Source organism: Euprymna scolopes, chromosome 15 (genome assembly GCF_053919585.1).
Source record: "Euprymna scolopes isolate OS-2025 chromosome 15, ASM5391958v1, whole genome shotgun sequence".
Lineage (NCBI taxonomy): Eukaryota > Metazoa > Mollusca > Cephalopoda > Sepiida > Sepiolidae > Euprymna > Euprymna scolopes.
This window is the reverse complement of record NC_136496.1, coordinates 54657524-54787802: the sequence shown is the minus strand read 5'-3', so window position 1 is coordinate 54787802 and position 130279 is coordinate 54657524. Positions and strand designations below refer to the sequence as shown.

Below are 130279 nucleotides of genomic sequence, written 5' to 3'. Positions count from 1 at the left end.
GAATAAAATAATACAATAAATTAATTTTTTTAGTAATATCGATTTTAAAGGCAGATTAAGGGATGGTTAAAATTTTAAATATATTTAAAACTTTTCGTAATGCAAGCCCATCTTACAAAATTTCATTATTATATTTTATTGTATAACATGGGTAGTAGACTCGCCAGTTAAAATAAATTCAGATAAGAATAGGAGTTTGTAAATGTGGTTAAAAATACATTATAAATACATTTAAAAATATGAACTAATTTTATAGAATAAGCTAAGATAACAAAGGGATAACAAATTTACAATTAAATTTTATTATGCTATCAGTTAAAAAGGGACTACAATATTTCGGGATAAGGAAACCTCTTTAGGTCATGGCATTTCGAAGCCAAACGCTTCTCATCAGAAGAGGGGAGTAAAGACATATTATACAGAGAAGGAATTTTTTAATAGATAATATTGCCTTTATGCAAAGATGATCAAAGGAAAAACATGAAGCTGTACTGAGATTAAAGCTGATTCCAGGACTGGAAGCAATCACTGTAAAAGAGTAATAAAGAGTCCGTTAAATCCAAAGTAGCTGAGCAGCGGCTTGATTCCCACCAGTTTGGCAAATAGCAAACAGGATCCTGAACAGAATCATCTGCTCTATCCCAACCATCATCAATGGATCTGAGATAATCTCGTCAGCATCAGACAAAGCCACACTCTGTGCCAAGGACTTTGCAACTAATTCTACCCTATACGATCAAAGCCGTACCCCCTCCGTATTTCCTCTTTTATCAGAAAACACGCTATGTGACATACAAATATCTGTACATGATGTTGCGAAGCTAATCAAAAACCTTGATTCCAGTAAAGCAACTGGCCCTGATGACATTCCAATTATAGTGCTGAAAAAGCTTCAATTAGAACTAGTTCCCATACTTACAAAGCTGTTTAAGCCTTGTCTTAAAGAGAATTGCTTCCCAACACCCTGGAAAACGTCATCAGTATGCCCTGTATTAAAGAATTCAGGTGATCGCTCATCTCCCTCAGTACAGCCCAATAAGTCTCCTGTGTGTCATGAGTAAGTTGCTGGAATCCGTGTTAAATGGAGAAGTAGTTAACCAAAAAGTAGTTAGCAAAAATAACGTTCTCTGTGTCATGCAATATGATTTCCATTCTGCTAGATCTACAGCAGATGTGCTTACAGTTATATCTCATAGGATTACTGAATCTCTCAATGGAGGATTCGCTTCTAGGGTAATTGCTCTTGAGATATCAAAGACCTTTCATAGGGTATGGCACAAAAGCCTACTTCACAAGATCTCCAGCTACAGTATAGCTGGAAATATTTTCTCAATTATTAAACCGTTTCTCTCTGATGAGTTCATAAGAGTAGTGGTTGATGAGCAGAAATCAGAAGCTCACAGTATTAATGCTGGAATCTTTTGGGCTCAACTTTCTTCCTGATCTACATCAATGATCTTCCAAATCACATCCTAAGATCATTCGTAGACATTTGTGCTGATGACACTATCATCTATGGAAATGCATCAAAGACCGCAAATGACCAAGTTCTCTCTGATTCTCTCTCCTCTGATCTGGAGCACATGGTGCAATGGGGAAAGCGGGTGGCTGGTTAATTTTAATGCATCTAAAACCAAGCTTCTATCTTTATATCATTGACGCTCTTATACCCCATCTGGCATCAATTGAAATGAATGGCTCTTGTCTTGGGGAGGCTCCATGTTTTGACAAGCTTCTGGGTTTAAGCTTTACTCCTAATTCGAGATGGAACACGTACACCAAATCCGTTGTCAAGGTTGCTGGAAAAATGGTGGGGTCCTTCTAGCGCCCTAGTAGATATCTAACTGCTGATACAATTCTCTGCCTATGTAAGAGTCAGGTAGATCCAAAGATGGACTACTGTTGCCACAAACTCTTATCCTACCTTGACAAAGTACAAAATAGACTTCATAACCTAGTGGAGGTGTCCATTTCTCTTCTCTTTTACAATCCAATTGTTATACAATGTAATCCACAGTGATCCCACTCAAAGACAGAACTTTCATTGATTCTGTGTGACATCCCACCAAAATGGAAACAGCTATCCAGACAGGATTTGCAGTGATCTGATAGACCAAAATATCTTGATGAAGTAGCAGCATTACAGTACAGTACAAAATATATCTCCAAAATTAAAAGCAAAACCATACAAAAACTGCTAAATTGTTCAAACCACTAATCCACAAACCATATTTGATCTTTTCTTAACCCTAGTAGATAATAACCTTAAATCTACACCCCATACTCATAAATACCTCCTTTCAAAACGTAACCACATTTTCCAATCTTAATCCTATTTTGAGGAGTGTAATTTCAAAGCAGATACTAATTCTTTGATACTAACTCTATTAATCCTAATTATCCATGCGAAAACATAGAAATACCTGCCTTTGAAACCAGGTGTGGGAAAAAACCCTCTTGGTGCAGGTGGACCAGTAGATCTGGTTAGGTCATCCACCTAGGATAAGGAAAACTTCGATTTGTAAACCTGTGCCACTGACCTCATATGTCTTGGCACAAAACAGGGGAAGGGAGGCCTCTTCAGTCCTGGACGACAACATCCCTAGAGGTGGTGACTTGATCAAATCACTGGTTTGCAAACCTAAGCTGTTTAAGGAGTTGATAGACTCTGCCTATCGCCCGGCTTCATACTCGTTCCAGGAGCAGAGGTTCAGTTGCATGGGCTATTAGAGATGCCAAGTGCTTAGCCTTGTGCCTTGACTAGGGCAATGAACATCGTCCCCCACATTTGCCTTATTCCCTTCCCCTATACTTGGGCATCTTGGGGGTGCTGGTTTATGATATATACTAACATGATTGGATTGGGCCACTCCTGTAGGACAGGTTTTAGCATACCACTTTGAGAGTTGCAGTTGCATGATGTTGGCTATGCACATCCATTTTGCCTAGCACATCACCCTAGATCTGAAACTACAAAATAAAATGAAATGACAGCTCAATCGAAAAGAAACGTTCAAACCAGACACTCACTCAAATAATTCACCTCCCTTGAGGCTTGCATTTACAAATTTCCAAGAACTAACTTAGATACTGTAGAATCATTTCTCCTAGCATACTCTCTAGATATCTTAGCACTAAGTGAAATTAACTTGCACTCCTTCATCCCCTTTTACATCTTTAAAATGTCTGGTTATCTTCCACTTTGACATAAGAACTCTGATAGACACATGCATGACTTGAAGTCTATATTCATAACACCCTCCTCATGTCTAGGGAATCTAAACTAGAATCAGGTAACCAGGCGTTCATGTGCTTTAAACTAACTTTACAACATAACATTAGCTACCTGTATTTTCTTTATTGCTCTCCATCAACCCAGAACCGTACTATAATCAATCATGTCTCTGACAGCATAGATGTAGCACTCTCCCTTGACACTAGTGCCCAAATAAATGTATTTGGTGACTTTACCGCCCATCACAGAAATCGGCTTGGCTTCTCTAATTACACTGACACAGCTGGTAGCGTCATCCATAACTTTGCTATATCCCATTCCTTGACACAGTAACATCCCCAACCCGTCTCGTAGATCGTCAGGACCAGCAAGCCTCACTTCTGGATCTATTTCTGATAACAGTTCCTGAGGATTGTGTAACAAATGCTCATTACACACTCGGGAATGCTGACCATGCTGTGAAAATGATAGACATTACTCTTAACACTCAACCCCCATAAGTCCTGTACAAACAGACAAAAGTATATAGAAGTTAGAAGTAACTGTAAGAAAGAAGTAGCGATAGCTAAGAGTGAATATACTGAAATGCATTGAAGCACAGAAATTAGGAAAATCTACAATAGTGTAGTAAATAATGGGCAATCAATAATTCCCCCACTATCCAACAATCATGCGGTTGTTTGCACAGCAATTGAGAAAGTTAACATGTTTGTCCGTCAGTTTGCCTCAAACTCTACCTTGGACCCAGCAAACCCTTCCCTCCCTGATTTTCCTCTGCTGACAGAAACCACACTAGATGATCTGAAAATTACCCCCTTCTCAAGTACATGATATACAAAAACCTAGACACATCAAAAGCATGTGGACCTGATCTCATCCCGGCTGTGCTATTAAATAAATGCTCCGCTGAGGTTGCTCCAGTTCTCTCTAAACTCTTTAACAAATGTCTTAACGAATCTTGCTTTCCTGACAGCTGAAAAACTGCTTCTGTGGTACCAGTTTACAAAATCTCTGACAAAAGAACTGACTCATTAAATTATTGCCCAATTAGCTTCCTCCCGATTTTCGCCAAAATATTTGAGTCTTTAATTAATCACGCTCTAGTCCACCACCTTACAGCTGCTAACTTCTGTTTGACCATCAATATGGATTTAGGCAAGCCCGTTCTACTGCAGATATTCTTACTGAATCTCTGAACGTATATACTAAGCACTGGATAAGGCAGACGAGGGGTGGGAAGTAGACCTAGATATATCTAAGGCTTTTGACAAGGTACGGCACGATGGACTGCACATGAAAATAAAATCCTATGGTATTACTGGACGAATGTTTAACATAATTAAATCCTTCTTAAATGAAAGAAGAATCCAGGTTGTCCTCGATGGACGTACATCCAAACAATATGATATAAATGTGGGTGTACCTCAGGGATCGATCCTTGGTCCTTTATTATTTCTGATATTCATGACTTACCTGATAAAATTGTTTTTGTCGACTGCAGTACAGTCTATACCAGGCACATGAGGAAAACTAATGAGCACATATCTAAGGTAATGGTGGAAATCCTAGGGGAAAATCTTCAGTCTGTAGTGAAATGGGGTCAAAAATGTATGATAACGTTCCAATTTGCCAAGACAAAGTTTGTTTCCTTTAATAATTACATGAAACCTTACCAACCACCAATAGGTATGGCTAAAGATACATTACCTGAAAGTATTTCCTTCAAACTCCTTGGCTTAACGTTTACAGAGAACATAAGTTGGAATAGATACATCGAGATCATTGCCAAGCCTGCTGTGAAGAAGGCTCTCTCTCCCATATTAGAAAGTTACTTACGTTTGAAAGTGTCCTGTACTTCTACATTCGCCCATGTATCGAGTACTGCTGTCACATTTGGGCTGGTGCATCTGCTACTAGTCTCTCGCTCTAGGACAGGGTTCAAAAAAGAGTCGCCAACTTGACAGATCCTGAACTTTCATCTAAGCTTCAGCCCGTCCCATCGATAAATGCTGCATCTCTCTGCGTGTTTTCCAAGTATTTTAAGGGTGGATGTTCAGATGAACTACAAGCTCTTGTACTCTCTCAATGAAAATACCCCCGACAAACCCGACAAGCAGCGAAGTCCCACCCCTACACAGTAGAGATCCATAGATGTAAGAAAGCTTTCTACTTTAATAGCTTCTTCTCCAGAACTGCAGGACTTTGGAAATCCCTTTCGAGTTCCTGCTTTCCCAATTGTACTGACATGCAGAAGTTGAAATGTAATGTGAAAAAAATGGTAAAACCAAAAAGGAAAACCATGTAAAAAAAATAAATTTATTGGACTTAAGGAGTCGGATAAAAAATTCCATCTCCAACTCCGAGTACTCTTAGAAATCCGACTCCGCAACCTTGGTTATTATCTGACATGATGCCTTAGAAGTATGTAACAGTTATCTTAGTTTTCATTTACACCTTTGCCTTTGCAGGTAGTTCAGCTATGAGCACTAAGGAACAAATGAAGAACACAAAATAAAAAGAATATCACTGTACTACAACGACTAATCTTGCATCACATGATTTTGTTTTTTTTTTCTTCATGGGAAATATCAAGAGTCCATTTTTAAAGCATCTAGCTCATCAAAAGAGTCATAATGTGTTGTGAGGAAACCACCCTTCAAATGGACTAATTCATCGTCCATATAAACTTTAACTCATGGTGATCCTAGAAAGGAATCTACTTCCAGAGCAACTCTCGCATATTTGGTGAATGACCAACACTTTCTGTTTGTAACCTTTCTGTTGTTTTCATGTTTTAATACATGTTTTAAACTGTTATCTGTTTTTCTGTTCTTCTTGTGGCTATTTGTGAGCCATAACACTGGCGACATTGGATTCAAGAAACATACTCATGTCTAAAACAATGTTCCCAAAAACACTGATGACATTGGATTCGAGCAACATACTCATGTCTAAAATGAAAATAGTGCTCTGAAAACACTAATGATGTTGGACTCAAATGTTTATCACGCCTAAGAAAGTGTCCAGCATAACACTTGCAACGGAAGGATTCGCAGAAATTAAAAAAAACAAAAACAAAAAAAAAAACATATGTTGGGAACGAAAAGGAGTTGAGAAAAAGAAAAAGAAAGTTTGTCGCTACTTAAAGGTAAATTTTTACTTCGTAAAAAAAAAAATAAAATGAAAAAGTTTGTGGCTGTTTTTCTCTACTAAAAAGGTAAATCATTGCTTTATTTTTTTTTTCCAAAAGAAAATATACACTTGATTTTTTTTTGTTGGATGATGAACTGTTTCCCTAGATTTATCTTTTTGGGTTTGTTTAATTGTCCTGAGAGAAAAAAATTAAAACGTTTTTTTTAAATCCAACCAGACAACGAATGTTTTAAAATTGTTAAATCCAACCAGATAAAATGGACGAATTAAAATTAGCGTTGGCACATCTAACTAAACTGCATTGAAGTGGCCGACACTAACAACGTACAGAGGACCAACAAAATAAATTTCAAAAACAGGCGGCCGAAGCTCAAAAAAAATTGGCTGAACGCCAACAATGTACAGAGGACCAACAGACGGAATTACAAAAACAGCTGAATTACAAAAGCAGTTGTCCAAACGTCAATTATGAACAGAACTACTTGCAGAAATTGTCAAGAATAATGTGCATGCAGAAAGCAATTCAGCTTTTTCTCAAAATACAATATGGTTCGCAATAGATAATTTTAAGTACAAAGAAGATGAAAAATCATTTGCAGCTAATTTCAGGAGATATGAAGACTTTTTCAATATCGACTACGGTAACTGATCTGACCAGAAGAAGACCAGACTGCTGCTACGAAAACTTGAAATGGCTGAACATAACAAATTCATGGACTACATCTTGCCATGGAAAACCACGGATTCATCGTTTAATGAGAAAGAGTAGTAGTTTTTGCTACTACGATATACAACGTGATTGTTTGGTAAGAAGTTGATGGCAATGGTGATGGTGGGAGTAATCCCAGTCAAGGGGCGATAACTCAGGTTACTTGATGTATATAACATCTTCGGTTTTTACTAAAAATAAAAAATAAATTTTATATGTATTTAATTAGTGTCTGTGTCTGGCTGGAAGCCTAATTGTTCTTCCTCTCGTTGTGAAGTTTGTTGTTGTTTTCTTTTCCGTGCCCATTTGTGATATGGCTTTTCTTGGACTATTTTCTTGCCTGAATATGTTTTCATAGTCGTATGTAACTTTGCGTGTTGGATTTTCATTTGTTTTTAAGAGGTGACGCCTGTTACGTCTTAAATATTTTTGTTGTTCTGTTTTTGCTAAATATGAACAAGGCTCTTTTAGTTTTTAAACAATTTTACCTTTCAGGTTCCATTTTCCTTGGGAGCGAATACGAACAGTGTCGTCTTTGCTTAGTGTTGGTAGTTCTTTAAACTTTTTGTCTACTTCATGCTTTTTCATTGCTTTATTAGGCATGATGTTAGGAAGGTTTGTTCTAAGCGTTCTTTTCATTAGTTGTTGGGCGGACGACGACGATTTATCTTTTAATGGGGATATCCGTAGTGCTAACATTGCTAGATATGGGTCTTGGTTGCTTTAAAAAGACTTTATTTGTATCCTTTTTATAGTTTATATATTTCTTTCTACTAATCCATTGGATTGTAAATAGTTTGGATTTGTCGTGATGTTTGAAATCCCAATCTTTAGCAAATCGTCTAAATTCTGATGATGCGTTTTCAGGTCCATTATCGCTGATCACTATTTGTGGAAAACCAAATTTTGCGAAAGTGTTTTTTATTTTCTTGATTACTGTGTGTGATTTACAGTCATCAAGTTTGTGGATATCAAAGTATCTCGTTGTGTAGTCTATTATTACTACATATGCTTTATTGTATAAATAAAAAATGTCTGTTGCAACTTTCGTCCATGGTGATACTGGTATTTCATTTTATGCATCAGAGATTCTGACGGTTGTTGCTTTCTATGATTTAAACAATGTGTGTGCATGTGCCTATCATTTCTTTTATCTGATTTATGTTGGGCCAATATATGACTTCCTTTGCTCGTGCAATACATTTCTCTATTTCTACGTGTCCCGTATGGATCTTTTGTAGAGCTTCTTTTCTTAAAGAGGTTAGGACCACTATTCGTGTACCTTTTTGTACTAGTCCTTTGACGACCAATATTTCATCCTGAACTGGCATATACGGCGCTATTGTGGGTGGTATGTCTTTATTTTCTGGCCAAGTTGATGTTGCATATTTTATAAGCATTTGTAATGTTGTGTCTTTCCCAGTTTCTTCTCGGTAGACGTCAAGTTTTTGGTCACTCATAGGAATTGTTTTAGGATCGTATGGATATATTTGTCCATCTCCATATCAGGTATTTCTTGTGTACTGTCCGATATATATGCACGCGATAATGCATTAGCAATTACGGATTCTCGACCTGGGATATATAACATTTCAAATTCATATTTTTGGAGTACCATGAGAAATCTTTGTATTCTCGGAGGGCTTTTGGTGATTGATTCTTTTTTAAATCTGCCTTAATGGTTGATGATCGTTTTATTATCAAATGACCAGAGCGCATCGTTGTGTAGGAGTTTTCTTAGCGGTGTCGTTACCTCCAAATATTCTGGTATGAATTTACATAGGTAATTTGTTATTCCCAAAAATCGTATGTCTTTTTTATTTTCTGGAAGAGGCATGCTTATGATAGTCTTTATTTTGGAAGGGTCCGATTTTATTCCTCCATGAGTGATAAGATGACCTAAGTATGTTAATTGTTTTGTTGCAAACTCGCATTTTGCTTTATTTAGTTTCAATCCGGTTTTGCGCAGCTGGCTAAATATCTTGTCTAGTATTTTCATGTTCATCAAGGGTTTCTGACCATATTATTATGTCATCCTGGGAGTTCTTTGTTTCTTTTTATGCCTTCTATTATCTATTGGCTTCTTGTGCTTGAAAAATTTCAGAGGCATTATGTATTCCATATGATAGACGTGTGAAGGAATAATGACCAAATGGAGAATTGAAAGTTAATAGTTTGGAACTTTCTTTGTCAACAGGTATCTGCCAATATCCATTTGACGCATCTAGTTTAGTGAAATATTTTGGGATTTTCATTTCCACGAATATTTCCTCGGCAATAGGGAGCTGGTGGTGTCACATTTTCATGGCTTTGTTTAGATTTCTGGGATCAAAACACAATCTAAGTTTTTCATTTTGTTTCTTTACTATTACTAGAGAGTTTATCCAATCTGTTGGTTCTTCAGTGGGTTTTATTATTCCCATTTTTGTCATTTTCTCAAGTTCCTTTTTTAATTTTGGTTTCATGTCAAATGGGATATTTCTTAGGGGATTTATAACAGGTTTATAGTCTTATCAATCCCAGATTTTCCGCTGTGTTTGCACTAATTACTGCATATGCATTAGTATCTGCTATGATAAATTGGGTATTTATTTTTATGTCTTTGTTTTGTAGCCATATCATGCAGCTTCCAATTATAGGAATTTTTGTACGATTGTACGCAGTTAGTGTTATTGTTGTTTTTTTAATTTAGGTTTAGGTTTTATTGTGTTGTAAACCTTTACTGGTATTACATTCACTTCAGCTCCTATATCAATTTTAAAATTAATGTTTCATTATCTTGTAGTTTTATTTTCAACTTGTCAGTTTGGAGCACGTGTATATTTTTTTTCAATATGGCATCCAAGTTAAACTGGTCTGACTCCACGTGGTCTAAGTTGTATGATTGTCCGGCATTATATAATGTTTTCTGTTTTGTTTGACACATTCGTGCATAATGACCTATTCATAAAATCTCTGCAGTTTTTTTTTTTGTTTGGCAAGTCAAGAATTGGTATATGAGAAAAGTGGGTTTTTTTTCTTAGTTAGCAGTGCAAGTCAAATTTTTCTATCACATTTTCCAAGTTGTATTTCTGTTCTTCGTTCTCGAAATTGAAGGTGTAGTATATTTTTCTTCCTTCATTTCCTATACAGGTTAATAGTATCGGTGTTTTAACCTTCTCCAGCATTTTATCTGACTGTTGCTTGTAGAAATAACTGGAATTGGTTTTTCCATGTTTCCTATTCTTGTTGGAGATTGTCTGATGAAAAGTTAAGTTCTTTGGGGTGCAGCAGAAATTCCATAGTTTTTTTGTTTATATATATAGATTTTTTTTTTTTGACGTTTGTGAGTGTTAAGGTTCGTAATTATTTTCTGACACCATGTTGTATTATGTGGACTGAATTAGTAAAGGGTTAGTGAGAACATTGAGAGAATAGAGACACACGTGTTAACGTAAAAAAAATCTTTATTAACACTGAGAAAGAGCAGTAATTTTTGCTACTACGATATACCACAGGATTGTGTGGTGGGAGGTTGCAGGCAATGGTGATGGTGGGAGTAATCCCAGTCAAGGAGAGATAACTTGTGTTACTTGATGTATATAACAATAATGACGACATTGCTACGTACGCAGCAGTAGTGAATAAACATTGTGATGATTTTAAGTTGTCTTAATTCACAGCAATTTTAAATGCCTTATTTTTGCACAAGGTTTAACCTCGGGGAAAAGATGCAGAAATCAGGTGCAAAGTTCTTACAAAGTTTGAAAACGAACCAAACTTAACACTGCAAAAATAGACTGAGGATTGTCGAAAAGTGGAAATAAAAAAAGATACGAGAAATATCCAAGCAGGTACCGCAAATATAAAAAAAATAACTAAGAAAAAAACGTCAAGGTGGTACACAGAAAATTAACCCCAAAAGTTGAAAAAAACCAAAAGCACTGAGCTCTTGCTTCAGATGTGGTGGTAAACACTGGGTCAAGGATTGCTCATTCTTAACAAAAAGATGCTTCATATGTAATAAAAGCGGTCATAAAATTTCTCACTGCAGGAAAAATCAAAACAAAAGCCGTGTACATCAAACAATAACTAGAGACGTCGTAGATGAAAACCTATGCAAATATGTAATGGTCAACATTCTCGGCGAGGATATTAAATTTCAGTTAGACAGTGGGTCGGATCTTTCAATAATAAATTTCAAAACCTGGAAGAAATTACGAAAACCAACTATATTAAGAACCAACAGAACGGCAACAGCCGTCAATGGTACAAAAATAAATTTTGAGGGTGAATTAATCACTAATGTCACCTTGCTGGAAAAAAAATGAAAAAACTCAAAATATATGTATTAAAAAATAGTGAGAACCTGTTCGGTTCCAACAGCATGGATGAGTTTCATCTGTGGGATCTTCCTATATCCAGATTTTGCAAAAAAATAGAAACCCATCTAGCAGAAACTGAGAAACTTATCACTAGTTTTAAAAAAGAATTCCCAACTGGTGTTTAAAAAAAAAGTAATGTCCCATTCGCATCCCTGAACAAGATAAAGCAGGAACTGGATAGAGTGGAAAACATCAGTATACTCGCTAAAATTGAATATAGTGAGTGGGCTGCTCCAGCAATTTACGTAAAAAAAAGGTCTGGTGAAATCTGCGTTTGCGCTGACTTCTCGACCGGACTCAACAGGTTGTTAGAAGACTTTCACTATCCATTACCCAGCCCAGAGGAAGTGTTCACAAAATTAAATGGCGGCAAGTTTTTTTCTAAGATCAACATGAATGACGCTTACTTACAAATTCCTGTAAATGACAAAAGCGCTAACCTCCTCTGTATTAATACTCATTGGGGTTTGTATGGATACGAAAGACTCGCGTTTGGGGTAAAGGTAGCACTCGCGATATTCCAGCAAGTCATGGATGCCATGCTGAGCGACCTGTACACCACCATCGCATATCTAGATGAGATCATTATAGCGAGCAAAAGCAGGGAGGAACACGCAAACCATATCAGACAAGTATTCAGTCGAATACAAAATTATGGGTTTAAGGTCAAAGAAGACAAATGTGAATTCTTTTTAGAAAAAAAAATCAAGTACCTAGGACATATCATTGATAAAGATGGCAGACGCCCAGATCTGGACAAGGCGACTGCCGTTATAGAAATGGCAGCACCAGAAAACAACAATTACAAAGCTTTTTAGGCTTAGCAAATTATTACCAAGGGTTTATCCACAACATGCAAAAATCGTGTGCACCACTTAATCACTAAAGAAGGATAAAACTTGGGAGTAGACAGTGGATTTCCAGACATTATTCCAAGAAATAAAAAAAATCCTTACTTCAAAACTGTTCTTAGCTCATTTTAACCTGAAGTTGGATATAATAGTGACTAGCGACGCTAGCAATATGGTGTTGACACATGCATGGTACATAGGATGCCAGATGGCTCAAAACAGCCAATTGCTTTCGTATCCCGAACTCTGCTTCCAGCAGAGAAAAATTATTCTCAGATCGAGAAAGGACTAGGCATTATTTTTGTAGTTTCGAAATTCCACCTGTTCCTGTCAATCCTCATTTTTTCAATGACTGATTTTTTCTGACAAAGGGAAAAGAAAAAGCTATTTACTAGATTGGCAGTATTTTGTGTGAACAGTTGCCAGAGGTGTTAGAAATTATGTTTCTTTGTCTATCCTTGTAGCCATGTCACTAGTAAGGGTGCTAGAGATAAACGTTTCAACTGGGATAACGTTATCCGCCTGATAGGAATCCGAACTTTGGATTAACCACTAAGGCAGCTGTCCTATCAGCAGGTGCAAAGTACTGGGGCTGGTGTATTGCCATTTGATGAATGGATTCTGGACCATGCAGTAGTTTCTGGTGGGGCCTCTCAATATTATATTAGTGGGTAATTGTTATGACTTTACTTCATCATGTACTACAAAAAAAAAAAAAACTTTTGTTTCTTTTTCTCTTACTTTCCCTCTCTGCCCTGCTCTAACCAAGTCTGTCGATCTAGTCCACAAATCCCAATCATGAAAGGTTTCCAGGAAAAATACTCGATCAGACCCAGATCTCCAACTTCCAAGGTAGACTCCGAACTACCAGGTCTCTTTCTCCAACATCAGGGGTCTACATTCCAACCTTCCAGAGGTTCAAACTATTACAGGAGACTAAATGCGACCTATTATTCCTAAGCGAGACTGGCATTGGACAGACTACTTCCCTAGATGTCTTCGTAATTAAATGATACTCTAACTTAACCTCTAAACCCCGACCCCCAAAGGCATGGAGTATGTGCCTTCATTAAAGATGGCTTTCCATGTGGCAGGGACATCTTCAGAAAAGATCGTAATTTACCCTATATGTGCTTCCAAGTTGCACTTGCTCACACTACCACGTTCATATTTTCACTATCGCCCCCACAACAGTGAAGTTACTATCTTTAAAAGCATATCTGAGAAAATTGACCTCGTCCTGTCTGCATACTTCTCAGCAAACATTCACGTCTGGAGACTTCAATGTTAACAATGTGGAATGGTTAACCCACTCAAACATGACCGATGACGAGGGAAGGTTTTGTCACGATTTCTCCATTGCTTATGACCTAACTCAGATTGTTCATGAACCCAACTATGTCCCCAACACTAATGGCCAGTATGCAAGTCTCCTAGACCTCTTTCTCACAACTTGCCCTGAGCTATGTTCATCCTCCATTCTGTCTCTACTGGAATCTTCCGACTACTCTGTAGTATCAGTTAAGATAAAAACGAGATATAATAGGTTCGCAGACATACATCTCCATTGTACAGTATATCGATACTCTATGGCTGACTGGGATAGCTTCCACACATTTATATCAGATCTACCTCTGCATTCCATGTTTAAAAAGGATGTGTCCTCTATAGCATCAGATCTGACAGAATGGTTAATTGTAGGTTTAGACAGTTTCATATCCTCAAAAACGTTCCAGCAAAAACCTAACAGCCAGCCGTGGTTCTCTCTGGAATGTGCTGCTGCCATTGCACACTAAAGTCACTTTTTCCATTGGTTCCAACGTAATAGATGTACTGAGACTAAAGCTGCCTTCAGGTCTGCCAGCAGTCAGTCAAGTCCAAAGTAGCTGAGTCTAGGGTCCCATCAGTTTTGGCAAATAGCAAACAGAATCCTGAACAGAAGTGCATGCTCTATCCCAACCATCATCAATGGACCTGAGGTAATCTTATCAGCATCAGACAAAGCCAAACTCTTTGCAGCTAATTCTACCCTTTATGACCAAGGCTGCCAACCCCCAGTATTTCCTCATGTATCTGAAAACACGCTATGTGATATACATATATCTGTATGTGATGTTGCCAAGCTAATCAAAAACCTTGATTCCAGTAAAGCAATTGGCCCTGACGGCATTCCAATTATAGTGCTCAAAAAGCTACAACCAGAACTAGCGCCCATACTTACAAAGTTATTTAAGCATTGACTTAAGGAGAACACCTTGGAAAATCTCATCAGTATGCCCTGTATTTAAGAATCCAGGTGATCACTCATTTCTCTCTCAGTACAGATCAATAAGTCTCCTGTGCATCATGAGTAAGCTGCTGGAATCTGTTAAATAGAGTAGTCAACCATCTCAACAAAAACAACCTTCTTAGTGACGTGCAATATGGTTTCTGTTCTGCTAGTACAGCAGACGTACTTACAGTTATATCTCATAGGATTAGCAAATTTCTTGACGGAGGCTTCCTCTCTAGGGAAATCGCTCTTGACATATCGAAGGCCTTTGATAAGGTATGGCATAAAGGTTTACTTCACAAAATCTCCAGCTATGGTATAGCTGGAAATGTTTTCTCAATTATTAAATCATTTCTCTCTGATAGGTTCATAAGAGTAGTTGTTGATGGGCAGAAATCAGAAGCTCTCAGTATTAACGCTGGAGTCCCTCAGGGGTCCATCCTGGGCCCAACTCTCTTACTGATCTACATTAATGATCTTCCAAATCACATCCTTACATCATACATAGACATTTATGCTGATGATACTACAATCTATGGTAGCACATCTAAGACCGTAAATGACCAAGTCCTCTCTGATTTTCTCTCCTCTGATCTTGAGCATGTAGTACAATGGGGAAAGAGGTGGCTGGTTACTTTTTATGCATCTAAAACCAAGCTTCTATCTCTACACCATCTATGCTCTGACGCCAATCTGGCATCAGTTCAAATGAATGGCTCTTGTCTTGGAGAGGCTCCATGTTTTGACAAGCTTCTGGGCTTGACCTTTATTCCTGACCTGAAATGGAACACACATATCAAATCCATTGCCAAGGTCGCTGGAAAAATGGTGGGGTCCTTCTACCCTCCAGTAGATATCTCACTGCTGCAATTCTCTACCTATATAAAAACCAGGTATGGCCAACGATGGAGTACCCGGCCACATCCTGCCTTGACAGAGTTCAAAATAGACTTCGTAGCTTAGAGGGGGATGCCCTTTTCTCTTCCCAGCAACCTCCTTCCCACAGAAGAGACATTGAGAGCCTGTCTCTGCTTTATCGTTATTTTCATGGCAAGTGCTCAGCTGAACTTCAATCTATGGTCTCCCCCGCCAAACTTTCACGAAAAACACTCGTCTAACCAAAAACTACTCTCAATATTTTCCCCACACTCTTTATCTGTGCCTAAACCTAAATATACATTCCATGAACAAAGCTTCTTTCTTAGAACGGCATGCCTGTGGAACTCTTCTGATTGGCTGCTTTCCAGCTGAATACAATCTGATTGTCTTCAAGTCCAACGTAAACAAGTTCTTGATGAACCACCCCCTAAGTAATCCAATTTACAAAATTCCCACTATTTATGTATAAGCCTTTGATATCCATTTTTGGATCAAAAAAGAGACTTCCCACATTCACAGTGAACTGACTATTAAGATGGAGAACTATTCTAAATTATAATTTTACAAAACAATTTCTCTCCTCAAAACAACTGGCACATGCAGATGGTCTGTTGAGACTAATTCCTGCCCAAATGGAACCTCTGGAAGACTCACTACATATTAATAGTGAATTGAAAACCATGATTAACATTATTATCCGCGAACTGCCGGTCATACTTCAGGAAATTAAGGCAGAATCCGTGAATGACAAGTTCATCCAAACCACTAATCAGAAGTTAACACTGGGTGATACCATGTCAGACATTTTTTTCTGCTTGCGATGAAATGCTGCTATACGGTGAAAGGGTTGTCATCCCCAAAACTTTTCAAAAAAGGATTCTCAAGGATTTTCATATGAGGCATCCAGGAATAAACCAGATGAAAAACCTGATGAGAAGTTTCGTTTACTGACCAGCAAAGGCTGTGCTTTGGCTGCCAAGGCACCACCTATAACATTTATGTGTTATAGGTGGTGCCTTGGCAGCCAAAGCTGAACCACCGTGTCGAGGATCCATATTGACTATGTGGGACCAGTAGAAGATTTTTACTACCCGATAGTAGTAGACAGCTACTCAAAATGGCCAGAGATCCTGAGATGCAAAAAAAAAAAAAAAAAAAAAAAAAAAAAAAAAACCACGGCAACGACGAGAAATTTTTTATTAGAGTTGTTTGCTCGTTTTGGGGTTGTGGATTGTTTGGTCAGCAACAACGGTAGCCAGTTCACCTCGGCAGAGTTCAGAGAATTCTGTGAGACTTACCAAGTTAAGTATATTACAAACCCCCAGTACCAACCCAGGAGTAATGACCAGACCGAACGCTTCATCAACACGCTAAAAATGGTGTTAAAAAAGGCGTGCTGCACACTGACAGAGAAGGCCCTCCAACAATTTCTGCAGGTCTATAGAATAACGAAAAATCCGAACAAACCAGATGCTGGATCCCCAGCTGAAATCATGTTTGGGTGGAGAATAAAATAAAAGTATTTGATAAACTGCTGCCCAAACACATTATACAATACAGAACCTCTACAATGCCAACAAAATGGTTTAACCGTGGGGATGAAGTATATTTTAAACATTGTAAGAATAATGTTTCTTTTTGGGAACATGGCACGATCTTACAAAGAGTCGGTCATGTTACATACATCATTCAGGGCCCAAAATTCAAATATAAGAGGCACCTGAACCAAATAAGGAAACGCATCTCCGAGGATCAAGAAGAACCACCGCAGGAAGGCAGAGAAGCAATTGATACAGTATACGACTGTTTTGACGTGACACGTCCAAAAGGCATGTCAGAACCAAGGCGCTCCAGCAGAAAAAGGAAGCACACAGACCCCTGCTGGTCTGCCCCAAAAAGAAAAGATACTGATTTCACACCTGGAGAAATCAGCTTGAGAGGGGGGGGGGCAACCACCCTCCAAATGGACTAATCCATCGTCCATATAAACTATAACTCATGGCGATCCCGGAAAAAGGATCTAATTCCAGAGCGACCCTCGCATGCTCGGTGAATGACCAACACTTTCCATTTATAACCTTTCCCTGTTTTCATGTAATGTTTTAAACTGTTATATGTTCTGTTGTTCTTGTGACTATTTGCAAGCCATAACATAATGACAGAACTGGGTGGGGGGAACATCCAAAAATAATCCTTCCATCAGCAAATAAAAACAGGATAAGACAAGTGCATTAGGCTCAAAGGGGAGAACTCTAAAGGGGAAACCACGTTTGCTTGTATGTGACTTGCAATAAATTGTGAAATCAATCTCATTACTTTTCAGCCACCATAGAAATGCCGAGATGTCGTGTACACACTGATCTTGTGCTAAAGTACAAAGAAGCTTGTTTGGGCATTATCAAAGCCATTGGTAGAAAAAGTCATCACAATTATCTAACTGATTAGCTTTCAGAAAATGTCTTCACCATTAATTTTATGATTATGATCAACCTTGCCACCACTTGAAATGACTCAGAATATCGAATACAGTGTATTAGCAATGTAATTTAAGAACATTATACAAATGTTGTTTAAGAACTTGCAACCACACTAAAAAAAAAAAATAAATAAATAAAATAAAGAAAACGTTCTCCTAGTGTGATGTTACAGGATATATAATTAGGTGAGAAGTGAAAGGTTTTTGTTGTTAATGTAATTTTGTGTAGAAACAAATGAGGAATCAAGTCGTCAACTTCTCTTCGTTTTTGCCTCTCCATTCGCATAAAAAATAAAACCTGCATTTGTTACATATCTTTTGTCTTTTCTTCTATAAATGTTTGTAGTGAAAAGACGGAAAATCTGAAAACTAATCTTGTGTTGCCAAACTACAAGAAATTGCAAGAGCAAGGGGGTGAAATGCTAATCTAACCAGAAGAGAAGTCTTTTAGATCATGTTTTGACTGTCGACAACAGAAGTCTAAAATCTCAATGACACAAAAGTTAGTTTGTCCAGAATTAAAAAATATTGGTGAAACTATAAGAACGGTTTCTTTCATTCTTCAAGTTCTTCAGTGTCAATCAGCCAAAGCAGGTAGAATTTCATTTAGGATGGGAATGAGAGGGGGAGTTGCTAGCAAAGGGTGTTAATTTATAATAGTTTTTTTTTCATACTGAAAGTATCGACTGAGTTGCCTTAATTTTTGCTTTTGAATTTGTTAAATTCTGTTAAAATTAACTTTTTGTATAAAAACAATGAAGTTGTTTTTCTATATAAGAAAAGATTAATTCATGGGAAAACGATGGCCATTAACATTGGGATAAACACTTTCAAGTGCGTATGTGAGGAGGGGGAAGAGGAGACATGAAAATAATTTTTTTAATAAAAAGTTTCCTACCTCCCCTACCATTCTCATCATGAACATTTTGAATTAAAAATTAACATTTCATAATTTATTTTATATATTCCAAATACAGGAAAGGAAGGCGGACAAAATAAGACGAGGACAGGAGGAAAAAAAAAATAAAGAGAAATAAAATGTCAAGATAGTAATCAAATTTCTTATTTAAAAAATTAAAAAGTAAATTTAAGAGGAAATCCTGCTTTTTCGAGTTTCAGAAAGCTGATTTTTTTTTTTTTTTTTGCTAAAAAGCAGGTTGCACATCCCTATGATGTTCATTATATATTGTTATATATATATTAGATTTGTTGACATGCAGAAAATAACTGTCTATGGCAGCACCTCAAAGAGCATTGATGATCAAGATTTGTTATTCTAATCTGAAGCATACGTAGAAAAAAGTGGCTTCTTACTTTTCACATTACTAAATCCAAACCTCTTTTCACCACCATTGCTTGGATCCTTGTTTTGACACAATCAAAATATTTACCTTTCTTCTAATAATCTCCTAAGACTGAGTATCATTCTAAAATGGAAGTTTTACATCTAATATGTTAAGACTGGCTGGAAAAATGGTTTGATCATTCTACAGCTCCAAAAAGTAAATGCAATCCTCTACCAATATATGAGAATTAGATACGTCCTGGATGGAGTATAATTACCAGATCTGAGCAGTTTTTCTTGCCTTGACAGAATACAAAATCAACTTCATAATCTCCTTTACAAATTTTTTTTTTTTTTTTTTTTTCACAGAAAAGAAGTTGCCTGTCTTATTTTCATGGATGATGCTCCAATATCTGGTTTTGTAAAACATTTACAGCAACAAGTCTTCATACTATAACTTAAAAGTACTTTCCTTTTGTTTGTGCACCTAGCATCAGGTGAAAATTTCAAAAACAGTTTCTTTCAAAGAACTTTTCATCTGTGGAATATGTTAGCATGGAACTGCTTTCATGCAGATTACAACATCCAATATCTTCAAACACAATGTTAATAGATAGATGTCAAACTGTCTTCATAAATTAATCAAACTTTGTTCAGTTCAATCATTTTTAATAATCTCATACTATTATTCAGTATACAACTGACAAGTCACCCATCTCATTAATTTATGGTGGATTTTGGTCTTGATAAATGGGGATTTATTAGTATTTAATAAATTTTTTAAATAAAAAAGTTTGCAAGACATACGTTTATACCAATCATCATCATCATAAAACAATTAGCTTCATAACTTCTCTGGACAAAATACACAGATTTACCCACCCCTTCTCCCTTGTGTGTCTGCAAAGTTCAAATTATTTTTCTTTTCTCTCATCTTTCCTTTTTCAGATTTGCTAGCCTGTATTGAATGATCCATTTGAATTTGAAAGTTCCCAAACAATGATATAAATATATATATTTTTCCAAGGCAAGAGTACAGATTTAGGTTTCTTTTCCTGCCCCCCCCCCAAGTATAGCAATTATCAAATAATTAATAATTAAACCAACAATGAAGTATAATTTGAATAGTGATCCAGATTCTTACTTTCATTGAAAGAATTTGATTAACATTCAAATTATACTGCATTGTTGATTTAAAAAGTTGGATGATCAGCCAATTTGAGAATGTTACCAGTTCTTTAAATGCCAACAAATTCAAGTTGTAAGATTTCTACAAAATCAACATTTGAAAAAGGGACACAAATTTGATCATTTTTCTACTTCAGCAAAAGATTCAGTAGTTTAAAGTTTTGAAATAGAAATTGTCAGTACAGATATGAAAACCTTTAAACAAATAAATGTTGAGGTTTTGTGGTCAAGATTTTTAAATTGATGCTTTCAAATGTAAAATTCAATCAACTTGAGAAATAAAAATGATATTGATTTTAAAAATGAATGTAAAACAAAATAGAGAACTCAAGAGTAAAAAAAGTCAAAATATCATTAACAATTTAACAATAATAATCAAGTGACAATGGGGATATAGGTTTAGAGTATAAAATAGAAATCTAAACAAGTCATGTTATGACAAGCATCTATATATAGAAACTTTATTGAAATGAATCCATCAGGCAAAAGAATGTGTAAAAGACTAGGATTGCATATTGAGAGTCTATGTGTCTGGCATTGTTACTACTGGTTTAGCATTATTAAACTTATGCAAATATTCAGGAAAGTTAGATAAGATATTAAAAAAGGAAATGTTAGCAGTTTTTAGAGAAATTAAAAAAAAAAAAAACAAAAAAAAAAATCAGAAAAAAAAAACAAAACAAAAACAACTGATGCATGTTGTTTATTTTTGTATGAAACTTGCTGACCATCAAGAAAACAACACAAACTAAGAAATTAATGGTGGTTTCAATTATTCATATTTTGTATAAAAGAAATTTTAGCTGACGCAATTATTATGCCCCCCCCCCGCTTCCTCAATTCTTATCTCTAAAGGAATAATAATATCTAAGTTTTATCTAGAATATTTATTGAATCTTGAAAAAAGACACATTTGATGATAGCCAACGTCCAGGAAGCCAAACAAGAATTTAGTACATGAGTAAAATACATAAATATCAAGTTTGACCATTCCAAAATGTGTAACAAAAAATAAAGAGGCATTTTGTTTGGGGGTACAAGAGTTTATAAAAAAAAAAGTTTAATTTTGAATTAAAAAAAAAAAAAAAAAAATTAAAAAATAATACCTTACTAAGATTTGTTTTTCAATAAAAATTATTTTTGGCACTTGTAATTATTTTGCAGGATAAATATTTAAATATTTCTATAATTTTATACGCATAAAAAATTAGTCTAGAAGCATCTGCATAAAAAATATAATTTGAAGGAGTTAGCATAGTAACTAAATATCAAAATAAAAGGCATGTAAAACAATTTAATGCATCAAATTACCTTCATTTTTATGTCTTTAATATTTCCAATATGTATATGTAGTAACAATTAGATTATAGTATGCAAAGACAAAAGAAAAAAAAAATGCAGAGTACATGTCCATTGGCTAAAAAACAAAGTGACTTCAGTAGTCAGAGAATAATCTCAATACATTCTGATATGTCTCCTCACCAATCATGGTACGTGCAGGTTGTTATTAGTAAAGAGGGGGAGAGTCATTAACGGTGGTTGGATACTGTTGGATATTTTGTCTGATATTCAGCATGGAGAAATCACAGGAAAGACAAGAGTCTTGTTTTAAAATCGTTGTCGTCATTCCCCTCCTCCTCTTTAACAGAGTAGTCATTATGCAATGCACTCACGATCTCCTTTAAAAGCCATTGTTAAGAAAGAGTCTCTCCTTTTGTAATCTGCCAAAAGAAAAGGGAAATAAAATAAACAATATGCATTATTATAGGAAATTAACATTCTTCTGCAAGTCATAATTAAAAAAAAAAAAAGAAAAAAAAAGGCAAAATTAATCCATTAAAATAAATTTGACATTTTATTAAATTAGACATTTTGAAATTAAATTGTACTCAAGTCAGTTTTTATGTATTTATATTGATTAAATAGGAAAATGTTGCAGCAAGGCAAAGTAATCAGTAATGTGCTCGCTTCACTTGTTTCAGTTTTTCATATTTACTCAGTAAACATTGCTTTGATAAGAAACAAGTTCATCACACCATGAAAGTAACAAACTAAGCAACTAAATGACACATTACATAGGAAAATATGTTTTAAAAAAGAACTGAGCATTCATAATTTCGCTTTTCTAGATATTTATCTGTAGCTGAGAAACTAAAAACAAAATGATAACCAAACACAGTGAAGGTATTGGCGAGAACTGTAGAATCACAGCATAAAATCAAAACTTGTTCTCTATAGCCAGAAAGTAAAAAACATCTTGGCTTGGTGGTGCATTTGGAGCACAGAATTTTCTATAAGAGAAAACTGCATTTTTCTCTGAAGTTTATTTCATATTTGAATCCTTTACATATCATCCATTCTATTTCTGTTTGTGAGGAAATTTCTGCAATCCTAGACTCCAACACATTAATATAAATATTAAATATGTACATGGTCTTGCAGCAAAACCTGGCACTTGACAAAAAGAAAAAGAGAGCAGACAGTTTAGCTTTCAATGCAACTGCCACTCGCAGAGACGACCATATCAAGGTAGGCGTGAAAGGAGTCGCACATTTTGGTGACCATGTTTTTGTCTACAGCTGTAAATGACAACTTCCAGTCTGGTCAGGATTGTGGCCACAAGTCTGGCAACTAGTGGTGAGAAACATTGGATCTTCTTTACTTTGTATACAAGAGTAGAATTCTGCTGGAAGACGCAAGAGCATCTGGCAATAATCTTATCTTTACAGGTCTTTACCATGCTCCTTAGCACCTCCTGGCATTTCATTTACTTTTTGTCAGATGTTGGATTTTGCTGGAAGACCCATTTTGAAAATGTATCTAAATGTTTGACAAAATGTATTGATTTTCATGATTAACAAATGTTAAAATAATTACAAAGTTAGAAAATATTCAAATCAGAATAACTATAAACTTTTAGTCTGGGTAAGCTAATAGTCAAAATTACCAATATAAAGGATTCTAATCAATAAGCAAAAATGACTGAAGAAATAAAATGAAGTAATAAATGAGAAGAAAAGAATATGAACATATCACTGTGAAATACTTACAACAATCTTTTAATCAGAGTAAAAAATAAATCTATTGAAGGAATCTCAAAAATAGCTGAAGATATTTATAAAATATTTGAAGACAAATTCTTTAATGTTTATTTTCAAATAAAATTAACTCTAGTTGATCACCACATTTAAAAAATTTGCTAAAAAATGACATTTTGCAGAAATGTTTGATTGAGAAAATTCTGATGAACCAAGGGAGACAATGTCACCTGGTTGAATAAATTAATATGTTAGCAATAAATCGGAAACGGCTTCAGTATATTAATACCATATCTGATGTTAATCTTGAAGTCGTTTATATTCGTTTCTTACAAAATAAATATTTGTAAGTTTTTCAACTTGTAAATATTTAAGGTACAATCATTCATTACAATATGGTAGGAGTAAATTCAAGAAATTATTGCTTTGAGGGAAGGACCAGGTTGAATATAGATTTGGTACAAATAGCTTTTTTTACTATTAAAAAAAAAACAAAAAACAAAAAAAAAACAGAAAACAAACTTTTAATCTTTTACGTGCAGAGTTAAATTTCATTCTTGTAATTATTCAAATTATCCCTTAAGGAAAAATTGTTTATGCAATATGGTTTTATATATCTCTTGTTAGCAGAAGTCTTCATATCTACAACTTAGGTTAGTTTCAGCTCTGTAAACAAATGTTTGATAAAATATATTAAAAATTCATAAAAATTCAGTTTTGTAAAAAATTCAAAAACTGCTAGATCAGTGCAGGTTAATTGTTTTGGAATATTTTAATTCTAAAATATTCTAGGACTAGGAACAAAATGTAATAATGTGTTCTGATATTATACTTCATCCATTTCATCCTCGGTCAGTGGAGGAGAAATCCTTTATATGGTGAAAATTTTCACCACATTAAAAACAGGCCTTGTATCTAACTTTGTCTCGCAAGAAAACAAGGTCTACTTGAATAAAAAAAAAAAAAAAAAAGCAATAAAAATAGCCAGTTTAAGAGATTAATGTGAAATTCAGCAAGTACTCACCAAACTATTTGATCATTTATGAATACAATTTGGAAAGACGCTAGAATTTGAGTGATGCCAGATATGCTAAACTTGTTCCTTGTTAAACTTTGAGCAAAAGTGTAAAACTTTGTTAAACTGTTAGCAAAAGAGACAATTAGTTGGGTTTATTTACAAAAGACCAAAATAAGTTTCAGTTTAGCTTATTCCCTATAAGATGCAAGCATCATAAAAATATTTGGAAGACAATGATATAATCAAAGATAAAATTTGTAAATTTATACAAAAAAAACAAAACAAAAAATAGATGTTAAAATTCCACATTAGAATATATGTAAAAAGATTTAAAATATTCAATAGAAATTGTGGAATGACACAATTGTTCAAATTAATTAATATTTTTGAAATCTGAAGCACAAATGAAAAGATAATTTTCAACATTTCAAGTAATACTTTAGCTATAAGAATCTGGATGAGGTTTCAATCTAAAGTAGAAATGAGTCAAGAAATCATTTAAAATGGAAGTACAGAGTTATTTCCCTTTGTCGCCTGTTCAATTGAAGTAAAATGAAAGGATAATCAAGTTTGAGATTTTTTTTTTAATTTTTAAAAGTTATTCTATTTAATTTAAAAAATTTTATTTTAAAAATAAAATCGCTTTTGGGTGTTGGTCACGAAAAACAATTTATTGCTGAAAAATGATTGAGAAAAACTACTTTAAATATTTTAAAAGCAAATGCTTCGATAAAGACACCATCCATAAAAGAAGTTCAGCACACATGGCACAGAATTAAAATAGTTAAATACAGAAAAAGTGCAGGCAATAAAATAATGGGAGAAAAAAAAGTCACATCTACATTTGCAGGGAAGAAATAAAAAATAGCCATTAAGAAGACAAGCTGAGTTCTCCAAAGTGATGAAGTCTAAAGATGAGAATGCGAGCATACTTGATAAGAGGTTGCTAATTAAAAATGACAAGTGAATTTTTTTTTTTTTTAATATAAAAAACTAAGAAAGAAAAGAAGCAAGCTGTCAGTTTCTTCAGCTTGAAAAATAAAAATGATTAAAAATTTATTGATTAAAAAAAAAAAAAAACTTTAATGAAATATAAAACGTTTAAGAAATAAAATAGTTGTTGAATGCAGGATTTCATCAATAAAAAGGGTGGAGAACAAGTAGAAATGATAATAATAATAATAATAATAATAAGTTTCAAGCAAACTTTTAACTCGTTCCAGATTTATAAAAAAAAAGAGAAAAAATTTTTTGCACAGATCTCCCACCACCAAAAGTGTTTTTTTATATTATTAAAAAGTGAAAATATAATGTATTTGTTTTTCTTAATTCTGTAATAAATTTGTGTGTGTGTATGTGTATTTGGATTAATTGGATCTGTCTAAACTTATTTAGATGACTTTATTAAAAGACATTAAGCATGAGCCATTTCATACTAAAGCGAGTAGTTTCTTTAAGTTAGCAAAATAAAAACAGTAGAAAATTTTGCAACCCCCTTTAATAGTTCAATTGTTGGCATGAATAATTTGGTGGTTGTTTAAAATATCAGTCCATTTTGATAAACAATTTCAGTCTTGTTTATTGCTTCCGGAATCACATTTTATCGTTTTGATAGATTTGTGGAACTAATTTTTCGGGGATTTTTGTAATTTTAGAAATGAAAAAAAAAAAAAAAAAAAAAATCAGAAAAATAAATCAGAAAAGTTAAAGTTCAAAAATACTTTTTAAAGGAAATTTGGAAATTAAATTTTAACAGCTGCTAAAAATAGAATCACAAATGTCAACTTTCTTTATATTGCTGTAATCAATTATGGAGGCAAACAAAATGGCTAAAATCTATAATGCTATCATGTTTATGTTAAAAAAAAACAAACAAAAAACAAAAACAAATTAAAAATAATGAATATAAAGAAAAAAAATGTTACTTAATTTTAAGCATTTGAAGCTACTGTATCAAAAATAGGGTCTTTTTCTCATGGTTTTCAGAGAAAAAAAATCCTTTTTCAAAAGTTTATGAATTTTTAGAGATGATCAAATATTGTGGAGAAGCTTTGTCAACAGGCACTTTTATACAGAGGACGGAAATGACAGAAAGAAAACGTGAAACACATTCTAACACGATTGTTTTGTTGAGCAATAAAAGAGGACAAGATGACGATAGAGGGTTGACTAAATCGGAAATGTTCAGGAAGAGATACTTGACGTTTACCTGGAAGAGAAATGGAGAAGAGACAGAGTTTGCTGCTCTACAACAACGATGCAACACTGTTGTCAGGGGACTTTGTAGGCTCAGGGCCAACAACCTATATAAGACAATAACCAATTAAGAAAAAAAAAAAAAAAAAAAAAAAAAAAAAAAAAAAAAAAAAAAAAAATGAAAAAAGAAAAATGGGAAAAATAAAAACCAAACACTGCAAAGCTAGCAAAAATCAAAACATTCAGCTTCATTCTGAGAAAATACTTTTTTTTTTTCTCTCCAATATGAAAAAATTTGTTTTTTTAAATTATGAAATAAAACAAGGCAAGATTAAAAAATGATGCATACTGCAATATGTATCACAGCATTTATTTGTATTATTCAGACTACTGTTCTCTTTTTGGATTTGGTTTCATTATTTTATGGCATATAAACCTTTTTAGAGTTATTTTATGCCAAATCCACTAATTTGGGAAAAATGTTTTCTGCTTCAAGTTCTAATATTTATTAATGTTGTTTAGTTGTTTTGTAGAGGAAAATTGTTTTTTGTTTTTAACTTTGCAGAATATGACGTAGTTTTGCAAAGGAAATAAAAACATATTTGGTGCATTTTGAGTCAAGAAGTTAGTATCTTCAGACAGCCTGATCTGGTAGCATTAGATGTAAATTTTGAATATTATTCAATTGTTTGGCTGATAAGTGCATCTTATTGAACTCCAGAACTGGTACAAAATTTCAAATTATTTAATCTATGAGAGTAGATTGCTTATTCCGCCAGCAGCATATACAAGTTTTAGGCAAGCCATAAATGTATCCATATTGACACTTGAAACAACATGGACATGAATACACTAGAAGACTGTAACTTAAAATTGATTATTAATTAGCACTTTATGTCCAACATTGTAAGAATAACATCCACGCTGAGAACAGTAGTTCAAATAATCCCAAACAATTCTCATCTCAAAAGTTTTTAGAGATATTTTAAAGAAATATTCCTGAAACTTAAAATTTTCAAAAGTTACTAATTAAAATAAGCTTGTTATATTCCGATACCAATGTTATCTTCGCACTTTCTATCACCAAAGCCATTTATCTCACACAATATATCACACAATTGAATAACTATGATTGTCCTAAAACTATAAATATTAGAACTGCACGCCTGTGTCTTCCGTTTTCCTGCTTTCCGGCTGACTACAATATGGTTGTCTTCAAGTCTAACGTAAATAAGTTCTTGATGAGCCGTTCCATATAAGTTATCAACTTTACCAAATTTTCATTACTAATGATTACTATAATGTCCAATTTCTACTTTACACTCTTTAACCCTTATCCTTGAGTGGCCTCTTGGCCTTGATAATGTGGTGATGCCTATGTAAAAAAAAAAAAAAAAAAAAAAAAAAAAAAAAAAAAAAGATCAGATACCAGTGATAGGCCATTTTCTCAATATAACTCGCATGCTTTGTGAATATTTAGTCCTTGATGAGTCACATGTTAAGACTTTTGTAGTGAAAACAGTTTTTTTTTTTATTTTAATAAATAAGTAAAGATAATTTGATATTTCTTGTGAGGTTAATGTTGTCGGCTCGCTATCACTTCAAATTCATGACTTGAAACATTTCGTTTCTGAATTTTTGAGATGAGAATTGGTTATTCATATTACTTGGATTCATCGAACTACTGTTCTCATCTTGAGTGTTATTTTCACAACGTTTCGGTCAATGTAACCTCCGACCTTCTTCAGGTTGGTCTTGTTGAATTCAAGAATGTTTCTATCAAACTCAGGAATTTGGATAGAATTTCGAGCAGAACCCTTTATTTATTTCACGGGGGTTCCATGCTCTTGTTCCATAGTTGTGCTCAGCATGGGCAACCGCAAAATACAATATTTACGACCTCTATCCAGTCATGGCTGATGGAACAAGAGCATGCTACCCTCGTGAAGTAAATAAAGGGTTCCGAAATTCTGTCCAAATTCCCGAGTTCCACAGAAACATTCTCAAGTTCAACTAGATACACTTGAAACATTTCATAACTTTGTAAACATGAAACAAAAATCTCATTTATAGACAATAACATTTTGATAATCTATATCTATAAAAGTGAAATTGTCTGTGTGTCTGTGTACATTTCCCTATCAAATTACTCAATTTTCAGTCTACAGACTCAAGATTTGACATAAGGGGTATTGAGATTCGGGAAAAAATCTTTTTAATCGGTTTTCGGACAGAAATTTGGCTATCAAGGGGTCAAAGTTCAACAATTTGACCTTTGAAAACTCTACAAAACTTCTCTGCCAATTTTGTGTCTAAATACTTGAAATTTTAGATTTAGGTTACCCAAACTAGAATCTAACATTTCAATAGATTTTATATATATATATATATATATATATATATATATATATATATATGCACATAAAGTTATGAACAGTACATAGGGCCCAAGCAAAGCTGGGCTGAACTGCTAGTTTTGATATAAATTTACCTTTTGCCTTTTTGTTTGCAATTTAGTTGTTTTTTTCAAGACGAATATGCAAATTAGTTAAGTCTGTAGGAGTATATAAAAAGTATATAAAAAAGATGGTGTGTCTATTGTGTCGTTAAATTAACTTGAAATTGACTTTACTGCTAGTGCAAAAAATGAGCCCAACTTTTGCATTCATTTATTTAAACGCAATTGTAGAGAAAACAAAGATTAAAAAAAAAAAAAAGCATGTTTTTAAAATAAAAATGGTAAAATTCTTCACTTCTTTCTTTGAGAAAGAACAAAATTTATGACTAATTGATCAGATTAAATTAGTCTTTAGCTGACAAATTTTGAAATGTGAAAATTAAAATTGCAACGTTTTACAAGTTATTTACACCCAATAATTTTGAGATTGAAACAACATTATCTTAAAGTTAGTCATAATTTTATAGCAATCTGATTCAATTAATAATTTGAGGCCAAGCAACAGTTGCTGTACATTTCTTATATATATATATATATATATATATATATATAGTGAGCCGTTTACATCTGCCAAATTTGCCGTCTATATCAAACATACAGACACAGAACAAGCTGTGTGCAGTAGCACACACATGCAAATTACGTCCATGCCTTGACAGGGCATTTATCTTTTCTCAAGAGAGGTATGAAATTCATATAAATAAACTCTTACACACACAATGAACTTCCAACGTATGCTTTGACGAACTTTTGCATACATTCATGCACGCATACACACAACGAACGGTTATCTACATGCATGCTAGTTATAAACACACTCTCTAACGTTCATAACCTTTCTGTGTAAATAAATATTCCTTGTACATATGTAAATATATGATCCTATTTCAGCATGCTTCATTTCGATGTACTTATAACACGTGCACTTATGTCGATTGTTTTCTTTATTACGCTGTCCTAGTAATGACAACCTCCAACTATCCAGCTTATCGAACACACAGCCCATTCACGTAACCGGTTCATATACGCAGCCTACAAAGAGAGGATCCAGCTATACAACCGGTATATCAAACTGCACACTAGGTCCCCCACAAACTGGTGACCCTCGATGATGTGTAAGCCTTACCTCACACAATGATGTATGTTTATGGTGCGCGCACATGTTTATGTGTGCACTGCTTGGTGCCAAGCGAAAAAAAGAAAAGGGAAACTGAAGGCTATGTCAGAGGTCACAGGAAATGCACGCGTATCAAAGTATTGTGATGTTTGCGCGCATGTGTGTGTGCTACTGTACACAGCTGGTTCTGTGTGTTTGATCTAGACAAAGCAAATTTGGCAGATGTAAATGGCTCACTATATATATATATACACACACACACACATACATACACACAAAACGTACAATAAAATTTACCACTGTCAAAACAAGTAACAGAGACATAAGTATGACACTAATAAAAGGCGGAATTCCCCCCCCCCCCAAACAAATAACAGTAAAAACTTGTAAAATAAAACGAATTCATTGTAATTTTTGCTGTATTCTCAAGAAGATAGATAAAAAAAATTTTAAACATTTTTTTACTCTCCATAAAGTTGAATTTCTACAAAATTCCCAAAAAACCTAAAAACGGGAAAATTGGAACTGAATATTATTTCTATATATTTTGATGTAAACCATGAAAAAATGTAATTTTTAAAATTTTCTCAAAAATCAAATAGTTGATCATTTTCGTTATTTTTACAGACTTAAAAAAAAAAAAAAAAAAAAAAAAAAAAAAAGCTGAACTATATATATAAACTGAAATAAGATAATATACAAAAACATTCATGTTTGAACCAAAATTTTAACAAGGTATAATGTATATTTGTACTAACTTTTTCCTCTATATTTTTAATGTTTAATTTGGCTGTGTTTGGAAAAATTTGCCGCTATTGTCATTTTTTGAAGGTTTTGTCAATTTGTGATGTTCAAATCAAATTTTGCTGGTTTTATGGTGTGTAAAATAAATGTTTATATGCGATTTAAACCCTGATCCTTCTTCAATATAGAGTAAAAATTATGATGAATTAATTTCATTCGTTTTTACTTGGATTTTTATTATGGGTGTTAAAAATTAGCCATACCTAACAGAGATATTATCAATAAAGTTCTATCAATGTTAAAGATAAACTTGAAACAACAAAATCAGAATTTTTCTCCACAAATCTAAAATGATATCTCATCTAAATCTAATCAGAATCTAAAATTTCCATGAAGAATCTCACCCACACAGCCAAATAAAACCATTTATCATTTTAAAATCAGAAAGATAACCAAAATTCATTCTACTTATTCAAGTAATACTTCACGAGAGAACATGAAAACGATGTTGCAAGATGATACACATCATAATGAAATATTGATTTCTAAGAAATGTTTCTGAAATTTAAGTTTTCAAGAGTTATTAAAATGTTATATCAACATCTTCTGAAGGCCATTGATGTGCATGACACAATAGGAAATGCATGACTATAAAAACAGGTTACAAGAATTGTTGATGCCAGAGAAAAAGTTCATTGCATCTCATTAGAAGCCTCTGCCTCGATAGGGGTGAAGCACGACATACTTAACAGTGAATCTGCTGAAAGACAAAATGAAGATTATATTGCAAACATATTGGAAATTGATGAAATCTTCTTTGATCAACTTACGCGATCAAAACTAAAAGGATCAGAAATGTGTGAGTTGGCATTGTTGATGGAGGGAAAACAAGGTTTCCCAAGAAATGTGAAGAACTTGCTTTCAAATAATGCGAATGTACAAAGTTTTTTTGAAGCAGTGAATTTAAAAAAAAAAAACTGGAAAGCCATGAAGTGATTATCACACGAATCATTAACAATATATCATTTCATTATTTTACACAGAAAGAAACAGATTTTAGAGTAATGTTATATTATTACTTTTATGAATGTAAAAATGGGATTCACTTTTTTTTAAAACCGATATTTTCTTTTATTTTTTTAATATTATTTGAAAGAGGAAAAGAAAAGCATTGCACCAACATCAGCAAAGTTGATTCATGATAATATGATACGATACCACATTGGATTCGTATACATGTTATGTCTGTTCAGCTTGTCGATGTTCTTCAGGAGATTAATTTTGAATGTGAGGGTGATAATGACCATCAACCGACACTGACAGTAGTGACGAGGATTCTGTTGATGTATTCAAAGTAAACGGAAATTAGCATTGAACAATTTTCAAAAACGAATATTAAATCTAATGAAAACTAGCAAAGAATTCAAATTATCAATTTTTATTGATTATAAACTAAATGTATTTACATAGCATAGTTTTTTTGCCTCTCTCTCCTTCAACTATCATGTTATTTTTTAAATGAGGTTTTGAAAGTTACATTTAATTACAGTACTGTTTTGTCATCGAATTAGTTGAACCAAATGAACTTGGTTATAGCAATGTTCTAATCTATAAAATTAAAAGATGAAAATTAAATCATTTCAATCTTTTAATATGTAAAGATTTGATAAGAATTTGAAATGAAGAGATTTTTGCAACAATTTGATTTTTCTGACTTCAAATAAATCCTTATTTCTACAATTTTTGAAGTTATAACACAGTGATATACAATTTATTGGGTTTAAACTTTCCTCCCCCAAATTCAAATGCCATATATTTTTTGAAGGGGGGGGGGTACAGATATAAGTTTCTAATATAGTTTGGATCAGCAACATGTAATTTGTGCACCACATGACTCTGGACTGAAAAAAAAAAAGAAAAAATACCAATAATTGAGAATTCTCTCTTTGCTGATAGCCAAACAAAGCTTAAATATTAAAAAGCTTGTCAAAATTTGCCTTGTTTTAATCATGCCTTTTTAGTAGTTATTCAAAATTCCACCCCAAAATCATGCAAAACAAAATAGACTGCAGCTACAAAATATTACAAAAATAAATAAAACCATTAAAATAAAATATTAAATGAAGAAATTGTTGACAGATTTTTTAAGAGAAAATTAAAAAAAAAAAAAAAAACACATTTAGATGAGAGAAATCTTACACAGATGGCAAAAAGAAAGTTTGCACTTGTAATTTTTTCAAAAACTGCAAATTTAAACTAAATTTAATGTAACTGTTTTAAAAAAAAAAAAAAAACCTTATTTGATTCGCCTTTTATTCTTCTATAATTTTACCTGATCATATTTGACTTTTAATTGAAATATTCTAGTGTTCACGTCAATTTAAAAGAAATGACTTCAAATTGAGGAGGCAAAAAGAAAGTCCACACAATGGAAAATTGTTATTTAAATATAACTTTAGGACATTAATGCAACACAATTACAATGGGAACACAATGAACTAGTTAATATTTAGTAGCATAGCCCTTCTGCAATTTGACAGCCTGCAATCTTTTGGGAATTCCTTGAATTAGACTGCAGCAATTTTTCGGAGAAAGGGCATCCCACTTTTCTTTAATTTTTGTCTAAAGTTCTTTCAAATTTGAAATTTTATCGTAGCTGTTGCTTGATGTAATGCCATACGTTTTTGATAGGATTGAGATCTGGAGATTGTGCAGGCCAATCCAAACATGGAATATCATGCTCTTCCAGGAACCTCTTGACATTGCCAGCTGTGTGAATAGGAGCATTATCCTGCATGAAAATGGGATTATCATCCAAATTTCGACCAAAGTAGGGTAGAAAATGCTCAGTCAACATATTACTGTACTTGGTCGAATTAATTCGACCTTGCAAGCGAACTATAGGCCTTGGACCTTTGGTACTAATAATGCCCCACACCAAAATTGAATCTCCACCACCTTGCACTTGACCAATATGAAGTGTAATGATCTTCATTGCATCTGACGAAATCCAGATAGCACTTTTTGTTCTTTACAGAAATCATTGGCTTGCGTCTTGCAACATATCTTCGCAAATTAAATTCCTTTAATCTGTTCTTGACATTAGAAATAGAGCACTTTTTAACAAAATTGCACTGTTGTTGGATTTGGGTAACCGTTTCAAATCTGTTTGTTAGGCTGCAGATCTTGATAGTATTGTCTTCCCTGTTAGAAGTAACACTAGTACAACCAGATTTAGGGGCATCATGAACACTGCCGGTGTTTTGGTGATTTTGCACAGTCTTTCGTACCTTTTTTTCATCACATTTCAATCTGCGTCAGATTTCTCAACTGGATAAACCAGATAGATGGAAATTAATGAGCTCCTGATTATCACTAAGAGAAAGTCGTGGCATATGGACTAAATGTTAAGTTGTATAATCTGGAACAACAACAATTAAGATCAGAGATGCTTTGTTGCCTGTTAGTGGATATTTTAAACCGATTTAGGGGCGATAATTTAAGCTGGTTTTAGGTGAATTTGTTGCTTCAAACTTTCTTTTAGCCTCCTCAATTTGAAGTTATTTTTTTTTAAATTGACGTGAACACTAGAATGTTTCAATTAAAATTCAAATATGAACAAGTAAAATTATAGAAGAATAAAACGCGAATCAAATGAGGTATAAACAGTAACATAAAATTTAGCTTAAATTTGCAGTTTTTGAAAAAAATACAAGTGCAGACTGCCAGCACTGTATGTATTTAGTGCAAACCAAGAACATTTCATTTCTGAATTTTTGAGAGGAGATTGGTTAGTCGTATTATTTGGATTCTTCAGACTTTTCTTATTTTGAATGTCATATTTACAATGTTTCGGTTGATGTAACCTTCGACCTTTAAGTGTATCTTGTTAAACTTGGGAATTTGCACGGAATTTTGAATGAAACCCTTTAATTCATGGGGGTAGCATGCTCTCAATGCGTCAACCATGACTCGATAGAAGTCTTAAGTAATTTGAAATTCTTTTATACTGAGAACAAAACCTTCAGAAGGTCACTTTTAGAACTGAATTTTTCCAAGCACTCTAACAACAGCAACACGGTATGAATTTTAGGAGCCTATTTTATTTTTAGATGGAAATACACTAGATATTACTACATATTATAATATATATATATATATATATATATTAGTAATTTATAAAATATATATGGCGATTAAGCTACACTGAATATTCTGCGTTTCATCCACTATAGGATTCGTCAGGCTTATGTGCCTGACGAATCCTATAGTGGATGAAGCGCAGAATATTCAGTGTAGCTTAATCGCCATATATATTTTATAAATTACTAATATATATATATATATATATATATATATATATATATATATATATATATAGTAGTAAGTTATGAAAATATATATGGTAATTAAGCTACATGAAATACACTTGTCATATATATTTTCATAACTTACTACCAAGCTCTATGTCTATGTATTGAGCAGTGTTGAAGTAATTACTGAAAAATTTACGCATAAAATTATATCTTATATAGAGTATATTAATTTATGTGATTAAATGAAGTAATCATATATATATATATATATATATATATATATATATATATATATATATATATATATATATATATATAATTACTATCTACTTATCTCTGTACTTATTAAAAAGTAAATTTTTCCAGTATCACATTTGTCACTATACAAAACCAACGAAGGAATTGCTATGCAAATCTTTCACTCAACATTTCCAGTAAATACTGCAGCATCTTTTCGCAGAATATGCACATTTTGTCACCATTTAATAATTATAATTTCTTTTCAAGTCACTCTCAAATACATAATCCCACATAGTAATATTTCACCTTCATTAAATTAAGTCCTCCCATGAAACTTAGAACTTTTTTCATAGCCATTAGCCACTGAAAAATTATTCACCTTAATTTTCTACTTACGTTTTACACCATTCATAGATATGAAAGCCCTGAACAGAAAGAAAAAACTATATTATTTCTTTAAATAAGCTTCATTACATTCAACATTAAAACAGGATTCTGTATCACTTCTTGGCATTCGTGCATAAACAGATCCTACTACTACTACTACGGCTATTGTTGTTGTTATTACTAATACTACTAGTAAACACATAACAGTTTTGTTTATTTTAAAAAGGTACCCTTTTCACCTATCAATTTTATAAAAACCCAACAAAAACAATGCATTTATCTGGACGTGCACTTACTGGGGTTTGGCTAAGCTATTGTAACACATTTCATATTTTTTAATTTATTTATACCAATAATGGCATAAAAATACTTATTTCAAGATTTCCGGGTAATTCTACATTTCAGAAACCAAAACACTCAAAATACCATCATTTTGTTTGAAAATATATATCTTTCACTCACTATGCCTTAATAAATAATAATCTACATGATATATTTGAATAGTTTTTAGGAAAGTAATGATAAAAATGTTATGTGGTTTAGAAGCTTGCTACCACTCTCCCCTGGAGGAATATCATCATGAAATTTGATAATTTGAAAAACATCAATCTCACTTGTTGGGGTACAAAATAAATTTATGTTTTTTTTTGTTGTCTTCAAACTCTTTAACACGTGTTTCAAAACATTTTTTTCTAGATATTTTTTGTCCATCAGATAATGAATAAATTAATATTTTTATTATTTTTATGTGTTAAAATTATAATTCTGTATTGATTTCTCATTTGGTACACTCGTTTTTTAAATAAGGACTCCCTGCCAAAAAAATAAGATCCTACTCTTTAATGTGATTATGTGTGAATATCCTAAAAGAAGAACTGACAACAAAACTAATTAGGAGTAAAGGGTGGATCATTTGTGAATATAAATTTAATATACAATGAACCTTCATTGCCTCTCTTGCCTTTTAGAAAAGCTAATATATAGCTAGCAGGACCCATTAACTGACGTTGACTGATTGACGCAGACCCCCCACCCACCTCATAAAAAATTGAAGCATAGTTGTTGATGACTAACCCCCAACCTCCTCATGTTAAAAATGACTTTTGGAATTGACACCTCCAACCATCGAAAAGTACTTGTCTCTGCCAAATTTAAATGAGATTTTTGTAATCAGCATAGTAGAAATCATTTAATATATTTAATTTTGCTTATTTTTTTTTTTTCAGCACAATTGTAACCTGTAGATTGCAATGAAAATTAATGTTTAATTTATTTTGTTTTTAGCATGATTTTTTTTTGTGTAGAAAGCGACACCATATTGTATAATTTCTGGAGCATTCGTTTATTTATTGTAGAAGTGGATTCCAGAATATGTAAATAGTCAAGTATCAGCCAATCAAAATGGGCGGAATTTGAGAAGGGCGAATTTATTATTTTTGAATCGAAATATAGAAAAATTATGTCATGTGTATGTATGTAAAAACCAGTTAATAGTGGTGCAAGCACAATATTATAGAAAAATATAGAATTTGACCCAGTCGAAATAACTAAGTAAAAAATATAACTACTGGTTGTGGTGGAAGCACTAAATATAGACAGAAAAATAGGAAATCCTTCCTCTGTAGATGTGGCGATTGTGATGGTGTTGCACATCGGATATAATATAGCATTTTATTATGAGTGAATGTGGTAGAAATGGTGGTCATAAACTACATAAGATAATGGCTGTCAGGGTAGATGGATTGAGTGTGTGTGGCATCTGTTTTTGTAAACCTATGGTACTTTGGTCAAGAACTTCTACAATCAAAATATTATATATGGAGATTATGCTAGCACTAATTCTAGTTTTGATTGACAAATTCACACTCTAAAATTTTTTTCCCTTGAATCTGTTGTTATCATTGACCTTAAATCCAAATGACAAATTCCAAACCTGAAATTTTTTAACCCTACCACTAACTTTATCCAAATAGCACTCACTTCAAAATAAAAACCCTATCATTACTACAACTAACCATAAGTCTGAGTGGCAACCCCCCCATTGTACAAACCGTATTAAAACGCACATAGAAAAATAAATTAACTGCTCTAAAATGACAAAACAACTGACAAAAATAATTTAGAGAGGATCATTTTCGCATATCAATTTAATGTACAATGAACCCTCATTTCCTGGTCACTCTTGCTTTTTAGAGCAGTTGTCTTGATATTTTTCCAATTTGAAGAGCTAGTGTGTGTGTGTATATTAGTCAGGTCACGTCATATGCTACTGGTACCATATAACCCAGTACTACCTGCCTCATGGTCGGGTCACCGGCGACTAAACTGGTTCCCCTACCAGACTTGTTTGGTGAGGAGGGCGGCTAGTCTCCCTGAAGGATTAAAAGCAAGATCTTTCAAAGGGCGAATGAACCCTTTTTCGGGGTCAATGGCCAACTAGCACTGTGTGTTTGTGTGTATATGTGTGTGTTGGGGTGGAGAAGGCTCCCTTAAGGCGTGGTGAAGGCAACATTTCTAGGAGAAGCAAATCTCCAATTTAAAAAACCATAAAGCGGGAGACCACTACCCGCATTAAGCTGGTCTGCAGTCAGTTTAACTTGTTGCTGGCTATCTTGCTCTTGCTTGTTGCTGGATCTCAACATTTTGAACCGAGAGAGAGAGAGAGAGAGAGAGAGAGAGAGACTTAGCTCTCGTACAAAGCTAAGACTCTGTAACATCATGTGTGTATAGATACTCCCTCAGGCATTTGTCAATAAAAATTGTCCTGTGACGATGGAAGTCATTTTTGGTTTCATGGACTTTAAGTGTCTGAGGGAGTGGCACTCGTCTGACAAGACGTTGCAATCATCATATATATATATATATATATATATATATATATATAAATAACTAGAAGTGGATTAGTTTACATCTATATATATATATATATATATATATATATATATATATATATATATATATATAAAAGTGAAAATGTGTGTATGTATGTTCGCTTTTTGTGTATGTCCGCAAAAGGATTTTTTTTGGCGGTTTTTCGAGGCCGTCGCTCATTTTTAAAACTTTTTATATCACGTCGAAATCATAATATCTAGGAGTTACGAACGGGGGTTGCGTGTGTATTTAATTTACCCGACTTTCAAAAGCTAAATATTCAACATTTTTTGATCGGCGCATGTAGATTCGCCTTTTCGTATAATAAAAGCAAAACTAATACGAAGGTTGTTGCATCGTTCTCAGCGTGATCGCCAGGAACGTCCAAAAGCAATCAGCTTTGATTAATGCGTTTTTTTCCTTATATCAGACAATTGCTATTCAATTTGGGCAATCCCTTTTCAATGGGTAGCTGGTTTCCCACCCTCCCATCATCTTTGGGAAGCCCAAACTGCCCCGCAGTAACTGAAAAAACGGTCCCGCAGTGAAACAAAGTAAACGAACGCCAAAAAAACTGCCCAGTCATCGTAACGCTCCCGCGATTACCTCATTAAGGGGCCACCTGTCAATGAAACCTCCTTGATTTGACTAACTTTAATTAATTGACCTAAAGTCCAAAATTTACATATACAAATAAATAAATAAATATACAAATAAATAAATGGAGAATCATATTTTGGAGAGGCAGTTGGGGCAATTTAGCAAAAGATGTTAATCTACAATAATACCAAAGAAATCCTGTCAATATATTCATTTTTAAACACAGTCTTGGTATTAGATTTCAGTTTCTTGTATACAAAATGCAATTTTGAGTCCTACAACATTTTTAAATGCATACACGGAATTTTTATGATATTACATATTTGTGCATTTACTGCAAATTATTTGAAAACCATTAATTTCTGGATTCTTTGCACAAAAGAACATTTATATGGCAAATGTCATCGCTTAATCTTGTGTTTTAACTAAAAATGTAGTGCAAAATATGTGATGAAATGCATAGGATTTTAAAAAGAGAAAAATATCCAAACGTGTGAGGTAAAAAAATAGTCATAACTTCATCGTTTTTAATTTTAAAAAGATTCTTTCTTAGATTATCAAGCGTTTTCTATGCATGTCATTATTGAGATATTCAATTTTTTTATAAGTTTCCTGACGTTTTTTTGTACAGACATTTGAAACTGTTGTAGACTCTTTAAAATTCAGTATATTATTGCTATACATCTTGAGATGACTGACCAAATTTTATGATTTCAGATTCAAAGGAACAGCTACAGCAGGAATTGGAACATAACCTACAAAGCCTGATTGTCCCAGCTGGTGAATTTCAAAAATGCAATCTGGATGCAAAGACACTTTTTCAACTTGGAAAAAATACCACAGAAACGCATGGAATGCTTCACACTGCTTTTGGACCATCTTGCATGAATTGAGAATCAGTTTTTGAGTGGCATAAGAGATTCAAGGAAGGCAGGGAGTTTGAAGGATGATGAAAGGTGTGAAAGGAGTAAGGAAGTCTGAACACCATTAATTGGCCAAATAAAGAATTTCATGGATAAGGACCATTGTGTGTCTATAGAGATAATATGTGCACAGTTTGATGTCAGTGTGGAAAATATACCCAAAATCATTTGTGCGGAACTGAAGATGCAGAAGATTTGTGCAAAGTTTGTCCCATAGATGCTCAGAGAAGATAAGACGATATCATGACAGCAGGGAGATAGTTGAGCTGATCAATTCAGATCTTGCAGTTCTTGATGATCTGGTGACCTGCGATGAAAGCTGGATTTACTGCTATGACACAGAGTTTCCAATGGAAGCATGCTGGCCCTCCCAGGCCCAAGAAGGCCAAACAGAGCAAATCCTCCTAGAAACTTGGATTCCTTTTTCTTGACAGCACGGGCACAATCTACATGTACTGCGTTCCCACTGGACAGATGGTCAATAAGGAATACTATGTTGAGGTTATAAGAGAGTTCAGGAAGAGATTCTCTTGGAAGACCGGCACTCTTCAAATCAGGTCAGTGGCATTTCCACCAGGACAATGCACCAGTCCACAATTCCATCCTCGTCACAGACTATTTAACTGTGTGTGTGTGTTCGTCTGTTAAAATGACGAGGATCATCTGATCATCCTGTAGGGTAAGGTGGGGGGCGGGGTCATCATCGGTATGGATATGGCTAATAAGCCCAATCTTTGCTTGAAAAGTTCTGTTCCAGTGGGAACAGGGAATCATAGATGTCGAGGGTTTCAAAACATTGTCCTTCCTGCGCTTCTCTGCAGTAACCTTTCGGTAACTTTCATATTTGCAGGCACCGTCATGAATAGTGGCCGCCACTTGGCTCTATCTAAAGCTGTCTACTCCCATGATGACGGATCAATGTTGAAGGCTTTCAGTGATACCTTTAACCAAAATGGGCATCAAGACAGTTCGTCACCCTCCTTATAGTCGAGATCTTGCTCCCTGCGACTTGGTTATTCCTCAAGCTCAAGGAAAACCTTAAAAGCTGTTGTTATGAGACAACTGAACAGACGAAAGAGGCTGTGACGAGGGTCATTGACACGTTCACACAAAAGAACTTCTATGGGGCCTCCCAGAAATTGTTGGAATGATACACTGCAGCTGTAGGAGATCAGTTCGAAGGGGAATAGTGCTTTATGTGTGTACTATCAAGAAAAATATCTATACGAAAAAAAAAAAATATGTGGAAACTTATTGAAGGCACCTCATATTGCTAATTCATGGAGGTTAAATTTTTTATTACATCAGCCATGACCATGTATAAGTTTTTATAATTTTAGGATTGCCTGTAGTAAGGATAACATCCAACATGAAAATAGTAGTCTGAATAATCCACATTATCAATCCTCATTTCAAAAGTTAAAAAATATTAAATTTTTTGTATAAAAAAAAAAAAAGGTAAAATTTTATTATCGTAAAAACCAATGAGAAAGGATTTTAGGTTAACTATAAAAAAGCATGTTGACCAAAAAGTTTTGTTGTCAGAGTAAAAGGAAATGCAAATTCGAATAAAAAGCAAAAGGCATTAAAATAAGCTTACTAATAAAAATAGTGAAGAAATCATTGGCAAAAAGCACTTAATATTAAATGGAGGTGCATAAAACAATTACTAAAAGAAAAAAAAAATTACTTTTATTATAAAAAAATTTCTTACTAAGAAAAATTGCTGATAATGAGGCAGATATTGAAGTTATCAAACCAAAATTAATACAGGTTAATGAGTAAAATGAATATTTAATTAGGAAATATTTATAATTTAAAGCATCAAGAAATAGGGAAGATATCAAAAGCAAGTGACAATTTACTAAGACCAATAAACAGACAATTTTTGTTCTATTCATTGAATAACCAAGATTAAAAATAAAATAAACATTACATTTAACATATATACAGGCACTTATGGAGCAAAATTCCTTGATAAAACTATCACTAAAATTATAGAAAAATGAATAAAAAAATTTGTGATGAGAAAATATTTTCTTTACATCTGTTTTTTTATTTTTTAATACAACATATGACAATGGCAGAAAAGCATTTTCAAGCAAAGTGTGTATTCATTACTAAAATTTTCTAAAACATGTCAACAAGTCCATAAAAGTATCATTTTTACAAGCAAAATTTGTGGCTAATTCATTAGCAAAACTTTATAAAATGATACATTATAATCATTTCTTAATAGCTTTAATTTTTTTTAATTAAAAATGTTTTATTACAAAATGTATACATCTTTTCCCTTTCTTTTCGGCTCTCTTATTGTTCCCCTCCCTCTTTATAGGTTTTCAACTTTGTTGAAATCATCTTATGCCAACAACTCGAGACAACTTGTAGACATTCATAGTTCTCTTGGGCCTTAACACACAGCTGCTAACACTCACTTTTTTGTATATAAACTTTTTTTTCTTTTTTTTTTTAAGAGGTTTTAAAAAGAATCCAGCAGGCTTTTAAAGTTTCCCATTTTGTCTTTTTGCTATCTTATAAATAAAATTGTGGCTCTTGTCCGTTTCTTTGTTTGCAAACTCCTAGCATTTTGGAAATAGTTTGTCATAACCATCTATATTTTGAAAGTATATTATCCACGGTTGCACTTTGATAAGCAGGTTTCATTTTGATCCAAAGGTTCACACTGCATTTAACATCCATAAAAATACATTTTACCTGATTTATTACTTGAAAATTATAGAAATTAAAAAATAGAAATATTAAAAGGTTTAAAGTGTGGAGCAGAAATACACACAAAGATCTTTGTAGGTTCTCAAGAAATGTGGAGTGCGCGTTGAGGGGAATAAAGACTATAAATTTGAGAAACTTTATTTCAATTACTGTTTACTCACAACCCCCACATGCAATCAATGCCGAATATATCCCTCGGCCCCATCTCAAAAATTGATCATAACATGCAAAAAATAAGATTGGGTGGAAACCCACTCACCTCGTTTGAGAGGGGCTCTCAGGCACCTGCAATCCATTGTTTCTGCTATCTAAATATATCAGACTTAGAGGATTTAGCAGGCATGTAGAGTCCAATCTTCTAAATTGATTGAATTTTTATTATATATTTGTCAAGAAGCCTTAGTGGCATCAGTAATGGACTAAGGAGGGGAGGGGTAAGCTGTTGTCATTAGTTATGGGATATGTGTAATGGGCTTGGAATTACCAGCCAATTGTTTGAATTTAACCTTTCACCACCTATATCGTCCAAGTATTGGCCAAAGTGAACTATTATCCTTTAGTTCCATAATGATCAACTGCTCAGCAACTAGAATTTTGTCCTCAAACATTACAGGTTATCACACAGTTAACAGGTGGTCCCATATCCTTTTGCAAAGGTATAATCAGCATATTCTAGCCTAAACCGAATACAGTATTATGGGTTGAGTACAAAAGGATATAAGGTTCCTCATTCAATCATAAACACCATTGCAGTTCCATGCTCATATACATATACAACTCTTATGATGGATCTGCACTTGATAGCAAAATAATTTTGTACGATTTTTCAATGAGATACTCATTTTAAATTGTTCAATGGAATTACAATTTTAATTTATCAGAAAAAAAAAAAAAAAAAAAAAATCAAATTTGGTGAATTTGAAAAACAGAAGAGTCAAAGTCCACAGCAAACTGTGTCAGATAAAATTTTTTTCTTTTTTTAAAAAAAAATTAATTTCTTTCCTTTGTCAGATCTTTTAAATGTCTTCATTTGGATGCATCACTGCTTTTAGTAAGGATAGTATAGCATCAAGGATTTTTCAGTTCTTCCAGATTGAAATAAACATTTATGTGCATACCACAGGATGTATAATTCTGGTGAAAAGTTTTGCAACACCATCGGGGAAAAAAAAAAAAAAAAAATCAGAGGACTGATAGCAAACTACAATTATTTTTGTAAAGAATGAAGATAATGTTTTTATTTGTATTTATATGCATTCTTAGATCTTTGAGAGAGACTGACCATTGGTCAGTCATGCTTCAGTTTGAAATAGAATTTGTATTGAATGGATACATCTTAAAAATGGATTTGTATCTCAACATTATAACTCATAGAAATTAATCTTCATTTTGAATTCCCAAGTAGAAAAATCAGCCAGCTATTAAAAGTTTTCATCAGAATATATTTTAAGACAAATTAAACCTTTAAGAGATGAAAAATAATTAGGAAATGCAAATGTTACTAATTATTAAAATTCAATTAAATGTACAAGAGAGTTATTATCCATTGGCAATGCAAAAAAAAAAAAAAAAAAAAAAAAAAAAAGCAGCAATCATGACGTGAAAAACTCACCCTGGCTTCAATATACTCTACTTTTCTTTCCAGCTGTGTTAGTTTCTCATTCAGTGTTGCTAAACGAGACCGACACGAAAGATCTGAAAAGAATAGAATTATTATTAAAACCATTTTCAAATGAACAAACCAAGTATTTTAAATTTCTTTTTTAAAATCATTAGCAAACATTAATCTTGTATGGTTGTTTGATATACGGAGAGAAGTGATGAGAAGAATGGAACAAAGGGGAATAGTAGTAACAACATAAGTGGAGAGAAAAAAAATAGAGATGGAAGGTAAAATAAAAAAGACGTTAACAGTCACCATGGCAACAAGGATTTTAATTGACTAACTCAATATAGTTCCATTGGAATAGTTTTTATGCTTTAATAGTAAATATTTATTATTATAGCATAAAAAATGAATGGATCAGTTTATTTTGTACCTTGACAGTAAGTGAGATTGAGGTTTTTTCTGTTTTCAAATTTCCTAACAAAATTCCTCACAGGGGAATGATACCAAGCTTTCAAGCACCAGGAGGGTTAAATAAAATCTAACACAAAATGTTTTTTAACAAACATTTTTATGATTATTTTCTTAAAATTTCTTCAAATATATCATGTAGATAATTATTTATGAAAACATGTGAAAGAATATTTATTTTTAAATAAAATGGTGATATTTTGAGGACATAAAGTGCTTTGGTTTTTAAAATATGACTTATTAGAACTACCTTAAAATCTGTAATTATCCAAAGAGTTTTTATGGTTGCTGGGCATTACTGATTTACCTTTTTTTTTACCCTCAAATTTACTTGATCCTTTAACCCCAACACAGTCCAGGGTGATGGAAGATGCTAAAGTTAGTTTTGCCTCATGTACATATCATATGCCAATCAAAATGGGTGCCATATGAACTCATTTTCAAAAACTAGCAACACTTGAAAATTTAAAAGAATATTCTTTAATTTTCACTCAAACTTAGAATAATAAACCGGTTAAAGTTATGATTCAATCCGGAGTTTCATTTTCTGTGTAGCAGACAGCTGGTGTCAATGAAGAAAAGGTTCTTTCTCATTAATGAATTATGTTAAATTTAGATAAGAAAATAATTGAAGGAGTTTTTATTTTTTTAACACTCAAACATTATCTCCCCCTTTTTCATTCAAATTTGTTTTTCAGTTTTTTTTTGTAATAAAATATATTATAAAATATATTTAAATAAAAATAATTTTTAACAAAAAATGAGTACAAATAGTTTGAAATTTTGTTTTTGACTCAAATGAATCTGGATCTTAAAAAAGAAAAAAAAAAGAAAAAGTTTAAAATGAAATTCATACAGACTTATTTCAAGAGTTTTTTTTTTTTTATAAAATATGCATCAAGTGCACTTGAAACCAAATCACAACGTAATATTAGGAAAATAAACAAATATTTTACTTGTTTTAAATTTATTACGAATATATTTCAGAGGTAGACTCCATCTTCAGTGTTGTTTTTGCTTCACTTTTTTCCTTTTCTTTTTCGAGAAAGAAGTCTGTATAGAGCTGCGCGTTGTATCTGACGGTTGTATTTTGAAATGTTTGAACTGTGCATAGGTAATGCGTGATTAACGTCAAGGATGAGAGTTCAATACAGACTTCTTTCTCCAAATTTACAATATGGCAAGGAAGAAAAGGAAAAAAAAAACAAACCCTAAAACAACACACTGAAGATGGAGTCTACCTCTGAAATATATTTGTGATAAATTTCAAACAAGTAAAATATTTGTTTATTTTCCTAATATTACGTTGTGATTTCGTTTCAAGCGCACTTGATGCGTATTTTATTTTATTCAAATTAAAACGTTTCTATTGAACCCTCATCCTTGAAAGTTTTTTTTTTTTTTTTTTTATTAAATAACACTTAATATATTTTGTACACACACACACATATATATATATATATATATATATATATATATATATGCTGCTATTTCAAACAAATTAAACCGACTTTTGCCAAACTAAAATTTGGATTAGAGATAGTCTACAGTTAAAAAGAATAGCTAGATTCAAATTCTGCAGTGGTACCATACATAACAGATACACATGATGTTTACATGTTCATGCATATAAGGGAAATATAGCTATAAAATTTTCCTCAAAAACTTATTAAAAATCACATGAAATATTCTTTGCAATTATATTAGGTTTTGGGTGAAAATATCTAATAAACAATACTTAATTCAATAATAATATCATTAGTTTGAGAAATTAATTTTTGAGTTATGTTGATTCAACACACATTTTAGGGGCTTTTTTTCGTAATGTTCCTGAAATATTAAAAAAATAAAATAAAAAAAATTGTTAACATCTACGATGCTTTACTTTCATAAAAAAAAAACAAATAAAATAAAATAAAAATAAATTCATGCATTTTTTTAGCACTTAAAACTATAACTTTAATGCGGAGATTTTTTGTTTACATAAAGTAACATTTTCCAAAAGATTAAAGAAAAATAATGGGTTCATTATATTCTGTGATTGCTAATAAATACTGAAAATTTCATCAAAATTGGTTGATTTCCTAAATTCTGGTGAATGCTTAAGTGAAGAGAGGGGCCAAAATGTGAATACATTTTGGAGATTGTCCATTTATTTTGCATGTACCTAGTAATAATCAAAACTACATTGACACTAGAAACACATGAGAGATGAAGCTGTCTCATAATACAGAATTTGTCGCATTTAGTTACTTATGCTTGTCTAAAATTGGTGAGGAGGATGAACAAAGTTGACCTATTTTAAAACAAACAAAAACTAGCCTCACCATATAATTTGAATGAGTTAACATAACATTCAGGAAGAATAATGAAAGCAGTTATAAATGCTGCATTCCAATGCAATTCATTTAAGTATGAATTTCCTTGGTTTAGACACAGGAGGTGGCCATTTTATTCAATGACATCATTGTGCCATGAAATTTGAAAATATTCAATCAAAAGAGAAAAAGGAAATAATTATTACTAGATTTTATTGTTTTATAAAATATAAAAAGTTGCTGGTGATTAAACGTGTTCCCCAAAGCAACAATGCTGAGATTAGCATTACAAGTTGATTTTTTTTTCTTTTTAGATAATGGTTATTTTATCAACATGAAAAGAGCTATGTAAAAGATGCTTAAAACCGTTTGAATTATGCAAATACCATCAGTAGTTCAAAAGTTATTAAAATTTTAAATGCCAAAATTTAAGTTTTTTCATGGACATTTTTCTTTAGAAAAAGTGGGTTAAATTATGAACCTCAACATTTCAAGAAATTCAGTAATTTCACCACCGTTTATTTATTTTTCAAGCTATTCTCATGAAACTTGGTACTCTTATGTAAATGTGTGCTCTTTCTGATTATGCAGTCAAATTTGATGTATCTTTTTACCATAAGCCATGAATTATAAATTCAGATGTACAAATTTCAATTTTTTTTAAACTGGCGCATGGTATCATACAATGGGTGTCTATTTATGAACAAAACTAAGTATTATAGTAGTATTTAAATATAGCTTTATTGAGAATAGGCATTTTCCTGCCTCCTCACCAAAGGAGAGCTTAATCTTGGGTGTAGCCATTGAATGCCTAAAGAGCATTCATGGTCGGTATTTACTACTCCCCTCAAAGAAAAAAAAAAAAAATTAAGTAGATATGAATTAATCTCAGAAATAAATCAAAGAAAATTTTTCATATAAATTTTGGATTTCTGTAAAAGATGGAAATTCCCATAGTTGACCAGAACTTATGCATATTGGGACCAGTCCAATTTTCAATTTTGTAAATCCTCTCTATCTGGCACAAATTATACCCCTATTTTCTGAGATGCAACCATAAATTGTACTCTACATGAATCCTCGATGTAACTTTCACAGTATCACGATACCAGGAATCGTGATAAGCAACAACTATATATTCACCAGTTGATAGTAATTTTTGTCATTTCTATTCTGTTATACTGGAAATTCAATTATGTAAACAAAGAAATAAAACTGATTTTTTTTTTTTTTTTTTTTTTTTTTACTTTGTTTCCACCATTTAAAATGATTACTTTTATGTTTTAGGGTATGCTGAAAAAATTTAAATTTTCTGCAAATAAGTACTTTTCTGGATATTAAGCAATGTCATTTCTTATGTTATCGCTGGTGGCCATCTTGGTATGCACGAGCGTGCAAATGTAACCCCAAGAAACTATGCACAAACGCATGTACCAAGATGGCCACCAGAAATGACATTATTTAATATCCGGAAAGCTACTTATTTGCGGAAATTTTAAGTTCGATATTCGTTTTCAGCATACTTGAAAATCTTAAGAGATAGTCATTTTAAAGAAAAATGTTAAGGTGGAAGGAAACAAGGTAAAAATTTACAAAATGCATCACAATGAAGTACTTTATTGAACCTAATTATTATTATTATTTAGATATCCTCAGTTAAAAAAGAAACGGGTTTGTTTTACAAATTCGAAAAAAAATGGTCTTGACAATGAGTTAAAAATAAATTCAAGTTTCACGATATATTTTATTTAATTGTTAGGAGAAAGTACAGAATAGTTAACAAAACACCCAACCTCCCCCATGTTAAGAATGGGTTTCTAAATAATAACATTATTTCAGCATGGTAGCATAAGTGCACAAATACCTTTTCTTTGTTATATGTGCTTTTTTTTACCACTAAAAAAAAAAAAAACAACAAAGTACATTTTGTTGTTTTTTAATGCTTTTAGTACAGGTGTACTAAAAGCATTAAAAACACAAAATAGTATTGTTTGGAAATCAAATTTGAAAAACTTGATAATTTTTTTAAACTGACAAACTCAGAATAAAAAATAAAACTTTTTTCTGCTTTTATTTTGAAAGCAGAAAAAAAGTTTTCTATTTTTAAGAGAATACAAACTTGTTAATACCCTGACAGCGATGGTTAGTGAAAAGCAAGCCGTTTCTCTTTAAGCGGATTTGAATTTCTATAGAAGATAACATTTTAAAGAAATTTCCACACAATTAATAATCATCAAATATTTACATATACATGAAAATAATTCTGAAACTATTATCTATATGAAAATGGATGATATATACCAATTTATCTTATCAATTTTGAAATACTCTTTGTCAACTTTGCTCGGTCGTAACTTTGCTTCCTTGTGGTCGTAAAAATCAAAATCAAACACCAGTAAAGATGGACTTCTTTGTTTATATAGCCTGTAAAATTTCAGCTATATCCAATCAAATTCAACCCTGCGCATATGTATCCAAACGTAACGTATAAAAAATAGTTACCCTTTTTGTTATTTTTTACCGTTTTTTTTCATTAACTTGGAGCATAAAAAATATTTAACGCATAAAAGAAAAGCATTCTAATGATGTTAATTTATTTAATTCTCTTTTCATCAATGTAATTCTTTTAAAAATTGACCAACAAATAAAAAAAGATAGGACTTGTTGAAGCACATTAGGTATGTAATATTGCCAATGTCCACGAAAATACAGCATACGCTTGTTCAGAATTCAATCTATAAAAAAGAAATTTGTATGGTGTACGAAGATGTGACGAAATTAAAATATCATGGTAATGTTACTAAATCTAGTATTGAGTTGATTCGGACAAAAAAGTCTGTAAAGGCAAAAAATATTTTTTATGTTAAATATTATTATATGAAAAGTAATTTCGAGTTAATATTTTTATTTTAAGCATTCTAAACATGAGAAATACAATTTAAATATTTAAACATTGCGTAAAAACATGGTCGTCTTGTAAATGGTTCATATCGGCCATGTTAGTTTTTAAGCAATGTTTAAATATTTAAATTGCATATTTCTCATGTCATGCTTAAAATAAATATTAACTAAAAATGACTCATAATATTTAATATAAAAATATTTTAATGTCTACAAAGATTTTTTTACATAGGCATCACCATGTATCAAGGCCAAGCGGCCACTCGAGGATAAGGGTTAAAAAGTGTACAGTAGAAATTGGACAATATAGTAATCGTTAGTAATAGAAATTCGGTAAATCTTTTGCTCACAATCAACTTAATACTAGATTTAATAATTAATCATCGATATATTTCAAAACGTATAAATAGATCAAGTATAAAAAAAAAAAAAAATCAAAGTTATTAATGGGAATTCGTAAACATTACAACATAAATCTCACAAGTTTGAATTGAGTTATCTCCCACTTTTTAGATTGCTTTCAAAATGATAGACAAACCAGTTGCTCTTCTATCACTCATAAAATTTGATTTTTTTTATTTAAAAATTCAGAAACATTTGGTTACAGGTCGAGAAGAACCAGAATTTTATGTATATAAGAAAATATAAACGAGTTGAAATAAATAAAAAATCTTATGCGATGTTTACACATTGCACAAAAACTGCATTAATCAACAAAACAACTAAAATGTTTACTAACACATTTTTAATGTTTAACGTAAATAAAAAAAACCCCAAAAAACAAACAAACAAACAAAAAAAAAAATAGGTTGGGATCCTATTCTGGACAATCTCCCAAATTCCATAAAGTTTAAATCCTTACATTTTTTATGAAATTTTATAGCTATACATAAATCCTAAAAAAAAAAACAACAAAAAGCTGCTGTATTGAATTCAAAATTTTTAGCCCAGATTGTAGTAGTAGTTGGTGACTAATGTGATGTGGTCATTAAAACAAGTGAACAACAAGAACAAAGTCATCTGCAATTCGTCATCTCATTGAGAAACATCCACAAACATCAATTTTATTAAATGTCAAACTATTTACAACATTTGAGAAGAATAACTACAAACAGAATCAAGCTACAGATCTCAGGGTTAAATAATGTTTTTGGTGACATCATCTATACAAGAGAATTTAATAGGCCATACCATCTATAGCAACATCCTTTCTACAGCAGATGTGCTTACAGTTATATCTCATAGGATTAGCAAATCTCTCGACGGAGGCAACCTTTCTAGGGCAATTGCTCTTGACATATCTAACGCCTTTGATAGGGTATGGCATAAAGGTTTACTTCACAAGATCTCCAACTATGGTATAACTGGAAATGTCTTCTCAATTTTTAAATCATTTCTTTCTGATAGGTTCATAAGAGTAGTAGTTGAGGGGCAAAAATCAGAAGCTCACAGTATTAATGCTGGTGGCCCTCAGGGGTCCATCCTGGGCCCAACTCTTTTCCTGATCTACATTAATGATCTTTCAAATCACATCCTTACATCATTTGTAGACATTTATGGTAGCACATCTAAGACAGTAAACGACCAAGTTCTCTCCGATTCTCTCTCCTCTGATCTTGAGCATGTAGTACAATGGGGAAAGGAGTGGCTGGTTACTTTTAATGCATCTAAAACCAAGCTTCTCTCTTTACATCATCAACATTCTGATCCCCATCTGGCATCAATTGAAATGAATGGCTCTCGTCTTCAGGAGACCTCAAGTTTTGACAAGCTTCTGGGCTTGACAATTACTCCTGATCTTAAATGGAACATGTACATCAAATCTGTTGCCAAGGCCGCTGGAAAAATGGTGGGATCTTTCTATCAATCCGGTAGATATCTCACTGCTGATGCAATTCTCTATCTATATAAGAGCCAGGTACGTCCAAGGATGGAGTACTGTTGCCACATCTGGACAAGACCTGCTAGAAAGGACTTATCTTGCCTTGATAGAGTTCAAAATAGACTTTGTAGCCTCGTAGGAGATGTCCTTTTCTCTTCCCTGCAACCTCTTTCTCACAGAAGAGATGTTGTGAGTTTGTCTCTGATGTATCGTTATTTTCATGGAAAGTGTTCGACTGAGCTTCAGTCTATGGTCCCCCCCCTCGCCAAACTTTCACAAGAAACACTCGTCTAGCTGAAAACACTATCAATAATTTCCCCCACTCTTTATCTGTGCCTAAACCTAAACGTAGATTCCATGAACAAAGCTTCTTTCTTAGAACTGCACGCCTGTGGAATTATCTTCCGTTTTCCTGCTTTCTGGCTGACTAACGTAAATAAGTTCTTGATGAGCTGTTCCATATAAGTTATCAAATTTACCGAATTTTTCATTACTAATGATTACTATATTGTCCAATTTCTACTGTACACTCTTTAACCCTTATCCTTGAGTGGCCTCTTGGCCTTGATAATGTGGTGATGCCTGTGTAAAAACCAAAAAAAAAAACCAAAACATTAAAACGTTCCTAAATGCAACAATGAAAATTTATGTTGATGAAATCGCTTTATTAATACAATTGTAACCACTTCTTGTGTGTCAGTGTTTCTTGCCTATACGTAACGTTAATAAAAAAAATTGCAATAAAAAAAAAAAAAATAGCCAAAAGTGTATTAACAATGAAAAAGTTAAAATATATATTTATACACACACGACAAATAATTTATCAAATGCAAGAAAAGTCAATTTTCTATTGACTGCATAGTTTTCCAGTTTTTAAACTTTTTGTAAATGCAGTTTTTTTTCTTATTTGTTTTGTACCCTTGAAGGTAAAGTGATATACAAATTATTTTGATATAAAGAATGAAAGTTAAGTTAAGAAAAAAATTATGAAAATAAATCCACCAGAATGCATTTCCATTTCTTTGCAAACAAGTAATATTTTATAGAATTAATTACTTTCTGACTTCTAAATTTCAAAAGAATTTTGAAGCATTTAAACTTGAATAGAAAATTATATCTGGCTTTAAGATTTTGAGCAAACTCAAGTTTTAAAAAGTTGAAAACTTGGAAGCAATTACATCTAATTATTTTATAAATATTATTAGTTATACTTCTATAATTTGTCTTAATAATGAAGGACCAAATCTATATATATATATATATAAATGCGTATTCCTGTCTGTTCACAATTTGATTAATATATACAACAGGTCCATTACTTTAATACTTCATTCATTCTATATTAGTGGAGCAGCTTAATGTGATTGTTTGCCAGAATCGTTCATTTGGTGATACAAGCATGAAATTTGGCATCAATAGTCTCTGTAAGTTACTTTTTCAGAAAAAAGTGCTGGCCATCAAAAATTCCAATATGGCGACCATTTTTTTCAAGATGGCCGCCAGCAAACCACAAATTTCCATAAACGTTCATTTTTTCCAACTTTTATGCCTATAAAGGACTGCTAATGCAAGGATGACAAAGTGGATAACCTGTTTTTGCCTATAAAATGCCCCAAAAAGGCTTACAAACCATGCTAGCCATCCTGAAGAAATCAGGTGTTCTTAATTCCGTTACCTTCCTCACTCCATACAAGCCCCTGAATCAACCCATTGAGAAATTGTGACCTAGGCGGCACATCTCACGAGGATCAAATTAAGTACCACCGTTTTTTCCACAGAAGGAGAATTTTGCAGAATATTATGACGAGAGTGTATGTCGCTCACTACCAGGGCACACTGGTGACAGACACTGCTGTGGAACTCAGCATGGGGTTCAATATCAGCTTAACTCCAGTTTAGTATCCCAAATGCTATCTAGCCAGCCCCTAAGGTTGGATAGCCGCACCTGGATTGACAGGATGTGCCAGCACGGGAGAGCCGAGCCAAGGATGACAGGGGTTTTATTGTTATCCGGATGGTGTACAGATCGCACGGGATTTAAATGATATTGGATGAACGATCGGGTTAGGTGTAGGGCAGCAGCATGAACCTAACTGTATCCCATACACCAACGTGAGCAAAGGTGGTAAGGTGGTAAAAGGATAAATCCTCGGCCTACACCACTTCAACGACTCTTACGATGGATGCCAAAACTAGACAGCAAACTGACTGGAGTAAATGTTGCCTTTGTCAGGTTGACAAAAGAGATGAAACTCTAATTTCACCTCTTAGCTTATTCCAGAGGAAACAGGACTATGCTGGATATGCGAAAATTGCAAAAAATGTGCCTTTGTTTTATGCCCTTAATGATATGCCAATACCGTTTAATCCAGCACGGTTAGATGAAAGAGAAGGCATAGAACCCACACTGATACGAAATAAAGCAAAATATCACCAAAGCGGCCGACTATTGTTCAATAACACAAAGCTGTCAAGAGGACAGAAAAGGAAAATAACCCCCAGTACATCAGGCACAGAAGGGAACCGTGAGAAGAGACAAAGGACCTCAGACCCTCCAGAGGTACAGTGCTTCTTATGTGAAGAAGAGGATGAAATATCAAATTTAAGACAGGCAATGACCATGCAGCTGAATGAAAGGCTTAATCAGTGTGCCCGGACCCTAAACAATGGAAAGCTCCTAGAAAAGTTAAGTGCTGGTGATGTTGTTGCCCAAGAGCTGAAGTATCACCCTCGATGCTTGGCACAGTTATACAACTCAGAGCGAGCACATCTTAATGTCATGAAGCAAGAGGAGAATGACAGCGGTCAAGGGAAAGACGTTTACCCCCTAGCGTTTTCAGAGCTTGTGATCTACATCATGGATAGCATGGTTACCGGTACAGAAAAAACACCAGTGATATTTCGACTTGCTGATCTAGCCTCACTTTACAAGCGTCGGCTGCAACAACTAGGTGTGGAATCCCCAGAGGTCAATTCTACCAGATTAAAAGAACAGTTACTCTCTAGGATCCCTGAGCTTGAAGCACATAAGAAAGGGCGAGATGTCCTTCTTGCATTCAGAAAAGATATAAGCACCATTCTATCTGATGCTAGCAAGTACAGTGAAGCCATTCATCTGGCTAAAGCTGCTGATATCATCCGGAAAGAGATGCTGGCTCACAAGACAAAATTCAGCCAGGCATTTCAAGAAGGGTTTGGAGAGGAAGCCGTTCCCCAGGCACTTCTGCAGTTTGTTTGCAGTATTGAGCATGGGGTGGACATAAGGTCCCATCTGAATCATGGTACTGTGCAGTCAGATGTGGCCATTGCTCAACTACTGCAGTTCAACTGTTACTCAAAGTACAGAGAAGGTTCGAAATCTCAAACACATGCCAAAGACCGTGAAACACCATTTGCTGTTTATGTTGGAATGAAAGTTTTTGTAAAGACAAGAAAGAGACAACTGATCGACAAGCTGCATGAGAATGGAATAAGCATATCTTATGACAGAGTTTTGGAAATATCAGGACAGTTGGGTGAGATTGTTGTAAAGCAATATGTGGAAGATGATGTCGTGTGTCCACCAAATTTGAGGAAAGGGCTGTTCACAACATCTGCTGTAGATAACATAGATCACAACCCAACAGCAACAACATCAAGCACATCTTTCCATGGTACAAGTATTTCAATGTTCCAGCACCCAAGTTCAGATAATGTAGAAGCACGCATCTTGGCCAATGTTGCAGAAGGTTGGACGAAGAAGGTCCCGGATCTTTCAGAGTTATATACAAATATTCCACCAGCCTTCTTCCGTAAGAAGAATCCAGAACCAAGCATCCATGATGACTTTTCACTTCCAGATCCCAGTCTTTTCCAAGAGGAGGTCAAGCTTGAAAATGAATGGTTGGAAAAGGTCCATAATACCACTGATGTAGATGGTTCACCAAATGTAACATGGTCTGCCCATCATGCAAGCAACCAAAGAGCAGAATTTGTGACTAGTATAAATGCTTTGCTGCCCCTTCTGCGAGATCAAGCACACAGTGTTGCCACCATAAAGCATGCTATGGACAAAATCAAGGAAACTGTGTCGTTCCTCAACCCAGGACAAACAGCCGTTATAACAGCAGACCAGCCACTCTATGCACTGGCGAAACAGATACAGTGGCATTGGCCAGACATATATGGGGAGGACAAGTTTGTAATAATGTTTGGTGGACTACATATTGAAATGACAGCCTTTAAATCAATAGGGTCAATGTTAGAGGGCAGCGGATGGACTGGTGCACTTGTTGAGGCAGAAATAGCATCTTCAGGCTCTGCAGATTCAATTCTATCAGCTACAAATGTTACAAAGATTCGCCAAGCTCATCAGGTTACAGAAAGCAGTTTATTCAAGCTCTTGAAGAAAGGTTACAGTGCATATATTGTTGAACAGGAAGACAGTGATGAGAAAACTGTCACCTTTGAAGAGTGGTGTGGCTTCCGCAGGAAAGAGAGTCCTCTGTTTCAGTTTTGGTTCTTGATTCTGAACATGGAGCTGACCATTCTGACACTGATACGTGCTTTCAGAGAGGGAAATTTCGCATTGTATCGTGAATCTCTGGCAGAACTGATACCCTATTTCTTCGCAAACAACAGTGTTAATTACGCACGATGGCTTCCAGTTCATCTTCGAGATATGATGAGCTTAGAGAGCCAACACCCAGAGGTTGCACAACGATTCCAAAATGAAAACTTTGTAGTTCACAAATCTGACAGGCATTTCTCATCAGTTGCCATTGACCAAGCCGACGAACAAAATAATGCTAGCATCAAAGGAGATGGTAGAGCTATTAGGCTGACAGAAGATCCGGCAGCTCTTCGAAGATGGATGGTGGCTGGGCCAGAAATAAGGACGTTGGTGGCCGACTATGAAACAGCATCAGGGAGTAAGGATGTGAAGAGTCACACTCGTCACCATGAACAGTCACCTGCAGCTCAGAAGACATTCCTTGAGAAGGTCTAAAGGCTCACCATGGGCAATCCATTCACTGAGGTGACAGGAGATCTGCTGACCCTTGACACAAAGGACATAGCAGAATCATCTGCGGCTGAACGTGTTGCTACACATCTTCAGAAGGGGAAAGAACAGTTCAAAACGTTTATGGATAAACTTAACGATGGTCAATATTTCTACCAGTCCATCAAGAAGAACACCATAGATTTCTTCAAAACGGGGACTGGCCAAAGCAAACAATCTGAGAAGAAACTGCTAAAGGAGGATTGCCACCTGTTTTCCCGCCTTTTCATCTCTTGCCAAACTAGAGGTTGTGATCTACAGGATTTTTTCAAGCATGAGAACCAGTCGTTTCCCCCCTCCCTCAGCAAGAATGGTAACCTACGTCCAAGTACCAAGTCAGATCTTGTGGAAATTCTCCAAGGGAAAGTCCAGCTTCCAGAGTCCAAGCCAGAATCTGATATACTGATTGTTGATGGGGCTTCACTGGTGAATGCTGTTGCACCAAAAACACCAAAGACATTTGAGGAATATGCCCAAAACGATATTCTTCCCTTGGTACAGAACTACAGCCACACTCACAAGAGAACAGATATCATTTTTGATGTATACCATAAGACCAGCCTTAAGTCAGAAGCTAGATCTAAACGTGGAAAGGCCATCAGGAGGACAGTTACCGCAAAGAGCAAACCGCCTACAAACTGGAAGAGCTTCCTTCGAGACAGCACTAACAAATCAGAACTCTTCAACTTCCTTGCCGATACCATAGCTGAAATGACCACAAGCAATGCAGTCCTTGTGACTAGGGAGGAAATCGTACTTACCAGTGCCAATTACACCAACTTCAGCTTAGAAGAATTGGCACCCTGTACGCATGAGGAGGCCGACACACGGATATTCTTACATGCTTGGCATGCAGCTAAGGAGGGCTACAAGTCTGCACTGGTTGATGCAAATGACACAGACATTGTAGTAATTGCCATATCGATGATGCCTTCTCTCACAGCAATTGGTCTTCAGGAAATGTGGGTGAGATTCGGCAAGGGGGAACACACCAGGTGGATTCCTATACATGACCTTGTGTCCAATCTAGGACCAGAGAAATCCAAGGGAATGTTGTTCTTCCATACCTTCACAGGGTGTGATGTTGTATCTTCTTTCAATGGCAAGGGAAAAAAGACAGCCTTGCAGACATGGAATGTATTTAATGAAGTCTCAGCCACATTTGCAAAACTCAGTCTCAGCCCATCTGAAATTGAGGAGTTTGATCTACAAGTATTGGAGAAATATGTAATTCTCATGTATGATAGGTCCAGTGCAACCTCATCAGTAGATGACGCAAGACTTGACCTCTTTGCACGGAAGCAAAGGTCATATGACTTAATCCCACCAACTCAAAATGCACTCAAGGAACATGCCAAAAGAGCTGCCTATCAAGCAGGTCATGTTTGGAGACAAAGTGTCATACGTGATCCAGAACTTCAGTGTCCTTCAAATTGGGGATGGTCAAAAGCAGATGACTCTTGGAAAATTGTGTGGACTTCACTGGAACCGATTTCAAAATGCTGCAGTGAACTGACAAAATGTGGATGCAAGACTGACTGTGGTAGAAGGTGCAAATGCAAAAAGACTGGGTTGCATTGTACTAAACTTTGCAGTTGCCCTTGTCAAGCTTCTACAGGAACACTAGAACACTGAACGAGCTTAAAGTGAGTAATATTATGACAACAAAACCAACTTAAGCTCGATAAACGCACTGTATTATACAATAATATGCTGAAATTTTTCAAAATTTGGACTCCTATGGCGGCCATCTTGGAAAATGGCCGCCATATTGGAATTTCAGGTGGCCAGCACTTTTTTCTTAAAATCTACTATCCAGCGAATATTTATGCCAAATTTCATGCTTGTATCATCAAATGAACGATTGTTTGGGTAATCTGCTCCACTATATATAGTATTATTCTTGCAAAATAGACGATTAAGATATGACCTCATTTGCATATTATATTAAGGGAAATCGATTTATTAAATAGTGGTGTGTTATAGTTTGTTTATAGTGAGAGAATAGTTTTAAGTGTTCTATTTAAGTTTATTATTTAAATTTGATTTATATTGAGAACATATTTAATTTAATATATTTTTACCAACATCGATTTTTTTTATAAACCGATTTCAGTTATTTCAGTTTTGAATTATTTTCCTTGGACGCTAACTTCTTTTTGTTTTTGTTCTCTTTTTTGGCGGATAACCAAGCTAAAATATAGTTAAAAATAATTCACAAAATTTCAAGCGTCATTTTTGGAATCAGTTGAAATAAAATAATTTGCGTGATTTCGCAATCCAGTAGATTTTTATTTCAAAATAAACAAACAATCCAAGTCAACTATGATTCTTTATTTAAAACAAAAACAAAAATTTCATTTACGTTTTTTTCTTCACATTTTTTTTGACATCGTAACTGCTATTTTTTTTTTTCTTTTAGTAACACAGTCAAAACTCATCATTTTTATAACATAAAAACGTGTATTTCGGTTAACATAAATTCTACTTCGGTATTTTTGAAACTGAATTATTCAGTTTGTTTTATAACTCATGATAATATATTTTATTATATATTATTTATTATAACTCATATGATTATATTTTATTATATACTAGCGGGGGGTACCTGGTGTTGCCAGGGTGTTTTGTTTTGGATAAATCAAAACTCTGGGGAAGGGGGGGTTAAAATAAAAAAAAAAAGTTTTGGTAGGCGAGTATGAGGATCAAACCTGAACCCTTGAGGCAAAGTTGGAAATTAAAGTAAAAAAAAAAACGTGCGACGTTAACCACTGGGCCACCGCAACATACAACGGAAACACTTGAATTTATTTAAAAACAGAATTGACACGTGGCCGCAATAAAAGTTAACTCTGCTGCTTCTATTCGACCTCATTAATGAGGTCAAATAGAAGTAATGGTTTGTTTACCGAACTTTGACTGGTTTTTCCCCCCCAAGACGTTGGGGAGGTGGATATAAGGAGTTTGGCCCCACATTGTTCAAAGCTGATTGCTTCTGGACGTTTCCCGGCACGATGCCGAGAATGCACGGTTTGAATTTAGTTTCATTTTATTTATACCAAGAAGCAGGACAAACCGGCGACAGAGCGAAATAGCGCGAATCTCATAAAAGTCGACATAAATAAATCTAGAGGCGACCCGCGTTCCCAAATCCTAGATATTGTTATCTAGGAGGTATACAAAGGCCAGCAATGACCAAGATCTTTCTGATTCTCTCTTTTCTGATCTTGAGAATGTGGTGCAATAAGGAAAATGATGGCTTGTAAATTTTAATGTAGCAAAAACTAAGCTTCTCTCCTTTCATCATAATCGCTCCGACCCTTATCACACCGCAATTGAAATGAATGGTTCTCGTCTTAGGGAAGCTTTATGTCTTAACAAGCTTCTGGGACTGACTCTCACCGCTGATCTGAAATGGAACACATACATAAAATCTGTTACCAAGTTTGCTGGAAAAATGGTTGACTTGCTCTACCACTCCAGTAGGTATTTCACTGCCGATGCAATTCTCTATCTGTATAAGAGCCAGGTATGCCATAAAATGGGCTACTGCTGTCACATCTGGGCAAGAACTGCTCACCATGCCCTATCCAGTTTTGAAAGAGTTCAAAACCTAATAGGTGATGCCCCTGTCTCTTCCCTGCAACCTCTTTCCCACAGAAGAGATGTTGCGAGCCTGTCTTTACTCTTATTTTCATGGCAGGTGCCTGACTGAATTCCAATCTATTGTCCCCCTTGCCAAACTTTCACAAAAAAATCACTAGACTAGCTACAACCACTATATACGATTTTCTTACACTCACTGACTGTGCTTAAATCTAAATGCAGATTCCATGAAGAAAGTTTCTTTCCCAGAACTGCCCGCATGTGGAACACTGTTCCACTGGCCTGCTTCCTGGTTGAATACAACATTCAAATCAAATGTAAACAAGTTCATTTTGAGCCGTCCCCATAAATAATACAATTCTACCCAATTTACATCATTAGTGATTACTACATCATCACCTTACATTCATTAACCTTTATTCTCAAGTGGCTTTCAGGCCTTGATAAGTGGCAATTCAGAAGTAAAAAAAAAAGGGGGGGGTTGATAAAATTTGGCACAAAAGTTTGCCCCACAATCTTATAAGTTATAAAATACCTGCAAATGTTCTCTCAACCATAAAATCCTGTCCCTCCAATAGTAGTTATTGGCAAAAGTTCAAAGCACATACCATCAATGCTGGCATGCGTCATGGATCCATCCTGGATCTAACTTCCTGATCTTCCAAATCATGCACATGACAACTATTTATAGCAGCACTTCGAGAGCACTGATGATTAAAATTTTTCAGACTCTTTCAACTTGGAGCATATGGTGTAATGGGAAAACAAAGTGGCTTGTGGTAAAATGTATTTTCTCTGAAACTTTATAAAAAATTATATTTGTTGTCCTCTGCCAGCAAAGGAGAAATCCTTTTAGATCAAGGCCATTTTTATTCCAATCCATAACGGCTTTTTGTAGAGAGCTGGATTTTCTTCACATTAAAAACCGGCCTTACACTGCTTTCATATGAAAACAAGTAAATAGGAACAGAGTAATGAACTTGTCTTATCAGTCCTTATCGGCTTGTTTGTAAAGATGGCGACTATATTTTCCTGGCAACTTACAGTTTTTTAATATTTTATTTAACTAAAATATTAAGCAATAATAAGTAGTTGAGGGGTAATGCGGAAACCTATTTTACAGTACTTGTGCATTTATGTCACCGCACTGAAATAACATTTAGAAGACCATTCTTAACATGAAGGAGGGGAGTGTATTTTGTAACTGTTCTGTACAATTTAACAAAAATATTGTAAAAATTGAATTTAACTTGAAAATAGTATTTTTTTTTAAAATAGCACAGTAACAAATGCACAAGCACTCATTTTACTGTCAATAATTTACATGACTGAAATAGCAATTATATATATATAATATCGAGCTCCCCTTCATCACGATAGAATCAAATATAAAATATTTATATTATTCGGTGCTTGTTAAGATCGATTTTTTAAATATGTTGTTTCAAGGCAAAACAACAGTACCTACTTATGTAGAAAATAGTAATATATCCTAAAATTACGAAAATTAAAATATATATATATCGGCTAAAACAAAATGTCGCCATGAAACTAGCGAGAAGGGAGATAAGTATGTCTCTTGTATTCGCAATTTTCAAGGTGTTCAAATCTGCGAAAAATGCCATCCCTGCAATTTTCCGTAAAAATTACTTTTAATGATAATTTTCTACTCAAATTTTCGTAATTTTTAATAGTAAATATAGGGATATGCTACGACAAAACACTGACCACTCTAATTTGTTTTTTTAGGGGTAATCAAGGTCGCTGACAATGAATCTGATAATTAAGCCTGTTGCAAATTTACCGTTCGCATGGTATTAACCCCTGAACCCACAAACTACTTTCTGCCATTTTACAGCTTCCGTTTACGCTATGCGCGAGGTAACATAAACGACGGCAGTTGAGTGTACCTTCACGTAGCAAACTGCCTTTTCACATGGTGTACGAATCTTTTGTGGAACATTTAAAATTATATAAAAAATAAGAAAAGCACTCCAAGTGGAGGGGGGGGGGGATAATGTCGGAAAGACTTTTTTCTTTTTTTCCAGAACAGAATTAAAAAAATTTTTTTTTTCATTGGCAGATAATTTAAAATTTGAATAGTTGTCTGAAACAAAAAAAAAAAACAAAAAAACATTATAGTAGTTTTTTTGGGGGGAAGGATTTTTTTTTTTTTTTGTCTTACATAAGGCATCACCACTTATCAAGGCCAAGAGGCCACTCAAGGATAAGGGTTAAAGAGTGTACAGTAGAAATTGAACAATATAGTAATCGTCAGTAATGGAAATTCGGTAAGTTTGTTAACTTATATGGAACAGCTCATCAAAAACTTGTTTATGTTAGACTTGAAGACAACCGTATTGTAATCAGCTGGAAAGCAGGAAAACGGAAGACAGTTCCATAGGCGTGCAGTTCTAAGAAAGAACCTTTGCTCATGGAATCTATGTTTAGATTTAGGCAGAGATAAAGAGTGGGGGAAATTAGTGATAGTGTTTTCTGCTAGACGTGCATTTCTTGTGAAAGTTTGGCGAGGTGGGGACCATAGACTAGAGCTTAGCCGAGCACTTTCCATGAAAATAATGATAAAGCAGAGACAAACTCGCAACATCTCTTCTGTGAAAAGAGGTTGCAGGGAAGAGAAAAGGACATCCCCTACGAGGCTACAAAGTCTATTTTGAACTCTATCAAGGCAAGATAAGTCCTTTCTAGCAGCTCCTGCCCAGATGTGGCAACAGTATTCCATCCTTGGACGTACCTGGCTCTTATATAGATAGAGAATTGCATCAGCAGTGAGATATCTATTGGATCGATAGAAAGATCCCACCATTTTTCCAGCGGCCCTGGCAACAGATTTGATGTATGTGTTCCATTTAAGATCACGAGTAATTGTCAAGCCCAGAAGCTTGTCAAAACTTGAGGCCTCCCAAAGACGAGAGCCATTCATTTCCATTTATGCCAGATGAGGATCAGAGCATTGATGATGTAAAGATAAAAGCTTGGTTTTAGATGCATTAAAAGTAACAAGCCACCTTTTTCCCCATTGTACCACTTGCTCAAGATCAGAGGAGAGAGAATCAGAGAGAACTTGGTCATTTACGGTCTTAGATGTGCTACCATAGATAGTAGTGTCATCAGCATAAATGTCTACGAATGATGTAAGGATGTGATTTGGAAGATCATTAATGTAGATCAGGAAGAGAAATGTTAAATGGTTTTCTAATCAGTAAATGTCGGCATGTTACTTACAGAAAAACAGCTAATTAAACTGCAGAAGCACGTTAAGCCACACAAGCATTATAATTCTTGCGTTTTTTATTTACTACTGAAAACCATAACTTTAAAGATAGTTTTTGTTTCAACAAAATAATACATTTCCACTCAGATTTAAATAAAATTAGTCCATTATATTCCGCGATCATTATTTGATAAATACTGAAAATTTCATTAAAATTGGTTAATTTCCTGATTTTTGGTGAATTTTTAAGTAAAGGGAGGGGTCAAAATGTTTATACATTTTGAGCATCGGCATTCATTTTGCCCGTACCTAGTATTAATGAATTCGATATAACTCGAAGAAAAATGAATTTCTCGAACTACCGATATTACCATTGTTTATTTAATATTTTCACACACGCACAAATTATAATTGCAAAAAATACTTCTACTTTTTTTTTTTTTTTTTTTTTTTTAAATTACAGATTTCGCATAATTTTTATATGCAAGATTTTAATAATTTCCTTGCTCGCAAGAATGTGAAACTTTCGGCGTAACATTTTTTTTTGTATAATATTGAATAATAAAAAAAATTTTAAAAACAGGAACATAGAAAAATAATTAAATTAAAAAACGAAAAAATTTATACAAACGTTCAGAATAGGAATGTACGGATGCACGTCTGGAGGGGGGGAACTAGTACACCCCTTCCTCCCTTTTAATTACATGACGTCATTTTCACAGTCTTTCGACTGCCTGAAATTCTGGGCCTTCTTAAATTCCGTGTTTACAAAATTTTAGTTTGTTGCGTTTTGCGAACGGCAGAATCACTGATTCTGCCGTTCGTTCGCAAAACGCAACAAACTAAAATTTTCTGAGAATCACTCGGTTTTGGGTTAATTTATGTTTTGTACAAACAAGGCAGTCTTTTTTTTTTTTTTTTTTTTTTTTTTAATTTAAATTTAATTCAATATCTTAGGACTTTAAGAATTATCTTTGAAATAGACCCAGAAAACTAATATTTATCTTTTAAAAGGATTTTTACAATGAATTTAACTTCAAAATTTCGCTGAATTGAGTAATCCGCTGTGAAAACATTTTTCATAACTTTTTTTTTTTTCACGTGTACAAATATTTTTTTCCTTTAGGAAATTAACTTAAGTCTGTAATCTTTCAAATACAATCAAAAAGTAGTCGGAAACCTACAAAAAAATTATGATAAATCAGCTTTTAAAACTAGGTCCCCCTATTTTTGTCCGTACCTAAAAGTTTTCATTTTATGAAAGTTCCGTCCCGGCAAGGGAAAAGTATCCCCGCCCCCCTTATTAAGAATAGCTTTCTCAATTTGCTAGGGGTGTTAAAATGCGCGAGTGCTCACGAAAGTTCTTTAATCCGAAAATAATAAAGTCCGGTTTTCTCAATTTGGTAATGCCAAAAACAAGCCGCACCCCAAATAAGATTTTCGGTTTATTAAACCGTGTTATCCACATGACCGATGATAACGTCATTTTTATGTAAAATAAAAATAATGATAAGCTGGAACTTCCCATTAGGAACATCAACTGAAATTAAAGAAAAACTAAGATTTTATTTTATATTTATTTTTCGAAGATGAAAACACAAAATACAAAAATAGCCAAGAATGATGATTCTTAAGAGAGGGTTCGTTTTTTTTTAAATGAATAAACATATAATTTATATGGCATTTATATTTACTGGCATTTATTTTTAAGTCTATATTAAAAATAATCCTTTCGAATAAAAGTATTATATAAATAGACATTAATTATGGAGAGAAAACATTAAGAATTAAACCAAAAATAGACAAAAAGTTGCGATTTTTATGCATAATAACAAGGATGATTTTTTCTGCATACTAGTAGAGAGAGAGAGAGAGAGAGAGAGAGAGAGAGCGGTATGCATAGAGTGAGAGTTGAATAGAAACATGCAAAAGAAATTGTTTCTCACCAAAAGTATTAAGAAAGTCTGTAATTTTCTTGACACTGCAGGTAATGACTTCGATGTATTCACGGTTGCTCCAGTCTTGCTGGATGGATCGTTGAGCAACGGATTGCTGGGAGGAGGCCATCATGGTTTCTCTCTGTGCGTATGAGAAGAAACGCTTTTGCTGATTAGCCGAAAGCTTAGCAAATTGTCCAATGAAATTGAGGCTTACAAATGCGATAACCGTTGCTAAGCAACACTTCCCTCAATTATAGCTTACAACTGACACTTTATCATGTGAATAATTTGGGTGAAAATTAAAACAACATAAAAATGACGCAAATAATTTTTTTATTTTACATAAAGCATTTTCTTATTGTATTCAATAGTAGTTGGTCAAATATTAACTTTTGGGAAATCAAAAAAAAAAAAAAAAAAAAAAAATGCCGATTGAAAACAATTGATCTATTTACAAAAACCTTGCATGCCATCGTACGCAGGGGAAGATTAGCGTAAATAAAGGACGAATGATAAAAGTTTGGTGTTTTTTACATTTTATAAAGGTACGAAAAAGTGGTAAAAAGACGAATGTATAACTAGGAGTGTCAGAATTCGAAATTACATTATTCATATTGTTATAAACTTCGAAAGACAGTGAGTCTACATAATCAGTGGTTATATAGACTCACTATCTTTCGAAGTTTATAACGATATGAATAATGCAATTTAAACCCTATTTTTTTTTTCAATAAAAGGAGCAAAGACCAAACTTTAAAATAATAAAAAGTTTTATCGAAAAATGTACAATATTTTTTTTAAATCGGGTTTCTTTGAAAAAAGGTTTCACGAAATTCAACGAATTTCAACTTTATCTAAATATAATAAATATATATAAATTCAAAAAAATCACTTACCTACATAAAATACTAATCAATGGATGCCTCCATCCTTCATTTATGAGAATTTGTCCATATTTATATTTTATATTCCATGTATTTTTTAAATAAAATAATTTTTTAACAACTATTTGAAAAGACCACCATTACGTAAGCATTAGCCGGTGTTGTGTTTCTTCCTGTTTTGAAATACGGAGGGATAAAAGGGCTATCAAACGTAAAAACACAACATGCGTAAGCCGCGAAGTCTTGTGCGTGAAGAAATATGTGTCACCATAGCAAAATAATAATAATAATAATAATAATAAAAATAATCACATTTTACTTATCAGTTTTTGCCTTAAAAAAACAAACACTCGACGAAATTTCGATTTTTTTTTCTTCTCTCAAAGAAATACACGAGTTTTTGATTTAATATATTTTATTTCTTCTTTATGGAGTGATTTTTTTTTTAAATATCTAAATAAAAACATTGAATGAAATAGAAAAAAGTGTCGTAATTCTACGAACTTTTCTGGAAAATATTACAAGATTATAAGGTTTCACTTTAAAAAAACAAAACAAAAAAAATTCAACATTTTTTTTTTTTTAAGTTTTAAACTTTGGACTTTACAGGCAAATTCACAAATAACTATTCTTTTTTGTTGTTTTAAATTAGTTTATTTTATTTATTGATCTTTTATCTTCAATTTGTGATGTATAAATTTGAGGTGAGAAAATTAATTATTTTCATTTGAATAGACATTTCAAAGTGGGGAGGGGTGAATTAAAAAAAAAAAAAAAACGCTTGTCTAGAATATTATATTCGGTTTATTGGAAAGAACATAAAATTTCACATTGAACCTGAAAATAGCGTAAAAATTGAACCATGAGAAAAATTTTGATAAATTTTAAAAATTTAAAAAATTTAACTCGTAAAATTCAATTGATTTCATTACGTAAAAAAAATGTCTGGATGAACGCGCGCAGGCACGTTATAAACACTTTTTTTTAAATAAAAAATATTTCTATTATTTTTTAAACAACTTTAATAGTTTATTTTAGAAGTATATTCCATAAAGAAAATAAACAACCCACTTTAAAAAGAGAAATTACGAGTTTTTTAAAAATATTTTATTCGCAGTTTTGTGTTAGGGCTGTCAAAAATTCCCCCAAAATTCTGACACACCTAATGTATAACAAATGTTATTAAAGGCTAGATAAGTTACTTTTCTACCTAGCTAGACAAGTTTTTAATCGTTTTACTCACTTTAAAATCTTTGTTCGGTTCGAAAAACATATAGTGTCGAGCGTTAGGTGAGAACAAGAAAAATGGCTGCAAATTGACACTTAAATATTTTAAGTTTTGATAATGACTTAAAAATAACTTATACAAAATACTGTTAGAACCCATCCAATACATGTCACGGTAACATGTGGATTGTAAAACAAACCCAAAAAGTGGTATCAACCGAGGCTGGTTCCACCTTTATGTGGGTGGGTTTATATTAGGATGCTATTAAACAATAGACTGGGCTGATTTTTGTTTATACTCTTCGGTACTTATGAATGGGGGGGGGGGGTAGCGATATCGTCAGCATATTCCAGACAGGTTATGTAAACCGCTGGACGGTGCCTAAAATGTGTAACTAATGAAAATCGCAGCAGCCAACAATTGACGGACGCAATCAAAATATTTCAGAAAATTCAATAAATTTGTGGAAAATGATTAAAGTCGTCAACATGAATCTAGTAAAGTTGGGGCACATGCTGCAGTTTCTAGAAGCAAGTATTGAATTTTTGTCAAAATTGAAATTTGTAGGTAAAACTAATATTTGCCATAAATCTCTGCTGCATCATACCTAACTAGTTCCTGGCTGTTTGTGAAACTATGTATGAATAAAAGTTATTAAAAAGTATTTAAAAAAATTATTTTACTTTAAGGCCATCTCACGTTCGTATAGAAAAATATTTTTTTTTGTAGATTTCGGTGTGCTTTAAAAGAATATGATAACCGTTTGCATCACAAATTTACCATTTATATGGTTTAACCCCTGAACCCTGGAACTATTTTTCGCTATTTAACAGCCTTCGCTTTTTACGTGCAGTAGCATAAATTAAGGCTGTTAAATGTGCATTCGCGCGCACTCGCGTACCAAACTGTTTTCTCATATAGCATAGTATGTAAGAAATTCTGCAGAAATAAGCAGGCACCTCATTGGTCAGTTTGACTGCCCAAAATTTTGTTTGGACCAATCAGATTGATTGTTATTATTAATTAGTAGTAATTTGGTGCAATTTTTCTGTTTCAGGTGGCGTCAGTTTTCTTCAAAACAGCAGGCTGAATGGACGTGGAAAACTCATCTCCATATTCGAAGCATTGAGCCTCAAAACCCTTTTATCTCTTTGAGACATATTAATGCCCTAATGTGGGGCGAAATGTTATTATCATTTGCTCTCATATCATAATGCTCTTATGTTGGGCGAAATATTATATTCTTCGCACACTGATGTGCTCTATGATTGGACTGACTTTGATCATTACTATTTTAATGTCTCTCTGAGACGATCCTTAAGGTCTACATTTTCACCTGCACTTATCTGCCATTTGGGCGTTTTTTACAGTGAACTCCATAATGACAACCGGACTCAAAGGCATTATATCAAATACATCAACCTGCTGCAACTATTCTTTGAAGAGCATGGAGACTTGAATCCTGCAAATGCGAAGATAAACATGAACTATTACCATTTATGGGTGTTACCCGCTCTGTTCCACAGAAAGCTAAAGATGGCACATCTTTTGCAATTGGATCTTTAATAAAATTTATGTTGAAGTTTAAAGGTGAACCTGTTGTGATTTCTGATTGCCTTTCTTTCATTCTGCCAAGAACAAAATCGAGGTGGAAAAATACCTCACAAGTAATCTTTGGCGAACAATTTAAAATTAGATGAAAAGTATGTAGTTCACCAGATATTAAGCACTGTAATTCGATGCTATCAAAAATATGCATGCACTTGCATGTACAGAAATGGCCGCCACTGATAACATAGAATTACAGTGTTTACTATCTGGAAAAGTACTTCTTTGCAGCAAAAATATACACGTGCTTGTGCATATAAAATGGTCACCATCGATAGTATAAGGAATTACATATATCTGCATACAAATTTTTCTTTATTTTTGTTTTTCACTGTCTTCGTGTATTTATTGAAAGATGAAAGCAGAAAAAACCCTTTAGCCAATAAACAAGCAAAAAAATGCCCCCATCACTAGGTGGACAGAAAGTGGGTGCTCATTTTAAATTAAATTTATGTGGAAAAGTAATCACCCACTTTTTGAAAATAATATCTACATATCATGAAAACTATTTCTCTGTGACAGAAACAGCAGATTCGTTTTTAGCACACCGAAATCTACAAAAATATTATATTTTTCTATACAAACGTGAGATGGGCCTTAAAATAAAATTTTACCAAAAAAGGGGGTTTACTTTTCTTTCCTTCTCTTTCTTCTGTAGGACCTTAAAACCAAGGTTGCAGGTGCAGGAATCTCTAGAATTCAAAAGTAGTAGAGTATCCACAGGACCGTTAAAGGTAAATTTAATGACATCTTCGCTTAACAGAAGGTTTTCACCAAATCACATCTTCACATACTTAAAATAAAAATATGAATAACTCTGGAAAATAATGACACTTGATAAAGAACTCAAGATTGCTGTATTTATATGAAATAACAATATTTGTGTTGGAAAGATTAGCTCAAAGAGTTCCAGCGTAAGTGATTTCTTGTAATGAATGTCCATTCTGCAAGCTTATTTAAATAAGGCTTTTGTGAGAACAGCATAAAGTTTAAGATTACTGATTTTTATGAACAGAGTGGCACACGTGGCTTGAATGTGGTTATTCTCTGAGAGAAAAACAGTTATTAAAACATATAAGTGAAATGCGTGTGTCCATGTGTGTGTTGATCACTTAAGAAAACAGTAGTTTGAAATAACATTGTTAAGAGAAGAAATAATTCTCGTTCAATGTGGTAACTACATGCGGAACGCAACATAGTGCCTTAAATAATATGTGTGCGAGAGCAAATCACAACGTTGTGTCTTTGCACAATCTGATATCTGTGGGCATTAAATCGGTGATTGCTATGAAAATGTCTCTGTTGAAGATTTGTTCTGGACATATGTAGCAGTCGCTACAAATTGTTCCAACATAAGTGTTTTCTTGTGCTAATGTTCATAATAAAGGATTAATGAAAAGAGGATTTTGTGAGAATATGCACAAGCTTTGAAATGACTGATTTTTTTTATGATCAGTGTTACACGTGGCTTAAAATTAATGTGGTTATTTTTTCTCAGAAAAATGGTTCATAAATCATGTGTGTTCATATCGTAAGAACAGCAGTTTAAAATAAAATTGTTTAAAAGAAAATTTTAATTCTTGTACGATATGGTAACTTTCCATGATGGGAATTAAAATTCATGTGCATGGCGCGTAAATTCAAGACAGGAGATTTTAACGTCTTCCAGTAACGGAGTTATTCTGAACATGTGATTTTCTTGAGAAATCAAGGGGGAAAACTGATTTGATTTTTTGTGAGAAAATCTTTATATACAAGCCTTCTCTAACGTTCCAGCCTGTTGACTGTATTTCCATGCAAGGAAGCGTAAAACTGTTTTCTTCTTGTTGTATGTGTGTGGTGGTTGCATCACGATGTCGTGTTCTTACGCATTCTTCATATGCATGGATGTTGAACTGGTGATTTGTTCAGGCCGGGCATAGCAGTTGCTACAAGACTCCCCTCCTAGACAAGAAGTTGGTCTAAGAAGAAAGAATACAAATATATATCTGCGTGTGTGTAATAAAACACACAGAATATAATTTATTTTTGTAGAATATATAATTTATGACACAATCATTATTTTATAATTATGCTCCAAATATTTCACATATATTATGTCACCGAGTTATAATATATGAATTCTGTTGGACTTATCGTCCTAATCACTTGTATTATAGAGATTTGGAATGCTTCATTTTTATATTATTTGAATTCATCGGACTACTGTTCTCATCTTGAGTGTGATTTTCACAACGTTTTGGTTGATGTAACCTTCGACTTTCTTCAGATGTATCTTGTCGAACTCAGGAATGTTTCTGTTGAACTCGGGAATGTTTCTGTCGAACTCGGGAATTTGGATGGAATTTCGAATGGAACCCTTAATTTACTTCATGGGAGTAGCATGCTCTTTTTCCATCAGCCATGACTGGATAGAGGTCTTAAATAATTCGCAATTGTATTTTTGGGTCGCCCACACTGAGGATTGAACCGTCAACCTTCAGGTGAATACTCTGCATGGCACAGTGGTTAGAGTACTTGGAAAATTGCCGAGTTCAACAGAAACATTCCCGAGTTTGACAAGATACACCTGAAGAAGGTCAGAGGTTACATTGACCAAAACATTTTGAAAATCACACTTAAGATGAGAACAATAGTTTGACGAATTCAAATAATATGAATAACCATACCTCATCTCAAAAATTCAGAAACGTCACTTCATTTTTAATATTTGTCTTGTTGAAGTGAGTTTTTATCTTTTGAACTTGGCTTCTTTAACACACACACATACACATTCAAAAGAAACTTTTAGTTATTAATAAAATGTGTCAAATGTCTCATAGACTAATGATACCTTCTTCACAAAACAGTATCTTAAGCATTGTGAACCAAATTTATAAACAGTGAAACCAAAAAAATTTAACGGATAAAATATATATATATATATGTATATATATATATATATATATATATATATATATATATATATATATATATATATATATATATATACATATATATATTAAAAAGAAATGATTAAAAAAACCTAATGTATAAAATTATCTTGTATTTTCAGAGTTTGTTATGGAGAGAAATTACTCTAATAAATTAATATTTGATTCTAATGAACCAATTTTTCTTTTCTTTCCCCTTTGACATAGTTTTTTTTTTACATAAAATGTATTTCACTTTAACTTTTTTCAGTTCATACTTATTTACATTTTTCCCCGTAAATACAGTGTTGTAGCATTAGTCATTTTTCTTAAATTGGCTTTTGAAAAAATTTCAAATAGAATAAAAGTGTTTTCCTCTATTGTTTCTTTTTTTCACCATTATTTGTATTTAAGATATATTCATTTGTATATTTTATTTTGCACTTCATAACAAGGACTTCCTTCCTGTAAACTGTCAAGTCACACATGCAGTATTCCTATGATTATTTCAAACTTCTGGTTTTAAATGTTCAGTTTAATTTTCTTTCTTCTGTGTTCAGAGAACTGAGCAGGTACTTGGGACACATCTTCATTATAATCTGCGTGTGTAGTGCCACAGTTGTAGACTATTCCCTCACCAGGAAATACATTGTTCCGTAAAGTGTTGGATAGATGAAGGTAACTTAACTGCTGCCCACGAGATCTTGGTAAATTCAAACCTCTTCTCGAAGTGAAACCCTGTATAAACATGGGCACGGCTTTTTTCTCTCGCATATCCTTGCGGTCAATGTCAGCCATTGTTTCGCCAACTGCGATTTCATCTTTCAACAGCTCATTACACACATGACTTCCTGAAGTTAGAAATTAGAAAAAAATACATTATATACGAGATAATTCTTTCATGGGGAAAATTTATATTAACTATGGAAATATTTTTCTTTCTCTATCCCTAATCAGCAATTTTTCAATAAAAAGCAAAAAAAAAACCTTTGGCTCTGGATTCATGATATTGCAGTTTTAATGATAAAAAAAATAAATAAAAGGGATGATGTTTCAAGAGAAAAATTAATGAAAAATAACTTATTGTTGTGTTTGTAAGTTTGAAGAAAAACAAGACATGTATATGAGTTGCGACAAAGATGGCAACTTATATCTGTCTGGATTTAGTCAGTGTCCCTCTGTGAGAGTCGGAAGGTGTCAGAGGACGTTTTTTTGTAGTTGTGTGTATTGGAGAAGGGTTTTGCATTTGGTGGCAGCTGACTTCCACTTTTTTATGTTTGTTTGGCTATGATGTGCAGCAATTTCATCAGATGACCTTTTTTTTTTTTTACACAGGCATCACCACATTATCAAGGCCAAGAGGCCACTCAAGGATAAGAGTTAAAGAGTGTACAGTAGAAATTGGAAAATATAGTAATCATTAGTAATGAAAAATTCGGTAAATTTGTTAACTTATATGGAACGGCTCATCAAGAACTTATTTACGTTAGACTTGAACACAACCATATTGTACTCAGCCGGAAAGCAGGAAAATGGAAGACAATTCCACAGGCGTGCAGTTCTAAGAAAGAAGCTTTGTTCATGGAATCTACATTTAGGTTTAGGCACAGATAAAGAGTGGGGGGAATTATTGATAATGTTTTCTGCTAGACGAGTGTTTCTTGTGAAAGTTTGGCGAGGAGGGACCATAGACTGAAGCTCAGTCGAACACTTTCCATGAAAATAACAATACATCAGAGACAAGCTCACAACTTCTCTTCTGTGAGAAAGAGGTTGCAGAAAAGGACATCTCTTACGAGGCTACGAAGTCTATTTTGAACTCTATGAAGGCAAGACAAGTTCTTTCTAGCAGCTCCTGCCCAGATGTGGCAACAGTATTCCATCCTTGGACGTACCTGGCTCTTATATAGATAGAGAATTGCATCAGCAGTGAGATATCTACTGGATCGATAGAAAGATCCCACCATTTTTCCAGCGGCCCTGGCAACAGATTTGATGTATGTGTTCCATTTAAGATCACGAGTAATTGTCAAGCCCAGAAGCTTGTCAAAACTTGAGGCCTCCTGAAGATGAGAGCCATTCATTTCAATTGATGCCAGATGTGGATTAGAATGTTGATGATGTAAAGAGAGAAGCTTGGTTTTAGATGCATTAAAAGTAACCAGCCACTCCTTTCCCCATTGTAACAAATGCTCAAGATCAGAAGAGAGAGAATCAGAGAACTTGGCCGTTTACTGACTTAGATGTGCTACCATAAATGGTAGTGTCATCAGCATAAATGTCTACAAATGATGTAAGGATGTGATTTGGAAGATCATTAATGTAGATCAGGAAAAGAGTTGGGCCCAGGATGCACCCCTGAGGGACACCAGCATTAATACTGTGAGCTTCTGATTTTTGCCCCTCAACTACTACTCTTATGAACCTATCAGAAAGAAATGATTTAATAATTGAGAAGACATTTCCAGCTATACCATAGCTAGAGATCTTGTGAAGTAAACCTTTATGCCATACCCTATCAAAGGCCTTAGATATGTCAAGAGCAATTGCTCTAGAAAGGTTGCCTCCGTCGAGAGATTTGCTAATCCTATGAGATATAACTGTAAGCACATCTGCTGTAGATCTAGACTTTCTTAGCACTTTGCAAGAGGTAGGAGCAGGGATTGATGACGGTGCCTTCTGGGTCCTCACAATTTCAGTCTCTTATCCATACCCTTGTTCTGGTCTCAAGTGCTAGTAATTCTTTTGCTTTGTGTCTGGTGTAGTGTGTGTGGTGCCGCGGAGGTTTCCACATGTGGTCTCTCCTGTGGAATGCATCTAAGAGGCTATCCAGTGCTAAGCAGATTTGGGTAAGTTGGAATGTTCGTTCTAAGTCATCTTCCCATGAGCAGCTTGCTTGAGATCACAGTCCATTCGTCTATGAACAATGAGAGGTATGAGTCTTCTACTATTTTTAACAGTTTTTTTTTTAGTTTTTTTGCAGGCCTTGGTTGGTTCGTTACTTTGGAAATAACATGGACTGTTTGTGACATGTTGGAAGCTCCATTTGGATGTGAACTTGGTGAATCCCATGGATGTGTATTAGGTTCTGGAGTCTATTTTCAGGATGGCTGGTACTCCATGTTTGGCAAATATAAATTTCAGGCTTCTTATCACCACTTCGGAATTGATGGATGTTAACAGAGTAATTTCTGCATACCTAGAGATATAAGCAATGGTTATTATGTAGGGTCAACCTTTTAATTGGAACAAGTCAAAGGCTACTGTGTGCCATGGCCTTACTGGTAGCTTCGTTGTCATTAGTGGTTCTGTATGTTGGTTTCAAAGTTTTATGCATGCTGTGAAGTTTTCTACAGAGTCTTTTATTTGATAGGCTTGGTCACCATATTGATTGACAGGCTCTAGTAATCCCTTGATGCCAACATGGATTTACTTGATTATTTTTGGTCTCTATGACAGTGGCAACAGGATGTGGGTGGCACACATGAGCAATCTATTTTCTGCAGTGACGCTACCAGGGTGGGTTCAATATGGTTTTATTAAATTAGGGATGTTGGTTTTGGGAAGCCATCCATTCCTGATGAGTGATAATGGTTAGTTGTTTTAAGCATTTATCAGTGGTGGAGAGCGAGATTATGGCATGGACAAATACGTGGAGAATACTGAGTCTTTTTCAAGGTCTTTCTTAACTGTGTATAGTTATTTCCCTGGGTCATGGCGAATAGTATAGTCATAAAGCATTAGGTGTATACAGACTCACTGTAATCTTGCTGGTAGTTCACTGATGTCTTTGCCTCCCAGTAGAGGTATGTAATCCATTTCAACCTGGAAGTTTAGGCCAATGAGGTAGTCTGTGAATCTATCACATGCCCATGTTATTGCTAGGGCTTCTTTTTCAATTTGTTCATAGTGTCTTTCCATCTCCGACATGGCCTATGATGTATATACAGTCGGGTGCATTTTGCTGTTGTCCTAGTACAGCTAGCAGACCATGAGAGAATGCATCCACTGATACTATGGTGCTTCTCCTCAGGCTTTATAATGACAGAACAGGGGCTGTGCACAATGCTAACTTAGTTGCATTGAATGTATTGCTTTGTGTCACTTCTCAACTGGAGGTGTGGTTCATTAGATCATGTAGGCGTTGGTCATCTCTGCCAACTCTGAGTTGTTACTCAGATACAACAAAAATAGATAAATTAAAGAAACAAGGTTTATTCATGTAGTTATATAAAAATGATGTTTTCATAAGAGTCTTGTATGAAACAGTGGAGAAGAGTTCAATATTGTTTAAGTTCGTCTGTGTGATACTTTTTCAAGAAATTAATATGCTAATGTGAAAAATATTTAGTGAAAGTTTATTTTCATGTAAATTTGTGCAATAAGAAATAGGTTTTTGGTTTTGTCTTTCATTCAGTGAAGAGTAAATTTTAGCAGCCGTCAATTAAAAGTTTTTGTTTAAAGTTAGCAAAAGGAAAGGAGAAAAAGAAAGGGAAAAAACAGATCAAACGAACAGAGGTCTTACTGCATGTGTGTCGGGCGAGGTTGGGCGAAAGAGAGAGAGAAATCAAGATGGCGCCCATAGTTTTAAAAGGTGTGCTCTGGTGGAAGTCACGCAAAATCACGTGAAATCACGCGGGAGACATGTATAAAAGGAGTTGATTAGGTTAGGTCAGACAGAGGCAGACAGACGAAGGTTGGTGTCAGTGGTGATCTCAAACCCGGCAGTTGTTGGTTTGCAAAGAAAAGACAATTTTTTTTTATTTCTTTATTTAATTTTGCTGTCTAGGAACACTTCAAAAGTTGCTGTTGATAAATTGTTGCAGTCAGATTTGCTTGTATTTGTATAGTAAAAGTTGTGTTTGTTGTTTCTTTCAATATGTTTGTACTTTGGTTTAATCGTGTGTTAAGGGTAACAGTCCTTAGTATTTTTCAGCTTTTTCGGTATTTACCCATCACTTGTTTTGGTATTTTTGACACATCTATGTTTTTCCTTTTTTCTGTATTATGTTGTTAAACAATTCTGTTTGAGTTTTAAATTTTTTATGCAATATTTTAGAGCTTATAGTGGGAAATTACTTTCCTATGTAAATTTAATGTAAAATGATCACCCATTTCTTGACCATGACCAATTTCTGAACTTGTGAAAATAAAGTATAGCCAAATTTTTTGGTTTGTTTTTGTTTTGCAGCAGTAATTTTTTTTGTGAGGTGGGATATCGTTTTTTTACTGGCCAATTTTAGATTGTTTAATTTCTACAATTCCAAAGTACTTGTGCAGAAAAGTAAGTGATGCAATTAGTTTTTGTTTTTGGCTCATCAATTTCCATAAAATTATAATATATAACATTAAAACAATTTTCTTTTATTTATTTGTGCTTTTCTTTTTTCTGTGATTTGGAAACAATTATGGTTTGAATGTATGCACTCTGGTCATGTCTTTGCCTTTTCACATTCGAGCACTGCTAGAAACGGTACTGAAATGAACATAAACGAACTACTTTGCTCATGCAACAGAAACTGGTGAACGAGCACAGTTCTTGAACGCCCCACCTGATTTGTATAGCTTCTACAAGCTATGCCTTGATGTTTAAAATAAAAACATGTGAAGAAAAAAATACTCATAGCATGTTAAGTGTGGAGACATTTTGTTGAACAAAGATGGCGGCGTAGTTCAGATCAGATCCTTAGTGTAATTCGCAGTAACCAAGATGGCGGCCAAGAATCAAATGCGGTCCGTGACGTAGTTAGCAGCGAATTGATTGAATCCAAAATTCGACAATTTTTATAGTAACTTTGGAAGGTTTTCATTGGTTCATTAGCACAGCCGGTGGTTATCAAAATGATTGGCAAATTCACTGGTCTCATACCCCCATCAGAAATCCATTGTGATGGGATGTGTCTCCTAGCAGCTTCGGCTGCAGGGAGACAGGGTAGTACACGTCAAGGATTCGTCACTTGACACTCAGTCCAACAGGTGAGGGGCCAGGAACCGGCCCAGCATCTGTTGGACTGATGTACGCCGCCTGGGTAATACCTAGGAGGTCTACCCTCCCAGGCCTTGCCACCGGGCTTTCTGGTGGGGCAAGTTTATTGCTTGCTGCCTGAGGCGCCCCAACCGGGGAATGCCGACGGGGTTACTCAGGCAATTTTAAAAATTGCAGGAGTGCCCCTTCTTTAGGGGAGCCTGCAGGGTTCCCACTTTCCGGCCTTGTGCCACATATTGCTGATGTGGGCAGCAATTAAGCATATACCCCCATTAGGAGTCAAAAACATTTACCCCCCCCCCCTTTTGATATAATGGAAAAATACTTTTGGATTCAATTTTGGTTTGACTTGAGAAAAGGAAAAAAATATAAAATAAATAAATAAAAATAAAACAAACAAATAAATGAACAAATAAAAATAAACCAATAAAATAATTGTTTTTTGTTTTTGTTTGGGGGAATTTGTCTTTATTCTCATTGGTCAAAATAAATTGTTAATACATTAGTATAATGTGCACAAAAAGAAGCCATTTTTAAATCACATTGATTTTTTTGTTTTTTGATACATATAAAAATAAACCCTTTTCAAATATATATAAACATACAGATAGAATACTTTTCAAATACATATAAACATATACACAAACATTCATAAATATACATTTTTTTGTTTTTAACAAATGTTTGCCAAAAAAAGATACAAAAAAAACAACAAATTATTTGACAAAAAGGAAATTTACAAAAAAAGGTTTTAACAAATTATTTGACAAAAAGGAAATTTACAAAAAAAGGTTTTAACAAATTACAATTTTTTTTTTTTTGGTGTGATTTTGACTGGTCATGCTTCTCTTTTTGGGTTTGGGTTTATTCATAATTAGATTCCAAAAAGTTCAGTTATAAAACGTTTAAATTTCATTCTTTTTATAGGTTTAGTGAAAATGTCGGCTATATTATTTTCAGACGTCACATAAGTAAGAGTAATAGATTTTTTATTTATTTCATCCCTTATAAAATGATATCTGATATCAATATGCTTCGACCTTTGATGAATCATAGAATTATTTGCTAATAAGATACTGCTCTAACTGTCACAATAAATTACTATAGGTTTTTTACTTAGATCTGGTTTTAAAATAGATTTTAGAAGGGTGTTCAGAAAAATTGCCTCCTGCGCGGAATGAGTAAGGGCCACATATTCTGCTTAACAAGTAGAAAGGGCAACTATTTGTTGCTTTTTAGTTTACCAAGAGATCATAGATCCAGTCTTTGACAGTCTGAAACAATACCCTGTTATACTTTTTCTATCCTCAGAGTTACCCCAATCTGAATATGAAAATCCTTCTAAATTTAGAGGATATGTAGACTTTTTAAATATTAAAGATTGTTCCTTGGTTCCTTTTAGGTAACAAAGGATTTGTTTTGCACAATTAAGGTCCTTAATTGTCGGTTTCGATATGTTTTGAGACAGCTTTGTTACATTGTAACATATGTCAGGCCTAGTTGCGGTCATCAAATAGATGAGGCTCCCTACCATTTCTCTGTATAATCGATTATCTATGGATTTTGTTTCGGTGTCTATACTTTTATTTATGTCCATTTCGACGGGAGTTTTATGCGATTTGCAATCTTGCATTCCGAACTTGAGCAAAATTTTTTCAATGTATTCATAGTTATAATTTCATTTTCACGGGTAAATTTTATACCGAGGAACCATGACAGTTGTCCAAGATCGGCCATTTTAAATTTTTTATTTAATTCATTTTTGACATCTTTTAAAGTGTTGTCACAGTTTGAGGTGAGTAATATATCGTCAACTGAAAAAAACAAAATCAACAATTTATTACCTACATTTTTGGTATACATGCACGTGTCTATGGGACATTGCTTGAATTCCTGCTCTATTAAATAATTATAGAGTGTTAAATTCCAATTGTGTGCACTTTGTTTTAGTCCATATAACGATTTATTCAATTTCCACACCCAATTTTTATTTTTCATTTTAAATCCCTTTGGAAGGTAAATATAGATTTCACAGTAAATCGGATCATTTAAATAAGCATTTTTTACATCCATTTGATGTATTTTTAAATTGTATTGAGCGGCAAGTTGTAATAAAATTCTAATTGTCATTAAATTTGTCGTTGGTGAAAATGTTGCAAAATATTCCACTCCAGAAATTTGTGAAAAACCTTTTGCAACAAATCTTGCTTTAAAAGTTTCACTGCCAGAAGCTGTAATTTTTTTGGAAAAAACCCAGCGTGAAGAAATTATATTTTTATCTGTTGATTTTGCCACTATTTCGTATGTGCTATTTTCAGATAAAGCTTTCAATTCGGATATCATAGCTTGTTCCCATTCTTTGTGATTTTCTGAATTAATCGCTTCATTATAACTTTCGGGTGCGCTGTTAAACGAGTAACAGTAATCCACTGTGTAATCTTGTATCTTTTCAATTTGTAAGAAGTCTGGCTTTTTTTGCTCCCTTATTGGGTATCAATGTGTCTGGTTAATATTTTCGTCAGAAGTTCTACTGTAATTGTCGTCATTATTAATATCTTTATTGTGATCGATTAAGATACTAGGCAATATTTCACGTTTTTCATCCACTGGATCGCCATTTTTTAAATTTAATGTATCATGAATTTTATACATCTAACCCTTTTTTTGGCATTTTGGGTTGGAAAGTAGATTAAATATGCCGGACTGTTTTCATCGTAACCTACGAAAATACCTTTTTCGCTTTTAGTATTTAGTTTACTGGTGTTTTCTATGAATGCAAAACAATCAGAACCAAATTCTGGTCTTTTATTGAACGATCTATTTCTGATATATGCTGCTGACATTAAAGCGTACGTCCATAAGCTATGCGTTCATTTCGATTCGATAAGTAGGCATCTTGTCATCTCAAAAAGGGTTCGTCATGCTTTTTCAGTGGTGCCATTTTGGAAGGGGGAATACGGCGCAGATTTCTCGTGTTTAATATGGTGGTTAATTAATAGAAGTTCAAAGTCTTTACTAGTAAATTCAGTCCCCTTGTGTGAGCAAATACATTTTACTGAGCTGTACGAGGCAATATCAGCTAAATATTTCTTAGTGGCGAGGATAGTGTTGGATTTGTTTTTAGAAAATAAACTAGAAATAAATCGGAAAAATAATCAATAAAGTTCAAAACGTACCTCAGATTATTTCTTGGATTTTGATCGGATTATTGATCGGATCGGATTAAACCGGAAAAATAATCAATAAAGTTCAAAACGTACCTCAGATTATTTCTCGGATTTTGATCGGATTATTGATCGGATCTGCTAAGTCACAATGCACAAGTGAGAGAATTTTCGTAGCTTTTTTGTCTGGCATTCGGCTTATATATTTTGTTATTTTTCCCTGTGCACACACATCACAATTTGCTGGAGTTATTATTGTCCATGAGCATACGATTAGTCTCTTCATAACTCCACAATGCCACTTTAAATTTGCTGAAATTTATGGGTTTGTCTTTTTGTGTTATAACAGTTGTAAATGGTTTAAAATCGGCTGGAAGTCCCTTGAGGGTCATTGATATCAACAAGCTATCGCTTATTATTTCACTTGAGAGTTTTAAGGCATTGGTGGTTGTTTCTGCCCTTATAATGTAGTCGGCAATCCTCGTTACATTTCAGAGACATTAATTCTGTATAATAATGTGCTCTTAATATGTTCATTGCTTTCCATCCATCATCCAATGCATCTCTTATAATCAGAGACAGACTTCTATCGTCTAAGCATTGAATCAGTTCTGCAAAAACAGTCGCATTCTTTTCGATAAATTCGGGATCGTTAGGATTCTCTGTTGGAGATAGTATCACTTTGTGTAGTTTTCGAATCCTTGGATATCCCAGAAATTTTACCTGCCACAATGTGAATTTAGATTCCGATCCGTCAAAGAAAAGACGATGGCTGGGTGCATAACCTGTTAAGTGTTGAGACATATTGTTGAACACAGATGGCGGCATAGTTCAGATCAGATCCTTAGTGTAACCAAGATGGCGGCCAAGAATCAAATACGGTCTGTGATGTAGTTAGCGGCAAACTGATTGAATCCAAAATTCAACAATTTTTATAGTAACTTTGGAAGGTTTTCATTGGTTCGTTAGCACAGCCAGCGGTTATAAAAATGATTGGCAAATTCACTGGTCTCATACCCCCATTAGGAGTCAAAAACATTTTACATAGCATAAAAAAGCAAATAAAATGTAAAACTATATAACAAATATTAAAAATGTAAAACTATATAACAAATAAAATAAAAATGTAAAACTATATAACAAATAAAATATAAAATGTAAAACTATATAACAAATATTAAAAATGTGAAACTATATAACAAATAAAATGTAAAACTATATCACAAATAAAATGTAAAACTATATCACAAATAAAATAAAAATGTAAAACTATATAACAAACAAAATGTAAAACTATATAACAAATAAAATAAAAATGTAAAACTATGTAACAAATAAAATGTAAAACTATATAACTAATAATATAAAAATGTTAAATTATATAACAAACAAAATAAAAATGGAAAACTATATATATACTATATATATAACAAATAAAATTTAAAACTATATAACAAATAAGATGTAAAACTATATAACAAATGAGATAAAAATGTAAAACTATATAATAAATAAAATGTAAAACTATATAACAAATGAAATAAAAATGTAAAACTATATAACAAATAAAATGTAAAACTATATAACAAATAAAATGTAAAACTATATAACTAATAATATAAAAATGTTAAATTATATAACAAACAAAATAAAAATGGAAAACTATATATACTATATATATAACAAATAAGATGTAAAACTATATAACAAATGAGATAAAAATGTAAAACTATATAATAAATAAAATGTAAAACTATATAACAAATGAAATAAAAATGTAAAACTATATAACAAATAAAATAAAAATGTAAAACTATATAAGAAATAAAATAAAAATGGAAAACTATATAACAAATAAAATGGAAAACTATATAACAAATAAAATGGAAAACTATATATATACTATATATATATATAACAAATAAAATAAAGAAATCACTTGCATGCTATTTTACACAAATCTCAAAATAAAAAAAAATTCCAAAATTAGTTACTCCCAAAGAATGGGTTACTAATTCACATTTAAACTAACGTTATTATCACTTGATGCTATTCTGTCTGGAAATAGAAATTTGTGAAGGACATGAATTTTACCTTAAATTCATATGGGAAAGTTACCCAGACTCTTAAATCTAACATATTTGATAAAAGTAAAATAATGGAATTCTACAACGGGATGATCGATTTTTGTGTACAGACAATTAGAAAATACCAAAACATGAGGTAAATACTCCCCCCCCCGTTTTTTGTCTGTGAAATTGTTGGTTGAGGCATGTGTGAAATAACAATTTAACGACTATTGTCTAAAAATTAATATGCATAATAACGAGGATCTGTATGTATTACTAATAAATAACTCTTTGCTAAGGCAATTAAGCTTCATTATTATAAATAAACTAGCAGGACCTGTAAACCGGGGTTGCCTAATGGTAGCATGCATCCCCCTGTGTAAAAAAATTTAAGTACGGCTGTTGTTTTTGTTGTTGGTCAATTCCCGACTTCCTCATATTAAGAACGGCTTTCGGAATAGACACCCCCAAGAACTGCTTTTGGAATTGACACCTCATTTTGTGAGTGGGGGTGGGATTGCGACAAAATTTGCCGTAAATGTAACTTTGCTAATTGCTGTCAGGAATCCTATGCACAAATACTCTGAACGTACAACAACAAATTGGTGATTGCAGTGTCGTTTGGCTTGTTTGGACTAAGATGGCGGGCAGGGTATGGTTCAGAGTATTTTCCAGGGTATGGTTCAGGGTATTCTTCAGGGCATGGTATTTTGTTGACAAGACTGGAGTTAAGGTGGCAAAAAACTCTTAAACTCTCTATCACTTAAAGGGAACTAAATTCCTATAGTCACATGTAATTTACCATGTAAAATGCAAACGGTATTTCAGAAAGTGACAGTTTTAAGTAAGCAGAAAAAATAAACCGTATAAACAGAACGGCTTCTTTAAATAATGAACAATTCCTTTTTATTTTGAATGATATATACAAGATATTGTTTCTATTATAAGCAATATAAATAGAACAATTTAGAGATTGAAACAATGTAAACCTTTTTAAATTTTAAGTGTTAGACAACAGAAACAGAATTATTGTATAATTTTGAAAGAAATATTGTTAGCAGACAATATATATATATATATATATATATATATATATATATATATATATATATATATATATATACACCTGAAAGAAAATGAAATTGGGAGAAATTAGGCCCAAACAATTTATTAAGTTTAGTAACCTATTTTCATGTAATTATGGTGAATTAGGAAAAAACAATTTATTTTAGTTTTGACCTATTTGCGTTTCTCAAAACTATTGTAAAAAAAAAAAAAAAATTAATTCACGCTCTAAAAACAATGTAAATAGTAGCAGGAACCCGTTATAATAGTCTAGATATAATAAATTTGTATGTGGCCTCTGTTGGAGCAAACCTAGAGGGGAATTTCTTCAATCAAATTATTATATATAGGATAAAATAAGTTAAAATTGGAATTTTGTCATTGTCTCTGTCATTAATATTTCTAAAAAAATAATACAGAGAATATCTTAACCCCTGAACCATGAAAAACGAAGCATATCATATTAGAACTCAGAAGGAGATACAATATATTATTTATTGCTATATTTCAGCAAGGATTAATACGAATTCTGGACACAGCATAAAAAGTATTGTATATTGCTTAATGACTTCTATGATTATTTTCCATTTTTCATGTGTTGGGGATAAAGATATTCTCTTTACTCAAGAGATAGTATATTCACGAAGAAAGAGATGATAAGAATTTTCACTTATAGCATATTTTATTTACGATAACTTATGGATCGCCAGATCAATCATACCAGTTATTACTGGTGCCACAGGGCTTAGGAAGAAGAACTTGAAGTCTTACGCTAACTAATATTCCTGGTGAACCAAGTGCAAAAGAGATCCAGACAATTGCACTTAAGGGAATAGCGAGGATACTAAAAAGAGCTCTCGAGTGGTTTCAATAAAAAAGCAGGGCAATGTTGGCAGCTGGTTTGGCTGCCCCATAGCCAGCATTACAATCTCAAAAGGAAGAAAATTAAAAAAAAAAAAATAACTAAAAGTTGCTGTCTTTATTTTAGTGATGTTTGACATAATTTGAGGTCTTCATAAATAGGACAGGACTTCTTATACACTCTCAGAAAATGATCCTGCTAAAAAAAACTCCCAGCTAAGTTAATGAAGCTCTACTAGTCAAATGAAATAAAATATATTTTATGTGTAAATCACCTTCATTTAGTTTTGATGAATGAACCCACTTCCTAAAAAGGATCAAAAGAGCATTTTCACACATAGCACAAAAAACCCCGGATAATAATCATAAAACTCATTATGTTATGCACGACAGTTAAACTGTCTTCTGTTACATGTCTTTCAATGATTTCTGCAGTTTTTTCATGAGGACCAGGTGGATAACTTTCTCTCATTTAGGCTGATACGTACATGAAGAAAGACGATAACAACATTTTTGTTTTTTAAACATATTTTAATTATAGATATCCATTTTCATTAATTGAATTGCTTCCGACTGAATCATACCCACAGGAATCAGCCCTTATATCTAGCAGGACCTTAGATTAGTACTTGTATCGTCAATAACAATTAAACTACAACTGATATATTACTTCTATGTCATGTGATTAAATAACCATTGAGGTAAGTGATAATTGGGCAAAGAACAATGCCTATTCATTTTGGAGAGGGTATGCATATTGCTTGCATCTTTTCTGATGATGCAGAGTTTCTTTTGTCTTCTTGATTTGAAGTTAATTTTTTAAACTGATGTGAACACTAGGATACTTCAATTAAAAGTCAAATATGAAAAGGTGATATTATAGAGGAATAAAATGAGGTATAGGTTGTTTAAACATTACATTCAATTTAGCTTAAATTCGCAGTTTTTGAAAAATGACAAGTGCGGACTTTCTTGTTAGCGCAACTCTCCCCACCTCTCTCTCTATAATACATACATATATATATATATATATATATATATATATATATATATATATATATATATATATATATATATATATATATGTATGAAAGGTAGTTTTTTTAAGGTGTCTAACTTTAAATTAAAATAAATCACAGAAAAATATTTTTATTACACAAATATTTCAAAGATTAATTTTGGCATTTATAACTTAAATACAATTTCGGACATATAGCCCCCCCTCGACTCATGTGTGTATGGCATAATCTAGAAGTCCAATTTTCACAAACTCTATGCATTAAATGAAGCTGTATTTCGGCAACAACATTGTTGAATGTTGTCTTTAAAGTGGTCTATTGTAGCTGTGTATACATGTGACTTTACATATCTCCAAAGAAAATAATCTAATGGTGTTAAATAGAACAAATATGATTGCCAGTTGACAGGTTTATTAGGTGAAAGTATTTTTTTTATCAAATGTTTCGTTCAGTAAATTGATCATATCATTTGCAATTTGCAAACGCTGCTAGGATGTCAGCCTCTTCATGATGAATTGCCAAACTAAGCTGAACTAAAAATAACCTATAGTTACCAAATATGTAATTAAAGAAAATAAGTTTGTCAATTTAAAGTTGGCTGCCTCTAAAAACAACACCCTGTATGTAAACATCTAGCAGAAGCAGAAGCCTGGAGTTGGGCATGATTTTTATTATGAAGCCAAAAATGTCAAAGATCAAAGCATATTTGGAACTTACCATATCTATGCTTAATATTTGTTGACAACCTGATTCCACCAATTATTTCCAGTGATGGCTGCTCAAAAGATGATAACATTTGATTATTGGGTTTTTCCTTCCATTTTGTATAGCGTTTTTGCTGGTAGCCATTAATCAATTCGTTCATTTTATTCAGAGGTTTTATTTGGTTGTTGCCATAAGTTTTGTCGAGGTACATTGTCGATACTGGAGCTGATTGGCTTGGCCGTTGGAGAACATCTCCCATCAACCTGTACTGATGAGTTGGTAACTTTTGTCCATATTTATCCCTATTAAAACTGTTCGTTTTATTCAACCCAATCTTATTTTCAGCTCTGACTCTTTGTAAATATTGTGTATAGCTCGGATTCGAAGATAACTTATTCAGAGGAGACACATCTTTGTATGCATCTGGGATCCTCTGTTCCTTGGCAGCAAAATTCAAATATTTCAGGGTTTGTTGTTTCCATTTCTCTGTAAAGCTTTTGAGAATCTTTTTTTGCTGATTATATTTCTCCTCTGAGCTTTTGAGGTCATTGTATTCTAGAAGAATAAAGAAGAAAATTTTTTTTTTATATAATACGGAATCATTTACTATTAATTATCATTGCTGATTTGTTTTATTAATATTTTGGTACCTTTTGTTTAGAAGCACAAATAAATCATAATACTTATTTTGAAATTAAACTTTAATACAAACCAAATTTATTTTCTGATCAACGGTTTAAAGGCTTCAAAATCAATTTCAAATTTCAAACACTCACAAAGTAATGATGCTAGACATTTGTTTTAATATATTAATAATGAATTAAAATAATCAATGACTGATGTGTTCTTAGAATTCAAAATGATTTCTTTCAAGTATCTTTTATTTAATACAGCTCATACCTTGAGTATCCATGACATTGTCCAGGTGTGAGCTTAACCTAGAGCATGTGGCCTTCAAGGTGTCCTTTGAAAGAAACCTGAACATCAGTTTGATGCCGGCAATAAGCTTGTTCTTGATGTTGCAGATGGCATAGTTAGTGTCTTTTGTAACTGTGCACCACACAACAAGCCATAGTGTTGCAATCAGGAGAGTTGAATGAGTAGCAGGGAAAGATGTTGGGTTAGGTGAAGTCGTAGAAGTTCTCAGACAGCACTTCTGTGTTTTCTGAGAGGTGTATGGCCCTCTCTCTGTCACCTTCGCCACCCAACAGTGGAAAGCAACTTAATACAGCTATCTAAATTGAGTCTGAGTCTCTTTTCAAAGATGTGAGGTGGCATGATGGGAAATTTACTTAAAACACATTATAGATCAACATAGTTCGAGGGAACATGGTTTTAATGATGCCAAGTATTATTCTACACATTACACAATCGGTTCTGGTAATTTTTCTCATTTGAAAAAAAAAAAGAACTGAGTATTGCTAGTTTGACTGGGTGTTTTATCTTGTTATGTGAAGAAGTTAAAACACCAAATAATTATATATATATATATCCTTCTTATCATAATTGCACTGTTTTCTAGATCATCTACTTAATTAAAATTATTTATCTATTGTAGTTAAATAGGGTTTAATAATTTAATTTTATTCAAACCAGTTAATTAGAAAATTTATTTGCTCTTAAATTTATGCTTATTATTAAGATAAACTGAAATTGATGCAGTGGCTTAACAGTACTAACTACTACAACACAACATTCCTTATATGTATAGGTGTGTAGGGTTCAAGTTCTGTCGAGGATACTGCATCAATTTCATTAATACCCTTGAGAAAGGCATCAATCCATAATCCTCCAATCAGCTATGGATTAAATAAAAATAAATTAATCCACTAGACTAAACTCTGAAGTCATTGTTATACAAGTTGTCTAGAAGGAAAATTCTGATCTAATTCAAGTCTATCTCTGTATTTGGAGCCATATCAGTCAAAGAAAAGGAAAATACAGCCATTTAATTTGAATAAAATTTACTGTACAATAAAATAATTAATTTAAAATATTTCTGTGATAATTTCAATTTAAGACAAAAACTAATATTGATTGTATGTACCCTATCCTTAAAGATTTTCTCCAATTTTAAAACTTGGAAACTTTTCAATCAGATCCTGTATGTTGATCTTACACAACACTTCTGCTCTATATAAATTGGCAAAAAATTTGCACAACACAACTTACAAAAAAACAAAAAACTGCTATTAATGAACTTGAGATTCTAGTGATAAACACAGCTTTGACATTATTGGCCACAAAAGGACATTAACATAGACTGTAAAACAAGAAACCTGTCAATACTGTAGGCGAGCAATGTATAAAAACCAGCATCTACCAGGCTGTATCTGGTATGGGTCTCTCAGAAATTGACCACCAACACTTTTGAGAATACCAGCCAATATCTGATGAAATCCCAAAACTTAAATCTTATGATGGTACATTGACTCACTTCCATCATAAAACTGGCCAAACATTCTGGACAAGACTGTTTTAGAAATGAAATAGAAAGAGTAAGCAAGCCTTCCATAGAAATAGCTCCAAAGAGTTGCCAGAAATGCAATGTTGCAGAAAACCGGAAGAATGTTCCAACTAATAGTGTGCTAAGTATTTTCTCGATGAACTGTCCAGGAATATGTGCATAAGGGAGGCTCTGTAGATTGGCTGAAAAGATTATCGCTCCACTATGATTAGGAGAGTATGATAATAGCTATTCAAAATTAAGGCTTGATAACTAATGCTTTTAAGAAGATGAATGATTTCAGTAACAACAAAAAGAAGTAGAGAATGTGAACCACCTAACATCCAGTTATACTGAGGGTTAGGGTTAGGGTTACTATACAACTTAATGGAGTGTGTAAATATCTCCACTATACCATCTTTAAAAAGTTATATCCAGTATAGCACAAAGTCCTGGTAAAATATATACCAGAAAGAACAATTGGAAATAGGTCATACACCATCCACTTTGGGACAAAAGAGAAAAAGTAGCAATCTTAATGGAAGTCAGTGCCAATGATGCTGACTTAAAAAGAGCAGAAAGAGGGAGAGAAGATATAACTAAGTGCTAAGATTTTAAATATGACATGAAAAATCTGGAATCTTAGAAAGATCCTCATCATTCCAATTCCAGTAATTATAAGAGCAATCAGGTTCATAAAAAAAAAAAATTCAAAAACTACCTTGTGAATATACTGGAGTGAACCAGATATATTCACCAAATAGTTTAAAGGAACGATTAGAATGTTAAAAAGATCTCTCGATTGGAGTCTATGAAATAGAATGCCTATGTATCTGGTAGAATGTACCATGCTGAGCAGAAACACAAGATAAGAAAATTAAAATAAAAACTAAACATATGCATCCAACCTTTTGCCGTCAGCACACTTTTGTGAACTTTGCTCTCTGATAAATCTGATGCTCCTCTTCCCCTGATGTCACAAATACATGCATATTTTGCTTAATCAACAAACTCACAAAGCTTGTATAATATATATATATATATATATATATATATATATATATATATATATATATATATATATATATATATATAAACAATTACCTACCTTTAAAATTGCTGTAATTCATATCCATAACTTTTTTATCTGGCGACAAGAATTTTTAATGTCTATGCAACAAAATCACCTGAAATGACAATGAATTAATTTAATGTTCTATTTAGTGAAGTGCATATTTATTTTAACCAGTTTTCCCTTTAATATTACAATTATGTAGCAATTATTTCCATCGTCAAACAACGTCACAGTTCACAAGAGCCATGACAGCCAACAAACTGGAAGTCCAAGACTCGAGTTTTGGACTCATCAGTTGAACACATCCGAACTCAAGTTTTGAATCTTTGGATGTGTTTACTTGTGAGCCCAAAATGAGGACGAAACTCAAGTCTTGAACTCCCGGTTTGTTGGCTGTCATAGCTCTTGTTGTTACCTGAAAAGGGCTGTCCCCTTTTCAGGTAAGTAAAAAAAAGAGAATTAGTTAAATGAAAATGATATCAGATAAAACGAGAATTGAACCCTGCAGATTAGTTTTAAAGAACAATAGGTTCTAAATGGAATGTCCAGTTAAATTGTTAATTCTTTTAAAATATTAAAATATTTTATAAATAAAATTTGACTGGAAAATCTATTCACATTCTTAGAAAGAATGCATAATAAAAATATCGGTTAGAGAATTAACAAGTAAGTTAAATTCCTTTGTAAAACAAAGAGAATGGGAAATTTCCTGGTCATCAGAAATGGTTTCAAAACGTGCAAATTCGCATGTTTGAAACATGTGAGTTGTGGTCACGTTGCCAGATACGTTTGACGTCATGGCAGAAATGATTTCTCAATATAGGAAAGGGTTCGAAGTTAGTTAAGGAGCAGAATCAGAATCAGATTCAGATCAGAGAGGATCAGACCAATTCTCAGTTAGAGTCAGGGGATCCTCTTGGAAGCGGGAGGCTTAGAAGGAGACATGTAACGACTTTGAATTCCTGAAGTACAGAATCATTTCCGACCGGTTGAAGAATAAACTATCATCATCTTTTTTATAACTGCCGTCTTCATAAACTTTTTATAACTGCCGTGTTCATCATTCTAACGAGAAAAGATAATGTGTTTAATCATTCCAGCATGTATCAATGTATACCACTTCATCCTCGCATCAAAGTATATATCTTGTGAATATGAACTCTCTCCATATAAATGCCTTCAACATGTACCTACTGTCACTCTGTCTCCTCTCTAAATGAACATTTAAAATATGTGTGTTGTCAACTACAAGGAACATTTAATAATATATGTACGGACCATCACGTAAATAATACGTACCCCCTCTAAAACAGGTAATATAACTTGGTGAGCTGCGATGTTTGACTGTGGAAATAATTCTATCATCTCTCACATTCTGCAAATTATATATATATATATATATATATATATATATATATATATATATATATATATATATATATATATATAATTAGTTCATGTATGCACATAAAGTGTTATAAGGAGATATAATTTTTTATGAATCCATTTTCAGTATTTAATTCAATATTGCGCAATATGTAGTTAGAGTTATGTAGTAAGTTATGAAAATATATAACACTTAAGCTACATAGAATCTTCTGTGTTTCATCCTTGTAGAGAATCATCCAGTTAAAATGCATGGACTTCGTGTTGTGTTGTGTTTTTATATACACACAAGTGCTTAATTTAACTAGCTAGCCAATCAGATGCATTGCTATTTCTACCTGCAGGATATTGCTTTCATCAACGAATGGCAAGGCTTCATTTAGACAAGATTTGGCTGACTTCTATTTCATATTAGAAAATAGAGATATTGGCCTGTATGGAGATGATAAATAAGGCATTCTAACAAAGTCAAGGGAAAAATGTTAAGAAAATTATACACATGAGAATAAAAAATTAGGCATAAGCTAAGATATACGAGCTAACATAAAAACAACTGATTTCTTAGATGTAGCTTCAAAGAAAATACTTACGTGCAATATTTAAAAGATAATTCTAATTCAATAGATGTAAACACAAAATCCAATCATCTCCTATCAACGATAAAATAGATTCATAAATCTATCTTAGCAATAATTCTATTGACAGAAAATCAAGCAACATTCACAACACATCTGTAAAAATAGTGAATACCATAATATCGAAATTAAATATAAACGACAGGACACCAACTAAAATTAAAAGTATAAAAAAAAAGAAATATAATCTGGTATATTCCACCCTATAATCAAATACTAAAACTAAACTTGGCAATAAATTCCTAAATCTGAGAAACATTTCCTCATAACAAACCCTTTGCACAAAATTCTTAATAAAAATAACTTAAAACTTTGCTGTAAAAATCTAGAGATGAAAATAAAAGCACATAATAATAAAATACTAAATGGGAGCAGTAGAGAAAAAAGTAACAAATTGCATAACAATAAATATACAAGGTGCCTTTAATAAGTGTCCAAACTTTTTTATATGGGCACTTTTATTGATAGTACAGTCCTCGTCAAAGTAATCTCCTCCAGCTGCAATACTTTCAACAACTTCTGGAAGGCCTCATGGAAGTCCTCTTGCGTGAATGTATCAATGACCCTCATCACAGCCTCTTTTATCCCTTCAATTGTCTGATAGTGACAACCTCTATGGTTTTCTTAAGTTTAGGGAATAACCAAAAATCACAGGGAGCAAGGTCTGGAGTATAGGGAGGGTGAGGAACTGTCTTGATGCCCATTTTGTTTAAATAATCTGTGTATTGTGGACGGGTGCATTGTCGAAATGCCACTGACTCGATTTGAAGAGTGCTGGCCTCTTCTGATGGGATCTCATCCTGACCTCCCTTAAAACCTCAATATAGTATTCCTCGTTGACTGTCAGTCCAGTGGGAACCCAGTGTATGTAGATCATGCCCATGTCAAAAAAAGGGATCATAATAAGTTTCTGGGTGGATTTGCTCTGCCTTCTTGGGTCTGGGAGAGCAAGCATGTTTCCACTGGGAACTCTCTCTCTTTCTCTCTGGATCATAGCAGTAGATCCAGCTTTTATTGCAGGTCACCATAGCATCAAGATCTGTGAGATATGAATTGATCAGCTCGACCATCTCCCTTCTGTTATGACGTCTTTCTTTCTGATCTTCTCTGAGAATCTAGGAACAAATTTTAAGCAAATCTTCTGCATCTTCAATTCCTTGCAAATAGCTGTTAGTTTCCACACTAACACCAAACTATATACTTATTGTCTCTATAGACATATGATGGTTCTTATCCATTAAATTCTTTATTTGGCCAATCAACTCTGGTATTCTCACTTAATTACTCCTCCCACACCTCTCATCATCCCTCACAGACTCCCTGACTTTCTTGAATCTCTTATGCCACTCAAAAACTGATGCTAAATTCAAGCAAGATTTTCCAAAAGCAGTCTGAAGCATTCTTTACTTTCTGTAGCATTTTTTCCAAGTTTAAAACAGAATTTTATTGCATATCTTTCTTCTTTAGTGTCCTTATGTTAATATCTTTTTTTTTAAATTCATCAGTTATGACAATCAGGCTTTAGTAGGATGTAGTGCACTCCTGCTCCAAGCCCTGCAGCTTTTATTAACATTTCCTATTCTTGTTGAATTATGCTACTAACAACAGAATAGATACTACACTACCGCACCAAAGGAGAAGGTAATGCATTGGAGGATAGCCTCATGCCAACAGAACAGACACTAAACGACCCACCTCCAATAAAAAGTATGAGGGGCGTGCAATAAGTAATGCCCCTGACCCACTTCCAGTTGTCTGATCTAGTTGAAATTTTGTATGTGCAATGATTTATATCTCTACGCCTTATGTGGCAAATTACAGCTTTTAACTAATTTTGGTTTCTGTTTTACAGGTGTTTGAACTGAGTCAGGTGTGAAATGGAGCCTGTTGAATATCGAGCAGTGATCCGGTTTTTGTATTTGAAAAGATGCACACCACAGAAGACTTTTGATGAAATGAAAGAAACTTATGGTGATAATGCCCCATCATATGATCTTGTAAAACGCTGGCATCGTGAATTCAAACATGGCCAGAAGTCTGTGGAAACAGCTCCCAAACCTGGTCAACCCCCTTCTGCCATTGATGAGGCATCTGCCCATCAAGTTGAGGCTGCCATTTTGGAAGATCGGCGCATTACTATTCGCCAAATAGCCCAAGATGTCAAGATTAGTACAGGGTCTGTGGAAACTATCATTCATGATCATTTGCATATGCATAAGGTGTCTACCAGATGGATTCCCAGGTTGCTCACACCATTCCAGAAGCTAGAACACGTCGAGTGCTCAAAGATGAATTTGGAGATGTGCCAAGAAGATGAGTCAAAGTTTTTCAAAAGACTGATTACACAGGATGAAACCTGCGTCCATCACCATGATCCAGAGACCATAGCCCAGTCAATGCAGTGGAAGCACTTGGACTCATCACCTCTAAAGAAGGCAAGGGTGCAGCCCTCCGCTGGCAAGGTCATGCTCACAGTCTTCTGGGATCAAGACAGAGTAGTGATGACAGATTTCCTGGCAAAAGGTATCACAATTGCAGGAGCCTATTATGCTTCACTTTTCAGGAAATTAAGGGAAGCTATCAAAATCAAAAGGCGGGGCAAGATCAGCAAATGTACCCTCCTCCTGCAGGACAACGCTCCAGTCCACAACTCGCATGTCGCCAGATCAGAAGCACGGGCGTGTGGTTATGAAATCCTACCCCATCCTCCCTACTCTCCTGACCTTTCACCCTCTGATTTTCACCTCTTCCCAGCCATGAAGTTGTTTTCGAAAGGAAAGCGTTTCCCAGAAGATGCAGCCTTGATTTCTGAAGTCACGTCGTGGTTGGAAGACCAACCTGGGGTATTTTACAAAAACGGTCTCCATAGCTGCATCAAACAATGGGAGAAATGCATAGCTCTGGGTGGTTCCTATGTAGAGAAAGACTAATAACTGTGCCAAGTTTCGTTGCTCTACTGCTTTGGGAAGTGGGTCAGGGGCATTACGCCCCTCATAGATGCAATGATAAGGAGAATAGTATAAAGACTACAGAACAGATGTCACATTTGAATTGAGTATTGAACATAATTCAATAGTACATTAATAGAAGTAATAGTATAATTTTGACTTCAGATAAATACCAAATCTCCATTACTAATTTTTTAACTGGTAACATTGCTCTTCTGTATTCATTGCTTAACATATGTATGTATGTGTACACACACACATATTAGTGTTGAGATGATTAATTGGAATCGGGAATTGAAAAAATCAGAACTTTTTTTGGTATCAGAATTGGTATTGGAATTAGAAAAATTTGTGCCTATTTTCTGATGCCAAAAACGATTCCTTTAATTAACTTTTTTTTTGAGTTTGTTTAAAACAAAATCTTCCATTTTTGAGAGCAATGATAATAAAAAAAATTATTGATTTGAAAATCCAAGTAAAGCTAATATATATATATATATATATATATATATATATATATATATATATATATATATATATATATATATTAGGCTGATGCAAAAATAATGTTGTTTTTTTACGTTCAACTCCTTTCTATAATAATAAAAACCATTAGAATCGACACATTTTTGCCGAGGAGAAATAAGTTTATTTATCTCATTAGCATAGAAATCTGGAGTTCTGGAAGCGATGAAGTCATTGAAGGCCGATTTAGGCATCATCTCAGCTTTTGATGCATTTTTCACTCAGGAAGTTGTCGAGATGTTTGAAAAGTGATAATCAGTCAGCGAAAGGTCTGGTGAATATGGCGGATGAAGCAGTCTTGTAGCTCAATTTGCTCAGCTTCTGCAGGGTCAGTTGAGCAATATGCAGGCGAGTGTTGTCATGGAGGAGAATTGGTCCCTTCATATTGACCAACCTTGAGCACATACATTGGAGCTTCTGGTGCATTTCGTCAATTTGTCAGCAGTACTTCTCTGCCATAATCGTTTCGCCCAGATTTAAGAAGCTGTGGTGGATGAGACCAGCCGAAAACCACCAAACAGTCACCATAATCTTTTTTGGTGCAATTTTGGCTTTGGAAAGTGTTGTGGAGCTTCTGCGTCAGTTGTTGTAGAGGATGCATTTCTCATCGCACGTCACAATCCGCTTGAGAAATGTTTTTGTTGCACAAAAGGAGTATAGAACACAACTCAAAACAACAATTTTTTTGATTATCATTCAATTCATGTGCCACCCCCTTATCTAACTGTTTTGATTTCCTTATTTGTTTTAAATTTGAGTAATTCACCTCGAGTTCAACAGCAACTTCTTATGTGGTTTTGCGAGAGTCAACTTCAATTAAGGCTTTCAAATATTCATTATCAACTGCAGTCGGCTGGCCATGACCATCATCTTCATCTTCGAGCCTCTCATCACCATTGTAAAATTTCTTGAACCACCACTATGCCACACGTTTGTTAGTGGTTCCTGGGCTAAATGCATCATTGATATCATGAGCTGTTTCGGCAGTTTTTGGCCTAGTTTGAACTGGAACAAGAAAATCATGTGGATTCAAATTTTGTCCATGCTGTCAAAAAACCTGCAAAAAAAAAAAACAAACAAACAAAAAAAACAGCAATGAACAAAGAGATTGAGAATGGTAATCAATAACATGATTCAATAGCGCGAAAAACGTCCTCCAAAATACTATATAACATGGCTATATATAATGAATTACTTCAAAAATCATATATAAAAGTAACATCTGAGAAAACGATATTGTTTTTGAACCAAACCATATATATATATATATATATATATATATATATATATCATGGCTCTTCATGTCATTCATACACTATACTTGCAGTCATACACGGATATAACAATGACCTGATAGTTTTTGAAACAACAATGCTGTCCATTGTTACACATCCTTTTGTGATAACATAGAGGAGTGTTCGGAAGTGCTAACACAATTGATCATTCAAAAAATAAAAAAATCTGAAAGAAGCAACGAAAACAGATTATAAAAATAATGAGACACTTTTGGAACTTGTTTTAAAATTACAATGGAAATTGAGAAGTGGCTCAATGTCAAAGCAATTGCTTTGTATGTTAAATATTCAAATCTTAAGATCTCTACCTGCTGTTACTTGTAGGGTTTTTGTATTTCTGCATGTCACTAGATTTAAGCAATGTCGAGTCAGGAGAAGTGTGGTTGGTATTATTAATACAAATAACACATCCACCATTATAAACTCATTTTCTGAGAAGTTGCATCTATAACCTCTAGGAACCACGATACACAATGGATATGGCTACCATTAGAAACTGAGATGATTGAAGTCAAACTTATTAAACTCATACAGAAGAATATCTGTTTCAGAATGGATAAAATTAATTGTACAAATACAATAGTTTTTGCATATACTTTTATATCCCTTTACAAAGATTATAATAAAGATATAATGACACTCAATCTTATGTTTAGAATCCTTATTCCAATTTGGATAAAAATTCATTGCATGAAAATGTTTAAAAATTTAAGCTTTAGCTTAAGCAGTCCTAAGAAACATTTGCAGTTCAGAGAATCTTGTTTAATAATTGTTGTCTATTATGCATTATGTTCAATACAAATCTAAAATATTTTAATTTTCAGATGGAAGACTGTGCCATATTAAACCTCCTAAAACTACTTTAAAATACTCAAAAGAAACTAAAATTTAAGGAATATTAATTGATGCTTGCAATGTAATGAAGATGAAAGAAAAAACACCTTATGAAGGTTTTATTCAACTGAATTTTACAGAAATAAACGCTCAAGGCAAATGCACATAAATAAGAATAAAAAAGGACGCATTTAAATAGGAAAACATATGTAATCACGTGAGCAATAATTATAAAAAAGATTTTTTTAATGAAAGCATAACACACTTCCCAACTTTTATAAATCTTGCTGCTGAACTGGTTTGCGAATGCTACTAGGGAAGTAGTTCACAGGATATGTTTCAGATCTTTGAGAAGAATGAATCTTGGGATTCTGATTCACCATATCACCTTCTGTAGAACTTACATCAGGTGAAGAGGTTGGATTCGCAGAGCTTACATTGGGTAGAATATTTTCAACAGAATCTTAAGGTCGATCTGAGTGTAGAAAACATCCCAAATATCTCAGTGCTACTGAATCTTTCCAACCATCACAATGTTGAATTTTTGCATGTGTAGGGTTGGCTTTGAGGAGTTCCACTACCTCAACGATCGGGTCATACTTGCACAGAGCCAAACAGATAATGCAGTGCCAGAGGAAGCACATCTGTCAAAATTGTGCTTATGAGAGATGGCATTAGTGGCGGTGCATAATAACACGTAAAACATTCTGTAGAACGTCCTGCCAAGTGTTCATGGGAAAACATTGCGATTCCAAAGCGAATAAAATGCTGTTCCATATAATGCCGTTATAGTAATCATATTGGCCGTTACCTTTTGGATTATAAGCAGTAGTGTTACTGGATCTAATCCCATGCTGCAGATTAAATTGTCTGAATTCCTCTAGCATAAACAAAGTTCCTCGGTCGAAATGGATAAACGAGGGAAGTCCGAAGATAGAAAAAAAATAGTCATCAGGCATTGGATAGCAGTTTGAGAGGAGCAATCGTGACAAGGAAATCGACTGTATTCATCGATGACAGTAAGCAAGGCAACCTGATAGAGGAGACCAGGATAGGTCCTTTGTGTAGTATTGGGAATCCCAGCTTAAATGCTATATGAGTAGTTTTAGAAATAGAAAGTTATGTAAGCATATTTTGCTTCCCATCAGTGATTTAGCGGAGTCAGAAAAGGTTGGGTTTGACAGGCGTCAAACTTAAGTCACCTTTTGACGACCTAGATAGAATGCACCGGAAATTAGGGGTAATACGGGAATTGTGGTCGAGGCCTTCCGGTTGACGACCACATGGGCTGAGAGTGGTTTTGTGCAGCAGAGAATGCAGACGGGAGATTTCAGGTCTCTGACAACCAGGGTCCGAGATATAGGCTTGCCTTGAATAAAAAATTGAAGCTTCAGTCCATCTTGTTGTCATTAATGAATCTATCTGCAGTGACCACTCCCCAACGAGATGGAGACCAGCGTCCAAGAAGATATCATACGCTGGCCAAGGCAACCAGGTATGTATGCATTATACATTTGCACGTACACGTCTCGAAGACTTCCAAGGCAAAAGAACTGTGTAAGGATACCAACACACACCCACACACATATATAACAGTGAACTGCACATAACATACGTGAGAGCATACATACCCACGCCCGTATATGTAAGAACGGTGATAAGAACACAGACTCTTAAAAGTACCCTTAGTAGTAAACGTAAAAGTACCTGTAAACGTAAAAAGAAATCGAAGTAAAAGTAAATGATTGAATAAATAATAAACAGGACACATCCAGATTTACGTTAACATTTGTAATCAACAATAAATTTACAGCAATATAAAGAATGAGAATATTATTAGGAGAATTAAAAAGTTTGGGTTTTATTTGGGTTGGTTGGTTGGTTTTATGGCATATCAACCCTTTTCAGGTTATTTAATGCCGAATCCAAAGTGTTAAGAAAAATATTTTAATATAATATATTTGTTGTTTTCAAGTCTGTTTCTATTTAACCCATAGTTAGGACCCTAACAGGTACTACCACTCCGGGTTAGAATGGACCCGGGAGCAATGGCAATTAAAGGGTTGCTCCACACTCCCCAAAGCCCGTAAGCTGGGGCCTCACCACTGGATATAGTTTAAGGTCATATCCAGGACCAGGTTTTATTTGGGGGGTGGGGTCAATTAGTACATCTAGGAGTCACATGCCGGACCTCATCGATTAAATATGTCATATTTTGTGAGCTGACCAAATGTCAAAAGCGTTGTATTTTAGGATGTATTAAAAATTATGAATTGATTTTAGTTCCTCCAAGAAAGAAGCAGCAGCAGCACCACCACCACATGTTCGGGATAATATATCAACAACATTTTCATTCCCAGGACGCTGTTGTATATCATATGAAAAAGGGGAAAAGCTCGATTTTCTACTCTATAATTTTATTGTGTTTAATTTTTCCACAATTAGCAGGTTTAAACATGAAAATACGACTCGTTGATTCGTAATAATACTAAAGTGTTTCCAAGCAATGAGGTCTTCCCATTTCCAAACACATTTGACTGTGGTATACACTTCTTTTTCGACTATATGAAGTCGCATTTCAAAAAGGTTAACAACCAAGCAAAAAAACAAAAAAAAAACAAAACAAAAAAAAACACAAAATGCTAAGTATTTTTGACGGCGTCTCTCTTTAAAAATCTATTAAAAATCAAGTAATTATCTAATCAATACAAAATTTTCACCGATTATTAAGTGAAGAATGAACTTTATAATAGTGTACTTTTTTTTTATAATCGATATATATATATATATATATATATATATATATATATATTGCCTACAACCTCCCTTCTTTATTTGTGGGTACAAATATGCATAAAATAATCAGCCAAAACTGAAAAAATTATATTGTATGGTGGGGAGGGTGAGGATTGTAGATAAGACAACAAATGCGCACATATCAGATTTTAAGGTCGAAAATCTGAATTTTTAATGTGTTTAATTTTTAATCTATTGTGTTTTTAAGTGTGGAATTCGTTGAATATGTAAATAATAATTATTCTTTCTGATTAACAAATATATATATATATATATATATATATATATATATATATATATATATATATTCATTATTTTTACGAAAAACGCTACTTTTACATCTTTGAAAATAAATTAATAATTTTCTTTTAGTGAGCCCAATATTGCTAATATATTATTGAATAGGAAATGCTTTGAAGAATCGATACCAAAAAGAAAAAAATCGATAAATAACTGTGCATGTTGCTAAAAATACGATAATTTCTTTTAGGAATTTGTTGTTTTGTGATATTTTCTCACCTATGGTAGACCATAAAAGCCTACAAACAGTTTATCATATTTACAAACAGTTGTTATCTCCCCCTTTTCCTTTTTCCTCTGATTTGCACTTGACTTAGTTTAAAGTATGGGGGACTTTTGCATCACCCACACACTCTCGTCTAAAAATACTTGGTCCTGATGGCAAGACAGGGTAAAGATGATCAAGCATGATACTAGATGCAGGAGTTGTCTCGAACATATACGGTGTCTAGCATTCCCAAAATGGTCACCCATCTGGTACTAGCCAGGATCATCGTTGCTTAACTTATGTAGGCAACAAACATGTATCACTTATGAAAAAAGAATTAAATCCTTATAAAGTTAATTCTTCACTTAATCGTCAAAACAAACGTTAAAATACATAGAAATTTACAAGATTAAATGACTTATTTATTCATATAAAGGCTACCATAGTTTCTTTGAAATTATCATTAAATTTTGGATTTTTAAATTTCACCACATGAAATCTATAGATTGAGAGAAAAGATGGAATTATTTGAAATTCAGGAACATAATATTCTTATGGCAAAATCATCCTAAATCTTATTTAGACAAAAAAAAAAAATTGATTCAAAAACCTTTTAAAAAATATATAAATGTGTTATCCATTAGCAGTGCCAGAAATTGCCATTAAAAATTTGTGATAAAAACTTCAATAATTAGACTTATTATCATTTGAAGCTAATAACTACTTGAAAAATGTAATTTAAGCCCTATTTTTTTTTCAATAAAAGTAGCAAAGACCAAATTTTAAAATAATAACAGGTTTAATAGCAAAATATGCAATATTTGTTTTTTTTAATCGGTTATCTTTAAAAAAGATTTCAAGAAAATCAATGAATTTCAATATTCAATGTACTTTTTAAATAAAATAATTTTTTAAGCAATGATTCAAAAATACTGCGACATCAGATGTTCACAAATGGAAAGTAGAGGAGACAAACGTTTCCATTTCTTGAAGTTGAGAACGACGGTGGCTTGTAAGCGCCAGAAGTAATATCATTTTCTTTTTCTGGCTGTGTTTGCTGTAAACAAAAGTTGGGCCATCGTACTTAAAAAATGATCACATTTCACTTATCAGTTTTTGCCGTTAAAAAAAAACCTACTCGACGAATTTTCCATTTTTTTTATTCTCTTAAAGAAATACATGAGTTTTTGATTTAATACATTTTATTTCTTCTTTATGGAGTGATTTTTTTTTAAATCTTAAAAAAAAACATTGAATGAAGCAGAAAAAATTGTTGTAGGTATTCAATCTTTTCAGGACAAAATTTAAAAAATGTGAGGTTTCACTTAAAAAAAATCGTGGTTTTAAAAAAAAGGTTTTAAACTTTTGACTTTAGAGGTAAATTTGCACAAAACTTTTTTTTTTGTTTTAAATTAGATTATTTCATTTATTGATCTTTTATCTTCTATTTGTGATATATAAATCTGAGGTGAGAAAATTAATTATTTTCATTTTAATAGACATTTCAAAATGGGGGGAGGGGGTGAATTTAAAAAAAGACGCTTGTCTAGAATATTATATTTGGTTTATTGGAAAGAGCATAAAATTTCACATTAAACCTGCAAATATTGTAAAAATTGAACCAATAGAAAAATTTTGATAGATTTTTAAATTGAAAAAAATTTAACTCGTAAAATTCATTTTATTACGTAGAAAAAAATGGCTGCATGAGCACATGCTGGCACTTTTTACACACTGTTTTTTAAAAAATAAAAAATAATATTTCTATTATTTTTCACAACACCTTGATAGTTTATTTTGAAAGTATATTCCATAAAGAAATTAAACAAACAACTTTAAATAGAGAAATTACGAGTTTTGTATATTTTATTCGCAGTTTTGTGTTAAGGGTGTCAAAAATTCCCCCCAAATTCTGACACACCTAGTTATCCATCGAGACAAAAATGACGGTGAATGGTGTTATTTTTTGAAAATTTAAAATTCTATTAAAAATAGTAGAAAAAGTTTTATATTATTCTGCTTTTTATATGATAAAGACTTTTATCATTCTGGGGAAAGAAAGTTGCTCAAGAATAATGGATTTTAACAGATTTTAATTTGTTAAAAAAAGAAAAAAACATCTTGGTTTTTCTACCATTTTTTGGACGTCCCTAGTGCCTCCGATACCTTTTTCTGAGGCATCGGTTTCAATAACAAACGGTAATTCATAGTCAATAACTTTTACAGACCATTCGACAATGTCTTTCTTGAGTCCTTTGAAAGAGTTTACAACTATGGGAGGCATAGGAAATTGTTTATTTTTAATCAGTGGACTAATTTTGGATGAATAATTGGGAATCCAATTTACATAGTAGGCAAACATACGAAGACATCTTTTTAATGATTTAGAGTCGGAAACGGGAGACATAGGTATGTGTTTAATTCGATATAAACAATTTCCAGCTTGAAAAGCCATATAGGAGTAATCTTTGGGGCAAATTTCAATCTGATAGTATATGCTTTAGATAAGACAATTATGCTGAAGATACGATACTGGGTTATTTGATTTACAAGATCTTTGATTCATGGTAAAGGATGTGCATCAAGCAAGGTGAAACAGATATGGGAGAAATTGACTACCAATCACTTCTTTTTATTAGATGAACAAGTCACAACAATTTGAGTGCACCATGGAGAATGACTTGGCTCAATTATATCATCCTGAAGCAGTTGTAGAATTTCTTTTTAATGAATTGAGCACTGTAATTTCGAGACTTTGTAGCAATAGATTTGTAATTAGGGTCAAGTTTTGGAGTAATTTAATGAGAGCACAACCAATTTTAGTTAAAGCGCAGATTTTTAGAATATCCTAAGACCCACCAAAAGAAATAGTAATACTCCAGGGCATTTTTAAAAAAAGGCGCTTCAAATGTAATACAATAATTAGGAAGTACTGTGAAGTCAATATTTTTATACTCGTAGCTGTTAAAGGTAGTATTTTTCAGTACAATAGTTTTAGGGAAATGGCGGAAGATGCCATGGAAATTACGGAATCCCATTTCAAAGTAGAAAAATCCATTGTTTTAACAATACGAGCACTGATAAAGTTATCAGAACTACTTGTATCTATAAGGGCAGTTAGTTGTTTACCCTTGGATTTTACAATGTTAATAATGGGAAGGAATTTACCACCATGTTTAATATGGCCTACTATAATAACCGAGGTAGAACGTGAAAGTTTTGGCTTTGATTCAGTAATTTGATTCGGCAAACTTTGGCAAAATGATTGAGTTTGCTACAGTTTTGATATATCTTATCGTGGGCAGGACAATGATAGCAATCTTTCTTAGGTTTCCCTCCACAATTGTGGCACCTGTTATGAGTAGGAATAGCAACACACTCTTTACGTGAATCAGTGGAATCAGTGAACATGCTTTTAGCAATAGTAGTAGCAGCAACAGCGACAGCATCAGAAGAATCAGTAAACATATTTTAGTTGTAGTAGCAGTAGAGGCAGACTCAATCTAAGAAACAAATAACTCAGCACAAAGCTCTAGCACATTGTGTAGCCTCCTGAAGATTCAACGTATCATTTTCAAGCAGTCTGGTACATATCATAGAAGACTGAAGGCCACGTACAAATGATAAGTAACAGCAGTAACATCCCTGAAGCAACAGTCAGTAGCAAAGCGATTCAATGCCTGAAGGTTCTAGTCTCCAGACTCATTTTCCCATTGTAAGCATGTGAAAAATAAATGTCTGGCATGAATAATGCTAGGAGGCTTGTTATAAACGGCTTTTAGTAATTCAATAGCATATTCAGATCCAGAACAACTTTAAAAATGCCAGCAACAGTAGCATTAATGTTTAAGTAAAGGTCTTTGAGTTTGGATTTAACAGAGCAATAAGTAGACAAATAGTAAGTAAAATTACGATACCATAATCTCCACAGCTTGCTAACCTAAGGGTCCACAGAAGATACATCAAATTTGTCCAGTCGAATAATGTTATCCACGTGGAAATTATTAAAAATAAATTCAGTTGAATAAAATGCAGTGTAATGAAGACAGAAGAAGAAAGACGGTATCAAGGTTTTATTCAACTAAATTTTACAATAATAACCACTCAAAGCAAGAGGTCAAAAAATGCATATAAATAAGAATAAAAAAGTATGTATTTCAATAGGAAAACCATGTAAGAGTTATTAGAAAGTTTTTTTTTATGAAAGTATTCCTATTGTTAAGATTTCACAAAAATCGAATATATTCAATGTTTTATGAAGGATTTTTATCGCATTTTCACCTTAAATTAAGCTAAATATAGCCGAAATTACCCACTGTTACGTCTAATAGTTGTGTTCCATAATTAATAAGGATTGGTTAATTAGTTTAGGAATAAATCCTGTCCATACAAATATATATAGATACCTAGCTAATACATAAAGATAATCTTGGTAAAGGTAGGCGTTGCTACTTCCTTCCAGTTTAACGAATCATTTGTATTAAATATTTTGTTTAGATATTAAATAACTGAAAAGGGTTGACATGAACTCAAAGCCTCTGACAATTTTCACATAGAAAACATTAAATTTATGCATCAAGACAAAATGAGTAAATCATCTTTTGCAAAATCACACATTTGAGATCAGTTAAAAGCAAAATATGAAATCGGAGTTGCAGTTGAAGATTTGGAGTTAGAAGAAATTTATTGCTTTCAAACTCAGACCTTTTAAAATTGAAGAATCTAAAAGTCAGAAGCTGGCATTAAGCTACTGACTGTTTTGCTTTTATAATGAATTCTTTTTCTTTTAAAAATAGAGTAGGCAAAACATAGGAGAATTTTCTCTATAAAGAGAAAAGAACAAAAAGATTCTATGCTTCCTTTCATTCCACACTGCTCAAAAAGGAGAAAGTAAGACCTGGAAAGATGGTCATGTGACAAGAGAACAAATACTACATTAACCATCCTTCAAAGAAGGATGCAATACTTGGGAGGAGCCCCATTTCCTTAAGGAAGGAAGAAGGTAATTCATGGGAAGACATTCTTATGATGAATGAACCGATATTACATTGCACACCTCTATTAAAAGATGAAACAATAATAGATTAAATCAGTTACTTTATTCATTTAAAAATACCTAGTCATGAAATCATAATATGTTTTTATAGTTTCTTGGCCTTTTGGCTAAGATCAAAGAGAAGAAGAAAAGCCAGGGTCATACATATAATGCTTCAACTGAACTGTGTGTAGATTAATTCTAAACGTATTTCAGCTAGTGTAGAGCATGTGAAGCAAGTAAAGTTAAGGAGCAGAGTTCACATGATTGCCATGAGGTTTATGCAGCAAGGTTTCAACACAATTCCAACAGAATCCTTTTCCTAATATTCATCATTGGACTTGAAAACGACAATGTTATAGCCAGTTAGGAAGCAATACTTTGGTATTGTGTTCCACAGATGGATAGTTCTTGGAAAGAAGCTCTGCTATTCACTTTTAGATACAGAGAGGGAGAAAGGAAAATTATCTACAGTTGTTATAAATAGATGAGTTCTTGTAATGTTTTACAGAGTGAAACCATAAATTTGAGCTGAGTCGAAAACTTATAATGAAAATAATGATAGCGTAAAGAAAGACTAGCAACATCTCTTCTGTGAGAAAGAGACTGTAGAGAAGAGAAGCTTTCAAAGTCGGTTTTGTACTTTCAACAGTATCTCCCCAGATATGGCAGCAATATTCTATCTTAGGATGTATGTCTCATATAAGTAGAGAATTACACCAGAAGTGAGATACTTTTTGAGCGATCAGTAACCTTATCAACAGATTTGGAGACATCCATCTGAGATCTGGCAAAGACGTCAATCTTAGGAGCTTATAAAAGCCATTCATTTCAGTTGAAGAAAAGTGAGAATCGGAACTATGGTGGTGAAAGGAGAGGTTTCGTTTTAGGCGTATTAAAAGTATTCAGCAATATTTTTCCATTGCACCATGCGTTCACGGTTGGAAGAAAGAGAAAGATCTTGATCATTAATGCTTTTTGAAGCATTGCTATTTCCTTTGTCTTTGGTGGCCTTCTGCTATATATTAAGTTATATCCCTTCTTTCAAGTGGATATTCAATGTGGTATGCGTTTATCCTACGTCATGGGAGTACTAAGTCAACTAACATTGGTAGCAGAACGTATTCTTTCGTGTGACAGATATTATATCTGTTAAACTTATGTTGAAACACAATTGAAAGAAAGATGACGTCATTTACGAAACAGCCACCTATTTTGCAGAGTGAAGAAATATACACTGAGTGAAACAAGACATAAGTATCTGATCTATCTTTACGAATTTACATAAGAAAAAACCGGGCCCGCAGTATTTTTCTCATTGCAACAAAACATACATGAATGCGTTCGACATTTAGCCATCATAGATATCAGCTGAACTGACAGGATTAAAAATAATTACATACAAGTTGGACAAGATATATTTAAGGGACGAAAACACGATGGCTTACATGTCATTCAAGGAATTTTACTTTTACAAAAGAGCTGCTGGACTAAACATATACGATTTTTTAGTGCATTATGAATTCTTGTACCAGAAATTACGTAAATACGGAATTTCTCTGCCGAAAGGAGTTCAAGCATTTTTTGTTTTAAATGCAGCAAATGTATCAGAAGAAAACAAAAAATTAGTGATGACAGCATATGGAAGTTTTACTTACCCAGCAATGAAGGATACTTTAAAAAAGTGTTTTCTGCTAGCTCTTCATTGGAATGTAAAACAGATTGCGAAATGATCGTTATTTTGCGACCCCAACTCAGGAATCAGTTAACACCTAGATGATGACAGATGACGCATCGAATCTGTGGTGAGTTGCTGGACAAGCTCAGACAGAAACCAATGACACCCACATCCTTCAGAAGCCCCCGTTCGCAACATTATCACGCCCAGATTCGTTATGGTGCATGTACATCGGCAACCAACTGGTAACAAATGAAATGTTCACCTAGGCACTGCTAGTACCTTACCACATCATGTAACATGAATAGGTGCAATGATAAGAAGCTATAAGGCAGACAGGGAACACCACAGAACACGGACGACTTCAGCGCCCCTCAGAAGTCTATGGAATGATATGGTGTGTACCAACGACCAACTACCTTCTAAACTGGCTCAAGGCACGGTCAATATATATGCAAGGGACAGCTCCTCCCACCACTCCTTCCTGTACATATATGCTAATCACCCTTCATAGATGTAAAATGGCAGAATCGAAGACGCCTTAGGGTAGAATCGACTCTCTTGGATCTCCACCCTTCTCTTGGCATTAGTGCTTTCCTTATTTTTTGGACAGTACATTAAATGCCCGAGATAAGCAGTGAACGCTTTTCAATCCAACAGGAGATTTTGTTTTGGTGATAGAGAGGAGGTAAAGGCAATTATAGCAGTTCAATTTCTGTAGGAGGCATAAAAGGCATCAGAATATACATAGAGGATGACATCATCAAAAATGATTTAACCTTGTAAATCATAAATCAATGAAAACTGCTGGCATGATACTAGGTTTTAAAAGTGATAGTTGTAAGATTTTAGGCAGATATATAAAATTGCAAAAGGCAACTTCTGGACATTATAGTTTTTCATTGACAAATATGCTTTTGTAGGCTGAAAAGTCACCAAACTTTGCGTTGCATTGTGAAGCTTTAAAAATAAAATGCTCTAGAATGGAGAAAAGGATGAAGGCTGAGAAGTTACATAAACAGTTTGCTCATGCATTAAAAGGGAAATTAGTATCATTGGTGAGAGACCTTTTCTGATAAGGAGTTTTTGGCTCTTATTAAGGATGTCTATGATTCGTGTACACTTTGTTTAAGACCCCCACCTTCGTCCGGTGATTGAATTGGCCCTTGGAAACCGGTTTAATGACACTGTATGTATGGATTTAAAAGAATTTAGACATAACCAATGCTGGATTTTACACCTAATTGACAAATCAATTCTGCTGCCAAGCCAAAAAGAGTGTAGAAATTATTCGCAACATATTTTTAATGTAAATAGCATATTTGGCAGTTCCTAAACGCTTCTTGAGTGATAATGAGGGAGAATTTAATAACGATGGTTACAGAGAGATGAATGAAAAACTGAATATTGAAACCTGCACTACAGCCTGCTGAAAGTCCATTTAGTAATAGCACTGTGGAACGTCACAATCTAATATTGGCTGAAGCAATGGAGAAAACATTGGAAGATGAGAAATGTGAACCAGAAATAGCTTGTCAAAAGTGCTCTTCAGAATCATTGTCGACATAGTCTAAATGAGTGTGTTTTTGGATCCAACATAAATATACCGTCAGTTTTGATAGACCAGTTACCCGCATTAGACGCTTCAACAATCAATGATATAGTTAGAATAAATTTAAATGCCTTACATTCTGTGAGAAAAAGGTTAATGGAGGCTGAATCAAGTGAAAAAATTCGGAGAGCACTGCAATTTAATATAAGACATTTTATGTGGATGACCATTTGTGACAGGGGACAGTGTTTACTATAGAAAACTAACTATAAATGATGGCATGGCCCTGCCAAAGTTTTGGGTAAAGTGGGTCAATGTGTATTGATCCGACACAGAGGAGCATTCTACAGGATGCATCCATGTCACTTGATGAAGACCAAGGAATAAAGAAAATACAATTCCCTTAAATGAGATGAATGAAGTCTTGGAAGAGGAAGTTAAAAATCAATATGATGAAAATTCCAATCGTAATAGGCAGGAACTGAAAGACGATACTACAAGGCTAAGTAAAGGGAAAATAGTGGAATATAAAATTATTGGAAGTAAAGAGTGGAAAAAAGGAAAGATTATGAGTACACAACCAACATCAACTGGAAATTATGACCATTGGTGGAATATAGAACCAGCTGCAAAAAATGAATTGCCAGTGTGTATCAATTGGGATAAGGTTGATCGGAGGTGAAAACTTCCCCAAGTAACAGAAGGAAATCATGAAGAACAACAGTACTCCATTTTAGGATGTATCTAGCTCTTATGCAGGCAAAAAATCATATCTAGAGTTAGATACATTCCAGAGCGATAGAATAATGCAACTATTTTTCTTGTGACCTTGGAAACAGATTTGATGTAAGTCTCCATTTCAAGTCAGGACAAAAGATCAGACTGCGAAGTCAGAACAAAGGGCCTTCTTATGGCCATTGGCGGAATATAGAACCAGCTGTAAAAAATGAATTGTCAGTGTATATCAATTGGGATAAGGTTTATCAGTGGTGAGAACTTCTCCAAGTAACAGAAGGAAATCATGAAGAACATGTTTTTCTCACAACTGAACAAGAACAAGCAAAAGATGTGATTGATGCAAAGGAGATAGAAATAAAAAAACATGAGAACTCACGAAGTGTATGAATGTGTCCCTAACATAGGTCAAAAATGCATATCAACAAAGATGGATGATAACAGAGAAAGTTAAGGATAACAAAAAGGTAACAAAGATAACGTCTTGTAGCATGTGGCTATCAACAAAATCCACATAACCTGAAAACAGACTCTCCACCATGCAGTTGTGAAGCTATGTGTCTTGTAATGTTAATAATCTCCGTTAAGAATTGGCAGGTGGAAACCCTTAATTCCACCTCAGACCTTTTTGCAAGGTGATATGCTGGAGAGAGAAGTATTTCTCAGACCATCATCTGAGACATGTTCAGAGTCACAAGTGTGGAAGCTGAAAAGATTTATTTATGGATTGAGTGATGCACCCTGTTAATGATACAAGAGAGTTACTCAGGAATTAACTAAACTAACAGGAATGGTAAGTACATATGACAATGCATTGTTTCTTTTGTATGATTTATCCAAGAACTTGATGGGTATTCAGGAAATACATATAGATGACTTTGTACTTTGTAGAAATGTTTCTTTCAAAAAAAAAATGTGATCTCAGAGAATTAAGGAAAATATTCAAGGTTGGAATGCATGAAAATAGAACCTTCAAATTTTTTGGATTGTGCGTTAGACAAATGGAAGATGGGATCATTAAAAACCAAAACAATTATGCGTCATCTATAATAGATATAAAGAAAGGAAGATCGTTAAGGAAAAATGATGAGCTGAGTGAAGAGGAGAAGACAGATTTAAAAAGATTAAATGATGTCAAATGATGTGGGTATTTACCCAGACGCGACCTGATGTATGATTTGATGTGTGTAGAATGAGTAATACCAGAAAATCTCCTAAAATGAAGTCACTTTTTGAAGCGAATAAGTCACTATTAAAGCTTAAATCAAAGACATGGTTCCATATCCTTTCCACAGCTGGGAATTCCTTCAAATTTGAGTGTGGTTTGCTATTCTGATACTACCTATGCCAGATTGGAAGATGGTCCCTCATGGGATTGATTTATCATCTTTGTTCATGGTAAGATGAATAGATTGGCTCATAGATGCTGGTTATCAAACAAACTTGACCGAGTAACAAAGAGCCCATTGGCATCCGAGACTCTTGCGCTCAATGAAGCTACTGATACAGGTATGCCATTCTGCAAAAAATTTTCAGACTACTCAAATTGCCTGAAGTACTTTGCAAAACAAACACACCTCTTTGGTAGAGACCTTAAAATCATCAAATCTTGTACATGACAGACGTCCGAGAGTTGATGTGGCCAGTGTAAAGGAAATGTTGATAAATGAAGAAATCCAAATTGAATGAATCAGGGGACAGGAACAGGTTGCAAAGTGTTTGACAAAGATGGGAGCCTTTACTGAAATTCTAAGAGATTTGTTGTGTTAACCTGTTTTCTTTGTTTATTTTCTTGTATTTTTTCTTTTTGTTGCAACTTTGACTTACACCTGACACTAGAAATGTTAAAATTGGAGTTATCAAACTTTTTTTTTTTTACATAGGCATAACCTCTTATCAAGGCCCAGAGACCACTCGAGGATAAGGGTTAAGAGTGTACAGTAGTCAATTGGACAATATAGTAATCATTAGTAATGGAAATTCGGTAAATTTGTTAGCAGGTGGAATTGCTCATCAAGAACTTGTTTACGTTGGACTTGAAAACAACCATATTGTAGTCAGATGGAAAGCAGGAAAACGGAAGACAATTCCACAGGCGCGCATTTCTAAGAAAGAAACTTTGTTCATGGAATCTCCGTTTAGGTTTAGGCACAGATAAAGAGTGGGGGGAATTATTGATAGTGTTTTCAGATAGACGAGTATTTCTTGTAAAAGTTTGGCAAGGGGGGACCATAGATTGAAGCTCAGTCGAACACTTTCCATGAAAATAACGATAAAGCAGAGATAAACTTGATGGCCTTCTTTTATTTATACAGGGTGAGTCACGGGAAACGGATGTTTTTTGAACATTCTTTGCTCTACTTAAGTAAGGGATAGGGAGTAAGGAAGGTAGTCTTTAAAACTGCTTAAGATGCCTTTTAGTTTGTATTCACAGAGTTGTGTTTGTTGTAAAAACATCTATTTCCCGTTACTCACCCTGTATGTCCCTTGACATCCGGCCAACAGTAATATGTATTTATCCTACGTTGTGGGAAGTACTAAGTGAACTAACATCTAGATCTAAGTGGAACTTCCATGAGCAGAGTTTCTTTCCCAAAACTGTCCGTCTGTGCAATTCCCAACCAACAACAACATGGTCATTTTCAGGCCCAATGTTAACAAATTCTTGTTGAGCCGTCTTCTTAAGTAATCAATTTCAGCCCAGACCCAACCACAATCTGTAATCCTCAACATGTTTGTCTCACCATCCACCTATCACAAACCATTAATCTTTGTCCCCAAATGGCCCTTCAGCCTTGATGAGCGGTGATTCATTAATAAAGAAAAAAAAAAAAAGAATCCTTATTCAATCTGCTCAAAATCCATTGCATGATTTTATTCTAGAAAATGTTTAAAATTTAAGGCATAAGCTAAAGGGGTCTTAAGAATAAGTTTAAATTTAAGGAATTAGTGCCTAATCACTATGAAGCGAATGCAAATCTGTAATATTTGAATTTTCAAATGGGATGTTGTATCCATGTTATGCCCCCCCCCTATAAAATCTTACAAATACTAAAAACAAGCCTATAATTTAGAGATACATAGATATATGTATATATACATACCTAACTTTATATAAATAGAAATGTTGGATTGATGACAAAGTCTGTTTGTTTTTTGAATGCGTTCTTTCCGGCATACTAAAGATGCTTTATATTCCAATCTTCAATCCTATATTAGGTGTAGGGAGTGCATTAATATCAGTGTGTAATAAGCCTCTAAGTAGATTAGTTCTTACATTTTTGCTTGTATTAGGTTGACAAAAAAGTTTTTGTGGAATTTTAAATTTTGATTTCAAATGATGTATTTTCAAATTTCAAATAAGTTTTTGTTATAATACCTTTACTTTATATATCATTTTAAAGCGCGTCATGAAAACAACAACTAGAAGATGAGGATAATAGTCCACAAATAAATAAATAATCCATTATCCATTTTGCAAGTTTTAATGTGTTAGTGTGAGACAAATTCAATTCACACAAAACATGTTTCATTTTATTGATTGTGAGCATTAGGATTTTCTCTAAGCCTCAGATTCAACCATACTTTAATAATTAAGATGATAACAAAATATTTATTTTCATCTGTCTCCAGCCCTCTCTCTCTCTCTCTCTCTCTCTCTCTCTCTCTCTCTCTCACACACACACACACACACACACACACACACACACACACACACACACACACACACACACACACACACACAATTGCTATTCAATTTGGACAATCCCCTTTTTATGGAAAGCTGCCCTCCCTCCCCCCAACATCTTGGGGAAACAAAACCAGTAACTGCGGGATTTCTATTTGACCTCATTAAATTCACGCACCTGTCAATTTAGATTTTAATCCTTAATTTCAAACTTTTTCTGTTACTCTCCCTTGCTGGTCGAGCGAGCGATAACATGTGAGGTTTTTTCAAACTTTATTTTTCACCTTCGCCTGAAGGCTTCTGGTTCGATCCTACCTACCAAAACATTTTTTTTCCATCATATTCCTTGTTTTTTTTTGTTATCGTTTTTTTTTTATTTTATCATATTTGTTTTGATCTACCCCCCCCAACACACCCGAGCCCCCCCCCCCCGCTAGTAATAATATATACAAAGTCACTTTTTTCGCCAATATTTTCGAAAGTCATCCCTTCTTTTCGATTGACTAGCCTTAATTTAAATCTCCGTCACTTTCGGTTTGGCAATGGGCACAATAGCAAAGACGTCACTTTTTTTTTTTTTTTTTTTACATTCTTTTTCTCCTTTACGGATTCGAGCCTGCCTGCCTACCCCTTTTTTTTTCTTCTTGCTCAACACACACCTCCAAACACCCGGGCAATGTCGGGCAGGCTTGTTTCTACTAAAACATGGTTTAAGTAAAAATAAGTTGATTGGATATAATGTCGTCTCAGTGGTGAAAACGAATTTAGGAAAACTCGTCCCGGGAAAACTCGTCTCGGGAAAACTCGTCTCGGGAAAACTCGTCTCCGGAAAACTCGTCTCGGGAAAACTCGTCCCCTTTCGCTAATTAGGAAAACTGGTCCCGTATTGAATAAATATCGATTGAAAACACATTTTATGATCGTTCTTGAAGGAGATATTGTTTTTTAAAATAAACTATAGCCCCCCCCTAATGTTTTTTTTAAAATATTTTTACTTGTTTAATGTTTTTTTATTTTTTTTTTTTTATATAAAATCGATTTTCTAAGTGTCCGTTTTCTAAGTTCTTAGTGGTTTAACTTATTTTAAAGCGTTTATTATGTTCATACAAAGTTAATTACAAATTTTTTTTGTTCTTATTTTAACGATGTTTTTTGGAGTCATAAAAACAATAATAAAAAACAAAACCCAAAAATTAAAAAGAGCGATTCGATTCTTCGTTACGCTTTTGGTTTTGTTTTTTAATTATGATAGTTTTTTGTTGTTATGTTTTTGTTTTCTGTCATATCAAATGCACTCATGCGTTATTTAAAATTATGATTTTATCAATTATCAACATTTATTGTCGTCCTGTCAAATTTTGCAAAAATTAACTAATAAATTAAAAGCGAAATATTTTTTTGGCGCGAGAGATGCCATGTGCTAACCTCTCGTTAACTCATTTTTAATTTTTTAAATTTTTACTTCAAAATTCTAAAATCAATCATTAAGAGAGAAAGTAATCACTAAATAAATTTATTCATCAATTTTATTGAAAACTCCGCTATCGTTTATCAAGAATCTTTTTAATTTCATTTTTTGTTGGTTGCTTTTCGAAGGGAGATATAGGTTTTATCCCCCCCCCCCCTCTCTAAATTATATTTTAAAAAATATTAAAATTTATTATTTTCTTTTTAAAACCAAATCTCCCTCAGTAATTTCTTTAATTTTCTATTTTTTAGCGATTATCAAGACCCCCTAAGATGTGATATACCGGGCATTATTTCTCGTTCTCCCGTAACACTCGACATGTTTTTTGTTTGTTTTCTGTTTTTTTTTCTTTACCAAATAAACGATTCCAAATAAATTAAATAAACAACATAGTCGGCGAGGTAGAAAAATCGATTTTACCCTTTTATAAACAACAGTATATAAGTAAATTCTTTTTATATTAATATAAAAAAAATATGCGGTCTCGTTTATGAACATAATAAACGCTTTTATTAAAAACACAAAAAAAACATTAAACAAGTAAAAGTATTTAAAAAAAAATATTATGGGGGGGTATAGTTTATTTTAAAAAACAATATCTCCTTCAAGAACGATCATAAAATGTGTTTTCAATCGATATTTATTCAATACGGGACCAGTTTTCCTACCTAGCGAAAGGGGACGAGTTTTCCCGAGACGAGTTTTCCGGAGACGAGTTTTCCCGAGACGAGTTTTCCCGAGACGAGTTTTCCCGGAACGAGTTTTCCGGGCACCGGTGAAAACACTTTAAATCAGGGGTGGGCAAACTACGACCCGCCAAAGGAATTCATACTGCCCTCCAAGTACTGAATATTGAATGGCCGTATGGACTGTCGGACACAAGTACGGGTAGATCATTACAAAAATGAAAATTTCGAGATGAAAAAGTATCCTCGTTAACAATTGAACTATATTTCTGAAGAAAGAAAAACAAAGAAAGTAAAAGAAAACGAAGAAACCTTACGAATTAGCATTGAAAAATTACTGTTTTATGGGAACTGCTAAGTTTCACACTTGGTTCCCAGCTAGACTGCAAGGCATATAGCTTTATCGGATCCTTTTTGATTTGCCGCACCCGAAACCTTTGCCTGGCTGAAAACAGGCAATAAATTATTTTAATATTCTAAAAATATTCTGGTGACTATAAAATCGGGCGCCTGTGGTTTGAGGTACCGTCGGCCCGACCGACCAGTCAAGTCTTAGCTAATTCTCTCTCCCATCCCCGTCACTCCCAAAAGACACTAAACTTTTCATATGATATTTAGAATTTCCAAAGAAAGGACATCTTATAAATTCATTGCCAAGCATTTGAGTAAGTTAAAATATTGACTAATTATTTTGTTTACATCTGTAATTTATGCTAATTTGTTGCAAAGATTAAAAAAATTTAAATTCGCATTATGTAATTTCGTAAGTAAAATTGGTACTTGTACAGTTTATTCAAGACATTAAAAAATGAAAATATCGAAAAAAGTTTAAATTGTACGTATTCGTTATGGAACGAAGTTCTCCAAAAAGAAATTTCACTTAATTTCATCAAGTAATTTTTTTTTTAACACGTTTTTATGAGAGCGGGTTGAAGGCAGCCATCTTGGATTAAAAGAAAATTTGTTTGAATTTTAGAAATGCCAAAGGGAGATAACTCCAGTTAAAGCGCTAACACCCCTTCCCATCTTTAATACTAGCTTTTCATCCTAAAAATTAAACATTTTGCTCGGTATCATAATAAATTGTTTGTTCGCTGTAAAAAAAAAACTACTTGATGAAATTAAGTGAAATTTTGGGTTTGTATTACTGTACACATAGATTCGAAAAAGTTGTAAAAAAACAAATATATAACAAATAAATGTTATCAAAGGCAAGATAAGTTACTTTTCTACCAAACTGGATATATTTTTCGTGTTTTTATTCAATGTAACATGCTTATTCAGCTCGAAAAACATGCAGTGTTTACCGATGTATTGGAAAATTCAAAATGGCGCCCGACTGTCTCTTTAACACGGTAAGTTTGGGAAAAGATGTTATAAATAATAAACTAGACGAAATACTATTAAAAAACAACCGAATATATGTCAACTTATGTCACGGTAACATATATTGAGCAAATTTCTAACAGTATTTTGTCTAGTTTATTATTTATAATACCTTTTCCCAAACTTACCCTCTCCGAGAGAGAGTCGGCGCCATTTTGAATTTTCCAATATCGGTAAACACTGCATGTTTTTCGAGCTAAATAAACATGTTACACTGAATAAAAACACAAAAAATATATCCAGTTAGGTAGAAAAGTAACTTATCTTGCTTTTGATAACATTTATTTGTCATAAAAACAAATATATAACAAATAAATGTTATCAAAGGCAAGATAAGTTACTTTTCTACCAAACTGGATATATTTTTCGTGTTTTTATTCAATGTAACATGTTTATTCAGCTCGAAAAACATGCAGTGTTTACCGATGTATTGGAAAATTCAAAATGGCGCCCGACTGTCTCTTTAACACGGTAAGTTTGGGAAAAGATGTTATAAATAATAAACTAGACGAAATACTATTAAAAAACAACCGAATATATGTCAACTTATGTCACGGGAACATATATTGAGCGAATTTCTAACAGTATTTTTTCTAGTTTATTATTTATAATACCTTTTCCCAAACTTACCCTCTCCGAGAGAGAGTCGGCCGCCATTTTGAATTTTCCAATATCGGTAAACACTGCATGTTTTTCGAGCTAAATAAACATGTTACACTGAATAAAAACACAAAAAATATATCCAGTTAGGTAGAAAAGTAACTTATCTTGCTTTTGATAACATTTATTTGTCATAAAAACAAATATATAACAAATAAATGTTATCAAAGGCAAGATAAGTTACTTTTCTACCTAACTGGATATATTTTTTGTGTTTTTATTCAGTGTAACATGTTTATTCAGATCGAAAAACATGCAGTGTTTACCGATGTATTGGAAAATTCAAAATGGCGGCCGACTCTCTCTCGGAGAGGGTAAGTTTGGGAAAAGGTATTATAAATAATAAACTAGACAAAATACTGTTAGAAATTCGCTCAATATATGTTACCGTGACATAAGTTGACATATATTCGGTTGTTTTTTTAATAGTATTTTCTCTAGTTTATTATTTATAACATCTTTTCCCAAACTTACCGTGTTAAAGAGAGAGTCGGGCGCCATTTTGAATTTTCCAATACATCGGTAAACACTGCATGTTTTCCGAGCTGAATAAACATGTCACATTGAATAAAAACACGAAAAATATATTCAGTTAGGTAGAAAAGTAACTTATCTTGCCTTTGATAACATTTACTTGTTATATATTTGTTTTTTGACAACTTTTTCGAATCTATGTGTACAGTAATACAAACCCGAAATGTTTATTCTACATTTGTTGGAATTTGTGTGGCGGAGAAGGAAATCGACGCAAATATTTCAGCGTATAATAATATCAGAAAACAATATCAGTTCTAATTATCTTTGTTTGGTTGTTAAAAAATCTGTTTTATACTATTGTCAATTTTAATATCGTTTCAATAATATCATTTCTAATTTTCTTTGTTTGTAAAAAAAAAAGTACTCCACGGAAAACGTGGACCATCCCCTGCGTAAACAGTTTTCATTTAGTGGTTGCTCCCTGAAATGCGCAAAATAGTTTTTCCACTTTCTTCGTATATATCTCATAGGGTGCCCGGAAAACTCGTTCCGGGAAAACTCGTCTCGGGAAAACTCGTCTCGGGAAAACTCGTCTCCGGAAAACTCGTCTCGGGAAAACTCGTCCCCTTTCGCTAGGTAGGAAAACTGGTCCCGTATTGAATAAATATCGATTGAAAACACATTTTATGATCGTTCTTGAAGGAGATATTGTTTTTTAAAATAAACTATACCCCCCCATAATATTTTTTAAAAAATACTTTTACTTGTTTAATGTTTTTTTTGTGTTTTTAATAAAAGCGTTTATTATGTTCATAAACGAGACCGCATATTTTTTTTTATATTAATATAAAAAGAATTTACTTATATACTGTTGTTTATAAAAGGGTAAAATCGATTTTTCTACCTCGCCGACTATGTTGTTTATTTAATTTATTTGGAATCGTTTATTTGGTAAAGAAAAAAAAAAAAAAACAGAAAACAAACAAAAAACATGTCGAGTGTTACGGGAGAACGAGAAATAATGCCCGGTGTATAATAATAATATGATAATCGCTAAAAAATAGAAAATTAAAGAAATTACTGAGGGAGATTTGGTTTTAAAAAGAAAATAATAAATTTTAATATTTTTTAAAATATAATTTAGAGAGGGGGGGATAAAACCTATATCTCCCTTCGAAAAGCAACCAACAAAAAATGAAATTAAAAAGATTCTTGATAAACGATAGCGGAGTTTTCAATAAAATTGATGAATAAATTTATTTAGTGATTACTTTCTCTCTTAATGATTGATTTTAGAATTTTGAAGTAAAAATTTAAAAAATTAAAAATGAGTTAACGAGAGGTTAGCACATGGCATCTCTCGCGCCAAAAAAATATTTCGCTTTTAATTTATTAGTTAATTTTTGCAAAATTTGACAGGACGACAATAAATGTTGATAATTGATAAAATCATAATTTTAAATAACGCATGAGTGCATTTGGTATGACAGAAAACAAAAACATAACAACAAAAAACTATCATAATTAAAAAACAAAACCAAAAGCGTAACGAAGAATCGAATCGCTCTTTTTAATTTTTGGGTTTTGTTTTTTATTATTGTTTTTATGACTCCAAAAAACATCGTTAAAATAAGAACAAAAAAAATTTGTAATTAACTTTGTATGAACATAATAAACGCTTTAAAATAAGTTAAACCACTAAGAACTTAGAAAACGGACACTTAGAAAATCGATTTTATATAAAAAAAAAAAAAAAAACATTGAACAAGTAAAAATATTTAAAAAAAAAACATTGGGGGGGGGCTATAGTTTATTTTAAAAAACAATATCTCCTTCAAGAACGATCATAAAATGTGTTTTCAATCGATATTTATTCAATACGGGACCAGTTTTCCTAATTAGCGAAAGGGGACGAGTTTTCCGGAGACGAGTTTTCCGGAGACGAGTTTTCCCGAGACGAGTTTTCCCGAGACGAGTTTTCCCGGGACGAGTTTTCCTAAATTCATCTCATAGACCTTTTTATTCTTTTTTTTTTTTTTTTTTTTTTAATCATGTGTGTTTTTATTTATTCATAAACCAATGAAAACCTTTTGAGCATGCGCTTTCAGGGAGCAAGTCAAAGAACAGGTCACTTCCCAGACTTGAATCAGTGTTAAGAAGCAACTCGACACCCAATTTCAACAAATTGCAGTCAGTTGCATCATTCTCACTGAGTCATTTTGATCCTCAAGTTGCTGGGCTATTTTGTTTTTCAAATAAATATGTGGTACTGGTCGCGGTAAGAGTTCCCTGCCGAACACCCTCAAAAAACAATGACTTCTCCCCGCGGAGCCGCAAAGGACATGTTTTAGTTGCCATAGTAACAACTTTTTATCGACATTGTTTTACTGTTTATGAATATTGAAATAAAATACATTGCTACACATTTATTAATAATATCTTACTTTTAATCACTTTTATCGACTTTTTAAAACTTTTTTTTTACCCTTTTTAAATGACAACGTTAATGTTTATGAATATTGAAATAAAATACATTACTAAACATTTATTAATATCTTTCTTTTTTTTTACTGTTTATGTGTCAATTTTATCGACTTTTTCTTTTCTTATATTGAAATATTATATATATGAAATATTGAAATTATTCTTATATTGAATATTGAAATAAAAGACATTACTACACATTAATAATATCTTCTTGAATATTAAAATAATTTCCCAACTTTTTTCATTTCTATGTGTTTTTAGTTTTGTGTGTTGAATGAAACTTTTTTTATTTTTCATTACAACAATAGTTATCGACCCCGGTTCTTTGGCTGACAAACGACATCTGTCGGCGGTTCTTGAAATTTACTTACCACAAAATGGTGATAGAATAATAAATTTACTTACGTTTAATCAATGTTATTTTCTTTTTTAAATAGCATTTTCTTTTTAAATGACGACGTTTTTACTGTTTATGAATATTAAAAGAAAAATAATTACTAAACATTTATTAATAAGAAAATGGGTGCTAGTGCAGTGCACTTATGATCCGCGCTATATTTTAAATCGTATTTCTAAGCTTAAAGTTTAATGTTTTTTTCGTGCTGAAATAACGTTATTATTTAAAAAGCCATTCTTAACATGGGGAGGGTGCAAATTCGCCTAAAAAAGTAGAATCTCATTTTACGGAATTAGCTAAGAGTGTTAATTTACAATATGGCACCATTGGCACTTCTGCATGTCAGTAACATGAAGCGAATGCGTGTAATTTAGTTTCAAGAACCGCCGACAGATGTCGTTTGTCAACCAAGGAACCGGGGTCGATAACTATTGTTGTAATGGAAAAAAAAAAAAAGTTTCATTCAACACACAAAACTAAAAACACATAGAAATGAAAAAAGTTGGGAAATTATTTTAATATTCATTTTAAGAAAATGCTATTAAAAAAGAAAAAGTCGATAAAAGTGAGACATAAACAGTAAAACAGTAAAAAAAAAGATATTATTAATAAATGTGTAAAACGTAGTCATTTAAAACAAAAGAAAAAGTCGATAAAAGTGACACAAACAGTAAAAAAAAGAAGATATTATTAATGTGTAGTAATGTCTTTTATTTCAATATTCAATATAAGAATAATTTCAATATTTCATATATATAATATTTCAATATAAGAAAAGAAAAAGTCGATAAAATTGACACATAAACAGTAAAAAAAAAGAAAGATATTAATAAATGTTTAGTAATGTATTTTATTTCAATATTCATAAACATTAACGTTGTCATTTAAAAAGAGTAAAAAAAAGTTTTAAAAAGTCGATAAAAGTGATTAAAAGTAAGATATTATTAATAAATGTGTAGCAATGTATTTTATTTCAATATTCATAAACAGTAAAACAATGTCGATAAAAAGTTGTTACTATGGCAACTAAAACATGTCCTTTGCGGCTGCACGGGGAGAAGTCATTGTTTTTTGAGGGTGTTCGGCAGGGAACTCTTACCGCGACCAGTACCAAATATGTTTCATGTCAAGATACTGCTTTAAAATATCGGTATTTTTTTTTTTTTAGATTAGGTCCACCTCCACACTTTTCTTTTAAATGACACCTTCTCCAGATTTTCGACTATGCTGAATACGAAAATCGCATTGAAATTTTGCAGAAATAATTAGTTATCGAGATATAAAAAGTTGTATTATGCATTGTATTCTTTAGCGGCCACCTTTTTTACGCGCGTGCAGTGTCAGTCATAGATGAGTAGATTTGTTTATAGCACGCATGCGCGTAAAAAGATGGCCGCCAAAGAATACAATGTATAATACAACTTTTTATATCTTGATAAGTACTTATTTCTGCAAAATTTCAATGCGATTTTCGTATTCGGCATAGTCGAAAACCTTCACAAGTCGTCATCTAAAAAAAAATTATGGAGGTGGGCTTAATCTGAAAATTTACCAAAATATCAATACAAATGTTTTCCTCTTTAAATTGTGTTACTTTGTTTTTAAACAAATATGATTCATGTGACGTTTCTTCTTTAATATATAAATTCATCTTTGTCCTTTGAGTTACTTTATATGTGTATCTTTTAAAGATTCTATTCTAAAATATTAATTAATAAAATATATTTTTTATTAATTTAAACAGAGTTACTTAATAATTGCTTTTATTCTTAAAACAAGGTTATTTTGTTTTTCAAATGTGTTTCATATGAAGAAGCTCCTACTTAAAAAATACATATTAATAAAATCGTTTTCTTTTAAAATTTTATTGTATGTTTCAAATAAATGTGTTTTATGGGAATAAAATGCTAATAAATGAAAATTGATTGCATTTTTCCCTTGAAATCCTTTTATTTTGTCTATTTTAAATATCAATTATATTGGAAAATATGCGACACAGTAAAATTTGAATTCGTTTAATGCGGTCCTTGCACGGAAAAGTTTGTCCACCCATATGGAAGCCATGGTGCCCGGAAAACTCGTTCCGGGAAAACTCGTCTCGGGAAAACTCGTCTCCGGAAAACTCGTCTCCGGAAAACTGGTCCCCTTTCGCTAGATAGGAAAACTGGTCCCTGATTGAATAAATATCGATTGAAAACACATTTTATGATCATTCTTGAAGGAGATATTATTTTTTAAAATAGACTATAGCCCCCCCCCCCCCTCCTAATATTTTTTAAAAATATTTTTACTTGTTTAATGTTTTTTTTTTTTTTTTTTTTTTTTTTTTTTTTTAAATAAAATCGATTTTCTAAGTTTCCGTTTTCTACCTAACTGGCTAAGTTCTTAGTGGTTTCACTTATATTAAAGCGTTTATTATGTTCATACAAAGTTAATTACAATTTTTTTTTTGTTCTTATTTTAACGATGTTTTTTGGAGTCATAAAAACAATAATTAAAAACAAAACCAAAAAATTTAAAAATAGGCAGCAGCGATTCGATTTTTCGTTGCTTTTTATTTTGGTTTTTTAATTATGATAGTTTTTTTTGTTGTTATGTTTTTGTTTTCTCTCATACCAAATGCACTCATGCGTTATTTAAAATTATAATTTTATCAATTATCAACATTTATTGTCGTCCTGTCAAATTTTGCAAAAATTAACTAATAAATTAAAAACGAAATATTTTTTTGGCGCGAGGGATGCCATAGATTGTTAGCACATGGCTCATGTGCTAACAATCTCTCGTTAACTAATTTTTAATTTTTTTTAAGGGTTTGTACACATAGATTCGAAAAAGTTGTCAAAAAACAAATATATAACAAATAAAGGTAAATTTATACAAACACCGTGACAGCGAATTAACCCTAACCCTAACCCTAACCCTAAACCCTAACCCTAACCCTAACCCTAAACCCTAACCCTAACCCTAACGCTGTCACGGTGTTTGTATAATAATACCCAAATAAATGTTATCAAAGGCAAGATAAATTACTTTTCTACCAAACTGGATATAATTTTCGTGTTTTCATTCAATTTAACATGTTTATTCAGCTCAAAAAGCATACAGTGTTTACCGATGTATTGGAAAATTCAAAATAGCGCCCGACTGTCTCTTTAACACGGTAAGTTTGGGAAAAGGTGTAATAAATAATAAACTAGAGAAAAAGCTATTAAAAAAACACCGAATATATGTCAAGTTATGTCACGGTAACATATATTGAGCAAATTTCTAACAGTATTTTGTCTAGTTTATTATTTATTACACCTTTTTCCGAACTTACCGTGTTAAAGAGAGAGTCGGCCGCCATTTTGAATTTTCCAATACATCGGTAAACACTGTATGCTTTTCGAGCTCAATAAACATGTTAAATTGAATAAAAACACGAAAATTATATCCAGTTTGGTAGAAAAGTAATCTATCTTGCCTTTGATAACATTTATTTGTTATATATTTGTTTTTTGACAACTTTTTCGAATCTATGTGTACAGTAATACAAACCCCCACTAAGAACTTAACCAGTTAATTAGAAAGCGAACATTTAGAAAATCGATTTTATTTAAAAAAAAACAAAACATTAAACAAGTAAAAAATTTTTTTTTTAATATTATGGGGATTATAGTCTATTTTAAAAAACAATATCTCCTTCAAGAACGATCATAAAATGTGTTTTCAATCGACATTTATTCAATAAGGGACCAGTTTTCCTACCTAGCGAAAGGGGACCAGTTTTCCGGAGACGAGTTTTCCGGAGACGAGTTTTCCGGAGACGAGTTTTCCCGAGACGAGTTTTCCCGGGACGAGTTTTCCTAAATTCGGAAGCCATATATAAGTAGTGGCGGAAGAGGTGATGTCTTGATGATGCTCGGGGCTAACTCCGTCAGGAAGGAGATAGATTTAATATAATTAGATGTCGCCACCCTTCCAATTCGGATGCTCGGAGCCAGCATTGCCACCTTTGCACGCCCCACCCCTGTTCACGATCGATTATAAGACCTTACGTTAAATAATTTTGATGAATGAATTATTTGCTAATGGTGGCCATTGAAAAAATAAAATGATTCTATGGTGATTTATATAAACTTGCAAGAAAATCATTATTAGCATGCAGCGTAATATAAGAAAAGAGTAAAATTAAAGAAAGAAAGAAGAAAAAAACGTACTCACTTGTTGGTTGCCAGGAAATAGACACGTGAACAACCACAGCTTAATTGGAACTGGAACTAAAGTGAACTTTGCAAAATTATAGTTTTTGTTTAGTTATTCTTTGATGTGAAATAAATAAATTTCAAACTTTTGGTCGATTTATTTGAGATTTAATTTCTAGTCTTTACGACCAGAGTGAGTAGTATGATTTTGTTTCTTATTGCAAACCAGTGTCTGCAGGTTAGCGTTGTTCAATGTGTTGCTTAGCAACGATAATCCTTAGAGCAACGTCTATCGCTTACCGCACCTCTTTCTTTCTCTATTTCTCTATCTACGTGCGAACACCTTAAAAAATTTTTGAAGGGAAGGAGATGGGCCGGAGTACAAAAAACCAAAACCAAAAAAAAAAAAAAAAAAAAACTGTTTTAGAATTTATACTGGGAATCAGTTTCGCATATATATTTAATGTAAAATTATCATCCATTAAGCGGATAATGTTTTAAGGGCATATAACTAGAATCTGTTTTTATTTTTTGTATTTTTTGTAAGAGTGTTGGTGGTTGTTATGCTGAAAACTTAGTAATAAAAATAAAATAAAACTCATTTAACTCTACCACTTACCTTAAGTCTGGATGGCAACAGCCCCTCAAATTACAAATAATACCTCCTTTAACACTAACACAAGTTCGAGTGGCAACAAGCTCCCCCTCCCATAAAAATACTCCTCACTTATACTAATCTTAGGTCCGAGTGACAACAGCCTTTCTTTCAAAAGCAAACAGAACAAGAACATGGTTGCATCTAACATTTAACTAAAATGGTTACATGTTCCAATGCTCGAAAAGTGCATGATCATTTTACAGTATATTTATATGCTCATCACTCATTTCCAGGCCATTGTTTTACAAAATAATGTTTTAAGGGCATATGATCATAATTTTTCATCTAAAATAACCTATAAAAGCCAAGTACGTCCAAGGATGGAATACTGTTGCCATATCTGGGCAGGAGCTGCTAAAAACAGCCTATCCTGCCTTGACAGAGTACAAAATAGACTTCGTGGCTTAGTGGGGATGCCCTTTTCTCTACCCTGCAACCTCTCTCCCACAGAAGAGACGTTGCGAGCCTGTCCTTGTTTTATCGTTATTTCCATGGCAGATGCTCGTCTGAACTCCAATCTCTGGTCCCCCCTCGCCAATCTTTCACGAAAAACACCCGTCAAGCTGAATCCACTGTGAAAAATTTCCCCCACTCTATATCTGTGCCTAAATCAAAACGCGGATTCCATGAACAAAGCTTCTTTCTTAGAACTGCACACCTGTGGAACTCTGTTCCGTCTGCCTGCTTCCCTCCGGACTACAACTTGGATGTCTTCAAGTCCAATGTTAACAAATTCCTAATGAACCGCCCCCTTAAGCAAACACTTCAGCAAATCTCCTCACTAACTTAATGTACTTGCAATAACCCTTATTCCTGAGTGGCTTCCGGGCCTTGATAAGTGGTGATCACTGTGTAAAAAAAAAAAAAAAAAAAAAAAAAAAAACCTGAAAACTTTGAATAAAAATAAACTTCAACGAACCCTACGTCCAGGTTGAAAAAATTCCCTTAATCCTACCACTAACCTCAAGTGCGGGTACCAGCACCCTTTCTCAAAAACCCTCTCTTAACACTACCACTAAATCTAATTAGGTGTCACCCCCATCCATTTAAAACTAAATAAACAAAACAAAAAAATACAAGGACATGTTTATATTTAAGATTCAACTAAAACGGTTATGTCAGAAACAAGTCAAATGCTATCTGGTCAGAAAGTGATTATTTTATGTTGAATTTTTATGGTAAGCTTATCTCTCACTCTAAATTCTAAAATATTCCTCATCCTGATTTTTTTTTCAGAGTATTCACTCATAATCACCTAAAAAAAGTAGAATTTTATTTTTTTAATAGGAAGCAGATGATTTAGCTTAGAGTGCATATCTAAAATAACACCGGAAATTTAATGTAATGGAATTTATATGAGAAAGAAGAAAAATACGTCAAGTGAAAATGAAAAAAGAAATGCCTCAAAATGATTTTCATTTCATTTGATTTTCAAATAAAGTTAAATCAGACAAGGGGAAGTAATTTTTGCATTGCAATTTGAAGATTGTAAATGAACTTGTGTTCTGGAGAGTTTAGTTATATATTCTGTTGCTATGACTATTAGTTTGTGTGTGTCTCTATCTCAAGTTGTCAAAAACCTTTCAGACTCCAATAAGTTTAGGCAGAATTGTGAAATAGGCACATGTGTTGTCTGTGGAAGGAAAATACTGGCCATACAGTGTGTTTGGGTTTTTATAGTATTTACAAATGAATATTCTAGCTTCTGTAGTTGGCTAAAAGAAGATGTTGATTTTGAGCTTTTGCTACTGCTGCTTCTAACAACTTTAAAAAAAAAAAAGAAGAAAAATTTAAATCTTAAAAATTATCACATGGTGCCCACAAAAATAATTTGCACAATTTAATTTCACAAGGGAACACTATTGAATTGTCATCGTTATGAAAAATAGAAAAATAATTGTGAAATCATGTAATTTGGAAGTTAGCATCTTCAGTATAGCGAATACTGTTATTTGATGCCGTTAGAAGCAGAATTTAATTTAGATTAATATCCTACGCAACATATTCTTGTGTTGTTGAGCACAAATTTTATGCATGAATTTCCTGGTTGGAGGGCGGAGTGTAAGTCTTAATAGTAGATCTATAATGATCAAAAATCGTCTAAAAAGCAAGTATTATTTTTTAAATAAAATTTTCTGCAATTTGTATATCGATTAGGATCGATAAATTTAGATCATCAATAAAATGCAAAATCATCTTAACTGGAGAAGCATAAGTCAGGGTGGCAGGGTTTTTTTGCTTCTGCCAATGATAACACTCTTTTTATGTCATGCTTTGGAGATACTGATGAAGGTGCTCGCATGTGCCAAAGGTAAAAAAATCAACCACAGCAAGCAGTGGCCTTTAACAACAAACTAGATATACATCTATTTTAGATCTGAGGTGGACGTCAGATGTAGGAGTTTACCAAAATAATTTTTTTCTTTGAGAAGAGACATTTTGACTAAGGCAAAACAGGGATCCGATTAGTGGTGAAAGAAGAGAAGATTGGTTTTAGACATGCTAAACGTTAAACGTTACAAGACACTTTTCCCCAGTGCACTACATGCTCCAAGTTAGAAGAGAGAGAATCAGCAAGATCTTGATCATCAGTGTGCTTCAAAGTGCAGCAATAGTCAATCGTGTTGATGTAAACAAATGATCTTTAGATATGCTTTGGGTTGGAATTTGGTTTACACACACAAACACACACATGCATGCAAGTGATATAAATGGATGCATACCATGTTCTTTGTCTAGTTTGGTTTACACATGATAAAACACACACACACACACACACGCACACATACGTGATATAGATGGATGCATCGGCAGCGATGAAGGTGCAGTTTGAATAAAGCATACCATGTTCTTTGTTTAGTTTTATTCAAGTGGATTCAAACTTTATAAAGCAAGCTACTGTAGTTATATTGATCTAAAATAGTGAAATTATAAGTCTGCAGTCATGACAATACTAAACACTACAACTCTCATAAACTAAATGCTTCTCTCGGCAGTTGGAGATAAATTTGAGAAAAATATGATGACAATGCATAAACAACAACCATGATCCTGAAAAAAAACTCATTCCACCATTATAGAAAATAAAAATGTTTACTGAAAACATCGGTTCCTCAGTTTCATCTGTACACCGGAAACTACACCACCACCAAAGATTTTTTTTCAAAACCGAAACTTCAGTATAGT

The 130279-nt window shown here is 33.4% G+C and overlaps 2 protein-coding genes across 5 annotated transcripts; both read right to left on the bottom strand.

The window, feature by feature from the left end:
* Positions 1 to 21100: 21100 nt before the first annotated feature.
* On the bottom strand, positions 21101 to 66244 carry LOC145293833 (putative protein BRICK1-B). 2 transcript variants are annotated; one of them, XM_080140490.1, is made up of 4 exons: positions 66057 to 66244; positions 44663 to 44745; positions 26678 to 26771; positions 21101 to 22133 (listed from the first exon to the last, which is right to left on the bottom strand). In XM_080140490.1, the coding sequence occupies exons 1-3, from the start codon at positions 66178 to 66180 to the stop codon at positions 26715 to 26717; spliced, it is 264 nt and encodes an 87-aa protein (XP_079996616.1). In that variant the 5' UTR covers positions 66181 to 66244; the 3' UTR covers positions 21101 to 22133; positions 26678 to 26714. The 2 variants fall into 2 exon arrangements, with proteins under 2 accessions (XP_079996616.1, XP_079996617.1); XM_080140491.1 differs by lacking the exon at positions 26678 to 26771 and having other exon boundaries at positions 66057 to 66241.
* Positions 66245 to 72801: 6557 nt separating this feature from the next.
* Positions 72802 to 126719, bottom strand: LOC145293832 (uncharacterized). Of its 3 annotated transcripts, XM_080140488.1 has the most exons (5): positions 126455 to 126719; positions 97333 to 97623; positions 91106 to 91184; positions 87564 to 88106; positions 72802 to 73533 (listed from the first exon to the last, which is right to left on the bottom strand). In XM_080140488.1, the coding sequence occupies exons 3-5, from the start codon at positions 91131 to 91133 to the stop codon at positions 73205 to 73207; spliced, it is 900 nt and encodes a 299-aa protein (XP_079996614.1). In that variant the 5' UTR covers positions 91134 to 91184; positions 97333 to 97623; positions 126455 to 126719; the 3' UTR covers positions 72802 to 73204. The 3 variants fall into 3 exon arrangements, with proteins under 3 accessions (XP_079996614.1, XP_079996613.1, XP_079996615.1); XM_080140487.1 differs by lacking the exon at positions 97333 to 97623 and having other exon boundaries at positions 126455 to 126686; XM_080140489.1 differs by lacking the exon at positions 97333 to 97623 and having other exon boundaries at positions 126451 to 126662.
* Positions 126720 to 130279: the final 3560 nt, after the last annotated feature.

Excerpts from the sequence above, each read along its gene's own strand:
- LOC145293833 (XM_080140490.1), bottom strand. The coding sequence starts at position 66,180 with ATGATGGCCTCCTCCCAGCAATCCGTTGCTCAACGATCCATCCAGCAA. Across the intron at positions 44,746-66,056 it reads AGACTTTCTTAATACTTTTG|ATCTTTCGTGTCGGTCTCGT; the intron begins GTGAGAAACAAT and ends TATTCTTTTCAG. Across the intron at positions 26,772-44,662 it reads TAGAGTATATTGAAGCCAGG|GTTGTTGGCCCTGAGCCTAC; the intron begins GTGAGTTTTTCA and ends TGTCTTATATAG.
- LOC145293832 (XM_080140488.1), bottom strand. The coding sequence starts at position 91,133 with ATGGATATGAATTACAGCAATTTTAAAG. Across the intron at positions 88,107-91,105 it reads GAATTACAGCAATTTTAAAG|AATACAATGACCTCAAAAGC; the intron begins GTAGGTAATTGT and ends TTATTCTTCTAG. Across the intron at positions 73,534-87,563 it reads AAATATTAAGCATAGATATG|GAAGTCATGTGTGTAATGAG; the intron begins GTAAGTTCCAAA and ends TTCTAACTTCAG.